The 116,386-nt window shown below is 36.6% G+C and overlaps 5 protein-coding genes across 8 annotated transcripts; all 5 read right to left on the bottom strand.

Annotated features, from left to right (window-relative positions):
* Nucleotides 1-1,660: 1,660 nt before the first annotated feature.
* LOC121417255 (TAF5-like RNA polymerase II p300/CBP-associated factor-associated factor 65 kDa subunit 5L) lies at nucleotides 1,661-18,567 on the bottom strand. The gene is made up of 15 exons (XM_041610897.1): nucleotides 18,410-18,567; nucleotides 16,729-16,853; nucleotides 14,358-14,436; nucleotides 13,197-13,275; nucleotides 12,205-12,340; nucleotides 11,134-11,252; nucleotides 9,491-9,737; nucleotides 8,668-8,844; nucleotides 6,538-6,644; nucleotides 5,848-6,041; nucleotides 5,325-5,438; nucleotides 4,282-4,336; nucleotides 3,520-3,642; nucleotides 2,760-2,817; nucleotides 1,661-1,969 (listed from the first exon to the last, which is right to left on the bottom strand). Exons 1-15 carry the CDS (start codon nucleotides 18,476-18,478, stop codon nucleotides 1,840-1,842), a joined length of 1,812 nt encoding a protein of 603 aa, XP_041466831.1. The 5' UTR covers nucleotides 18,479-18,567; the 3' UTR covers nucleotides 1,661-1,839.
* Nucleotides 18,568-22,786: 4,219 nt separating this feature from the next.
* LOC121417246 (zygotic DNA replication licensing factor mcm3-like) lies at nucleotides 22,787-40,032 on the bottom strand. Its single transcript, XM_041610891.1, has 19 exons — nucleotides 39,844-40,032; nucleotides 37,736-37,848; nucleotides 36,995-37,203; nucleotides 35,580-35,710; nucleotides 34,401-34,559; nucleotides 33,420-33,499; nucleotides 32,452-32,691; nucleotides 32,038-32,094; nucleotides 31,434-31,605; nucleotides 30,955-31,089; nucleotides 29,888-29,977; nucleotides 29,572-29,656; nucleotides 27,477-27,600; nucleotides 26,735-26,885; nucleotides 26,009-26,149; nucleotides 25,269-25,354; nucleotides 24,730-24,833; nucleotides 23,869-23,977; nucleotides 22,787-23,427 (listed from the first exon to the last, which is right to left on the bottom strand). Exons 1-19 carry the CDS (start codon nucleotides 39,910-39,912, stop codon nucleotides 23,226-23,228), a joined length of 2,457 nt encoding a protein of 818 aa, XP_041466825.1. The 5' UTR covers nucleotides 39,913-40,032; the 3' UTR covers nucleotides 22,787-23,225.
* A 1,655-nt stretch (nucleotides 40,033-41,687) lies between these two features.
* Nucleotides 41,688-70,964, bottom strand: LOC121417224 (pumilio homolog 2-like). Of its 4 annotated transcripts, none has more exons than XM_041610855.1 (23): nucleotides 70,855-70,964; nucleotides 66,155-66,477; nucleotides 64,667-64,756; nucleotides 64,029-64,128; nucleotides 63,136-63,356; nucleotides 62,625-62,806; nucleotides 61,651-61,984; nucleotides 61,125-61,227; nucleotides 60,473-60,556; nucleotides 59,557-59,690; nucleotides 58,828-59,074; nucleotides 58,327-58,455; nucleotides 57,026-57,247; nucleotides 56,128-56,319; nucleotides 55,573-55,581; nucleotides 53,791-53,913; nucleotides 51,542-51,759; nucleotides 50,945-51,220; nucleotides 50,347-50,484; nucleotides 49,810-49,962; nucleotides 49,219-49,313; nucleotides 48,577-48,660; nucleotides 41,688-47,756 (listed from the first exon to the last, which is right to left on the bottom strand). In XM_041610855.1, exons 2-23 carry the CDS (start codon nucleotides 66,386-66,388, stop codon nucleotides 47,528-47,530), a joined length of 3,597 nt encoding a protein of 1,198 aa, XP_041466789.1. In that variant the 5' UTR covers nucleotides 66,389-66,477; nucleotides 70,855-70,964; the 3' UTR covers nucleotides 41,688-47,527. The 4 variants fall into 4 exon arrangements, with proteins under 4 accessions (XP_041466789.1, XP_041466796.1, XP_041466804.1 ...); XM_041610862.1 differs by having other exon boundaries at nucleotides 58,828-59,071; XM_041610870.1 differs by lacking the exon at nucleotides 53,791-53,913.
* Nucleotides 70,965-78,362: 7,398 nt separating this feature from the next.
* On the bottom strand, nucleotides 78,363-99,918 carry LOC121417216 (protein dhs-3-like). Its single transcript, XM_041610843.1, has 6 exons — nucleotides 99,813-99,918; nucleotides 92,871-93,149; nucleotides 91,933-92,140; nucleotides 90,965-91,209; nucleotides 90,015-90,140; nucleotides 78,363-78,573 (listed from the first exon to the last, which is right to left on the bottom strand). Exons 2-6 carry the CDS (start codon nucleotides 93,131-93,133, stop codon nucleotides 78,480-78,482), a joined length of 936 nt encoding a protein of 311 aa, XP_041466777.1. The 5' UTR covers nucleotides 93,134-93,149; nucleotides 99,813-99,918; the 3' UTR covers nucleotides 78,363-78,479.
* A 3,781-nt stretch (nucleotides 99,919-103,699) lies between these two features.
* Nucleotides 103,700-114,627, bottom strand: LOC121417209 (tRNA-splicing endonuclease subunit Sen34-like). The gene is made up of 6 exons (XM_041610830.1): nucleotides 114,531-114,627; nucleotides 110,684-110,821; nucleotides 108,859-108,953; nucleotides 107,697-108,405; nucleotides 106,588-106,755; nucleotides 103,700-104,803 (listed from the first exon to the last, which is right to left on the bottom strand). The coding sequence occupies exons 1-6, from the start codon at nucleotides 114,595-114,597 to the stop codon at nucleotides 104,616-104,618; spliced, it is 1,365 nt and encodes a 454-aa protein (XP_041466764.1). The 5' UTR covers nucleotides 114,598-114,627; the 3' UTR covers nucleotides 103,700-104,615.
* Between the last annotated feature and the right edge of the window lie 1,759 nt (nucleotides 114,628-116,386).

Here is a 116,386-nt window from a genome sequence, read left to right as displayed (position 1 = left end):
AAATCTTTAATACATGCCCTTCTATAGAAACAAAACCTGATCTACTGATAGATGTGATAAAAGAGGCATATTAAGTGAAATAACAAAAGTAATGAGAGAGTTGTTCACAAGTGACATCGCACATCTTTGTCACATTGCCAATGGGATGATCTCCATAGCATTAGTGATCGCAATATTAAAATGCTCATAACTTTCTCATTATTTGTCTGACTTTTCTCAAACCTCCGTTGATATGTTTCTTTGATCTTTCTGTTTTCACACAAGCTATCTTGTTCCAAAATTTCCATTTTCCTTTTATAAAATTGAGCACACGTTGAATGCATAACACAACCACGAAACAATTAATTTCAGATAATTGAAATAAATTCACGGTATTATGAGTTTCCACTGAATACCGATTGGGGGTGTTTCACAAAGAAATATGTGTGACTTTAACAGAGTTGCTTTTATATTTCAGTCGTGTGCCGTATATAACGCATCATGGCATTGGTCAGATCACGCGCATTGGGCATGTACTACACCATATCTTTTTTCTTCCATTGCCCCTTCCCTTTGTAATAAGCTAACATCTTACATTCATAATGCCAAGTCTGTGCATCAGTTCAAAACCCTACTCAAAACCTACCTGTTTAATAGATGATTCACAGTTGTGGGTCGGTCTATTGGAAGTGCACACCAGTTTTGATTTTTCATTATAGGTATATTTGCATTAGCTATGTCATTTTCCCCTGCAACATTTTTTTTTTTCTTTCTTTTCTTTTACCGGTCATCCTAAGTACAAACCATACACAGAACATAGTGCACTTAGAAACACCAGTAGTAAGCACCTTATAAATGTTGAGTATTATTATTATTAGTAGTAGTATTATATCTACCAATAAAGGTTACATGTTACATAACATGTGTGTTTTGGCATTTAAGTATGACTCTAAGTCATACTTAACTCTTTGTGAAACACCCCCGGTACTGTCTTACAAAGAGATGCGATTGATCGGATCAATCACAAGTTTGAAAAGCCAGCAGAGTCAACATGTAAACTGCATATTTGTTCAAAAATTTGTGCTATATATGCTGTATATTCTTAAATCTATTGACTTCTTGACAATTTGATGTGTTCTCCTTTGTTTACAAAGGACATTTTACAAATTTCATGTAGAAGAATTTATGACACTGATGGATTTCCATACAGTTACGATTGATTGGATCAATCGTAACTCTTTGTAAGACGGGGCACCGGTCTAATAATCTCATATTACCAACCAAGGCTGAAGAAATGAAGTAAAATACTTTCTTTCATGATTTTCTAATTGAATACTGATGTGGAGTCATATTTCAAGTAACAATATACATGTGCTAAAAGAAAATTTGACAAGTGGGCCACATAACTTCAAAAATTTATGCTCTCCATCATAGGGATGATTTTGTGAAATGGTTTTAAAGAACGTTCTGACACAGGCCCAAAATAAGAAAATAATAATAGTCAGTTCTTGTATAGCGCATAATACATTATGAATAACGTCTCTATGCGCTGCCAAAGGACTTGGATATTATTACCCCAGCTTCAGCCAGGCTACCTAGGCGCTCCAGCATTCAAGGAATTTCTTCCTACTGGGTACCCATTCACCTCACCTGGATTGAGTACAGCACAATGTGGATAAATTTCTTGCTGAAGGAAATTACGCCATGGCTGGGATTCGAACCCACGACCCTCTGTTTCAAAGTCAGAAGACTAATCCATGGATGACGGAATCGTACCGCCTTACCAGACATCAATCTAAAGCTAAAACTCTGATAGTTGATCAATGGGAGTTGTTTCTGTAAAACGACCAGTACTATTCTTCATGTTGCCATGGCGATACCTCCGCCTGCGAGTAAGAGGTTGCATTTAGAAAAGGATAGCTTGTGAATGTGAGTCTGTCTTGAAGAGATCGATGTCATTTGTTCTCCAGAATGTCCTCCACTCTCAGGTCTGCAAAAAATATACCAACACATGAAACATTGTATGTCTAGAATCAAGTTTCATTGGATATTTGATATCTCTTGTTGTGTATAGCTACTACTACTACTACTACCACTTCTACTACTACTACCACTACTACTACTCCTACTACTACTACTACTACTACTACTACTGAGTTGAATGGAGTTTAATCACCAATATAATAAAATATATATACTAATAAAAGCACAAGTACTATGATCATTATCATACTCTGTCTTTAACTTGATCTGCCACTTCTAGCTCGAACTAAGGCTGCCAAGTATCAATTTTCCTCACCTTGTCTGAATGCAGCACAGTGTCAATAAAAAAAAATCCTTTAACCCAAAACCCCTGGTATTTTGATTATTTTGAGAATACACAATTTGCATTGGATTTGTACATGAAATCATGTTTATGAGCAATTTTGGGTCTGACGTGCATTTACTTAATGTTGTGTAATGCCGTAACCGCATACCCAGGCGTCACAAATTTGGTATCAAAATTTGCGCGAGACTTGAAAGTAAAAAGTCAGTGAGCAGCGAGGTCAAAAAATTTTGCACAGCAGATATATCGCGAAAATTGTTGAGGGGGGCCATTATGCCCCCCCCAGGGGAGAATTAGGGTTAAAAATATGAGAACAAAGAATGCCTAAAAAATGGGTGGAATCACATTTGAAAACCTAAGCCTATCCCCTACTCTGCCTGCACAATGTATGTTCAATTACTTACTCCTGTAGATATTAAAGCAAAAAAAAAAAAAATGTTTCTGGTATACTCACACTGTATGCTTAACACCCTGTCGTATGTCCCACAATCTTATAGTACAATCTGCACCACCTAGAAAAAAACCAGAAGAACAAGAAAAGATTATCAAACATGTCTGAATTAAAGGACACAAAGACTCGAAATCATTTCATGACAAGATTTTTCACTTTTTCTTCATTTTTTGCATGGAATTGTCAACACTAAATGATCATTGGGCACATGGTCACAAGCAGCGAGGGGGCAGTGCCCCAAGAGATTTTGAAAACTTACATTTTCTAATGAAAAACTAAAAAAAGGATGCATGAAATCATTCAATTTCACTTTAGAAAATGCAAAAGCAGGTTAAGCACCCCAAAATTTTTGCATGTAATGCCCCCCAAAAATAAAATGACTTGTGACTTTATTTTGGGACCATCTTTCCACCTTCAAAACTTTATTTCAAGTGATAAACAGTAACTTAGGGTATGTTTAAGCATAACAAGACATGAAATAAGTTCCCTGGGAAAAATGTTCTTATCCATAATCCATATCTTGACTTAATTTGATGTCGTATAGTGAGTTTGAAATGCTGCAATTTAAAATGGCAGAAAACTTAGAAGTAATGGGGGAAGCCGGCCTTGCTTGGCATGGACTCAATACAAGATGCCAAGTGAAATGGTTTATTGCCCTAAGTTTCAAAACTTTGCGCTGAGATAAAGTCAATCAAACAGCTATATGTCCTCCAATCTCAGGTTTGCGACCAAAACATGTTAAAACAAAAAGAAATGTTCTTACCCGAGGCAAGCATTGAGCTATCAGGGTTGAATGCTAACGAATAAACAGTGTCTGTGTGCCCTCTGAGTTCTTTCATCAAACCTCCGGTCGCCAGGTCCCAAACACGAACCCTACGATCTTCACCTGTTACAGAAAAATCATCAGAAATTTTGTGGTATTACCATGACATCATCTTATGTTTGAATTAGTCAATTTTATCATTTCTTTCACTAAACAATATGGATCGCATTCACAAAGATGGATTTGAAGCTATGGTTTGTAAAAATAGTTCATGCAGACACCATGAATCAACTTTGCTTGATTTGATAAGTGCATACACTGATAAAAGGTCTAATAATGAATGTGCTATTTTGTTACGGGATGCTAAATTCATAGCTCTGGTGTAAGTCCGCTATTTAGGCCATAAAATTATTTGGTTGTACAATGCATCCAATTTTACAAAATGGGGTTGGTCAGTTGGAGTTTTTTCTTTAAATACATAAACATGAAAAAGGTCAATAACATTGGAAGCTCTATTCTAATTATTTTTAAGGCTTTAGCAGCTAATCTGTAAAAATTTTAAATGCATTTTTTTTTTTTTACGTTTCGTAGGGTTTGAGTACAACCAAACATTTTCCTTTTTTTCTTGGGGGGGGGCTATAGGTGGATTAATTTTAACCAACAGTCGACAATTAATTAAAAGCTGTGGTTTTACTAATGCTCAAATCAATATAAATGTAGCACCCTGTGAGAAAGCAAGAATTGATTAATATCTTTTCTTACCTGCTGATGCAAGGTACTTCCCATTTGGAGCAAAAGCTATGCACAAAACAGAACTCTGGAAAAAAAAAGAGAAAATTAGAAATATTTCAATGGTTTAGTTTCACTATGATCCGCAAAGATGAATGAGTTGAGTCATTACAATTGTCCAATCTTCGTTCATCCACCTTGATTCCATAGAAAGCTGGTGTGATGACAGAATTTTTTGCATACAGTTCAATGACCTTTTTGCTTTTGAACAGGGTCAGATCCATCCTATTTTTGACCTTGACCTGTGATCTTTAATGGCAAGGAATCATATCAAGCCTTTTTATGGCTTTAATAATGCTCAATTCTTGTATAGCGCATCACACATAGCATGTCCCTATGTGCTTAAAGAAGAAATAGTGAAAGGTAAGAATAAAGTAATCAAGATATTTAGATTGGATCATTAGTTCAAAGTTTTATTGTGCATACCCATTTCCATTCATTATTTTGTTCATCTACATGTTTATGATTATGTGCCAACCATAATTTTATCACCACCATTTGTTTCAGCTATGGTCTGTTGATACCTTTGTTTGTTTTATATTATTTATTTTTTCTTTGCATATATATACTTTGGTTTTTTTTAATGAATTTGGAAATAAATGCTGAATTGATTGACTGAGTTGATTGATATTTCTGTAAACATGTCAATATACCTAGAAGTGGTAGACAAGAAATAATAATATTCATATCCTGCTTTATATAGAATTTGATACAGCTAAGTGCTTTACCAATATTTTATTACCACATTCATTCCCAGGCTTGCCCACACACAATGCATGGACTTTCTCCACTCCCTGAGGAGCATTCCAACAGTAGCTTCCAAACTCACGTGCATGGCATAATACCTGTGCTTTCACATTCTACTGGGTACCCATTAAACACTAGTACTATTTAACAGCTGGGTATAGATTGATGCCTTGCAAAAGGATGCTACGTCAGAGAGAGATTCAAACAAACAACCCTATAAGTGTGACCTGAGAATAAGAATATCCCCCCCCCAGCAGCATTCTTCCTACCTTGTGTCCTGTCAATAAACGAACAGATTTTCCTTGAGTAATGTCCCACAGTCGAATCGTCTTGTCATTAGAACCTGTCGCTACATACTTGCAGTTAGGATGGAACTTGACACACTAGAGAACAAAAAAAAATTTATAAAATATTTTGCTACAAAATATCAATTCAAAAACTACAAACGAAGTAATTCTGCAGGAGAGATAAATGAAGATGTTCAAAGCTATGTCAGCTTCAGTCAAGATTCATGATCGAGTCATAATGCAAGTCAATGAACTTTTGCTTTACACTTAATTCCATATGACTCTATCTTTAATGTGATACATTTTTTTTAAGTCAAGAAAGGACCCCCCCCCATGTAAATAACTTATTCTTGGGTTATCCAATGGCATAGAATGTATTTTTTTCAAGTCTATAAGATTGGTGGTATTTGTTTTGCAAGAAAATGCTTTCAAGTCCCACATGTAGATATTGATGTTAGTAGATCTAGAGTGACATCAACTCTCACAGTTTGAAATGACTTCTTACATCTACATCCATGAGATGACCAGAGAGTACCCGAACAGGATAGGTCCTCTCTGGAGTCCAGAGTCTGGCCGTCTGGTCCTTGGAGGCAGTACAGAAATAGACCCCAAGCGGGCTAACATCAAGGTCCCAGATAGGGTACTTGTGTCCTCTATACCTGGCTATGTTTGAGAAGGTGCTCATACTCCATGCTCTAACTGGTGAAAGAAAATACAGGTAGTAGAGAAAGAAGTTGATATGATATTTCTTTTTAAATTAATGTACTATTTTCTTCTTTTAAAAAATGATTATTGAAATGAGTTTTTACTTTACAATGGGAGGAGGCATTAAAATCTATAACTATGCCATTCTTTAATGAAGTTCTGTCAAAGCTTAACACGTTATACTCATTCTTCTTTCATCAAAACTTATTTGACATCATGTTGGACTTCCCCTTTGGCTAACAACAAATGTCACCACCTTCCCCAGAAAAACAGCGCCTATAACCTTGCTCTGCTATGCAGGCGAGACAAAAATTTCTTGAACCCCTTTAAAAAAAAATCTTGTCCTTCATTAAACTTGGTTTTCTGACACATATTTTGTTTTGAAGAGTGTGATTTATAGTGCTCACCAGCCTAAACTTGAAGCCTTGATAATGCTTCAAAACTATGAGGTCAGAAAAGAAAAAAAGTGCCAATTAATGACTTTATTTACCTGTGGCATCTCCTGATGCCGATAAGAGAAGAGGTGTCTCTGGTATGAAGCAGCTACTGTAAACAGTATCACTGTGACCTCGTAGTAACTTACAGTCTGATCCAAGACTAGACAGGAAAAAAATAATTATGATGAAAAGACCAATCAACGAAAATATATTAATCACACAGCTTCCTGCTACAAAGATCAATGATTTGGAGCAATAATTCACCAATACATTTCATAATCATATACTTGATGCAAACAGTAATGAAGCCCAGCAATTCTCTAAACTACAACTTACAATTATGTAATTCTACTTTGTAATGAGATTGTAAATTGGGTGTTTCAGCTTTGCTGCAGGTCAAAAATCTAAATAAGTAAATACCAATAAATAAACAAGTGGAATGCCTCTGGCCGTCTCACCTGCATCACGCAGTTCAATATAGCAGCAGTGCTGACTTTGAATACTACTCTAACTTGCACAAGATGTTCAGTGATACATGGTTACTCTTATGTCCACTTTTTATGAACTAGACCAATAAACTTACAGAGATATGATGGTTATTCAACAGATACACCCAATTCGGCCAAAGTTCATTGATCTTTGACCTTGGTCATGTGACCTGAAACGCGCACAGGATGTTCAGTGATACTTGATTACTCTAATGTCCAAGTTTAACGAACTAGACCAATAAACTTTCAAAGTTATGATGGTAATTCAACAGATACCCCGATTTGGCCAAAGTTCATTGACCCTAAATGACCTTTGACCTTGATCATGTGACCTGAAACTCAAACAGGATGTTCAGTGATACTTTATTACTCTTATGTACAAGTTTCATGAATCAGATCCATAAACTTTCAAAGTTATGATGGTAATTCAACAGATACACCCAATTCGGCCAAAGTTCATTGACCTTTGACCTTGGTCATGTGACCTGAAACGCGCACAGGATGTTCAGTGATACTTGATTACTCTAATGTCCAAGTTTAACGAACTAGACCAATAAACTTTCAAAGTTATGATGGTAATTCAACAGATACCCCCGATTCGGCCAAAGTTCATTGACCCTAAATGACCTTTGACCTTAATCATGAGACCTGAAACTTGCACAAAATTTTCAGTGATGCTTGATTACTATTATGTCTAAGTTTCATGAATCAGATCCATAAACTTTCAAAGTTATGATGGGAATTCAACAGATATCCCCAATTCGGCCAAAGTTCATTGACCCTAAATGACCTTTGACCTTGGTCATGTGACGTGAAACTCAGGCAGGATGTTCAGTGATACTTGATTAACCTTATGTCCAAGTTTCATGAACTAGGTCCATATATTTTCTAAGTTATGATGACATTTCAAAAACTTAACCTCAGGTTAAGATTTTGATGTTGAATCCTCCAACATGGTCTAAGTTCATTGACCCTAAATGACCTTTGACCTTGGTCATGTGACATGAAACTCTAATAGGATGTTCAGTAATACTTGATTAACCTTATGGCCAAGTTTTATTAACTAGGTCCATATACTTTCTAAGTTATGACGTCATTTCAAAAACTTAACCTCAGGTTAAGATTTGATGTTGACGCCGCCGCCGCCGTCGGAAAAGCGGCGCCTATAGTCTCACTTTGCTTCGCAGGTGAGACAAAAATTACAATAATAAAAGATTGTTAAGTACCAAAGTAAAAGGAATGGATAAAAAGCATATTTGCTATACTATCAATGAAGAATAAGAAATATTCTGCATCACTATTAAAAACCAAGAGTGGCTTAATTAGGAACTCAATAATGACTGTTAATGATTCTTGAAAAGAGAGCTAAGCAAAAGCAAACCAAGTGTAAAATTAAGATGCTGTTTAATTTGTGCTGATCCGCATGAAATAAAGGAGACAAGGCAGAGATGGTGCTATGGTCATAACAATCCTAGTCATAAAAATACACATGTGAAGTCAATGAGAGTCCTCATTGCCTAGAGAGAAAGCTTGAGGTTTGAAACAACCTCAATTACAGTCCTATTTTCCTGTGATACAGACAACAGAAAAAAAAAATCATGAAACTCAGGAAAAAAGCAGAATTACAGAATTCCTGAAAAATTATTTGAACATTGACCTCATTAGGTGATTTAATTGATAATTGCGTGCATTTACCTATCTTCTATAATGTTGCTATGGAGACTATCACCGGCGAAGCGGACGCGACTGACGTCAGCATCGTGGGATTGCGTTTTGAGTTTCTTCGGAGTAAGACTCCACAATCTGACGGCAGAATCCTCAAAGCCACCAGCTAGCATCTGAGAATCATCCGAGAAACTCACACAACTCAACCTGTAGGTAAAACATTGCCAAACCTATACACTAGTATTGCTAAAATAAGGCCTAAAAAAATTAAGTTGAATTGAAAATCATGTCATTAAAGGAGAATGAAACCTGTGGAACAAGATAACTTGTGTGAAAACAGAAAAATCAAAGAAACAGATCAACGAAAGTTTGAGAAAAATCAGACAAATAATAAGAAAGTTATGAGCATTTGAATATTGCGATCACTAATGCTATGGAGATCCTCAAATAGGCGATGCGAAAAAGATGTGTGATGTCACTTGTGAACAACTCTCCCCATTACTTAAGTATATATTTCACTTAAATTGCCTCTTTTATCACATATATCAGTAGTTCATGTGTTCTTTCTTTAGGTTTAGGAGGGCATGTAATACAGATTTTCAAACAATACAACATGGATAAAGAGTTTGTATCACCACAAGAAAAAGCAGAAAGAGACATTTTGATGGTGTTTTATAGTCCATCAAAGGGAAACTTGTTCACATGTGACACAGCCACTGTGACTGATTAAATTACACATAAAAATGTTTGCTACGTAGTTAGTTATACCAGCTTGGTGTTATACCAGCAAAACCCATCCTGTTGACGTTTTTGCGAGATTTACCATAACATAACAATAAACAGAATAGCCTACCCTTGATATGCATTGAGGACACTATACAAGATGATGGAGGGAACAGATGGCGGTCCTCTCTGGACTTTATCAATGGTCGCTCGTAACTCAGAAAGAAAAGCCTCTCTCTCCACTTCTCTCTTATTATCTTCTTTCTTAGGTGTCTCTGAGGTTTGTTTTGAGGCGGAGGACAGCGATGATGATGAAGAAGATGCCTGTGGATACTCCTCACCCCCTTCTTGCAAGGATGTGGGTACCGAATATCGCACTGTGTACAAAATAATTAAATCGTTGGTTGACACTGATGGCTTTGTAAAGGGAATAATTTTCCCAGAATTGCACAGCAATTTGCAATGTATTCACTTATCACTTATGACTGCTGCACAGAATGTTTTTCATGGACCGAGTCTTTGCACAACACTGTATGGGATTTTCTTCAAATCTTTTCCCTATCATCCATATTCATCAATATTCCAAAGGCTTCCTAATCTGAAGGTTTGTTAATTCCAAAACGAAATAAGATTATGGTTTTCCTTACGAGTATCATTTCATAAAAAATCAGACTATCAAACCTGTGGAATAACAATTCCTATTTTCTTTTTGGACTAACTAGCCTTTCGGAATAATCCGCACAACGTTTGGAAAAAGAAACCTCTTCCTTTTTTTTCATTTTTGGACGAACAAAAATCTTGATACAGGCAATTCGCATGGTTCAGAAAAAAAATCCTTTGGAGTATTCAGACATTTGGAATAAAGAATGTAACACAAATTACTAATTGAGAACAAAGTTTAGTTCTCTACTGGTACCTTCGAGCCATGGTTTCCGGAAAGTGGTTGAAGGTTCCTAACAGATATTATGGTACAGTACACTTCGCTTTCAGTGTGGCTGAATTATCTATTCATACTCAAGAGAACTTCATATCAATGCCCCTTTAATACAATATAAAGAAATACTGCTCTATTCACTTTTGATAGAATCATTCTGTGTTTGATTTCACAATATTCGGCTTCGATAGACCTGCCAACTGTCCTTATTTTATCAGGATAGACCCGATTTTCAATTTTCAAAATGGCCAAAAATCAAAACCATTCTCCAAAATTTCACGTGAGAAAGAAAAATGTGGGAAAAATCCCCATTAACCCATTCATGCCCCAGTCCTAAATACATCTCAAATAGCCCAGTCCGTTTAGGGTTAAAGTTGCTAACTTACAGGAATTTCAGGGGGCATTGCCTACTTGACCCCCACATGGGACTCTGCCCCTGGAACATCCTGGGGGGGGGGGGGCGTAGTCAGCCCCCTGGAGCCCCAGTCAGATTGGTTGTCCAGGGGCCCATTGCAGAAAGAGTTGCAATTAATTGCAACTCTTAAAGTCAAGCGCAACTTGATTTTCAATCAATCGACAGCGCGCATTTGAAAGTTGCAATTGATTTTTTGATTGCGTTTAAACGCAACTCTTTCTGCAACGGACCCCTGATTTTGCATTTGTAAATGTTGAAAGGTATGCTTGCAGTCTAACTGGTGTATAATAAGATATGGTTGTCCCATATTAAACCAGGTGGGGCGATTTCTTGACTTTCTTCTTCGCAAGCTGGGGGACAGAGACTCTAAAACAGGCCACCCCACCAACCCAACCCAGATCGGTTGTCTACCCATACAACATACCTTTGATATCAATGTGCAAGTTGATGATACTGAGTAGAACAGAATTATCTCGACTCTGGAGGAAGCGTAGTAGGTACTGGACGGCGTCATCTCCAATCTCAACCACACATTTATTATCTCTGTTATGAAAAATAAGAACAAAATAATATTCTGCTGCATGGTTTACAGATATATCTTTACTCCAGTCATTGGAATAGGGCTTGACCACATACAATACCAGAAGTGGAAAATAAATAGCGTCAAAATAAAAATGAAATATTCAATGCAAAGATATCCATTATAAATACTGAACTAAGCATTTTCATGTAAAAGACACCAATTGAAAGCAAAGCAGATTTGAATAGAACATCTGGGTTTGTATTCTGAAAACATTCTCATCTTTGTTCTTCTCATTTACGTTATTTCACTGAGATAGAACAATGTTAAATCATTGTTAATCAATATTCTGAAAATCTTCTTAATGTGATTTTATTTCACCAACAAGCCTTTTTAAATACATTAATATTATTTCAAATAAGTTATGAACTCTTTTTCCTTTTTCATAGTTGTATATGATGAAGTATAATAATGTTGTATATGATGAAGTATAATAATGTAGTCTAGTTTAGTTTAATTCAATAGTATTATACCTTGTACTGATTTGTCATGTAATGTATACCTAATACTAACATAATACTGTAGAATGTAAAATAATCGTAATTCATTAGTCTTCTAATTAATGTAAAGCACTAGAGATCTTGATATCAAGCACCTTATAAATGCAATATATCATTATTATAAGTAATTTTCAAAAAATGAAAAGCACAAGCTGCCCCCCATAAAAAAAAGAAAGCAAACAAGCAAAAATAAATAGTCAATATTTCCTAAATTTTGAAAATCCTCTTTTTCCCAGGGTTAAGGGGCATCATGAGATGTAATAAATAACCCTCCAGTCATTGTAAATATTATATGAATACCTTATAAGATGAGATAAAAGACAATGTTCAGAATACCCCTTATCTCATTCATGATTAATATAGAAACCCGTTATAACAAACAATAGTTTTAACCAATATTGTTTATTATACATACCTAAATGCAGCAAGGTAAGGATCCGTCAATGGATCTATACTATACTGAACACTGCTTAATCTCTCCATCAACTCCTTAGTATCTAGACTATCTTGATATTGTATACATCCTTTGTGTTTTGTATACAGGTTGTGGGCTGCCAGAAAAAAAATATATACATTCATGTTACTTGGAGATCTTAGAAATACCAGATATTTTCAATGAATGAGGAAGAATTTAGCACGAATTGTTGATAAATGCAATATTGGCCTTAACCCAAGTAAAAATGGGGGATGCTTATTTTTTACAAATGCTTGCCGGTAATTTTCAGTGAAGACCGGCAGACCAATGAAATAAAGAAAATGTAACAAATAAATATAAAAATTAGTGTCATCAAACAATTTGAAAATCAACAAATTTAAGAACTCTATTTCATTAACTATATTAAAACTAACACATAATTAATTTTAAGTCTATAATCAACCAAAAGGGACAATGATAATATGACAGATATATTATAAAGCAAGATCATACATGTATTTTGAAGGTGACAAGGTCTTCGCATTTGATATTCATTTCACACAAAATCCCAACTTTGCAATTGCGACAACCTCAATGCCTACAAATCTTAACTAAAGACCTCTTCTTTCTAGCAACTTTGGAAAACATGCACTGCATATTCACACTCAACCCAGGTGAGGTAAATGGGGAACAGGCATAAATCATTGCTTGAAATGCTGATGCACTGTTAGGCTGCGATGCTCAAAGCAAGGGTAATATTATCCACTTCTTTTGTAAAAGCATAGGATTGAACTTTTATCATAATGTGATATATGCACTATACATGTGTATCAATCATATTTTTTCTTTTTTTATTTCACATATTTTGGTCGCTGGGCTCTGCTGGCACTGTGCTGCTCTTTATCATCATAATCCATTGCACACTTACTTCTTTTCTTCCCTACATTGGATATTGGGGGTATTAACGATCAATAAAAAAATATATATCTTACCATTTACTCTATGTCCATCAGAGATCATTTGCAAATAAATATGAGCAAATGTTGGGTACAGCAAGCGCAAGAGGTCCAACTGTGTAATAAAAGAAAATATGACTACCATTCAACAAACATTCGATCAAAATCTCAGAATATGAAAAAATGAGACCCCTGTTACACCCCATTTCCTACCCAAGACCAGCCTCTGGGTGCCCCAAGACTGGTTTCCAAAAACTTGACCTAACCTTTTGAACTCCTACTACACCAGAATCGTAATGAGACTTGGGGTGCCCTGAGACAGCTTTCTGTGTATTTACACCGAATTACCGAAGCTGTCCCAGATAGGTTTGGCAGGGTGCCAAGCACGCGCTGTGTTTGTTGTTTGGATAATCGTTCCAAGTTTAGCGCATCAAGTGAACCAGTTGTGGGCAGGTTTGCGTTTACACCAAATCCAAAGCAGTCTCGGGTGCCCAGAGACCGGTCTCGGAACAAATCGCGAGATGGTCCGAGATAGGTTTGCTCAGTCGGGGTCTCGGGTAGGTAAGTGCGTTTACACCGGATTAGAAACCTGCCCAAGACTGGTCTCGGGGCGCTCCGAGACTACTTGGGAAATCCGTTGTAACAGGGGTCTTATATTCATCTCCTTTTGAACTACTTGTATATATACTCAGGGAAGTCTGCTTTATGTTCCACACAAAAAGATATTGCTGTAAGATCAGGAAAAAGTTACCAGTAATGACATGCTTCTTATCAAATATTAAACTGTGAATAATCTTTGATGGACACGTCTTGCACAGTGTACAATGAATTCTAATAAACAATGGTATCCTTCATGAAGTAAAAATTTGAAAATGTATCAAGACAAGTTTCTTTAACACATTTTTTTCCAGACTGCATGGAAGTTTCACCGACATCGAGCAGCGCACATCTCATACTTGACTGAACCCCCAAATTCACACCTTGATTTCTCCTTATATTGTTTGATATTGTAACCAAAGTTCTTCTACATTCATTCAAGCACTTGTGCAGGCTATTGTAGATCAATTTTGACAAGTTATATATCATTTTGAAGCTTAGAATGTGCTTCCTAAAGAGCAATAAAAATCTCAAAATTCATTTTGGACGACTCATTGTTGGTATTGGGGTGGCAGATCATAATTACATTCTAAGTTTTACCTTATACTCATCTACTGAACTCTCGATGAAGAGCCTAAATCTGGCAAATTGCTGCTCAAAGACATCACCATCTTGATCACTGTTGGAATGGAATTTAAAACAAAAATATTTCAACAGCCTACATCAATGCTACATATTTGTGTTCTCATTATTTTAGGGATACTTCTAAATAATTACACAGAAATTACAAGTTCAAAATGGATCATGTGAGAGACAAGTCAAGTTTTTATTAGATATTAAATCACACTGAATAAAAAAGTACAGATATACTTGTACGTGATCAAGCCTTGAAATAAGTGGGCGCTGAGCGCAAATTCGCGCTCATAACGCCATCAATTGCGCCCATGAAGCCCCAAAATCATCAAAATTTTGACGACCGGGCGCAAATATTTTCCAGGTAATTGCGCCCGCCGTGAGTGAGCAGTGAAGCCATATCATACATGTAATTTAAATATCTGTAAAGCCAAAATCAAATAACTTTCAATTTACGATAAACACAGTTTAAAATTGCCAAGTGCGTCTTTCAGTTTTCTGTACCATAAATAAAAGTGAGCTACGTCCGTCTTTTTTTTACCTGTAATACATGTGCGCGCGTTCTTCCGGTAGCGGTTTTTCCATACTTCACCATGTGCAATTTCTAATGCACACATTTCCATACGGGATATCACAATTCTGTGATATAGTAATTTGAATTGCACAGGAGATAAATCCCTGTTCACAGCACAAGTCTTTTATCCTCACAGTCGCCGACCTTGCTTGTCAAAACGGAGCCTTAATAATCCAAAATAACTTAGCTTATAGTTGTGAATTGTAGCTTTTTAATTTCTTTCCTGGAGAGGGGTAAATATCAGACAATAAATCTAACAAGGCTCCATCTAAAAAAAATAAAAGGACGCCGCGTGCACTTGAGTGTGGTGTTAGCAAGCCAGTTTTGAGCTCATGTCTGCCAGAGCTCTGGGTGAGAATTCTATCAGTAATGGCCTAAGTGATGGTGATTTTCCGTTTGAGATAGAGTTTAGATTTCATGTTCAATTTTGAAAACTGTCAAAAAACTTTATGATTTCTTCATTGTGATGAATATTTAAGTTATTAATGAATACATTTTCACCGAATTCAGACTCTCCCAGAATGAAAGGCATTTTCTGTGGAGATCTGCGTTTTCAAATAACTTGTGAAAAACTTAAGGTACGTGAACCTACAATACATGTACATAGCCTGTGGCTATGTGCTGGAATTTGAATAGACTGAGTTATTTATTGATTTTGTTTCTTAATTTCTTTAACATAATTTATATGCAATCCAAGTGCACCTCACAGCCACAATCACACACAAACACTCACCCACTCCCATGATTCAAACCATAAAAAAACCTTAAAAATTATTTTTTTTCTAAATTTATTATTTGATCTGAATTCTCTCTTTCTCCATCCCTCTCTCTTTTTTTTTAATTTTTATTTTATTTATTTATTTATATATATATATATATTTTTTTTTGGGGGGGTCATTGATCATGGTTCATTAAAGACAAAAAATAAATAAGCCCATGTGTGTGTGGTTGTAAAGGGGATGTGGAGTGAGGGTGTCAAAACACTTAAACATTTAAATCTGATTTCTTAAATGTTTGAATAAGCCTAATACTAAGCATATGCTATTCATTTACTAATTGAAAAATTGCAGGAGCTGCGCTTACTATAAACAAATTTGCGGTGTGGTTCACTGTTATATATATATGTATTTTTAAATTGCCCCTGGTTCCAGAAAATTGCCCCCGGTTCCTGTAAAAAGCCCGTGAGCCGGGGGCAATTTAAAAAAAAATTGCCCCCGGCTCACAGGTGCTTATTTCAAGGCTTGTACGTGATTTCTCCAAATAGATTCTTTGATAAAATAAGATGTACAGTATTAGGGGGGGGGGGGTAAATGACAACTTAAATTAGATATTATCTCGAAAAGCTCGAATTTCATATTTAAAAGTAAGGTTTGCAAGTATCATCATTGCTGACTTTATTTTTCATATCATACTAAGATTGGGAATTGAGTCTAGTTTTTAAAAGGTAGTCAACTGTTCTCTCAGACTCTGACATATTGCTTTGTTCAATACTGGGGGGGGGGGAGGTTAAAAAGATTTGAAACTACATGAAGAGGACGATCATCAATTCCTGTGTGTGGTTAAAAAAAATTGCATCACAGAATTAGTAAAACCATGCTCAGAGGGCATATGCTAAGTAGTACATTAATTGATAAGATTGTTTGTTCAATATCATGTTCATATGGGCACTAAGCATAACTGCATTAAGTCGAAATCAGCTCTTTATGAAACCCCTCCCCCACAACTAATAGAAACATCAGTTCAAAAGATGATGGAGCTTCTCACCATGAATTGCACGAGACAGAGTTGATTGCTCCCATCTCTTTCCTCCTTGATGACTGAGAAGCCATCTCTCGCAATGAATCTGTCAGTTTGAGGTTCTTGCGATTCACACTCTCGCTGTTGATATCCTGTAAATACAAGCAAATTCTTCAACTAATCCACAATTAACTTGGTTACTCTATACCATTTCCATCTAATTTACGCATTTCCCCCATTTCCGTACTATTCTACATGTACTTACACACTGAAGGCCTTCACATCACATAGTGATGATAGTGTCCCAACTTTTAGAAGTAAAAAAACCATCATTTTCAAGCAAGACATGCATCATCAGAAATTTAATCGAATAAACTCCAAATTTATATGACAAGCAGCCATGCAGCCAACGAATGGGAGTGATCCTCCATGGTAGATGTTATAAATCTCCATTTTGCATTGCTTTAGCCAAGGAAGACAAAAATTACATTTTAAATCAGTGATAATGGATCGTTATGGCAGTGTGTCCAAAGTGTACAGTCATCGATTGGCATAGAATGTACTGTTGGGATCACAACAGACTACCGCCAACCAGCAAGACCCCTTGAATTCTCTATATCACATTTTAAGTTCAATATGCCCACAAATTTCTTCTTCTTCCATTGAGTACAGTCCTCTTTACAGAGTATAGTCATACTTGGCTGAGGCCGCAATCACAAAAACACATGACATTTGGTGCAGTTCAACAAAACTAAATTTTCTGAACATCGCGATCAGGAACGGCTGTATTTTGGTTAAATCTCGAGGCCATTGTCGAAATCTAATTTCGACATCTCTTCACTTGGCTTCGACGTAGTTTTGGAAAACTAAAATTTAATACATGATTATTAATATGCCATAATTATAATAATAATCATTCATAATCACATATTAAATTTTGGTATTTGTTAAATAATTCTTATTCATAAATTGTTCTTCAAAACGGCATTTTGTAACATCGCTAAATCGAAGGTACGTCATATTCATAACAAAGCAGTTCAAGCATGTCAGACCTATTGTAATTGTATTTGCTTTGTTGACAAACAGATCAAGGGATCTACACCAAATTGGTCTGGTAAGAACCTCTCATTTCTGCCATTCATAGTGAAATAATTTGTATCCCTTCATATGCATTAACGTTAACTTTAATTTACTTAGTTAAGTTAGGCATTTGAAGGTTCAAATATCAATAAAATTCACACTTAAACTGAAATCCATCCGGGTGTGTAGGTCTCACTTAGTTATGCATATATGGGAGGTGGTTCAAGGCTCCATAGTGAAGAGGTATATCATGTCAAAATATTTAAAAATATCATTATGGAGTCTTCAAGGCTAACGTCGTACTCGTAACGATACAAATACGTTCCGGGGAGCGTTTCATGAAAGGACGAAAGGACTTGTCGGACGTTTTATCCGACAAGTCCCATTTTATCCGACAGTTACCATAGTAACAGTGCCTCACAGCCAATCAGAGTCAGAGAAATATGTCAGATCTGACAACTTGTCGGACAAAAATGTTGATGAAACACTCCCCCGATGTTTGGGGGAGGGTTACTGCACATGGACATGAAAATCAATATGTGGGACTACAATATAATACGGTATGGTTTTCGATTCAGATCAAATTAGACGAGCTACCAACAATAATAATTATAAATCATGAACTTACAATATATTGCCTTCTTTTCAGATGTTGAAGAACTGCAGACTGGATCTGGTCGTTGCTTACACGTTTCATCGTGTGTTCATTAGGGCGCAGATTCGACAGACACAAGTAGGCTTCCACTTGCTGACTGAACTTTGAAGCAGCAGCGATGCATTCATGCCGCGCCAGCGCAGCGCCACGAACCTGTATACCCGCGCCTAGCGTTTGAGGCGGTACGGTAGGCGCACGCTCCCGCCTTTACCTTGCCTGGATATAAACTTTAAAAAAGTGTTTTTATTGTATTCTCTCAAATCAGAATACACATTCACATTATATAAACAAGTTGTACAGATAACTTGAAATATGATTATAAATTATACAATAATCCATATCCCATATATAATTATACAAATCACGTACTTCAAAGATACTGATGCGCGTTTCAGCAATTACAAGAATGAAATATTAACAAGATGTACTGGAATTACAAAAGAGAGAAAACAAACAATGATAATTTTTTCATGTACTTGGGTTAATCAATCGATCCAGGCTGTGGCCTATCTATCTATCTATCCTGATGTGATCTCCATCTCGATCTCTTCATATCCCCTTTCGAGATGTCATAGCAAGGCGACTACTCTTCCATGTACTCCAATACATATTATGGCTAAAATGTCATTTTCCCCAATAGTTTTATTTCAAATTATGTTTTCTTCCATGAGGACATAAAACAATATACCTGGGTTATATTTAGATTACCGCCCCAGGGGAATGGGTACTGAGGAGAAAACTACAAATCCCTGATAATAAAGTACATGGCCTATGGGAAAGTTGTCCATGCCCCTTGTCATAATTTACTTACCCTGTTAATTGCCAATTTGAAATCTACATACTATTAGTGATGTCAATTTTAAACCAGCTATAACTGTCTTATTGGTTGTCCAATTTCTTTCAATTTTTCACCATTCTTCCTACCTTATTTTTCTCCTTCCCAATACATAATTTTATGGCCAAGGCTGGATTCCCCTTTGAATGTACATTTTCAAAGGCTGTGCTCTTTACTTTTCTCCCCCCCTCTTATCCCCCCCCCCTCTCTCTCTCTCCCTCCCTACCTTCATTTAGTTATTCTCTCCCTTTCAATTCTTGTGCTTCTTTCTCTCTTTTCCCTTCTTTTTTTTGGCCCTCTCCCTTTTCTTTTTCTATTTTCCCTTCTTTACCCTCTCCTTTCCATTCTCTTCGTCCTTTTTCTTTCTCTCGCTCCCCTCTCCTTTCACCCGATTTGACGTTTTGACAAGTCTGTTCTGGGGCCCGTTGCAGAAAGAGTTGCAATCAATTGCAACTCAAAAAATCATGCGCAACTTGATTTTCAACCAATCAACAGCGTGCATTTTGGACTTGCGATTGATTTTTTTGACTTGCGTTTAAAGACAACCCTTTCTGCAACGGACCCCTGGTCGTCTTCTGGAGAATGGTTGTAGAAAACACTTGTCGAAACATCCAGTTTGAGTTGTCCTTTTCAGGACCAACCAGGGTGACCAGATTTCACAAAATGAAATACGGGACAATTGACAAACGAAGATCAACAAAAAGCCACACAAAGTGTTAGACTTGTGAAAAAAAAAGAATTGGAAGGGAAGGTGAACGAAAGAATGAAGGATAGAAAGAAAAGAGATGATTGAGAAGGAAAGAATATAAAGGAAAACGGAAAAAACAGAAAGTTAGAACAAAAGAAGGACGAAAGAAATAATTAAAGAGATAAAAAAAAAGGTTTCCGTCATTCTCTGAAATGAAGAAAGAAAGAAAGAACGAAAGAAAGAACGAAAGAACGAACGAACGAAAGAAAGAAAGAAAGAAAGAACGAACGAACGAACGAACGAAAGAAAGAAAGAAAGAAAGAAAGAAAGAAAAAGAAGGAGCAAAGAAATAATGAAGGAAATAAACATGTTTCCCTCATTCTTTGAAAGAAAGAAAGAAGAAAACTGGAAGGAAAAAAGGGAAAGAAATAAATAAAGAAAGAAAGGAATAAAGAGCGGAAGGGAGGAGAGAACGAAAAAAGATAAAATAATGGAAGGAGAGAAAGAACGAAAAGAAACAGAAGCCAAGGTAATTATAAGGAAAGAAAGAATGAATGAAATAAAAAAAAATATTTGATAAAGAAGGAAAGTAAGAGAAAGAAGGAAAGAAAGAAAAATGAACAGAGAGAGAGAAAAGAAAACGTCTAGGAAAGAAAGATAGGAAATAAATATAGATGGAACAAAAAAGGCAAGCAGAAAGGATAGGGTATATATAAAAGAAAGAAAAAGAGAAAAGTTCAAACTTCAAGTAAACAAAAAAATCCAATCATCTAATAAAAATCATAATTTTATTTGGTGTTTTTAAAAATGTATTCTTAAAATTTAAAAAATAAAATGTTTTAGAAATGAATAAAATTTCAAAGTGAAACATATTGTCAAACTTAAAAATTAGATGTAACATCGCGGCATCGTACACACCAAGACTCAAAACGAAAGCTGAAACAACTATAGATCTATGAAAAGTCAATAACTTGTTCCTCTGATTACATCTCCAAATCATTAATCTGAGAATCCATAGTATAATTTTAAGAATTTCCCACCGATTTTGTGATTATTTTGGTGGAAAAACTGTTTATCATGTGAGATTGTTTGCACCATTGAGAATTTGCTCCGATCCTACATGCCTAGCTGTAGCCTGTCACACACAGGCAGGAGCTAGGCCAGTTCGTTTGCAATCAATGTATCGGGTTATCAAGAGATCACTGCAGAACTTGCAAAAGTTTACAGTTATCGATTTAATTGTTGTCCCTGCTTCGTCAGCTGTTGGTTATCTAATGAAAATTTGTCACTTTTAAAACTACATTTTGTTCAATATTCTGAAATACGGGACAAATAGGCGTCCCCAGGAAGGGTTTGTCGGGACGCCGGGACAAAGGAGCAAAATAAGGGACAATCCCGGGAAATACGGGACGTCTGGTCACCCTGGGACCAACACCTGCCCACAAAGAAGACTCAGGGTACTGTGAAACCTCTATCTACACTCATTAATGCTCAGGACATCCCCCCCCGGTCACAGTCGGCTTGTCCCCTCTCGCACACACAAGCCAATCAAAAAGGAACAACAGGGGTCACTTTCACAAAGGGTTACAACTCATAACTTTGGTAACAGGGCTAAGCATCCAATCACAATGAAGGTTACCATGGTAGTTACAATAGCAATGTTGCAATAGTTCTAATTCTTTGTGGAACAGACCAAGATAGATTGTACACCAGCCCACACTTACACTAAAACACACTAAAACAAACACAACCTCCATGCAATCAATGACAATGATACACGATTTTGATTATCTCTATTTCTTCTTCAAATGACCATAATACATTCTAACTATCATACATTGAAATATTAAGGTAATTTTTTTCGCCACAAGGCACTGATTGGGCAATGTGATCTATTTTATGTGCACATTGGATGTGCAATACCTTTAAAAGAGAGTAGCCAGGTTTCATTATACATGTAATAGTAATCGACTTTGCCAAGAAAATATATCATTTCATAGCTATAATTAAATGCTTGAGGGCATAGGCAGCCCAGATCAATCTGGGGGTAACAAAAACATTATCATGTCAAGCAGGGCCTGGGTACATATAAATTTAATATTCATCATCGAAATATGACTAAGGGGTCAAGGTGAAAAAAGCTAAATCCTGCTTTTTTTTATTAGGATATAGGAGAAAAGGAACATTAAAACGGGAATATCTTTGTGGTGAGAAGATAATAAAAAATTTTCACTCAAAATCCCCCTTACTCCACAATGTATGAGCTTGACTCTTTGGAATATAGAAAATTACCATCAAATTCTCACAGAATATATATAAATTTTACATCACAATAAAGCTATTTACAGCCAATGGTGGTTACTTTTTATACAAGACTATAACATCGATATGAAATGTACAAATTTTATATACAATATGATATAACAATGCATTATGAATCACTAAATGGTCCGTTAACCATATTCATTAATCAAAGTGAACAACTGGCCATTTTCAATTTAATTTGCCACATGCAATTCACATAATTGGAGTATTCTTTAAGAATTCTCAACCATATTTTCTACAATTTAATAACATTAGTGATATAATATCAGTTTACATCTTGGAAAAAATTTGTGTTTTTTGTAAATCAAGCAAAATATTCAGCATTATACTTTTTTCTCTTTTGATTCAAATCAACTTTTTGTTGGGTTGGTCTTGTCCTTAAGTGAATCTTTGTCCAACATCTGGGTCCTGTCTTACAGTTACGATTGATCCAATCGATCATAATTCTATGGAAATCCATCAGTGTCATAATTTTTTCAACAGGAAATTTGCACAATGTCCTTTGTAAACAAAGAGAAGCACAGTGAAATTTTAAGAAAACAATGAATGCATGAATAGTTGAAAAATATTTTGAACAAACCTGCATACTAGATGTTGATGTTTCTTGCCGTCCATAGTTGTGATTGATCGGATCAATCGCAACTCTTTGTAAGACGGGGCCCAGAGATAAGTGAAGAGCAGTTATTTCAAGAACCTGAATACAAACAAGGCCGAAATGGCATTCAAGCACACATACATTCTCAATCACATTTCATCAAAGCTGCTATTACACCTATCTATCGTAGGCTAAAGCTATCTCTGTTGCTTTAGGAACAGATATAGCACAAATCTAAAATAAGCAGAATCAGCAAACACATCCCTATTTTTTAATCTTTATCCCCATTCCTTCAAACTTCTGAATAAGGGAAGATTAAGAACATCACAAGCAAAATGTGAAGAGATTAAATCAAGAAGACGATGCCTTCAGAAACCATGATCTGATTGTCGTCTTGCATCTTAGAGAGGGCACTGTCTATCTCGGCTTTGCTAAATGGTGCTTCTTTATGTTCGGTAGTAAGGGCTTCAGATATTTGAGTCATCGGGATCGACTGGGCATGCGTTGCTTCAAAGGTCTTGTGCACGGTAGATTTGAATAACTTCAACCTGTTGAAACAAAGGGGGAAAAAACAATCAATTGCGGACTGATTAATAATAATAAGACATTTCATCAACAAATTAGTACTCTAAAAAAGAACATGAAACAAACTTTGTACATTAACCATGTTAATGTTCTATTATCTCTGTTTCTGATTAATATATTTTACCTCATTTATGTTCTATTATCTAATTCTGATGTAGGCCTATTTGTATTTCAAGTGGGAAATACTTTTTTTCTTTGCACTAATCTGTCCACCTATGGCACAGGAGGAAAGGAAAGGCTAAATGGAAAGATATCGTGAGGAAGGAAAGCGGTAAGGTTTGTTCTGGACTGAAAGGAAGCTCAAGACAGAATGAAAGTGGAAGGAGGGAGTGTTATTATGGTGTAAGAGTCGTTCATCCTAATAAGAGGGAAAATGCCGAGTGGAATAAATGGTGATGACGTACCTTTGAGGGTCAATAGTTGTCTGTGTGTCCTGTGAATCATCGGTGTCCATAGGTTGAGTTTGGGATGAATCCTGGCTTAACGAAGGACGCTTACGAGGCGTTGGCATCACTAAGAAAAATAAGAGATAACAGAATGTCATCTAAAGCCAATAAAACCCAACAGCCTTGTACTGGCCTATTTAGCGGTCTCTCTCAGTATTTTTTTCTCTTTTTAAATAGACGTTTGAGCATTTATTTTACATGTTTAGTAATTAGATGTTAGGAAATTACAAAGATCATATCCTGATCCTAACCCTAACCCATACCCTTTCCAATTCTATGCTTGCAGTCTTTTCAAATAAATAAGACAAAAAAGTATGCATATAGATTATTTAGATTTGGCATCCAATCAAATTTTTACTTAAGATCTGTACATTTCTTAATAATTAACACACTTTTAGCTTCTATCCTTCACACAACTATTTCAGGGAAGTTGCATTATTATGATCTAGTAATGAAATGGAATGGTGACATGCACTTTTGGGGGGATTTTCCAAAACCATATGGGCTTTCAAATGCACAATGCTCTTGCAGATGGAAAAAAAAACCACATTAAAACATGTGTATATCTCACCCTGGTTTTAACAATATGACTGAAAAAAAAAAAGTTACCTGAAATTACATTGATCCAATAACCAAATTTGTGCAAGATTTATGAAATAGAAACATAGAGATGATTTTTCTCAATAAATAACGATTTTGTAAAAAAAAATTGTATCGTAATTTTTAAAGAAAAAATTACTCTTATTTCAATTGCAAAAACGCACTAAATACGCCAAAAACGTACTGGTTGGCAGCTTTGATTACAGCAAACCTTCTTACCTTCATCATCACCAGATTCTTCGTAGCTATCAAAGTCATAAGGATCTTCCTCTCCCTCTGCTCCTGCAGGCCTCTCTTTCCTCTGTGCTCCCTTCTTTTTGCGTCTGTTGGCATAGAATTGATTCATACAGACTGATTATTATTATTTGTCACCTTGGAAGATGAAACGCAAACTGAATCGCATTGACCCGCATGTCTCTCCTCAGAATATAACTTTCTTGCAAAAAGAGAAGGGCCCGTCTTTTTTTTTCAACGAAAAATAACAAAAAAAAAACAATGGTGACCCATGTGAGCACACTCATTCATTTCATAAACAATTCTGGGGTTTTCATTGACGGAGATTGCATTTTCAGACGTTTTCCTCAAATGCATGGGATTTAATATTTCACCATTTTATAATCATTTGTTATCAACCAACTTTCATGATCATCACTTCACCATTTCGAATCTGTTGGGTTTAATGAATTTCTGTCTCTCTAGATGTAAAGATAACAGCCGTTGCATTTCTTTTTTTGACAAGAATCATGCAGACACCATACCTCTGTTTCTTTTCCTTTTTGGCCTCTTCGTCATCCTCCGAGCCACTGTCGCCCTCTTGTGGCCTCTTCCTCTTCTTTTCTAGAACCTGACAAAATCAAAATATTAATATCATTATAGCTTATTGACAAAAAACTTGAATAAATGATAATTGGAAACATGAAATTTCATGACGAAGCTTGTCAGAAACAAATTAATTTCACTAAGATTGTCAAAGTTGATAAACTAAAAATTCTGAAAACTTTCATGATTCTGTGACCCAGAGGGTTTCATAAAGTCGTTGGTTAGTTGGGAATGACTGGTGACCTTTTTTAAGAACACCAACGGAAATCTGGTATGTATCACTTACAAGAAAGAATCTCCAGTTGTTTGTAAAGTCTCTTGTAAATTAAGAACAGCTTTACGAAACACCCACTTAGTGAGGAATGTAGTCATAACCTTGCCTTATATCTCCACTCATGAGCAGTTCAAATCACTTTCAAGTAATCACGATTGATAGGTCAAGAAAACCATATTATGCGACTGAATAATTGATGCATGTACATGCTGGGCCTCACCCACAAGGATCAGTTGACTTCTACAAGTCCTGCATCAGTATGATTTGTAAATCTTTGTGACTGTAAATCTTTAATGTTGCCGATGAATTTAATTCAAATAAAAAAAACCTAAATCAAGATCACCTGTTTACAAAGACCTTAAATGGTCTTTATTGACAGGTTCCACAGTAAACAGTCCCACCTACCTTCTTGAAGATGGCAAACTGAACAAGTTGAATGGCTGCTTCAGCATCCTGAAGATCAACAGTCTTGCTCATACGAGCTTTGGCGTGGGCCGTGGAGAGGCGGATCAAGGTCTCAAGTGAACGGGCCGTTACAGGAGCAGTCTAGATCAAAACATCAAACCATCAACAAGGTGTTTAAACCTTCCATATCAACATTCAAGATCTTTGAGCACAGCTCGGAAAAAGCTACATTTTTGAGACCTGGCAATAGCAGCAACATATTGTCTGAAAAACGTCTCCTTATTCATGTAGAGAACAGTTTTTAAGCAAAAGAAGGTTGTTCATAGCAATAACTTTAAAGCTAAGTTTTTTTCAGTTTCTCAAGATATGAAATTTAATCAGCCTAACATGAAATACAATACAAATGGTTAAGGGCTGAAAATGCAATGTTTCGGGTAATGTTCATAACTAGTGCAGACAGGCTGCTTTGCTAATACCCTTGACAAAGTAACTGTGTTGTAATCAGCTAAGGAATTGAGAGAGTGACAGAACTTAAGATAAAATTTGCACTCAGTAAATGAACAAATAGAATCCAATTCTACATTTCAAATATTATGAAGGAATGTATCCATTCTGCTGAATAAAGCACCTGTTTTCATATAAATTACAGCTTACTGCAATCTTTAAAAAAATTGTTTTACAAACCTTGAAATATTTCATGACATAAATGAACAGAACTTTAGATACCTTAGCAATGTTGTTAGCAGTGGCATCTTGGCTGCGAAGTTTAGAGTATTCATCTGCGATGCAGTCAGCTGCTTCTCTCGTCAACTGAGGCTGCATTCCTTTAGCAATGTGGATGTACTTCCTCATGAATTCCATGCTTACATACTTTTGCCTGAAAATATATAAAATGATACATTTTTTACACCCATTCATTGTCCAATATCCACTGAAAGAATTCAACCATTTCATTGTCGTGTATATCTATAAGAGTTAAAGATTTTCAGACAGTACATATTCAAATGGTGTTTAATAAATTTCTTTCAAAAAGTATACTCTCCTAAAATTAAGAAATTGACAGAACGTGCAACATACAGATTGAACCACTATAAAAAAATAAGTGGGTGGCCTTTTGCCTCAAAATTCTACAACTCACAAACAAAAATTGAAGAAAAATATTTTTTTTTCAGTCAAATGAAACAGTTGGGTCGCCCTGATTGTAACACAAATCCATAATAATAATGACCTTTAACCTTTGACCTCCATACCCCTAAACATTCACTTTATTGTTACTCACATAGGCATACACGATCCGAATATAAAGTTGATCCATCAGTAGGTTCTTCAGTCATTGTGAGAACAAAAATGGTATGTACAGACAGACAGACAACCTGGAAACATGTTGCCTCATCACAGGTGGGCACAGGAATACAAAAAATATCACCCCAACAGGATTGAACAAATCATCCCAAAAAGATGTACTTACTTCTTTCTTGCACCATGGAGTAGTTTATCATGCTTGTCAAAGACTTTAGTTTCTTGCTTCTCTTCTTCGATAGCATCAGGGTCATTGGTAGCCAAGAACTCAACTGAACTACCAAGTGGCATCGCTGCATTAGAAAGAAACGGATGGCCATTACATTAATTAAGTGAACACTTAGTTACGAAGAATGTGAATAGCATTTCTATATAAAGGTAGGTGAGAAGAGCACAGTTGATTAAATGCTTTGCTAAAAGGCATAAGAACCATGACTAGGGATAGAACATTGGACTTTCTTCTAGTTGGTGCCTTGCATCATTTGAACTTCACACCTCCACAATTCTAAAATTTGCATGAATGGGTAGGTTTTGAGGGTTTTCCAGATTTAAAAAAAAGTCATGTTCGTTATCACATCTGTAAACGGCTTGTTTAATTCATGATGCAACAATTCAGGCAATTTACAATCCTTGCAGTCTTACTTTGATGTCATCCTCGCACACTAATACTCAAGAGATTTAATCCAACCATCATTTGGTATAAAAAATGCTTAATGTCATATTCCTTATTGATAGAATGGTCTAATTAATTATGTCTTGCTTTTTTCATTTGGTATTCCCATCATTTTGACTTTACCTTTGAAAGGCTTTATGTCTTGTGTCGATTCTGTCGCTTTCTGTTGTTATTGTTCTGTTTATCATGATGTAACCTTACTTTCATTTTCATTTTTTTAACATTGTACTGTATTTTATCAGACTTTGGAAATGTGGGATTACAACAAATGGGATTAGGCCAATTGGGATAAGGCCAACTGGGACAAGACTAATTGGGATAAGGCCAAATGGCATTAGACCAAAAAGAATTAAACCAAAAGGGATTACACAAAAATGGATTAGACAAAAGGGATAAGACAAAAAAGGATTGGACTAAGTGGGATCGGACTAAGTGGTATTGGACTAAGTGGGATTCGACTAAGCAGGATTCGACTGAGTGGGATTCAACTGAATGGGATCCGACCAAATGGGATTAGGCTAAATGGGATTACACTAAATGGGATTAGACTACCGTATCTTCCGGTGTATTAACCGCGCCTTTTTTCCCGCTTTATAATCCTGAAATAATGGGTGCGGTTTATACACAGAAACAACAAAGTTTCGTCGGAAAATTGACTACGTTTTGTCGGTAATATAACCTTCAAGTGAACCAACAATAATATAGAATATTTAATGTATAATTATTTGTTGGTTACTAAAAATAGGGAGTATATTTTGCGAAGTTTTCTTCGAAAATCTTCTTTGTAAAGATTGTTTTATATTATTTATTTAACTACTATCAATTTAAAAATGTTTTCCAAAAAAAACCTGATTGTTTTGTGATGAAAACTTTTTTTTTTCCAACTAAAATTGCATGGGAAATGCTCTTCAATAGACATGTTTTCGTAATCGATCGTAATCGGTTATTAAAAAGGCAATAAATAATGTCCTTCATTCTTTATTTCTCTAGTTTTTCTTTCAATATTAAAAAAAAAAACTATCCCTTTTTATACCATAATTTTGATATTAAAAAATGCCATTTTATGGTCACCTTTTCCTTAAAAAAACATGTTTTTTTTGTAATGAAAACTTATTTTTTTACACCTAAAAAGTGCATTGAAAATGCTTTACAATAGGCATGTAATCGTAATCGATCGTAATCGTAATCGGTTTGAAAATAGGCAATAAAAAATGTCCTCTATTCTTCATTTTTTCTCCCTCACTTTATCTCAACATTTTTGTTTTCTTTTTCTGTTTTTAGGCTATAAGTTTGATATATAATACTGCCATTTCATTTTTTTTTTCTTTATTCTACAAAGAAATAATTAATATTCTTTGAAAAATAAAGTTCAAGAATGTAGTAACCATTTTTTAAAATACAAAAATTAGTAATATATCTTTTGGTCTGTCAAGAAATTATAAGTTTAATTTGCTCATCCAAATAATACCAAACTCGGTTGCCAATTTTTTTTTTTTTGAGCCTCCCGACTTAGGGGTGCGGTTAATACACGGCCGCGGTTTATATTCCGAAAAATACGGCAGATGGGATTACACTAGGTGGGAATACTTACCATCTCCATCCTGCTCTCCCGATTGTCTGTATCGATGCATCCTAAGGACGTGATCTGAGATCTTACGATCATGTTCAGGATCCATCTAATAGAACACGAGAAAAGAGTTTATGGTGACATAAGAGCAAGATTTACATAGTATTTTTGCCAGAGGATGTGAAGCACGCAGATAACCTTTTAATTTCAATTGTTCCCTTTTCTTTTCTTTTTTTCGTTCATTACTTTAAAAATCCTGGGGGTGAGGAAATCGCTTCCCTAATCCACCCCACTCCCCCTTGGGTCTAACTTAATTTCTTTGTTATGATTGGATACTGACCTGGTCAAGAACAATAAAGATGACATCAAAACGAGAGAGAAGAGAGTCTTGTAGGCCTATGTTCTCCATGGGTGTCTTATACTGGTCATACTAAAAAACACAGAGCAAATTACAAAAAAAAAAATTAAGAATGCGTATAGATAATTTAATGAAACTACTTTTAAATCATTCATCCAAGACAAATACTTTTTCTTTTGAATAATTTTGATTTTGTTTGATGAACTCTTGAGAGTTCCTACCCCAATTAAAGAAATCTTGAGGGTTAAACGAGACATGGCTCCAAGAAAAATTTCATTGTCAATTTAATACTGGCACAGTTGTTGCTTGGTTACTCAAATTTCATCGTACTTTAAAAAAATTTGTTTGGCATAATTTTTTTTTTAATCGGTTATAGCTGTTTCAAGGAAAAATCAGCATAATGTTGAGCCAAGCAATACAATGCAATATTTGCAATCGATTGCAGATATTCCATTGCAGTTTTATGATTGATAAGTTTTAGCTGAAGAAAATCAGATTATATTCCTTGTTGGAGGAAGCAGATCAGCAATCAATCAGAAATTTACAATTAATTGCAAGCAAATAATTGAGTATCTGAATATAAAAACGGCCAAGTCCAATTTTTGGCGAAATTGAGTTAAATATGGGAAATATAAAATGACCCATCTTGTGTATAAATGATAAATCTGAAATCTCAGAAATGCCTTAAATAAAGAAAAAATCTGGTGTGAGTGTACGTCAAGGACTTGGGCTTTTGTTACATTCTTATCAAAGAGCCCTCTCTCTTACTTCTACGACTTACTACCGAAGTCTACCATGGATATGAATGTAAGAATGACCAAGTATATATGATTCTAAAAACGACCCAAGTCCACCAGACAAAACGGCCCCACCAACAAGTAACATGAATATTAATATTCATAAAAAATGTACACTTTAATTTGTTTTATGATGCTCTTGATGTCTTTTTGGGACCCAAAATAGACTAGCAATTGATGCAAAATATTTTGCAACAACCCATTATTCACAATAACATCATTGTGAAACACCCCCAGAATGATGTAACTTACCCGTCCATAAACAGGGTTTGCAGCTGCTAATACACTACACCTAGCGTTGAGCTTGGCATGGATACCCGCCTTAGCGATGGTGACACGCCCCTGTTCCATTACCTCATGTATAGCCGTACGATCTTGATCACTCATCTAAAAAATTACAATCAACAAAATGAATCCATCAATTGAAGGGCAACAATAGCCAACACAATTTCCTTTTTAGCTATGAAGCTGAACACTTTGTTTCCCACTTAATGGTGAATGACGTTCATATTTGCAGATGCTATTTCAGGCTTTCATCAAAATTGAATTAAACGAGAAAAATTATATAAATATGCATATTTTTTAATCGTTTCATTGTGAGAAGTACATAAGCAGGTTCTTGGCAATTACATAATATTCTACCCTCTCGTCATTTTCTCAAATTAATACAAATCACAAGCACTACTTTATAAAACACTTTTTAAAGAGAGTCCTTTAAATGATCTTATTACCTTGTCAAACTCATCAATGCAGACTACTCCACGATCAGCAAGTACCATAGCACCAGCCTCGAGACGACGCTCACCCGTTTCTTGGTCTGTGGTAACAGCGGCGGTGAGACCAACACCGGATGAACCTCTTCCAGTTGTTGGAATGGCTCTCGGTGCGGTGTGCAGAACATACCTACAAATTAACGAAATCAAAGGCAATCATTTGGGTGCAGTGTACAGAATGTATTTACAAAACATCAACATCAAAGAGATTCCTTTTGGTGCAGTGTGCAGAATGTACCTATCAATTAACATCAAAGACCATATCATTTTACCTTGAGATGACCTTTGACCCCATCATCTTCAACAACACACACGTGGTGTTACCCATGCAATGATCATGATTTTATATACTTAGTGTGGACACAATTGATGCAGAAATAAAGAAATGAAAGTCGAAAATACAGACCCTAAACAGAATTTTTGTAACAGATTACTAGTAACACCCCTACAAGAAAAGCGATCACTAGGTCTCTGCCCAAATTCATTCAGGTGCCACAAAAACAGACCAGGAGCTCTCCATTTCCAACTAGTTGTGCTTTAATAAAAAGTATGAGATACTTACCTCAACATCTGTGACTTGGCTGTGGATGGGTCTCCAATTAATAATACATTGATGTCACTGGAAAGAAAAAAAAATATTGTTTTAGGGCTTATTCATACATAGGTCATGCATAATGGGATAATTTTTCCTGCAGCTGTATCTAGAATTCATCAATAAATACCATCAATTTGTGGTTTATAGGTGGATAGTTTACCAGACTGTTAAGAAAACATGAGTGCTTCTTAGAAAGGACTAAGAGGACCTAGATGGCTTTAAGTCCTCCCAAGGAATTCATTTCTGAAAAATCCTGTAGACAGGTAGTAAAGATACGTGCAAGTGCTCTTCCGTCGGTGCTTCGTGTGCCTCTTTCTTAGTCTGCCTTATACAGACCCTAATTTTATCTTTACTCAACAACTGGATCCTGGGAATACTTACCCACGAAGTCTGGTACCATTCTCCAATACTTTCTCCATTCCTCCCAACAGCATGCACAGCACTGCCTTCTTAATGTACTCATGACCGTGGATAGAGGGCGCTAGACTCTTGGCCAACAGCTCAAAGACATCTTCCTTTTTATCCTGGGAGAACTTGCGGATCTTTGCAATGTCTTCTGCGGTGAAGTTTGGAACAGTCTCCTTACTTAGAAGCTGTACGTGGTTGGCTATGATGATGGTTCTGTACATGGAGATGAACGAATTCATCATTTTGTTTTTAATTCATCCAGACATTATTCTCAAGGAAATGACATCCACTGTATACTGTAAATGCGATTCAGCTAAACGGTTATGAATATCACTGATGTACTGGTATTCAATCAAGTACATTTCTTTTTACAATCTTTGTATTGTAATTATCATATTTTTATCCAAATTGCTTGATTGTATAGCAGATTTCAATAATTTTACAAACCAAACATGAAAAACATAATTCATCCTAAGATTCAATTTTTCAGCTTGATCTAAAAAATTTAAACAAGCATCATGTCCAAAACTTGAAAGCTTCCATATGAAGGGAGGGAAACCTATCTAAAAATTATTTCAAATTGAAGACAAAAGATATATCTGCCAAATAAATTATATAATATATTAATATATATGATATATTATAATATCATACAATTACAAATAATTATGTCAAAATCATATGGGTTTGCAGCTCTGATAAATTGTAATGTCCCATGGGAGAAGTCTATCGTTCACTCAACAAGGTGTATTCCATGGTATTCCCTTTTGAGGTATTCATTTTTAAGAGGGAAGTAAAAGCTATTCATAAGATGATTATGCTACTTTTTTTAAGAGATCGGTCTAAGTGCACCCCCATCTTAAATTAATAGTGGACATAAGAGGTCATTTGGAACATGACCTAACCACGAATTGCTTGTAAACCAAGGAATATATCATTACCTGAATGTGCCGTTAGTGTAACTACCTTGCTTGTTTGGGAGGCACCGGAATGTACCAATGATTTGGACTCGGTCACCGGGCTGAAACAAGAAAAAGAAATATGGTTACCATTCACAAATATTTCAGCAACTACAATTGTGAAGAAAATATGAATAACCTATATTAGTTATTTTAGGCCTAAAAAATGTTCTGTTGCCCTCATAAGTTCAAAATCGAAAAGTTGGGTCAGTCAGTGTTTTTTTTTTTCTCTAATACCTGCATGGGATGATTTCTAAATGCAGTGAAACATGTCAAAATGCATATTAAAGTGGTTGATTTTTTTTTAGCCACCGAACAAAATTTTGAGCAAAGTCTTTGCCCAAATCTGATATCATCTCATAAAAAAATAGTGATCTTGATTTCCACATTTTATGGTCGGTCGGATGAGGGCAATATTCACATACACCTTTAATAAATTTCACTGAGAGATAGTCTGCAATGTATTTACATGTTCATATTGTATATTGTTTCAAATGTTTAATTCATAAAACATATACATGTAGAGCACATAGTGACAAGTGTATTAGGCACTTGATCATATCTTATACATATTCATGTATCATGGATGTACATCATTCTATGTATAAAATACTGGCTGTGGGGCAGAAGACTTCATACCACAGTTATTCTGTTCAATCTTTCTGTCCCTGGCACTTGAGTGGCTAATCCCTATTATGTATTGTTAATTCTTTGATCTGAATTTTTTGTATTTTTTATGTAATCTTCATTTTGCCAAAAAAGTACTAACAATATTCATGTATGGATGATGTTGATCATCCTAGTAAAAGAATCGCTTTAGAAGTTGATCTGTTGTCTCACAATAAAGAAAACTGCTATTGCCATAACACTTGCAATGACAGTTTCTTTTATCGTGAAACAGACCAACTCCTATAACAAATTTTCATGTCAAATGAAAATAAGATAACGACAGTCTTCTCTTACCTTGCAGACGTCTACCAGATCGTTGTCGACGATGATGTCGACAGACCTCGGAAGCTGGCCAGCAGGAGCTTTCTCAGGCATCTCTTGAATTGTGATGGTCTGATGGTCTTTATACATGGACAGTCCAAACTCTGTCTCAAGGGGGTTACCTTGGTCGTCCTGTCAAGTCAATCATTTGGGAGTGACAATCAGTTTGAAAGCTATGGTGGTCGGGCCCCATCAACACAGATTTCTGACCACCACTTAAGTGTAAAAAAAAACTCATTGCAAAGAATTTTATTTGCCTAAATTTCCGTCTCCAATCTTGTTTTATTTGCACGATTTCGATACGCATTCTCATGTTTGATAAATTTGCCTAATTCATTTACAATATCTATTCATGTATGTAAACTCAAATGGTAGTTACAATAGCAAATTGACCACAGCTCTGTATGTCTTCATGAAACAAGCCATCCCTATGTCTTCAGGAGCCTGTTGCAGAAAAAGTTGCGCTTAAACACAATTAAAAAAATCAAGCGCAAGTCCCAAATACAGGTGCTTCATTGGCTGAAAATCAAGTTCCGCAAGATTTTTTTTGAGTTGCGTTTGATTGCAACTCTTTCTGCAACGGGCCCCAGGTCACTGATTTCTTCAAAACGAAAACTATGACAAAGACACCTATCAGCTCACGCATCAACAAGAGTAATCACCACCAATATTCAGTGTGGTCATTTCTTCAGCTTAGATTTCACAGAGACTGGTTCATGATAACAAACCTGCAGGCAATTTCATATAAAATTTATTGTAGTAACTAATTTGCAGTAACAGATAAAAGCTACTGAAATCCTTATTGGCTGAGAGTAAATTTTGCCATAGAAACTGTTTGTTTGTCATTATAACAAGTCTTTCTGAAATGGGACCCCGATGGGTGTTTCATAAAGCTGTTTGTAAAGTTACGAAAGACTTTACGCACGACTGGAACATGTTCTTAGGTCATAACTCAATTACACAGGGATATCACATAGCACAAGAGAGGATCACCAGTCGTTCGTAAAGTCGTTTGTATCTTACAAACAACTTTATGAAAAACCCACCAGATCTCATTCTACAATGACATGGCCATTTAGCCTTGATTTTAAAGAATTAATGAAATAATCATTGCTGCAACTACATCCCTTTAGCTCTAACATATTGACATACCTTTGTTGGATAGACAGAGCTAGAAGGGAAAGCATCGAGAGAGGTGAGATCGGTGTATTTACGTTCCATCGTCTTACGAGTAGCTGGACAGTAATGGACGCTGCGCACCACCTTGGGTCTAACAAGTGAGCCTGCAAATACAGAAAATTTTGTGATTATTTAATAAAGTTAAAATTGTCAAAGCTATTTCAGTGGTTTCACACTGATGTCATTCAAGTGTGAATGAACAGTAATGACAAAGCAAATCTAATATAGCAAAACAAGTTATACTATTTAAAACAAGAGGATAAAACGATAAAGTATAATTCAAGGTAAATATAGAAATGGTGAACCAAACTAGGTAACATACAAAGAAATAAGGTGGAGTCATTAAAAAATGTTTGCGAATCCCAATATGAAGTATGCCATTATCATCTGTTGTCATTTGCAGAGCTGCCAACCTGAACAAGAACATGATTTCAGTATTTTTAAAGCTGAAAGTGAAAATCAGTATTTTGGCGAGGAAATCAGTATTTTCAAAGAAATACCATAGGACAACACATAAAACTGAAACTTGAGAAATCAGTATTTTGCATGAAACCATCAGTATTCTTATTTTCAGTACTAAATACGGAAAATCCGTACTACTTGGCAGCTCTGCATTTGTGCCTGGGAGGCTGAACCTTCGGATCTCTCTCTCTCTCTCTCCTAATATTACTGATTGGGGTATACAGGTGGACCACTTCTCACAGAGCTCCCCCTTACCTGTGATGGAATTCACTAAGTTTTGAAAATTTGTGTTCCTGCCCCTTTTCACAAAAACTAATTGCATACTTAAAGGGGAATGAAACCTTTGGAACAAATAGGCTTGTGTAGAAACAGAAAAATCAAAGAATAAGAATAAAGAAAGTTTGAGAAAAATCGGACAAATAATGAGAAAGTTATGAGCATTTGAATATTGCAATCACTAATGCTATGGAGATCCTCCCATTGGCAATGCGACAAGGATGTGTGATGTCACTGATGAACAACTTTCCCTTTGGTGGACTATAAAATACCCTCAAAATGTCTCTTTTTGCTTTTTCTTACGATGATACAAACTCTTTATCCACTATGTATTCTTAAAAAATATGTATTACATGCCCTCATGTAGAAAGAACACATGATCTATGGATAGATGTGATAAAAGAGGCAATTCAAGTGAAATATATACTAAAGTAATGGGGGGAGTTGTTCATCAGTGACATCACACATCTTTGTCGCATTGCCAATTTGCTATCTCCATAGCATTAGTGATCGCAATATTCAAATGCTCATAACTTTCTCATTATTTGTCCGATTTTTCTCAAACTTTTGTTGATCTGTTTCTTTGATTTTTCTGTTTTCACACAAGCTATCTTGTTCCAATGGTTTCATTCTCCTTTAATTTTACTCACATTTTGTAACGATACCCTCTACACAAACCAGGTTTCCAAGGTAACTGGCTGCTAGAGTACGCGGAGTGACGTGCTTGGCCCCAAAGCTTCCCTCAAATCCAACAAAGAAGTCGTCGTGCTGCTTGCCGTATGCGGTATCAGCCGACGTGACAAACTCCTTCAGCGCTCGCTGGAGGCAGGCCACCTCTTCGTGGGCTTCATTCAATAGCCTAAAAAGAGCAGAAATTATTAATTGGCATTTGATCTCAAACATTTGTAATTTAAGACAATGGACTGATTGAAAGAGGTTTAACGACACTATCAACGGTGTCTGAATATCAATCTGCAAAGTTATATCAAATGGTAGGATTTTGTTTTCTTAATGTTATTCATATATGATCTATGGATTGAATTACAAAGAAAATGGAGTATACGTTAAACATACTTCACCGGAAAAAAATTCTTACTTTTTTTAAATAGAGTACCATAGTAGTTTCTTCAATGTGCAAATGTTGTGACTCTCCCTTACATTGCTTAAAGTTTCCTCCAAAAGACAATTTCAGTAAAATGCCTTGCCAAAAGGTATAACTTACGACTGGAATTCTGACAGTTTCTTACTTAATATCTAATGGAGAGGAACTCCATACAGCAGTGTAAAACATATCTGAGGAAAAAATTGACAGTGAAGAGTTATAAAGATTTGATTATATTCTTAATCTATCCTCTCCAACTTTGCAGCTAATGAAAAATAGGTCTACTCACCTAGAAGCTCTCTTGGGATACTTTCGTCGGAGGTCATTGATGTTGACAATCAGACGACACTGGTTCTTTGAAATCATGCTCTGAACCTTCTCATGATAGATTCCTTGATCGGCCTATAGATGTAAAATTAAAAGCATATTAGATCCCGGGTACAAAGAGTTGCAATTGATCCGATCAATTGCAATTATGGAAAGTCAGCAAAGTCAACATAGAAACGTGTGTTTGTTCCCCAAAAATTCTAGACATATAAATCCACTGATTTCTTGATAATTTGGTGCGTTCTCTTTTATTTACAAAGGACATTTTGCAAGTTTCCTTGAGAAAAAATTATGGCATTGATGGATTTCCATAGTTCAAAGAAATCGAGAGAATACCAGTACTGAATCCCGAGTGTATTAATATACATGTATTTCTCTATCTGCTCCAATGTTTCAATATGAACTCAAGGGAGGGGGGGGGGGGGCATTTCATGAGAGGACTTTCCACACGTTTTATCTGACAAGTCCCACATTACCGGAGAATTACCATAGTAACAGTGCCTCTCAGCCAGTCAAAATCAAGAAAAGATGTCAGATATGACAACTCGGACAAAACTGTTGATGAAATTCTAGTGGTCATTCCATAAAGGGGCACAGCCGGCCCATGTCCCCCCCCCCCGCCCTCTTTTTGAGGGGCACAATCAAAATTTGTAATGTAAATCTAACTTTTGAACACTATATGTGCCCCCACCCCTTTCCAAAGCAAGGACCTTGTTTTTTGTGAACGAAATGACCTTAAAATTTGGGAGAAAACTTTTTTTGAGCTGGTCAAATTTTCCTCGGGGTAAATGTGCCCCCCTTGTAAAATCCTGGATCTGCCCCTGCCACTGACCACTTTTGAAATCTGTCAAAGTGGCCTCTCAATGGTCAGTGTGTTCAATGCCGATTTTCAAATTTAACCCTAAAGACTGGGGGGCTGAATCAGTCCCCCCTCGATGGTTCTTGAGAGTGAGTGTTTGCCCCCATTGGTTCGGATAGGTGGACCGGAGAGTAGTAGAACTCTAGTGAAGTGTAGAGTCTATACTCTATATCGCGATATGCGTGGTGTACATCGTCTTGGCGAAATAGTACAAAGAGAAATTTGGCGACGTAAACATATAGTGTTAGTGGCAAGTTATCCGTCTTTTCATAATTTTTTTTCATATTTTTTAATGAATTCTTGTTTAAAAATGAAATAAATAGTGTAGAAATGTCATAAATGAAGTTGTTTCCCCATTTATTAACCCAGGGAACTCCCGCTCGCTACGCGGGCGGGAGCCCAGGATCTTACGTGCAATTTGGCATACTCACCTGACAAGCGTGAAGTATGGTCAAAATAATTCTACGAATAAATAGTTAAAACAGAAATCAAGCACTTACCACGATTATATGGATGATGGTCTAACGAGTGGCAGTTTTTCTGACACCTGGGCACAGACTGGAACCTCAAAAAACGAAAAGTTCTCTCCTTCTACCCCCGTCTAAATCGGCCATTTTTGTTAAGAATTGTAACAAAATGGCTGATCGAGATGGGGGTAGAAGGAGAGAACTTTTGTTTTTTGAGGTTCCAGTCTGTGCCCAGATGTCAGAAAAACTGCCACTCGTTAGACCTTCATCCATATATAATCGTGGTAGGCCTAAGTGCTTGATTTCTGTTTTAACTATTTATTCGGAGAATTATTTTGACCATACTTCACCCTTGTCAGGCGAGTATGCCAAATTGCACGTACGATCCTCGGCTCCCACCCGCGTAGCGGGCGGGAGTTCCCTGGGTTACCCATTTATATGATCGACTTGGCCTGGCCTGGCTAGGGCCATATCTTTACCGTTTAGAAGTAATCAAGTAGGGCCTTGAAATCTCTGTCATCTGTGTGCGAAAGTTTTTTTTTTTTTGGTGGTAGGCCTACACGTACAAGAATGAGAAGGAATTCCTGACCCCGTGGAGAGTAAGCATACGCAAGTAAATCAAAAGTAAATCAAAATCAAATTCAATTTTTCAATCTGTTTCAAGCAACTTAATTACTTCCACTGTTCCATCCATCCATCAACAACAATAAAAAACTTCCAACAAAATTCATCATTCAAACTTACATCATCGTCCAGAAATTCCAGATATTCTCGCTGGTAATCCCTCAACTGCTGATCAATGTCGGTATCCATGATTTAGCTCGGAAGTTACTTTTAAACTGAGGGAAATGTGACAGAAATTGGAAGAAGTCCACACTTCATGCATGTAAACAAAGAATATCTGCACCAGTGCAGTGTAGTTTAAATGCCCGCGATCTTGATCTTATGCACAAAACACGTCACATGAACGTACATCGCACACAATTTTCGCGCCACGATCAACATGTGATTGATCAACCCGCGGGACCTTTAACTAATTCTAGTTCACTGATTGGCTATCTGGGTAGACTAGTCTACAGTCCACAAACTCCTTGGTATCATGATGAAATAAAATGAAGCCGTACCAGCTAGTAGTACTCGGCCTTTTAGCCACACACTGATTGAAATGGGCGATTTATACGCAAAAAAAGCCATGTGTATACATAATAAACCTATATTATTAGCAATTCCATTCAATGTCTATAATAGACTTTTACATGAAAAAAAATCAAAAGAAAATTGCACCCGTACGCCGTAGACATTACTGAAGTATGTGTGGTATGTGTGTGTGTGTGTGGGGGGGGGGGCTGTTTTCAAAGTTGCAAAGTATCACATGATTTTTCACAAACGAAAAAAGAAGATATGTAAATTCTTTGCATGTTAACCACCCCCCCCCCCATTATTTTTCTCTCTTTTGGTGTATAGACTAGAATCTTTGCGCTCTCCTTTTCTAACTTGCTTAAATTCTAATTTGTTTTAATCTGTGATCAGTTGTTTCAGAATACAAGGGGTCATCCTCGACAAGCCAATCATTTATTGCTGACCCCCCACATCCCATCCACTATATATCTTCTATCCACTATATATATATATATATATATATATATATATATATATATATCTGCTATATAATGTTATTCACTCTTAAACTTTTTTGTCTCCTGTATTATTATTATATATATATATCTGTTTTTGTGTGGATAAATTTGCATACTTGAATCCATACTAATAATTAAAAATATAATCATTTTGGGAGTTTTTTTCTTGAACTTGTAGTTTCTGCTATAAGGAAAGAGCTCCCAATGGAAAGAAGTACTCTTGAAAGGGGAGTTCACCCCAACAAAAGTTTGTTGTAAAACACCATAAAAAATATAAAGATATTGGTGAAGGTTCGAGGAAAATCAATCAAAGATCAAGAAAATTATGTAATATAAAATACATTAATTTCAATTTTTTAATGACTTGTCAGTTGATATATGGAAGGTAAAATAATATCTATTTTCAAATTTTTGAGAAAAATATTTTGATATTTTTAATTCACTATACATGGAAAATTGCTTGCATTTGACATCATAAAAAAAATTAAAATAACATTTTTTGTTAAATCTTTGATGGATTTTCCTTAAACATTCACCAAATTTTTTTCATTTTTTTTATGCTATTATTCACAATACACTTTTGCCAGGGTCGACTTCCCCTTTAAATTACAAGGATAATCTTAATTGAAAGTTCTCATTAAAATGTAAGGTAAGTGGGACGTCTCATTCAATCCGAGACAGAATCGCTTCAAATGTTAACAGGCTCATGGTAAAACACACACATGACTGGGTCACATTGCACAATGGTAACTCTGCCATCCAATGGTATCTACCATGGCAACAATACTCAACAGCCAATCAGAATCAAGGATACATACAGAATTACCATTGGATGGCAAAGTTATCATAATACCTACATTTATGGAACAGGGCCCCTGGCAATTGCTCCATATTGCTTCTACAATCTACAACATACCAAGAAATGAAATACAGACACAAGCCATGTTCAGATGATTTTCTTAACACACTCTTTTATTACTTTTCTTACATGTTGTACAAAGAGAAAGAAAAAAAAAAGAGTATGTTCCTCGCTTTACAATGTGTACAGCTTATATAAGATGCACTCCAATCTGAAGTGCCTATCTACTGGTTGGGGTGACTTAATAATACTGCTAATCACTTTCCCATTCACCAATTCAGTCAAGTTAAGAAACAAAAATCAACAATTGACAATGTACTATGCACAAAACAATTTTTTTTTACAATCACCATTCAGTAGGCAGGCGCACCAAAAAATAATGAAAATATGCAATGATAGAATAATAAAAATCCATGAAAAAGAGATATTCACATAAAAATATTTAAAACAAGACATTTCTAGTTTCATGCAGGCAATTTACACCAAATGACATGCACACGATATGGATTGACCAAACATTGATGAAGGGAAAGAGAGAAATAAATCAAGATTGTAAATTCAGATTATCCAAGAAAGAAATTGACTATATCAATACAAATGAACAAATTTCCATGAGAATTTATAAACCGCTATTTTTCAACATCAATGTTATATGCTTTGATTCCTTCAAAACATTTTATCATAATTGACAGCTAGAGACTTTCATAGCAAGTCAACCATTTTTGTAAAGCTCACTTTCAGACTTTTTTCCCCTTGGATACTAACTTATTGTGTCTAATTTTTATTTTTGTTTATTTGTCAAGAACATAGAAATCAGTAATAACAATCTTTTTTTTATCCCACAAGAAAACTTACATACCAACTTGAAGTAACAATAATGATGTATACTTGGAAATCTGGTTTTCTACAAATTACTAATTTTATTTGTTTGCACAATTTTGTTTGCTTTCATTTTAAACATAATCTCAAAAAGCTTGTACCTTAGGACAAAAAAAGTTTACAATCAGCTACTTTACAAACGGATGAATACACTCGACTTCGGACCAATACACAAATATCATTCAGAAAAGTACAACATATATAGAGGGCCAATTCTATTTCACAATTTTGTGTACATGAGGAGGGATGTAAAACATAAACATTTGTACAGAAATAAAACAAATAAAGTGTTCTCTGAAATTTACACTTGCTACTGTACAAATGTACACTTTTTTCATAATAGGGAACATTTCCTGCGCTAGTTATCTTTCCTTTGGACAAAATCTACATCAAAATTACAAATCCATATATGGATAAATACATAATACATGATCACACCAAAAAATGCTACCATATTGATATTCTGTTCACAATTCTAAAACTGAAATAAACCAATTCATTTTCTTTTTTTTGAAATAAATTAAAATGGACAAAATACATCACATTCGGCCTTTACACATTCCCCTTTATACACGGGCGACACTTGTAAATTCAAACAAATTATCCAATATAAAATTGCGTGCAGTATAAAATGATCTGAAAAAATTGCAGTAAATTCCCTCGTCATAGAGCGTTTAATAATCATAATTTATGAGAATATACAAAATGCCATGATGAAAGGTGGCCACTATGACGGTCAAATCTGCACAAAACCCTTTACTTACATAATTGCCATCATGGTGAAAAATGAATTGTAATATTCAATAGTATCATGGACTACTGCATTTCCTTTATCTTACATAATTTACATGCTCCATAAGCACAATTCAGTTTCATATTACAAGAGATCTTTAGATTTAGCTCATGGTTGAAGACTTGCACAAAGGAAGAATAAAAAATAATTACATTGCAAAGCTGCTTTCCAGTCTTTTGTTATTTTCTTTCTTTACAAAAATTTCAAAATGAGCAACGCCAGTAAAAGTTTTCAACTTTTTCCATGAAAATAAGACGTTCAAAACCCCAATATTTTCATCAGTTGCGTAATAATCTATATGTACAAGTGGGTCAGTCTCTTTAAATCCAAAATCAGAGTTTCTGTACATTCTCTACACAAATTTCAAGCGAGTCGATAGTCTTTGTCTTTTATACATTTGTCAAGGGAATTGTAAACTGGGAGTGAGTATGCCTTTACATTTAATTACAAAATAATTACACAAATGAAAAACTATACTTTGTAATCTGGAAATAAAGTCTTATTTACATATTGACCTCTGTGTGTTGATGTACATGGTCATACATGATGTTACTCATTTTTCATTTTGGTCTCTAATACATGCACCCTTCAAAAATGGGTTAAGAACATTATTTTCCATCAGAACACTATGCACAGAGCAGCAGGTCATTCTCGAACGAAGAAAAACATTTTACCGGTTTCTTTACAATAAAAAAAAGTGTAAGAAAGCTTTTACAATTTGTCCCTTTTTTACATTATGTCACAAGTCCAACATCTTTAGTGGAGATTATGTGCAAGTAATCTTTGTAATTTACAAATTCTATAAACTATTTACTATTTTTTACATCAATGCTTTTATATAAGTTTGCATTTTCTCAATGACTATACTTTCTTTTCTTGAGGGGAATTTTAAAACAGAAAAAAGTTTTAAAAGCACCATAAAATATTTAAAAGTTAAAGATATGGCAAGGACAAAAAATTTAAGAATTCTAGATCAAGTAAGAGTGTTTTCTTCAAAAAATGATAATAAAAAGAAAGTAAAACCATTTTTTTTTTACATCATGTTGCGATACCTGTGTTTAAAAAAAAAAGTATTTCAATTCCATTTTGCTTTAGTTCCTTTCCAAGCAGCCTCCCCACATGTTAGGTCTAGATATGAACCTGACGGCCAGACGCTAGCCTTCATTCAAACATCCCCAAACACAGGATTTACACAGAGGCATTCCAAACTACCGACTTAGTTCAGCGCACACACCCAATATCTCTCCACAATTAAGCCTTCAAACCGCAACCAGGGAAGAGCAGAAATCATTTCGATGATAAGCACATGATTGCAATTGGGGGTTTAACTTTACAATGATCCTATACAATTACAGAGTAAAAAAAAATAAAAATAAAAAGAGAATTTACATGTTACACACAATCTGTACAAATAATTGTTTTCCTTCTGTATGGTGATAATGATGTCCTGTCTTTGATGCAGGTGTATATGTTCATACAAGCTGTATGCTGGCCTCGGTAGGTTTATAATGGGTCTTGTTAAGAGTTGCTTTACTTTTGCTGTACATATAGCCAGACTCAGAATAATATTCATATGCTGTACATGTCCAACAAAACCGTATGGTCTATGTATATATACATGCACCGAGCCATAACCCCTCCTGCATAAGCATTACACTCATTGGTGTGATCACGGTGTCATCTATTTACAATTCAAACCACTAATTGATGTCTCGGGAGTTACAAGGTAGGTAGGAATTATCATGGTATCATCGTTGGATTCATTTTTTTTCCGACAACATTAGTTCCTTACTAAACAGAGATTGTTGTTTGAAAAAGTGAGGTATACATTATATTTTTCCTAGTCTTTGCAGCCCAGACCTAGAAGAGATATGTACAGGAATCTAACAACCTTTCTGAGATGAATGACTGTGCACTACTACTCTCTTCTCATTCTGTAATTTGTACAATCAAGATGCATACAGTTTAGTCTTTGAAAGGAATTTGGAAGGACACTGATGTTTCCTCCAATATTAAATAGAGTCCAGAGAGATAAAGAGAGAGGAAAAAAATCTTTACAATATGTACTCTGTCTATTTTACAATAATTACAAGAGATACAGCCCATTTTATAAAGGGCAATATAGCGTTCAAATCATTTTCTCAAAGGGTTATATTTTCCTACCCATCAGAACCATACATTTCCTTTATTTTTCCTTTCTTTTTTTTTTCTTTGCCTATCAGAAGGCACACATTGGAAGACATTTCAGAGGGCTTAGTTGGGCAATAAGCACAAATTTTCCCTAAATCATTTTTTTTTCACCCTTCATTATGTTCACAGGATGTCTTTTATGTACGTGTTTTGCAAAGCAATGATGTCATATTTACATTTTATTTGACTCGATTACCTGCTCTACTGATTGACCTATAGGGCTCACACATGAGAGAGAGAGGTTTGGTGTAATCAGGGCCCAGTGACATCAAACTTAGCGAGTGATCATGGGACTGACACCTACGATTGATTCCATAGACTATTGTGTATGATCGATCGCAGGATTAAGCCCCAATGATCAATCGCTTAGTTTCATTGTACAGGTCCAGACGAGTGGTCACTCACATTTAAAGAGCTAAAACTGACACAAATTGATCCCTTTATACATCTAATCACCAAACACCACGTGATGTGAATCTCATTACACCAAACATAATTCTCATAAAAGAAACCATGCACTCAACGCAAGGTCCTTTCACCAAATGTAAAAGCACTTCATAATAAATAGGACTATGGAAAGCTTAATGTGGGGGGAAAGTCAGGTTTAGCAGTGCCAAGATAATGATAAAATGGCAAAAATGTGTGGCTTATATCATGGTATGAGTAATGTACATCAGGTTTATATTTCCCATGTTGGCTATTGGCTAAGTGCCTACTTAAACTATTTTAAAAATGCCATTAAATTATCAAGCCAATTTACAATAGAAATACAATAGCTAGATACACCAAGATACATACATATAATGCAAAGTAAAGTACAAAACCCTCAAAAAGGAAAAATAATTAACAAAGAGCAAAGTATTAAATGCCTAAAAAATAATGTATATCATACAATTATTTGTCATATTCAAACAGACTTCATATTACATTTCCACTTTTAAATTTATACAAATATCAAGAAATTCATGCAATAAATTTTCATAATGCTAAATATGTATCATGCTAAATACAATTTTCACAGAAGAAATACAAACACAATTTCTGCTAGTCCATCCACCAATAACGTGAGATTTAAACTCTCATACTAAGCTACTACGTTCTGATATTCAAGGAATATGTATGTATATATATATATAATATGTAATCAAAAACACAACAGAGTCCACTGCAAAATATTGAAATTTCAAAGACTACATGACTACTGTGGACGTTCATATCATGGTCCCTATACTAACAGCTAGCTTCAATCCAGGAAAATACCTTCAGTAGAGAAAAGCTTTCTTTAAAGTTGAAAAACATCGACATATTTTCTCCTTATTTTCAAATGTTTTTGACACTAAAACTGCATGCATTCTAGAGTAGTATAGTTGAGCAGAATTTGAAGGCAGGCAGAGGGCAGGGTACTTGGGTGGTATAACTGACCTTCAAGAAACCCAATATCCGCTCAGCAGTATCATGGGTCACCAATGGGTCAGATATACATTACTCCATTCATTTCACATCGATGAGAGTACTTTATTCGCATCTTATTGATTAATATCAATTTCATTTCTCCTACTCTCGTTAAATCACAAAGGATTCACCTTTTTTTTTAAAATCAATACATTGATGTAATATCAATCATTAGTGATCCTACCCTTTGCCTGCAGTTAATAGCATAAAAGGTAATTTTTTTCTTTTTAATAATGTTTTTTTTTTCTCAACTTCAAAGTGCAAAACACACCATTGATCATATGCTCAAGAACGAGACAAATGTTTGTTATGGGCAAACAGTATACTAGCATCCTCTGTTTGAAGGGTTCTGAGAATAAAGATATTCATTTTTTTTATTTGTCTTTACAGCTGTTTTATACAAATCTCGTATCACGAAAAAAATATATTTACATAAATTTTGGGGAGAAAATATTCACCAGGAGTAAATGAGTAATCTGAGGTATTTCAAAATCGCTGATTCCAACAAAATATAGATGAATTTTAATTGATGAAAATAAGGGAAAATAATGAAATTACTTCATGGCATTGAACTCTGATAAACGATTGTCTCGTCCCTGGCATAGCAACAGCGGGTACCTACAAGGTACCATTGGTTGGTCCACCGATGGGTCCCAAGTCGTTGTTCTTCATGAAGAACTTCTCAAGCTTGGCCAAGATGTGTTTGCCGTAGGTGTACTTGCGCAGCGAGGCCACGTACGGACGGATCTTGTGCATGAGGACCTTGCGTTGGTTGGGCTCGGATACATCAATCATCTTCTGCACAACGTAGTTGGCATACTGGTCTTTCATCATGGTGTAGAGGGCACTGTTAAACATTAAATATATAATTGGCATTTTATTTCACCACATGACTTTCATTGAAATAAATGGACAAGTAGCATAAACCGATTAAACAAGGGTTGGTTCAAACTTAAAATACTTCTAGACCAACTTGGGTTTCATGATTCATCAAAGGTTTTTCTTTCATTTTTATCTGTGACATCTGTGCCCCGTCTTACAAAGAGCCACGATTGATCCAATCAATCGTATATGGAAATCCATCAGTGTCATAATTTTTTTTATACAGAAAATTGTAAAATGTCCTTTGTATACAAAGCAGAGCACAACAAAATGTCTAGAAATCAATGAATTTATGGATATACATTAATATCTATAATTTTTTAAAACAAAAATGCATTTTATATGTTGACTTTGCTGGCTTTCCATAGTTGCGATTGATCCAATCAATCGCAAATCTTTGTAAGACAGGCCCCTGGTATTCAACCTAAAATAGTTTGACCCATCGAAGGAGAGCTCTCTGTGAGGGGGTGGGGGGGGGGTCTGTGGAATTATACAAAATCAGTAAATGCATGAAAATCACTAAAATATAATAGTATCTGAAATTTATGATAATATTAAGACTACAATGCAAGAATATAGACCAACTACAAGTTGAAAATTACAGACACAGATTACCATATGCTGGATAATTGCTTATAAAAAGACACATCATTCCAACAAAATGCCATGAATATTTTGCGAATTTATTGGCAATTAATCACTGTCTTTCGTAAGAGTATGGCACTCATTTTTTTAAGAAGGTTGTCTAATCAATTGGAATTGATGTCTATTTATCTGTGGCTTACCCATCATTGTAGGAGCAGACTTCATCGATGAGTAGCGCCCTCTCAGGTCGTGAAGAGTGAGTGATGCACTTCTCAACCACGTTACTATGGAAACAGAAAAACAAAGAATCATTCAAATAAAACTTTACTGAATCCTCCGAAATGGCCATTTAAATATCAATGATGCAACAGAGACAAAGAGTTTATCAAGGTTATTCCTCCAGACAATCCTGCTTCTTTTAGGTACAGAATCCTCCACCAAACAAACGAGTCGAAATATGCCGCATACTTCATTAAGCTTGCATGTTGTGCCTACCCACACTCGAATCCTGTATTCATAACTCTGACAATGAACATCAATTAAGAGCTTGACGGCATCACATTGCGTTAATGTTGGGAATAACTCTTGATTACCGTTTGAACAGAAACTTTCCTAACACCAACAGTACTTTATGAACGACTATTCCAATACATTCATTGATAGTAGTATTACAAGACAACTTACGTCTGATATTAATTCCATAACATCCAGAGCTCGATTCAGGACTTCATTGTTTCGTTGCCATGAATGCAAATTGGGTAAATATTGATTGATGTTGATTATATCATTCAACATTATCATTACTATTAGATTAAAAGTGCTTTCTTGAGATCATCCCTTACCTGGCAAACTTGTGCTGACTAAGAACAAGGACCTTGCCTCTCATCTCTGAAACAATCTTACTCTTGTCTTCAGGTCTACCATGTTCCAACACATGCTGTAAAACAAACATACACACACAGGGCATTTACAAACCTATTACAGGCTAGCTGTCGGACTAGAAATGAAGGAAAGACAGGGAAAAAAAGAGAAGGGATAGGAAGGAGCAAAGAAAGAGAGGGACATTTCTTAGAATTGAAAAGTGAAGATATCCACCAGAATAGTGACTTTGGTACATAACAATCATGTTTTCTCTCATTTTCCTTTTTTTTAAATTACGAATGCCTATTTCTGTGGAGGTCTTCATGAATAGTACAATAACACAACAGGAGAAAAAAAAATAAATCTCCGGAGGGCTACTTTTCACAGCTTACTTCCTAATTCTTCAATATTGGTTAAGCTTCAACATTAAAATGAATGGTGATTTTTCAGGGTTCTTTTTAGCAATTCCTTTTTTTTTGGGGGGGGTCATCCCAAGCCCTGTGTAATTTCCCCCCTGAAACATGATGAACCAGCGAGAGTGATCCGTCACTTTTCTTGCATTGAAACCTCACCTGAATGACATAGTTGCCATACTGGTCTTGTACAAGGCTCTCTGTCTGTTGATGAAGTTCATCGAGCAGAGGTTTGGTCTGTTCAACGATACAGTGCTCCAAGATACGCTGGATCACACGGCAGCCATAGGGGTGTGTTGACAGTGAATACACCTGAATGATAAAAATATATATATATATAAAAAAATCAGTTGAACTCTGATCACAAACTGCAAATATCTTGCTGAATAAGTTTAAAGCATGGTATAAAATAAGATAGAACATGAGACCAAAGGTTAAGTGGTTATAACTGTGTTTTGACAAAATAATGTTCAGCTGTTGGGTATAAGTTATCGCAAAAACGACAGAGGAAAGAAAGGATGACTTAAAATTAAAGGCATACAATATAAAACTGTATAAGAATTAGAAATCATGGAATGAATTATGACATCAGTGAAGATGGCATAATTGGGACAGCATCAGATGCTCTGCAGCGACATCGTTCCATTAATTTAATTCTGAAATTTCTTTTTCTACCCTGAACTCCTCGATACTTACCTGTCCCCTGAAGGCATCTACAATGAACTGGAGGGCCTGAGGTTCTACACACTCGATACACTTCTGTACGACATGGTTGCCATTCTGATCCTTGACACACTTGAGAACATGACCGTCGAGCTCCTTCACCATCTCAACCTGACGAAGACCAACAAAACCATTTATAAGATTAATCATATACATATAAGAATCAACCTTAAATATCATTAGGCCTAAGACAAATACCCTTTTTGCCATTACATTGTTCAACAGGGTAAACAATTGAACAGTTCATGCAATCCAGATTCTTGGATTATCAGAAATCACAAAAAAAGTTGACCTATCACATGACCTACCAGTGGTCACACGTGATAGGCTAGCTCACTCAGTCGAGTGTCCCAGAAGAGTGCCTTTAAGTGCACATCAACGTCGCAACGTTTGGAATTCATTTAATTATAGCATGAATTTCATGTTTTACTTTTGAACTTTATAATGGTGAGAGGCTTGTTCGTAAAATTTGTACGTGGGCGGAAAACGTAAGAGGTGGACTGACTTCCTGTTAGAGGTAGCATTGACCGAAAGGCAGTGTTTCTTGGCAAGGAAGTAGAGCTTGAATTACCTGTAGTTCAGGTGGGATAGACTCAAGGGCTTTCTGTATCACCCTGCACCCATACATCTGAAGGGCGAGGGGTAACACATGGCCCCTGATACGCTGGGCAAGAGCCTGCTTCTGCTCAGGGAGACCAAACTCAAAGAACTTCTGGATGACGTAGTTGCCAAACACATCGGTCATCAGGCTGTAGGCCGCCCCCAAGATTTCACTGAAGACCATCTGACGTTCTGTTGGAGTGGCACGCTCCAGCTTCTGCTGTATGAAGCGGGATCCGTGTTGATCCTGTAAATGCAAGCAATGGAAATATTGCACTTGGAAGTCTTAGTTTACCATTCACGTTTCAAAATCGTGGTATTACTCAAGGTTCATTTGCACCACATGTGAACGCAATAGATAAGAGCAAGTTGAACAAAAACTTTGATAAAAATGATGCACATGGCCTCTTATCACTTGACCTTTTGACCCCTACATCCCTGTGAACACACACATGGTATTACCCAAGGATCATTTGTACCAAGAGTGATCACACCTGATGCAGAAATGAAGAAATAAAAGAAAGTTGAACAAAATATTTTTGCAACAAATCAAGAAGTCTGACGTTACCTGAGAGAACTCCACGATGTGGCTGACGAGGTCACGGAGCTGCAGATTAGGGAAGCGATTGTTGCGGAAGTCCTCCAGGAGTCTACTACGACCAGGTGCACTCTTCTCCATGTAGGCGGTGCTGCGAAGGCTGCGGGGAGGGAACAGGGTGTTGGAGCCCCATCCTGATCCACTGGTACTAGAGGACGTTGATCCACTCCTGTATTTCACTTCTCCACCTAGTTAGGTATACAAGCATCACAGTTAAGCCAATCAGACCCTCAACTAATACATTTCTCAATATTCCTTCTTTAAAAAAAAGTGAATTGTGAAGAAACTAGATGGATTTTCTTTAATGCATGCAGGCAAAAATTAAGGCTTTGGCATTGCCAGATCAAGGAAATATTACAAATCGAACTTCTAGAAATATTCAGCAAAAGACCTTTGACCTTAATACCCCCTAAGTAATCAATCATTCCTATACACACTTGGACCAAGTTTGAACTTAGCCCATTAAAAAGGTCTTCAGTTCTCACTCAAACATGGGATAAGCAGCCGGATTAAAGATTTCACATGCTTGTTAATAACAAAGGGCTGCCTTTCTATGTTTATCATGTAAAAGAAATTCTCTAAGTCCAAAAGAAGTTTTGCATGTTTTGTGCATGAGCACAATATCAAACATTAACAAACATGCATACTTTTCAAGAAATACCGGAAGACCTATACAAATTCCACATGCATAAAATGCTCAAATATCAATCACAGAACACTGTGATTCATTTATAGGCTCTCTTGAGTAGTTACATCCTACGAGTAAATATTGTTTTAATATATGCCTCATGCATGTATTCTATACAAGGGGTTGAATGAGATTGTTCATAAAAAAAATTAAGCAGGAGTATAGATTTCCCCACAGGCAGCTTAAACATCACATACAAAGCTTCATTATATTTTAATTTGCTCAGTTTGAATTCATTTAGTTCTTAAGAAAAATGTTAAAATGGTATAAACAAAACAGAACAAAACATACTTGGTCATTTCAGATAAAAAGAAATACTAAGAAGTCAACTTATAAAACACATTCAAAGAAGATTAAAAGTGAATCATATTCAAACACCTTGTGCAATTAAACAAATTCATGTTAATACAAAACAGCAGCACTCTATCGGATTAAAAGCTACAAAAAACAAAACACTGCAAAATTGGTTACACATGTATGTGAAGATAATAAAATTGAATTAATCCATAAGTATTTTCACTTCAAATAACACATTAAAAACCTCAATTGCACTTTAAGGCTAGAATATGATGGTCAAAAGGGGCTTCCCTGGGATCCGTTTCATAAAGCTGTTTGTAAGATAAGAGCGACTTTAAGAATGACTGGTGGTCCTTTCTTACGCACTTAACCATCGCCAATTAATATACCATGTACCACAAGGATCACCAGTCGTTCTCAAAGTCGCTCTTATCTTACTAACAGCTTTATGAAATGGCCACCTGGAGACACATGTAATGACTCCAGATTACAGTACCACTGTCATACAAGGGACCAAGGGGAGGCTCAATTTGGAGACCTGTCCATTAACGTTGAAGAGCGAAAGACAGGAATAATAGCATCACTTTTTTTTTGAAGCACAGCTAAATTACATTTGAAATATGGCTTCTATGAGTTTGGCTCCCTCTTTTTTTTTTTAGCAAATATGTAATCTTTGCTGTTGAAAAATGGTTCTATAAAATAAGACATATAAAACGTTCTGCTTTTGGTCTGAAATACGTCAATTGAGGGCTTTTATGTCAAGGCTCTAGTTTCTTTAACCACTCACATTCACTTCAGCCACTAAATTTTCTTTTTTCTGAATTGTTCAAATTTATGCATATGCTGCCCAAAATAACTGATTGGCAATATGATTTCAATTGCTTATCTACTCTTCTTTTTCATAAGAGTAGTGAGTTTGAAAGACAACACACACGAATGAAAGCAACATCTTGTGCGTTAATACTGGACTGGTCTCATTTCAAAATATGTTAATACTCTGTAGATGATGCATTTCATTCCAGAACATAGCACACAATATAACAAGGGAGGTGATAAGCTGCTTCAGAGCCAGAGGGGAAAAGCAAATGCAAGTATGCTGTATCGGAATGGTGTTATAGGAATGGGGGTGGGGGCATGGAAGATGGGTTGTGGGTGGTGGTGGTAGTGGGGCAAAACAGGATGGGATAAAATCTTTAGAGGGAGGGAGGGAGTAGATAGGGAAAAGTTTGCTTGCCTGGGGATGGAACCGAGTATGACATTTGGTCCATACTGAATGGTGCGTTGGTGCCCAGTGCTCGGTTGCCCCACTCATTCTTTTGCCTGGACCACGTAGCGCCGGGTCCTGTTAGTAGATTATCTGAAAACAGCAAATGATCAACGTTTTTTTTCTACTCCTTTGTCTTGTCTTGCTAGCTGGTGTTACCTGGTAGCCCTATTCCTTCAAATACACCATATATACTTCAGAGGAAACCAAGGTGAAATACATAACCATGTACAAGTGGATCGCCTCTGGCTGTCTCACCTGCATCGCACGATGCAATATAGCATCAAAGCCGACTTTGAAAACTCTTGACGAATAATTTTTTTCACAAACAGAAAAGGAATCCATCTATTTGAAAATAAAGCAGTAAGTACAGTGACCTCAAATGACCCTTGACCATGAAATTCTCCCATTTAATCTGCATCTATTGTCACTGATTTCGGAAAAAGCTTACATAACGGATATTTCAAACGCATTGGTGTGTATCATGTCGATCCTACTGAAAGATATATGGTGCATAAAATAGGATTGTTTATTTCTTTCTTCATCACTCTTTTAGCAAAGACCTAACAAACACCCCAAAAATACAACACTCAAAAAGAACTTTTGCAATGAGGCATAATCCTGTGTAAACAACCATAGGTAAGAATATATTCAAAGTATAAGTCAGTGCCATCAAGCTCAAATAGACATTTCATTCATCTTCATAAATTTGACTCGATAGAATTGGCACAAAATCTATTTATCTGTTGCATAATAGTACTTTTTCATTTGGAATCACATCTAGAAAGTATTTAAAAATAATCATGGCTTGTTATGTCAAAGATAGCTGCTTATTACAGCAAAATCATTCAATTTAGATAAATTTGGCAAGCCTCTTGATATTGAAATGCAGAATTATCTTTCCTTTCTTTAAATTTTGTTTCATTAGTTTTGATATCTTTAATCATCATTGGACACAAATTGACGATTTAAAATAATCAGTTTGCACAGGATTAAGAAAAGGTGAAGAAAAAATATTGTACTGAATACTAAAAATTCGATGAATGAGTGTTGTTAGAATGAACTATATAATCATAAACAACTTCAACAACAAAACTGGAGTAGGCTTTCAATTGAGATGAGAGGGCCACACACTTCTTTGGAAAATGATTAAAAAAAAGAGTAGAGAATGAAAAAGATCTTCAAGCTTTTAAGAGAGAAATCAAATCAAATTCCCTTTCAGTTAAAATATTAATAAAATAGCAATAAGGCAACAACAACAAAAAATCTTTCTCTTGAAAATAATGTCTATTGCTCTCTTTCCAAGTTATTTATATGAGATTTCAATTTTTTGATCTGTGAATGAATCTTGATATTGTTGCCATTCTCATCTACATTTTCATTGATTTTTCTACCACATTATATAAAATTTTTGCAAAATATAGTTTAAACTGTCATATACCTTAAAAATAGTTAACGTATAGTCAACTAGAGTAATTATAATACGGAAATGGTAAATTAAAATTTGTCAACTCTCTACCAAACTAAAATTTCAACTGTGCCGTTTTTTTACAATGTGTTTTGTTTTGGTTCTCCAAATTTAAGAATGCAGGAGTTCCAAGTTGGTACACGACAAGCCAGATTCACTTGGTCCTCTGTGGATACTTAAGCGACCCATTTTGAGCTTTCTCTCAGAGAAAATAGAAGCAATAAAGCATGATAAAAAAACACGCAAAAACACAACACAACAAACCAAGCATAAAGAAAACTTACCAAAGTCGGCTGTGATATCAGGATATGGAAGAAAAGTAAAATAAATAAATCTAATTTAATTTCACATAACAGGTGAACAAAATTCAAAGAGCGTTTCTGTTTGATTTACAATTTTAGCTTTATATGAAACAGCAATTTTTGTGTGAATAGATTTGATTCAAAGCTAAGTTGGCGTTATGGTGTAGAAATCTTATTTTGAATGGAAATGGAAGGAAGCAATCCTTAAGTGTTCTTAAAATGCCAGAATGCTTATTTAGAACAAGGTTTAATTTGAGTAATTCAGACTTGTTTGAAATTATATCCATTTCATTACCACATGCTTTTCCTTGTATAGCTAGCACAGGAAACAACAAGTGAGACCATATTAGAAGGGCATTTTTCAGCAATTTCTATGATATTCATTTGCTCATTACTCTGTAATTATACATCTTCCTGAAAATTGTTAAGCAGACATATTTCATTTATTTTTTTTCATAATCGTGTGTAAATTTTGTTCAATTTTGGAAAAAATGTTCATTTCCGGTGGTATCAGTAGCAGAGCGTATCGGAACTTACTCAATCCAAGGCCAATGTTTTGCGATGGAGGAGGTGTCAAGGATCCACCAGTGTGTGTAGGAGAGATGATAGGACCAAGCTGGGGTGAGCTCCCATAGAATTGACTCATTCCCAATGATCTCTTGTAGTCTGATCCTCCACCCAGTGAATCACGACGCTGGATAGGGGTGTCCGCACCGGATCCACTTAGACCTGAAGGACAATCATATCACATATTTGGTGCCATAGTCCATACACACGATGAAAATAAAATAATACAAGATATACAAGGTCAGGGAAAAGTACAGATCTGGGGAACGTTTCGTCAGCATTTTCTTCTGACAAGTTGTCAGATCTGACGACTTTCCTTAATTTTTTTATTGACCGAGAAGGATTGTTGCTATAGCAACTGTTAGATAAATCCAGACTTGTCAGATAAAACGTCCGACAAGCCCTTTAACGAAACGCACCCAAAGGAGTGCTTTATGAAAGAACTTGTCAGATGTTTTCCCAACGGTTGCCATGAAAAGAGTCAGATATCTGTTTCTCAGTTAATCAAAGAAAGTTGTAAGATCTCACTACTTGCCAGATGATAAATGTTCATCAAACACACTCCAGTTCCTTGTACGAAAAAATATATATATAAGATTTAACAGCAGACACATTTGCAGAAATATTTAATTTCCACAATGACCAGGATAACACATATTAATGAAAAAAAAAGTTAAAGATAATTTATAGATCTGAACTGAAAAACATGCTATTCTTGTCACTTTGGATATTCTTGGGTGCTAAAATAGACCACTTTGTTGAACAGGAAAAAAACTTTGTGGAGCACAAGAATGCGTCAACCGTCATGTGTGTAAAGTCATGAATAACTGTAGAAACTACTTTGTGAAACACCAGCCCCAGATCTTACCACTGTTGAAGACAGAGCTACTCTGGCCAGCGTAGGAGCCAAGTCCACCGCCGTTGTTCTGCTGGTTGGAAGCCATCTGAGGGCTGTTGGTGTAAAGGGACATGGAAGCAGCATTATGGCCCTGTCCTTGGGCCTGCTGGGGCTGAGGTTGGGGCTGCTGCTGAGGTTGGGTGCCCACCATACGGAAGTTACCATTGGTACCGGTGAATCCATTCGCTTGAACTGAGGGTTACACACATCAACACACATCATTGCAGGAGGCTGTTTCACAAAGCCGTTCGCACGGCTTTACGCACGACCGTGACCCTTTCTTGTGCTAAATGAAATATCCCTCATGTTTTTTTATAATGGGAGTGTATTCCTATTAATAAAGCTTTTAAAATGTTGCATTTTCCACTTCAGATGCATGTTAAAAGTGAGAATTTCGATGTAAAAAGATCAGATTTCAACTTTAGCTGGTGAGAATCTGAACGATTTAGAGTTTGATTTAGCACCCAAGAAGTGTCACTAGTCGTTTGTAAAGTCGTGCATAACTTACAAACAGCTTTGTGAAACCACCACCAAGATGTAAAAAAATACATTAAAATAGTTTTTGTTTTGGCGGGGGGATTTAGGAATTCTTTAATTTCCAAGTAAGCAAATGAAGCTGTTAATAATCTCAATCCATACTTGTAAAATTATTCCATGAAACTTCATCTGTGCACAAAATTTTTACAAATGATTTCTCATTAAAATCAATGCTGGATGTGAAAAATGTTTCATTATGTGTATCTTTGGATTGGTCTGAGTGTCATTTCTTTCCTACATATGACTGGTGCCAGGAACTGCTTTGAAAAAAATACTGGATCAAAGAAATCACTCCCTTGCCCTTGTAATCCACAACTATCTTTTGATACCATGTAGCTCGATCATTAAAAACAAGGTCACGGTACATGAAAACATGTCATAACCAGATATCGCACCCATGAATCTTTTCTATGGCAATCTATAACAATAACATAGAGAGTTAAGCTGCACACTGCAACAGTGCTGAGTAGCAAGTCGATGCTAAGTAGATTCTGAACGAGTGTTACACGAGCGTGCTAACCTTTGACGCTCCCACTCTTGTTTGGAATCCACTTTCCGATACAAGCAAAAAGCATCACTAGCCACTAAGTGCAGTTGCGAAGAGCAACTTATCTATTTATGCCATTGCCTTCCGAAAATGTCAAAGAAATCATGCATTGGCATTAGGGTACAGTAGAGGGACATTGCTGAGATTAGTCTATTATGACAGGGCTAGGTCTAGACAAGATGCTTACCTGTTTGAGCACCACTGACAATAACAGGTGCAGGAGAGACCAGCCTGACAGGTGCTCCCATGCCTGGTCTCTGGCCTAGATTGATAAGGGCTCCTGTCTGGTCATAGTAGGTGATCACCTGATAGCCAGCTGCATAATATAAAGCATAGATAAAGGATTCATGAACAAGATGTTGCACGTTTAGCATTTATCAATTGATTACGCTATGTTTAACCCTGGTTGCCCCGTCAGCAATCCGAGTACCATATTCCATTGAGTTCTGCAAAGATCTGCTTACGGAAAATCAAAATGGCATATCATCAATTAATTTCTATCAAACTAATAGGGAAATTCATAAAATATCTAAAGATTATGTTTAATATGAATATTTAATGACAAAAAATTTACTCTCGTTTTGAGGTGCATGGATAGACATCGAGAATTTTGTTTGGGTGTTATCTCGCGTAGTTGGATTGCACCGCTCCACTGGGCCTGTATCCTGATACACACATCAATACTGACCTGCTGGGAAAGGCATCCCCTGCTGAGCTCCTGGCTGACCTGCCATCTGTTCTCCCTGACCCTGTGGTGTTCCAGCTTGCTGTTGTTGTTGTTGCTGCTGCTGCTGTTGTTGTTGCTGTTGTTGCTGCTGCTGTTGTTGCTGTTGTTGTTGCTGCTGCTGCTGTTGTTGTTGCTGCTGCTGTTGCTGGGATGGGGTCATAGGACGTCCACCATTCTGTGCCCTCTGCTGTTGTCCCTGGCCACCCTGCTACGGGATGAAGTTTAGAAACAAACTGGTCAGAGACAAAAGAACTTTCAAGGAATCTTGCTGTGTAGCCAAATCTGCAGTTGCATGATCTACTCAAACACCCACGCCAAGTAAGGGGCAAAATATTTGTATGCCAGAATGTCAGATAATAACATATCGAGTGAATTGTAGAGTGGATATAAACACTGAATTAGATCGTCATCATTCTCATAAATCATACTTCCTCTGATCGGGGTCCCATTGCATGAAAGTTACTATTGAGGTGACTTAGCCATCCTATGGTAACTACCATGGCAACGCTGATCAACAGCCAATCAAAATCACGAATCCCAGTTACCATTGGATGACAAAGTTACCATAATGGCAACTTTTATGCAACGGGGCTATAAAATGCAGTCGTTCCAGGAGAAGCTTATTTCATATGTCTTGTTTGAGGCAATGAGTTGAATGATATACATTTAACAGTTGATTGTGTTACTAACCTGTTGAGCTTGTTGGTTAGCCGCTGCAGCAGCTTGTTGCTGTTGCAATCCAGGCGGTAACAGGCCGACGGGGTAGACTGTACTCCATGGTGTCACACCGTAAGCATACTGGGGAGGCATCACTGCAGGAGCTCCTGTATCAATAACACAACATAAACAAAATATTTATTTATTTTATTTCCAGGAAAAAGACAACAAGAATATGTACAAGATGAAGAAATTACCACCGACTAGTGCCTGAGGATGACTAAAAGAAAAACTTGTTTCTGTTATAAAAGCTCTCCTCACTAGTCGGGTTTACAAATATAAAAAAATAAAATCGCTATAAAATGGCAATATGTGTTCAGATGCATTACTTATTAAAACGAAGAACTTGATAATAATGAGTGTTTGTTTGAATGTGCAATTATAACATTACAAGATAACAGGTGATATACGGATGTGGCAAGCCTACACACAAGTAATATATCATCAGTAATTTTCTCAAACAATTTCTATCTTCTTTTGTCTTCTTCTCTAGAAAATTACCATCCCAGTTTCTGGTTTCTAATCCATGAAAATTTCCCACTTCCAAATATATTTTATCTCATAGTGTCCCTTCAAAATGTGCCCAGGAGCTCATTTCATAAAATATATGATCATAACCATATGCAATAACAGTTACAAGCTATTTAAATCATCCTATTTGATTGGCCGAAAGCACACATGTTACAGAAATCATTAAGTCTTATTTCTTCTGTTTCCTACAAATGTATTTCTTTTGAATTTATTGTTTACATAACAAGACTAACATGCAACGATGAATGTAAAATAGGCCTACATACCGTTGGAAACATTTGTATTAAATTTCATATGTATTCAGTCATGAAGAATTTGAGCAAAATAAAATTGACAGTTGAGAAGAGCTTCTTCATACCTGTAACAGTTGCAATACCAAGAGCATAGGGATCCTGGGCTGTAGGAGCTGCTCCAGCGATGATGTACGGGTTGGCTGCCAGGGCTGAAAATCATAGAATATAAATGAAAAATAATGTTAAATACTGTTTATCCTGTAGGATTTATCTCTTCGGTTTGAACAGCTATATCAAGAACCAAGACATTCAATACACAAGAAAAATGTTGCGAGCCGAAATGATCAAAGATCTTTGTGTATGTTGATCATTTCAGTTGATGTTACTGTCGGTCAACACCACAAGACAATCTTTCAGTGTCAAGAAAGAAGTGAATATTCATTTTCTTGATAACTTTTGGACTAAATCATAACAATTTTGGAAAATAGGCCATTTCAATGATGTAAAGATGTGAATTGTGACATTTCAGCAACATTTAGGGAAGTCTTTTTTCTCATACTGTCAAATGATTGTCAAAAAAGGAAAACTCTACGCTTATGATAATCGTTTGAATGTTCGACTCCACCCTAAATCATTAAAATACGAATAAAGTGTTTTTTTAAGTCACCAAATTCTGAAATTCTCTACCCAAATCTGATGTTTATTTCTTACTTCTTCAATATGCATAACTATGTCCTCAAATCAATCACCTACATTTTAGATTGCACATAAACTTACCAAGTTGTTGTTGTTGTGCAGCAGCTAGAGCATACTGCTGTTGTGGGGTAAGCTGTTGAACTGCTATGGTTTGAGGGGTTGGTTGACGTTGCTGAAACATTTGCTGTAAGGAAATCAATAACAATTAACAGCTCTCATGTGTTTAACAACTAGGATATGTCAAATTGATATACAACTATGTGTCTACAACAACATATATCAGTGTTACACACTTGTTGTTTCAATATGGGTATTTAATTGAGCTGAACAGTGTCTGAACTAATCCACCCATCAAATTTTCACACAGATGTAAGCCTACTGTGTAGTGCATAAGTTTCAAAATAACCAAACTTCCCAAATAAAAATAATCTTCAAAAATAAATCAAAGCCGGGTGATAATAACATCATCATGTTTAACAAGGCCAGCTCGGAGAAGTTTTCGGAACTGAAGTGGCTACTCTGAGTAAATATAACATTATCAATATTATAAATAGTCAACAAAAATCACATATTCAAACATGAGGTACTGGGATACACTATTATTTACCTGGGATTGGTCATAATTGATATAACTTGGGCTGTCCATGCTGTGAGCCATTTGGTTTCCTGCCGAGTAGTCAAACTGCAGCCCTTCCATGCCCCCGACGTTCTCCATTCCAGCCCCGGTGTCTATCTGCAAGGGATTCTGAACACCGCCCTCGATGTAGGCACCTTCAGATGGTTGCTGGTGCTGCGGATGCTGGGGATGGTGCTGCTGATGAACCTTTGGGATCATGTTCTGGCGTTGCATATCAGCCGTCGATGTCGCTGGCTGCTGCATCGCTGCGTTCTTACTCTCCTCTTGCTCTGTTGGGGATGCATTGCGGCTACCAGGTGTCCGACTACAGAATAGAAAGTTATATACTTTATGTTCATCTGTTATCTAAGGGGAGTCAAAACTGAACCAAACACCTCTGCCTACTTCATATTACAACCAATAAACTGACTTATCTCGCCACTCAATAACCATCAAAACTGCCTTAAATTTTAGGCAAGACCTTCCCCATTTTTTAATCAACTGTATCAGTGTTGGTTATGTAATAAGTTCTAGTACACAGCCAAGTTATCATGTAGATGACAAAGAATTTGTAATTTCTTTGAACCATCCAGGACAACATGAAGGTCAATTGCCATCTCGTCTACTCATCACATGGTCCACCTTTATTTAGTCAAATGCCATTTTGCCCCAAAACATTTCGTCTAACAACCATTTGGTCAATTGTCACTTCGCCTAATAACCATTTTGTCTAAGACCATTTGGTCTCATAACCAGCTGGTCTAATATCCATTTTGTTTTCATTCATTTTGCCCAATTAAGATATTAGACCAAACGGTAATGGATTAAATGGCTATTGGACCAACTGCTTATTAGATGAAATAGAGAGTGGACAAATGGATTTAGACAATGTGGATAGTGGACGAATATGCATAATACCAATTGAAAATAAACCCAGTAACGAAGGGTACAACAATGCCACTGACCTGAATGCATTGGGATCCTCTTCCGGTTTTTGTTGTGGTACGGGATCTATGCCATTCTCTACAACTTCCTGCTTATCTCCTTCTGCTTCAAAGGGCGATGGTGTCTTGCTCTTCTTGCCATTGTTGGGTTGAGGCTGCTGGTTGGAATCACCTCCTGGCTGATGTTGCCCTCCACTTCCATCCTAATAGAAATAATGGTTAACCAATAGAAGGCATATAACTCGGCTCTAGTACAGGATACAAAGTTGATCTCTCATAGATATTAAAAGAAAATCTTCCGCTCATGAAGTATTTGTAAACTATCCATGAAACTTCAAAATGTTAGTAGTAAAAAGGTTTATTCAAAAATGTATTGACTGAGGTTAAGGGGGTGTGGCATCAACAGCTCAACATTTTATGGTGATAAATTCGATCACAAGAATTTCTTGGCCAGATGCTTCATGACATTTTTCTTTCAAATCTTGCACAATTTCTAATGTACCATAGCAAGACAGTATTGATTGATTATTACCGGCACTTGATTGATAAATCCTGGCTTGAGCCTGTGATGTTTGCCTTCAATATCTTTTCCCTGAGGAGAGGAGGCCAAGACGTATTCCGCCATGCTTAGCCCGAGACCACTGGTGTCTGAGCGAGGGGACATGACTGCATTCTCTTGACCCTGGAAGGTCCCTGTGCTGGGAGAGAGCTGCCGTCTCTGCTGCACCATGATGGGCTGGGACACTGAATGGTCTGTGGATGGAAGGAGAAAAATAAACCCAGGATAGGTGGCAAAAACACTTTAGTATGCAGCGCTTAGAAACATTACATTATTAAGCACTATACAAATGCTGCATACTATTATTATCATCATTATTATAGACTGCATTGTAAAGTGAAGAATGCCCAAACAAAATCTTGGAGTTCTAAAAGGTGATAAATCTAAATGGCCGTGGGGCCAGTTTCAAAAAGCTGTTAGTTGTGATTGATGGATGACTTTATGCACAATTGGTGACCATTTCTTGTGCTAAGATACCCAAATTTTTCTGATTGAACAGAACAGGTTTGAATTCATGCAACCTGGGCCTTGTTTTACAAAGAGCTGCGATTGATCCAATCAATCGCAACTATGGAAAGCCAGCAACGTCAACATCTCAAATATGCATGTTTGCTCAAAATATTTTCTGGATATGTTTTTAAAAATCATTGTTTTCTTGACAATTTTGTGTGTTCACCTTTGTTGGTGATCACACAAAATTTCATGTAGAATTATGACACTGATGCATTTCCATAGAGTTACGACTGATTTGATCAATCGTAACTCTTTGTAAGAGTCAAATCTCAAGATGCTTATTAAAATAGCTTGGCCCTGAACTGCAGGTCTACCACTGATAAGCATTGTTTGTAATGAATGATAATACTCACTGGAACCAGTTATTCCCGTTCCTCCCACCCAGGCATTAGGTGCCGGCCACTGATTGAAGATATCCTCATTTTTATTGTTCTCCTGGGCATCCCATAATTTCTGTGGGAAAAAAGAAGAAAAATCAGATTTACGATGGTACACACACATATTAGCATAAAAGAACTAAGTGACCGTGCTGACTGCAATACATTAATACTGAAAGGGAGGATTCAACCTTGTTCATACAATGGAATGCAAGGGAAGGGAAAATTACTTAAATAGAAAGGTGCAAGTTTGAAAAAAAAATGGATAAGGAATAAGAAAGTTATAGCTAATCAAAGAATAATTAATTTGTTGGGGAAGAAAGACAAGAAAAAAGAACATAATACTTCTTGAAAGTTATAGCTGTTTTGAAAATGAGATCACAAAGACGAAGTGAACTTCAATTGGCTATTCTCATGACAAGTGACAAGGACAACTTTCCCATGAGCTCTTGACTGTGAACTTATTTATTAGGGATTTGCAGTTTCCTCATTTAAGAACCTACCCCTGGGGAAGCAATATTTTTTGAACTAGTCAACACCCCCACCAACTCCTCAGACACGTCGAATAGGCAAAACCTGTTTTGATCAAAGTCAATCAGACAGTAGAACCTTACCTCATCCATATTCCTAGGCCTACTGTCCCGGTCTAGATCCAGGGCATGGAACTCATTCGTCATCCTATTCACATCTCCCGCAGAGCGGACCTAAAGCGGCAAAGAGAGAAACATAATCGATGGACCTATTAACTGTAAATCACTTGGTAGGGGGAGGGGCTCCAATTTGAACCATCCCAATGAAATCTATGATTGATTGTGCAACTACCCTTTACAGATAGGAAATTTTCATAGTTTAGATTTTTATGACGTCAAAATGCCCCATTAAAAATTTGGTCTGATTAAGTCCAGTTAAAATAGTGTTAGATGTAAAGTCTGACCTGATGACAACTTAAAGGGATGGTCTGGGCTGAAAATATTCATATCTAAATAAATAGAGTAAAATTCACAGAGCAAATTGCTGAGAATTTAATCAAAATCGGATAACAAATAACAAAGTTATTGAATTTTAAAGTTTATTAATATTTTGTGACAACAGTTATATTCACATTGTGATGAATATTCATTAGGTGGGCTGATAATGTCATATCCCACCTTCCTTTTTCTTATGATATTACATGAAATCATAACTGTTTCATTTTTTCATACATGTGTAAATTATGTGTCTCCTTTATGATAAAATAAGTCGAGGCAATGCACTGAATCAGTTGTCAATCCAATTGTTTTAGTTCTTGGTAATTTCTTTTAATAAACCCAATTTCATGTAATAAAATACATAAGAACAAGAGGGGATATGACATCATCAGCCCATCTAATAAATATTCATAAAGACATGCCTGGAACTGTTTCACAGATATAATGCAAGTTGCATGAAATATGACTGGTGAATAAACCCCACAGGCGACGCCATCTATCCACTGCCGCGTCGATATTGCATTGCGTTCATGAGTTTGCAGAATCTATCGCCACATACACTAAGTTAATTGATTTCTGGGTTTCCAAGCATCAAATGCGAAAGCCAATCACGATCGTGTTACCATTTTCGATTTCTGATGAACCGAAAAAGGTAACATGAACGCGAGTGGCTGGTCCTTTGTATGCTCTAGCAGCAAAATGAAACATGGCGACAATTGCAACAATCTCAGTCACATCATCACTTGAGAAACTTTATGGATATTTTGAGGGTAATTGGTAAGATTCAAAATGAGACTTGTGTACTTTTGTGATGAGTAACAATCATGTCTTACACTACGCAATTTAAATCAAATACATGTACGTTATACTGGTAAGCGATTTTCGAGTATCGGGTATTGATTTTTCTACCAAGGTACCCGAGGCTTCCGCGAATCAAGTTTTACTCCCAACCCTACTTTTGATATAAAACCTATAGATTCAAATGCATGTGATTGGTTAAAAATATTAAAATAAAGTCTGTCTTTTTATTAGACTTGTAAAATAACTGCTTAAAAAAAACATTACAGAGGGCATCTCGATACAAAATTCGAGGACCTTGTATTTTACTTCATGCCATGGTTCAAGTTCCCTTACCTGATCAAGGACAGAGTCGTCCCCTACGGCCCATCTCTGCTTGAACTGCCCTCCTGATTCGTTCATGGTGTTGCTGGGCCTCTGGTAGAAATAACCTACTTGTGCGTCGTCTCTCGTGCGCTGTGGCTGTGCCATACGATTGTATCCTTGTCTCACGCCGCTGCTGTTGGAAAGTGCTTGACTACCACCGCTGTTGTTATTACGTGCAGAATTCTCCCATGCAACATCATTCATTTTCTTTCTTTCTGATACAGACCCGCTGCTTGTCGTGTCCTGCTGAAGCTATGTACAATATATATATATGCAGGCACCACACATTAGGCCTGCAAGAAAAAAAAAAGTATTTGCATACTTGCTTTGAAAAAAACGATCTCTAAGTTAATGATAATACCATGAAAAGATAATAGAAGTACCTTTGGTACCATAAAATTGCAGTGCGGTGAGCATTTAACATAATTTTGTTCTAATCTGTATTTGAAGGAAATTATATGTTTTTTAAATTGGATATCTCAGAGTCTACTGCATTGAATTTGCACATTTATAAAGTAAAATGCAACTTCTGATTTGCCAGCAGTGAACCTTCGGTTAAGATATTTATGTTGATTCCCCCAACATAGTCGAAGCTCATTGACCCTAAATGACTTTTAACCTTGGTCATGTGACATCAGACTGACAGGATGTTCAGTAATACTTGATAACCATTATCTCCAAGCTTCATGAACTAGGCCCATATACTTTTTAAGTTACAATTATATTATTATAATTGACGATGCTGCCGCCGTTGGAAAAGCGGCGCCTTTAGGTCTTGCTGTTATGCGGGCAAGACAAATATGAAAAGGATTCCGAGATAGCACATGTTCCATCTATCACAAGAAAATCTGCAATGGCCGACACGGGGGTTCCCCAAAGGAGGAAAAAACACCACCCTTCCAAACATGGCATCCTCAATAACATCAGACATATTGGCCGATTGAATTGGAAAGGCGTGTTGTTCTTGTTGAGCACAATCGTTTTCAGAACGAAGTCAGGCGCAGCTGAGCGAAGACGTCTGACGTTTAGAGCCGAAAGAGATCCGTTTGGTAATTATCATTTACCAATTTCTATATCAAAGTTATTGATAGTAATAATCAAAGTCGGCATTTGCACAGCTGATGTAACTATTTTCTCAACAATCAAACAAATTATTTTAAGGTGTTTAGAGCGTGATTCAAATCGCCAAAATTGATTACGGCACTCAACTTTGCGATATTTGGAAACTGTGTCCGATATTTTGCAAAAAACAAGCTTCTGGTAGGAAGTAAATAATTTCCGTTTACCATATACCTTTATACTTTTATACCGTATCTACTGGACAAATAGTTGTTCCTGCAGTCAAGTTTCTTGTTGTCTTCCTAACTTGGATAAATTTGAAAACTGAGTCTGTGCTATTTGTGCAATGTGCTGTGCCAATATATTGAAATGAAAAAGGAACTATTCCCACGCATGCACATATAATGCCATGCAGACCAGAACTTGTCTTTGTCTTGAATAGATTGTTGATGTTGATTAAATTATTATTTTAATATATTAATATTCAACATTATGACTTTATTTGATTGTACTTTTGTTTTGGTCCAATTGTGGGCGCTAAAGCTGTTTCACACCAGCAGATTATTACCAGCATACCTCACCACTAGTAATTGTTCACAAATGTCATAGCAAGTCTCTCAGTCACATATCGAGGTCAGTATACCCACCACTTTTCCAAATATCGCAATTGGTAATGCCAACAGCTGTATTTCAGTTTCGAACTCGACGACATCGCTCGTTCATATCTTCAGGCAGACATTGCTTCATTCACTTGGCTTCGCTTCTCGTCATATACGTTGATATGAACTGAAGTTAGCGACCAAAAGATTTGCCTACGGCTTTCTGGCAGTTTGTTTGCCACATGTTTGCATGATTTGGTCGCTTACTTCGGTCCCTATCAACATTACTCCCCGCGGCGAAGCATTGTCTGACTGACAAAATCAAGATTAAAGCCAAAAATAAAACACTGCTGTTCCCGGCCGGTGTGAAACTGTATAGGGCCTAACCCAGGGAGCAGTTACTCATACTCACAGGACTAGGGTAGACTGTGGTCACAATAACTAGGAAAGTAAATTGTGAAAACAGAAATTATGCACTTACCACGATTACATGGAGGAAGATCTATCGTGTGGCAGTATCCGGACATCAAGGCACAGACTGGAACCTCAAAAAACGAAAGTTCTGTTGCAGTAGCTCTCCTTCTTTCAAAATTCAAAACAAAATGGCTGATTGAGACCGAGGCTATAGCCTTTAGCACTAGCGCATGGACTTGGTAAAATTCGCGCATGTGCCCTATACCCTCGGTACCAGTCTCGAACGACCATTTTGCTACAAATTCTCTGTGCCTCCATATCAGGGTACTGCCACACGATAGACTTTCATCCATATAATCGTGGTAAGTGCATAATTCACAATTTACTTTCCTAGTTATTGTGACCACAATCTACCCTAGTCCCGTGAGTATGAGTAAATGCATGGTGAGCTTCTGGGCTCCCTGGGTTATAGGGCCTGTCTCGAACTAGCCTAGGCCTAGTGCCCAATTATGCTTAAACTTAAAGGGATGATCCGGGCTGAAATTATTTTTATCTCAATACATAGAGTAGAATTCACTTAGCAAAATACTGAAAATTTCATCAAAATCGGATAACAAATAATAAAGTTATTGAAGTTTAAAGTTTAGCAATATTTTGTGAAAACAATTGTCATGAATATTGCAATTAGGTGGGCTGACGGTGTCACATCTCCAGACTCCACTTTCCGTTTTTCTTATTACATAAAATCATGTTTTTTTTTCATTTTTTCATACTTCTGTGAATAACGTCTCCCTTATTTTATAATGAAATAAGTTGCAGCAATAAATATCTAATAAACTAAATCAGATGTCGATCCAATTTTCTAGTTCTTGGAGGAAAAAATCTGAATAAACCTATTTTCATATTACATGTTATAAACTAGGCCTACAAAAGAACAAGTGAAGATGTGACATCATCAGCCCACCTAATGAATATTCATGCCTGTTTTCACAAAATATCGCTAAACTTTAAAATTCAATAACTGTTCTTTGTATCCGATTTTGATGAAATTTTCGGCAATTTGCTCAGTGAATTCTACTGTAGTCTATTTATTCAACTATAATCAGCCCTTTAGTGTCCAATAATATTCTAACGTTTCTTACTTAGTCTTAGATTTAGAAGACATATTTTGAACCTTCGGCATTATCATGATAGGCCTATTGGGAACCACCGTTCACTTCAATCTTCATGCGTGAGACTCAAGCATTTTGGACTCTTGTTCATCCCCTCAAATCTCTGTCTCACGCAACTATCACAGCCTAACAGCCCATTCCCAAATACATTGTACACAATGTCTGTGATCTCGCATAGATTCACAGAAAATCTCACGCATAGCTGGTCTTTGAACTTGGCATCTCTGTCATACAGCAGCGCTTTATTCAGTCACACGCACGGTTCCCTATTTCCACCTCCATTCACTTGAAGTTGAACACAACTCACAAGTGTCATGAGTGTGCATACACAAACATGACAAATCTACAAGTGGTTCAAAAGGCAAAACCACGATTTGGCCGAACCTTTTCCATATTTTTATTTCCAATTTTGGGTGGCTTTCGCAAAAGGAACTTCCCAGATTGCACTACCAAAATACAATGAATTACAATTTCCACTAAAGTATAGTGAGTGCTTGTATTACCGACCGGCCTTGTATTACCGAACGCGCGCATCATATGCGTCAGAAAATAATCAAATACGCTCAAACCTTTGCAACTTCCTCCCAACATGCCAAAAGGGAACTTAAATAGAAAAATGATGAAAAATTATCAAAAACACAATTTCGAAGTCTTTATATCCTCAAAACAATAAAATATGGTCAAAATAGCTCATGAGTGACTTTGTTGTTTTCCCAACTTTTCCCATAGAAAGCACACATTCGGTAATACAATACCTTTTCAAGTGACCAAAATATTTCACTTGCGAAGAGGGGTCCGATTGGAAGCTGATGTCGTAAAAATGAAAAACAATTTCGGCAAAATTTCTGCATATTTATATTTTGTAGGTATTTGTGTATTTATGGTGAAAGTTTGGTGAATTTTATTGGAATAATGTGTTTGATATGATCAAATTCATGAAAAGTGTTCGGTAATACCATACCGGGTAACTGGTACCGCACTTTTCTCTGCGCCGATACAGACTCCACAATTTCTGGCAAAAATTCACTTCTACAACTTCTTATCTTAATTTCTGCACAAATCACAAAAAGGGCTAAAATATTCAATAACCAGAAAAATAGCATAACAATGCAGGTATGAGGAGATACAAGACAAAGAGATCAAAATCCACGTTTATCAACATAGTTCATTTCTGGCTGCATGTAATACACACGCACATAGTCTCAACACACAGTCACAGCTCAGTCATAGAGTCATACGCAATCCAAGCATAGCTGCCATTGTTTACAGAACTCAATCATAACAAAAAAGCGTGTACGACCCTACACTTGTGATTAGTTTTAAAACATAATACTCTTCAATGAAAATTAAAAGAATATAGCAAAGAATAAATAGCATATCCATTTACAAGCTCGCAAATCAACCATGTTCGATCACCAATACTTACTGCGATGCAGCCCGATTATGACAACATTTCGACAATCATAGCTGCGGCAGCAGCGGGCGACATTTTGAACCGTAGTGCATTATGGGTGCCATGTGCTTGACCAAAATCGGATTGTTGTAAGTGACGTCATGTACAAACTATTCTGTGATTTTACCTCCGCGGTCTCATTATTTGATTTGACCAGGAAAAGGAGGCAGATCAGCATTACCCATTTAAGGGGTGGGGCGGGGTTTTTTTATCAACATTTTCCCAAATCGGCTCCTCGAAGAGCTGGACAAAAAGTTTGCATAATATAAACCAGAAGCCCCGGCCAGTAGCTTATATACGCGTATTAAGCCAGAGCTAGGGGCAGATCCAGGATTTGTTTCGGCTGGCCCGGGGCACTGCAGGGGGGGTCCTTGTTTTTTCAAGGGGGGACATTTTTTTATGTGTCGGTGTATGTGTCACAAGAGCGGATCCGACTTTCGCCAATAATAGGTGGGGCCTGAAATTATCTTCACCTATATTTTCCCCGATCAGTCGATTACTTCTTATATTCTTATATAACAACCTAAAAATGAAATGTCTCAAAAGCCCAATACAAAAAGTGCGAGCGCGAAGCACGAGCAATTTTTTTTATAACTTTCATGTATTTTGTCCTGAAAATTTAAAGTTCTGGAAATGTTTGTGATCCTGAAAGAGATAAATGATTCAGTGTCACTAGATAATTACTGCGAACGCTAAGCGCGCGAGCAGAAATTTTTAATAAATGTTCTATAACATGAACGGAAAGGACCTGTAAAGGACTGTTTACAAATACCTACGAATACGGTACATATTTCAATAATGGGAGCGCGAAGCGCGAGCTAAAACTTTTTGACATTCCGACATAAAAATGGACATTCTATAAGCGCTTTTTGTAATCATAAATGGGATAGGTATGTAACTAAGCAATTGATGCAAGCGCGAAGCGTAAGCGGAAGAAAATTGAGATTTTAGACCTAAAAGCGGGACCTGTTCATATTTTGTAAATCATTAATATATGGTAATTGGGTATCATTGATAATGCGAGCGTGAATCGCGAGCAGACAATTATTGATATTCTGATCTTAAACTGGATGATTTAAGCATATTATAGATAAAGAACATACAGGCTATCTCAATAACGTGCGTGCGCCTGTTTTAGATTTAAACCTAGAATCTGGGCATTCTGAATACATTTTTTTAATCATGATCGAAGATCAATAATTCAAGCAAGCTGAAAACATTTGATATTACGATCAAAAAAAGGTCAATTTAAATTTGATATTTTAAGCTCCATATCAGCCTATTGAGCAAGATACGAACCTCATCGAGCATGCAATTCGAGCGCGAAGCGCGAGCGAAATTTTTTATTTATTATGAAAGATTTGTTGTTGCAAGTCTTCCGGCCCCATCTCATTCACTCGTCTTCCTCTTCTTATTTTCCTATTCTTTTTTTCTCTTCTGTCTTTCCCCTTCCTTCTCCTTTTCTTTTCTTCTTTCTCCTTGTTTTTGCTCTGCTAATTTTTTTTTCAAAATAACACAACATAATTATAATATGATATAACATTATAACGAACAATATTTTTTTTCTTTCCCACTGCGTTCAGTTCTCTTCCTTTCTCCCTCTTATGTGCTTTCCCCGTTTGTTTGCTTTTTTTTTTGGGGGGGCAACCGATTATTTTTGGGGGGGGCACGTGCCCCATTCTCCCCCAGTATTTACGCCACTGATGCAATGTCCAAAAAACCTCAACTCGCGCTAAACGCTCTCATTCTAAATTTATAGGCTTTATAAGGCATATCATTGTAAAAATAAAGTTAACATCTAATCGAAATTTAGTCTTTAGGACGTCCTAACCCCCTCAAAAACCAACAACAATTAGCTTTAAGCGGCCGATTGCGGAAAATATCGATGAAAATATTACCCCTTCCCCCCATGGGTGAAATGTGGACCCTATAATCATTAATAAAAGCGCGAATTATGACCTGAAACTTTTGAATATGTCATGTATTTAGACCGAAAAACAGAGCATTTTAGACACGTTTCTGCGAGCACGAAGCTGATTTAGATAATACATGTAATTATTCAGACCTGAAAAGGGAACGGAGGAAACGTCCCCATAGAAAGTTTATCACGGATTGTTCGACCCCCTCCTCCTGGAAATTTATATGAGTAGAAAAAAAGTAATAAAGAATTATACCAGTGCGTCATTCTATTAAAACACTCTGCAGGGTCAATTGCGCTGTAAAATTGCGTCAAAATTGGGAGGGGTCCAAATTGTACATGCCTTCAATTAGAGGAATATATAATATTTCATTGGTTTAAAACGCCTAGAAAAAGGTCACTGCGGATGTTGCAATTAAAGGGGCGTCGCCAGAGGGGTGGAGCAGAGAATAGAGAAATGCTCAAATCTTCAAAGTTACTTCTTAGAATGGTTTAATTATGAATATCAAAAACATTTTGTCAGCCATCGCTTGCTTCGTTATTTGGTAGAGAAAACGAGGAAAAGAAAAAGAAAGAAAAAATTTACTGAGACACGTATCCTGCTTATGATTTCAAAACAGTGCATAAAGGACTTTTTTTTCCAGGACGTCGAGCTGTGCGTTCGCATTATCCTGGTGAGATTCAAACTGTGTTTCATTTTCCAAGTCAATATACAAAAAAAGTGTCAGCTTGATCGCGCTCGAAATATTTTGTGTAATGAGATTTCTTCAAGATGACAAAATGTGATTACAATGTAAGAGAGCGCGCGCAAAATAGAACGAAAAGGGGGATGCAAGAACGGGAAAATGAGAGAAAGCGAAAGCAAAAGAAGGCCTAGAAGGAGGGGGGGGGGGGAAGAGTGGAGAAATATAGATTAAGATAAGACAAAAAGATTTGGCACGGAAAGCGTAAATATTACTCATATTGTGATCTGAAAATAATATTTGCACTCCCGCTTACCGTGCAAATCTTTGTCTTATCTTTATCACTCTCTTTCGATTTACCCCCTTCTTTTGTTTCTCTTTCTTCCATTTCCCCGTTCCTAGCTTTCCTCTCTCCATTCTATTTTGCGCACTCCCTTTTTCCATCCTTTCTCTCCATTTCCCCCACTCCCCTTCCTTTCTTTTCACTGTCGCTCTTCTTCGCTTTCTTTTCTTTCCCCTCGCCATACAGTTTAATTTCTTCTTCTTTTATCTCTCTCTCTTTTCTCGTTCCTTTTTATTTCCCCTCACCCTAGCTGCTCTTTTCATTTTCTTTGGCTCACCTCTTCTTCATTTTTCCCCGTCATCCCTTCGGCTTCCCCTCTGGTAAATCGTCAATTCGTCTACTGCCAACTGGTCCACTCTCGCCAAATAGTCTATTTTCATTTAGTCTAATGCCATTCCATCAACATTTTGTCTAACAACCGTTTGGTCCAATCATCACTTCGTCTATGACTATTTCGTCTCATTGGTCTAATATCCATTTCATTGTCATTCATTTTGCACAAGTCTTAGTCAAATTGGACCAAGTGGTGTATATGGACTAAATGGCTATTGGACCAACGGTGATTAGATGAAATGGTGATTTGGCAAATTAAGACTGTGGCAATTAAGACTGTGAGGACAGTGGATGATCTGATGGTAGACCAAATGACAGTAATGAGTTGACTTTTAGACGAATTGGAAATAAACCTTCCCTCTCCCCCTCCCTTCTCATCTCCCGTTCCCTTTTTCCTCTTTTTCTCTTTCCTCCTTCCTTCCCCCTCCCCCCGGGCAGGGCGGGAGGGTGGGGGTGGGTCCAGGGGTTTGCACATCCCCTGTGTAAATTTTAAGACTTCAAACACTAACAATCCGACTTCTTTCTGATCTGTATCAAATCAATTTATCATGATACATGGCACTTGCATTAACGACAATGAAACTTCAACCAAGTAGAATTTTGTGAAAAATAAATTTGTATGGTTATCACATTATGGCAAGGTAAAACAATAATGATGCCAATCTTTTTATTTGATATATCACCCTCTTCTAAACACCTTAACTATGATGACCGGTCATGATATTTTTCTTTAAGCAGGGGTCACCAATCGTCAGTAAAATCCCCGGTAAGATTGGCTGGTGTACCTTTCTCAATAATTACTAACAATAATAACTATTATAATAATTCACTTTTATGCATTATAGTGGTTAATACATAGGAACAATGTCTCTAAACGTTTTACAAGATATATCATTAACCCCAGCCATCGGAACCTGACATGCCCGTTCACAATATATACCCTTTCTCCAATCCTTGTGAGCATTAATCATTTTGATTTACAGATCATTGAAAGACATTTCTTGTACAATATAGATTAGATAGTAATTCCATTTTGTGTATTATCGGGTCATTCAAATTCAAGTAGTATGGTAGTTTGATATTCAATGAGAAAAGCACCAACTTTGATGTCTTGATTATTCATATAATCTTGTGAATTGTGCTTTTCATTAGATCCAATTTAGGTAGAGCAACAATGCATCCATTTAGCAACTATTTAATACTACCAGTAGTTGATTACATTGTAACATCCGTGATTCAAAGTAGAAAAGGCGACAAATGCATGCACAGAGTTCATGGTCATGCTATTCTAGTACACTGGTCTAGATGCAGTTTTTCCCCCTGCTATGTCAGACATTCTTACACAATACATTTCTTTGAAATTTTAACATAGATGGAAGAAGAGACGGTTGTGATGAAAGACGTAATGTGAAGGTGGATGAAGAAGAAGGGAAAGGATGGGGCGGGGCATGCTAGAACATCTAGGCGGAGGCTACCAGTCTGATGCTGATGCACAAACTTAGGCAATATGTCTGGTGCAGCGAGACTACACCCACTGACTAGTCTTGCCACATCAGACACATTACTTACATGGAGAGGAGATGTTCAGGGAAGATGAAGGGAAGCGAGGAAGGACTACACAGAGATCTTAACAAGAATGGCAATCGACAGAGAAGGAATGGATAGGAAACTAGATAGAATAGGGACGCCGACCTAGTAAAATGAACTGCAGTATTTTGAGGGGTGACTGAAGGGGACAGAAGTCTTTTGGATAGAAAAACAGTGATTTCAAGCAACAGCAATTGCATTGTAATATAACTTGGAGGAAAAGGTTATTATATTAAACCCAGCTGCAGTATATTCATTAAAAAAGAGTGTGAAATTCTGTGAATAAGAATAATTGGCCTCTCTGAGAGAGATTGAGAGACATAGGCCTATAGAGAGAGACAGAGAGAAGGAAATAAGTTTCAAACATGGTTAAAAAATTTCTTCTAATAATCAATATGTCACATGATGAAGCATTGCATGAAAGTTATCACTTTCTTTTAAACAAAACCAAAACTTGAAATTGAGAAGTTTTAACTTTCATGACAATACATGTAAATATACAGCACTTTTCTTAAAAAGAATCATCCTGTAAAAAAGTACGATTTGAAGCAAGTTCAAAGAAATTATTACATTATCAAGCCACTAAATAGCAGTCATAAAGTACTGTTCATTACGACACCTTTTCTTGGACGTAGTAGAAAGAACACATGGAATGACGATTAAAATCACTATAATTATTACTACATTTCAAATGTGACCATTGTGACTGACACAAACACACAAATAATCATTTCTCAGAGATTCATGTGTATTAGTCTTACTCGCTAATACATCATCTTTCGACAAGTGCAAATCGAAAAACTAATATAGCATATCTATCTTGGCTAATCATTCATAATCTGCAATTGGAGCACATCCAATCAATTTTTCTTCTGACATTTCATATTGGTACTCATAATGGGGTGATTAATCAATGATTATTTATAAGGCTTGACAAATATTCCCATTGTGTCATGTACCATGGGGTTGTAATACCATGCACTTATAAATCAAACCACCTATGTAAGTGACTTTAAAAAAATCCAAACTTTGTTTCTAGTACTGTATCATTGATGGGTGAGTTGAGTCTCTATAAAAACAAGTGGAATGCCTCTGGCCGTCTCACCTGCATCACGCGGTTCAATATAGCATCAGTGCTGACTTTGAAAACTACTCTAACTCGCACAAGATGTTCAGTGATACATGGTTACTTTTATGTCCACTTTTTATGAACTAGACCAATAAACTTAGAGATATGATGGTTATTCAACAAAAAAACCCAACATGGCCAAAGTTCATTGACCTAACATGACCTTTGACCTTGATCATGTGACTTGAAACTCGCACAGGATGTTCAGTGATACTTGATTACTCTTATGTCCAAGATTCATGAATCAGATCCATAAACTTTCAAAGTTATGATGGTAATTCAACAGATACCCCCAATTTGGTCAAAGTTAATTGACCCTAATGACCTTTGACCTTAACCATGAGAGCTGAAACTTGCACAAAATGTTCAGTGATGCTTGATTACTATTATGTCCATGTTTCATGAATCAGATCCATAAACTGTCAAAGTTATGATGGGAATTCAACAGATACCCCCAATTCGGCCAAAGTTCATTGACCCTAAATGACCTTTGACCTTGGTCATGTGACATAAAACTCCTGCAGGATGTTCAGTGATAATTGATTAACCTTATGTCCAAGTTTCATGAACTAGGTCCATATATATTTTATAAGTTATGACATTTCAAAAACTTAACCTCGGGTAAAGATTTCGATGCTGATTCCTCCAACATGGTCTAAGTTCATTGACCCTAAATGACCTTTGACCTTGGTCATGTGACATGAAACTCTAATAGGATCTTCAGTAATACTTGATTAACCTTATGGCCAAGTTTCATGAATAAGTTATGATATCATTTCAAAAACTTAACCTCGGGTTAAGATTTGATGTTGACGCTGCCGCCGTCGCCGTCGGAAAAGCGGCGCCTATAGTCTCACTCTGCTATGCAGGTGAGACAAAAATCATTTGATACTAAGAAAGTCACCCTGTACAAATGAAAATAACTAATTAAAACTACAAAATGAAGTTTTATGAAATGCAGATTAAAATATACTCTCAGAATAAATGACATTATTTTCTCCTGTAAAATAATTTTAAACACACTTTATTCAATTCAGATTGACAGATTCACATGAGGTGAAAACCATAATTATGTAGATCTACATATACATAATAAAAATATATTCCATGGATTTATTAAACTTATTTCTATATTTAAAGTCATCATTATATATTTACAATCTACATTTCTCGAATATAACCTCATTCCTGAGGTATTTCATATTACATCTGATATGGAATGATACAGTAAAAAAATAAAACCACTGTTGATAAAAGCAATTGTCAAACTGTCACTTTCGATGCAAGCTGGAAGCAGAAGACAGACAGCGTGTACATATAGCTTGCAGAGGATGTGATAGTTTGTCTTGTCAATGGAAAACAAGACGTAATTAACTGCTTTATATTCCAAAAGTGAAAACATTTTAATATATTTTTGTTTGGTCACATGATTTCTCTATGAGAAAAAAATTTTGGTGTTAAATCAATCAAGGTTACTTTTAAAAAAAGTTTTCTATAAGTTGTTTTTAATGCCTCAATATTAACGTTACAATCAATTTCATTCTAGTGATTTGGATCAGATAGTTATGATTCATACAGAAGGTAAAAGAATGAGAGGAATTGGAATCAATCCGTCTTGATACGTCCAGTAAATGTGTTCATCATTTCTTGGATGCCGTTGAAATCATAGGCAGTTTGAACTGCTAAGGGATGCCACAGGCTAGAACAGAAGAAGAGAAAAAGAAAACAACATGGTATTATTGAACAATTTGGTCTGTATTCTAAAGTCTGAAATTGTGGTTTAACTATGGACAGCCAATTGTGACATGACATAGAAGTCATCAATCATATTTTACTCTCAAATCATTATTAGCTTTTTGGGAATGATAAATAAGGTAGCTGTCTTCATCATTAAAGAATATGGGAAGATCACAGTAAACATAATATTAGAACAGTTACCATGGTCTACTTAAAACCAGACTTCAGAATATGGGGCTTTGTCTAAAGTTGTACAAGCCCCATCACCAGGCAGGGTGGGGTATGGGGTGGGGGAAGGGAGGAGGGTGCAAGAAGACCTCAGGGTGACATAATTTTTTGTTCTCAATTAAATATATGTAATAGGGGTATCAGAGAGCTACAAGACTCCCTCAGTCTCAGAGATTCTACTTCAATAAACTACATGTATTTAAAAAAATTCTGAGTTTGGCTTATAACACATAAAGTGCATTTGAAAAAAAATAATAGGATAAAAATGAAATACAGCATAAAAACAAATTTTACTACGGATTAAATGTATTTTTCCAATTCTGTATCCAGTGCTTACACAACGATTTGTACTGAGGTGTATATTTGGACCCCGTCTTACAAAGAGTTACGATTGATCCGATCAAATATGGAAATCCAATAATCCACCCTTACAATAATTTTGACAGAAAATTTGCGCAATCTGCGCAAAGAGAATCACACTGAATCTTCAAGAGAACAATGAATGTATGAATGTACATCATATCTAGAAAATATTTTCAACAAATATGCATTTTAGATGTTGACGTTGCTGGCCGTCCATAGTTGTGATTGAACGGATCATTCGCAACTCTTTTTAAGACGGGCCACTGATATGATGCAAAGAGTACACACAAGTAAAATATTTAATTTCAAATAATAAAATACTGCATTCACTGAGAAGACTTTGGGTGAAGCAAAGAAATTTATGAAAAGAGTTTGGACAAGAAATAGCAAGATTGAAATTCATTTTACATATTTTGATGGTTTATTTGAAGCTGTAAGAAAACAATTTACAACCAAAAAAATATGCAGAATTCAAACCAAGTATGATACATATCAATTCATTCTAATGTGTTTAAGTGAAAAAAAAAAGAGTCAATCAGTAGCACTTATTGCTGATGAACGTCTACCAGTACATGTGGATGTGATACAGGATCATGGCTAGTCTAAACTAGGAGGCTAAAAGGGGGCTCTTGCGCTTGAAAAGGGTACTGGTGTGCGACCCCAAAATCTGAAACTATACTCATATGAACTGAAGTTTGTATGAATTCCAGTTTGCCCTCTGCAAATGGGGGTGCTTCACCGGGTGCTTGGGAACTGAAATTCAACATGAAATGGGGCGATTCCATGCTAGAAAAATCAGCCATTTGTCAACCGGTTGTCCACACAAATGAGGAACTTAACTTTGTTTTGCGGTAATAATAAAACTCTCCTAAGCAGTCATGTGAAAAAATGACAACCAACAAATATATGTCGTCCATGGATGAATTATTGGTGAAAATGTTGCATGTCGTACGGGATGCAGAGACGTCGTTCAAATACGACACACAACATTTTCGTCTTTAATTCACCTGTAATCAGTTTTTTTTTTCACATGACTACCCACTGGAACTTTATCATTGACAGAAAAGAGAATTTTATTGCCCAAGCATTCAGCTATGAGACTAGAAATTGTTGTTAAAATGTCCCGTACGACACGTATAGAATCGCCCAATGGGAGTCTTGGGATCAGACGCCTGGAATGACGGGCTTAAGAACGGGGGGAAAACGGGTAAATCAATGAAACTATGGTGAAAATGATATCCTTGGGAATGGCTGGCAAGATGTAAAAAAGGGGTCTCTAGGGCTTCATATACCCATACTGAGACCCCAAAAGATATCCCAGGCTCAAACAGTACTACCTGATAAAAATGATCAGAAGAAAAATTCTGAGAATGAGAAACCACTGCCTGAGAAAATGTATAAGAAATCATTTAGAACAAAATCAGGCGGTTACACTTCGTAATTCCGAAGGTTCTTTATTCCGAAAGTTCGTAATTCCGAAACACGTGAATTTCCTATACCTCGATGTTCGTTAATCCGAAAACGAAAAAGGGTTCGTTAATCCGAACATTTGTGGCGTTATTCCGACGGTTCGTTATTCCGAAGGTTCGATAATCCGAAAACGAAATAAGGTTCGTTGTTCCGAAGGTTCGATAATCCGAAAACATAATAGGGTTCGTTGTTCCGAAGGTTCGTTAATCCGAAAACGAAATAAGGTTCGTTTTTCCGAAGGTTCGATAATCCGAAAACGAAATAAGGTTCGTTTTTCCGAAGGTTCGTTAATCCGAAAACGAAATAAGGTTCGTTTTTCCGAAGGTTCGTTAATCCGAAAACGAAATAAGGTTCGTTAATCCGAAAACGAAATAAGGTTCGTTAATCCGAAAACAAAATAAGGTTCGTTAATCCGAAAAATGAAAACCAGGAAAGCAGAGGCAGAGGCAAGGGGGGTGGACACTTGCCGTTTAATTGTTATGAGGATGGGAAGGCAAGGGCGGCCAAACGAATTTTCGTTTGGGGGGAAAAGCCAAAAAATGAAACTCATACGTCAAAATGGGCACTTTGGTGATATTTTCACCTTAAGATTATCAAAAAAAAATCTTTTTTGAAATGACTTCTTATTATGGCAAAATGTATATTTATCCTTTATTTTTCGGGAGAGAGTATAATGAGCGAGCGGCTTGGTAAAAAAAAATCATATGTGAAGTTGTAAAACTCGTTTTGGGGGTCAATTATTCTTTAAATGGCATTATTGCGAGGTGTTGCGAGCATGAATCCCAAGCTAAAACTTAAGGGTATTTCAATAAAAATGGAAATAAGTTTTTAAAAATCCGAGCAGATTTCTGCTGTCACTAAGAATATGTACATCTAACTAAAGAATTAACACGAGCGCAATACGCGAGCTTAAACATACTGACCAGAAAAGGAATCTTAAAGAAAGAATTTAGTGAACTCTTTAGGATACATATTTCACCAATCGAATAACTGAGAGTGCGAAGCGCAAGCTGAAAATTTGCAATATTCCAGCCTGAAAACTTTACTTTAAAAAGAGTATTTTATTTCAAAAACATGAAAAATAGCATATTTATTTAAAAAAAAAGATCTTTCCCATTTTTGGAAAAATATGCATTTCCCTGTTTTTTATTTCATTTTTGGGGTGCAAGTGCCCCCTGCCTCCCTCCCGGCGGATCCAACTTTTGTCAAACGGGGGGGGGGGGGAGCAATTTTTTTCGGCCATATTTTCCTCGATCGGCAGCTTAAAGTTGATTTTTGTTTGTTTTTTGAAAGGGTAGTCCTAACAGTCAATAATTAGCTTTATACTTATAAAATAAATATGTAATAACATGATAAACCCTTTTTGAATAATGCGAGCGCGAGCTATATTTTTTTTATATGATGGACAATATGTTTGTGATCTTCAAAACGAGATGCCTATGTAACTAGATAATAACTGCAAGCAAGAAGCGCGAACAGGAATTTTAAATATAAGGTCTGACCTGATCTAAAGGGGACATTTTAAGAACTTTTTGCAGTTAGCCATGAAGACGATGCGTGTTTCAACCTGTGGAGGCGGAACGTATTTTCCTTTTGGGGAGCCAAAAAAGGGGCCAATAGGGCATTTTGGTGCAAACGGATATTTTCGCCATAAGATTATCATCTGTGTAAAGAGGTTGTGTGTTTTGTAGTAATTAAGTTGAGCAAAAAAATTAAGTGATCTCTGATTGGTAAGTTATATATTACGTTTCATTTCTGCGAGCGTAGCGAGCAAGCGGTTTTGGGAAAAATGTAAAATTCGCCTATTTGGTCAATTACTGTTAAAAGGGCATCCTTATGAGATGTTGCCAGCGAATCACGTGCTCAAACTTTTGGAAATTTCATGTAGGCCTAAAATGATAAAAATTATATTATTTACCCAGGGAAGCCACTTCAGTTCTGAAAACTGTTCTCCCAGCTATTATTATTATCCGTGTTTGTTACCAAGATGAATAATTTTCATTTTCGGAAATACGAACCTTATTCAATTTTCGGATTAACGAACCTTATTTCGTTTTCGGATTAACGAACCTTCGGAATTACGAACCTTATTTTGTTTTCGGATTAACGAACCTTCGGAATTACGAACCTTATTTCGTTTTCGGATTCGAACCTTCGGAATTACGAACCTTATTTCGTTTTCGGATTAACCAACCTTCGGAATTACGAACCTTATTTCGTTTTCGGATTGACGAACCTTCGGAATTACGAACCTTATTTCGTTTTCGGATTGACGAACCTTTGGAATTACGAACCTTTGGAAATACGAACCTTCGGAAATACGAACCTTCAGAATAACCGAACCTTCAGAATTACGAAGCTTCGGAATTACGAATGTATGCGAAATCAGGCAACCAAAACACTGAAAATTTCATTGAAGTAGAAAAAGGTATAACAACGCTTTGGCAATTTAAAAAATGCATTATTTCAGTCAAAAAAAGTTATGTGCATGTCCTCATGATTATGCAATTAGCTGGCCGATGATGTCATATCCCCACTTATTTTTATGTATTTCATTGTTCTATGAAATTATGTTTATTCAAATTTTTCACCAAGAGAAGGTAAAAATAGTAGACAAATGGGGTAGACCAGTCTGTAAATTGCTCAGTTGTAATGTGTTATAAAAGATTAGTGATATAATAGTAAGGAGTCAAGAGGAAACTAACATAACTCTGCAGCAAAATATATATATTGCTGTACACATGCATGACAAAAAAAGTGCTTAAAGGGGTGTGTTTTTCAGTTTTGGATGCGTATCAAAACACCGCTTTCCAAAAGAAGAGGGGCAGTTTTGAAAGACTGGTCAATGGTCAATCACAGGGTCAAATGTATTTAGGGTACCTTTTTCCAAAGCTTTTTATTAAACTAGCCAAACTTGTTTAGAGGCCAAAATGTGTAAATAATGCCCGCAAAAACTTGTTTAGGGGGTGTTTGGAAATAATTTGGCCACGTGTGTGTACAGCAATACATTTGACTGCCCCCCCCCCCCCCCCGGTGCAAAGAGCTGTAGTCTGAAACCACACAAATTTATTAAAGGAAAAGCAGGGCTATCTGGCTAATCAGAAAAAAAATCAAAGTTCACGTTATATGCGCAATGAGTGGCATATTTGTCAAAATTCATGAGCAGTTTGGGGAGGCGTGTACAGTGTGATTCGTTTTATATTTCTTAAGCCTGGATAAGGTCCATTTAGGTCCATATACTTTTAAATTTATGATGTAATTTCAAACACTTAACAGGATGTTCCAAAGTCATGTTTGTGCACATCATGATCTGCGCATATTTTACACTCTGTGCGCTGACGTCATGTGGATGAGCAGGTGATTTAAGGACGTTCCATAGTTATGTTTCTGAGCATCATGATCTGCGCATATTTTACACTCTGCGCGCTGAGGTCACAATGGATGAGCAGGTGATTTAAGGACGTTCCATAGTTATGTTTGTGCGCATCATGATCTGTGCATATTTTACACTCTGCGCGCTGAGGTCACAATGGATGAGCAGGTGATTTAAGGACGTTCCATAGTTATGTTTGTGCGCATCATGATCTGCGCATATTTTGCACTATGCGCGCTGAGGTCACAATGGATGAGCAGGTGATTTAAGGACGTTCCACAGTCATGTTTGTACGCATCATGATCTGTGCATATTTTACACTCTGCGTGCTGAGGTCACAATGGATGAGCAGGTGATTTAAGGACGTTCCACAGTCATGTTTGTGCGCATCATGATCTGTGCATATTTTACACTCTGCGCGCTGAGGTCACAATGGATGAGCAGGTGATTTAAGGACGTTCCACAGTCATGTTTGTGCGCATCATGATCTGTGCATATTTTACACTCTGCGCGCTGAGGTCACAATGGATGAGCAGGTGATTTAAGGACGTTCCACAGTCATGTTTGTGCGCATCATGATCTGTGCATATTTTACACTCTACGCGCTGAGGTCACAATGGATGAGCAGGTGATTTAAGGACGTTCCACAGTCATGTTTGTGCGCATCATGATCTGTGCATATTTTACACTCTGCGCACTGAGGTCACAATGGATGAGCAGGTGATTTAAGGACGTTCCATAGTTATGTTTGTGCGCATCATGATCTGCGCATATTTTACACTCTGCGCGCTGAGGTCACAATGGATGAGCAGGTGATTTAATTAGCTGGAGGTAATGTGAGCTTATTTTTCTCCTTATCTGCACTAACTGCAGATCTGATGTGTTATTTTATGAAGCTAATAAACTGGAATTATTCCATGGACCATTTTTTTTTATTCCTCTACAATTTCAAAATAGTTTCTCTGTAGTGCTGCAAAGTATGATGAATATGACCCTGAGTTTGAATAAATGGAGAAGTGGTTCGGAATTTTTCCTCACATAGATACTGCTTTTGGTGCGTTTTCGGGTGTTTTAAGATGCAAATTTGCTCTAATAAGAGTGCTGATAGTTTGAAAACAAGCACATGAACTCACATTTTTTCAATGTTTGCACCTCTTAGGTATAACTTTCTCTAAAACTCTGCAAAGTTTGGTGAAAATGACATGGGTTTTGAATAAAGTGCAGCATTTTTTTTCCTTCTCAAGTTTGTTAATGAAATTTGAAATTTTTGAGGTTTGAGTATCTTTCCCTCAATTTCTAAGAACTGAGAGTGTTGTTAGACTTAAAATGAACAAACAATTGACAGCAATATAGATATATTATCCATCTTACTGATACAGTTATTAATCATATTGCAAAATTTGATGAAATTTTCATGGATTTTGACTGAGTAATAGATAGGGCTTTAAACTCACTGTTATGATCTTGTGAGGTCTAAAAATGCCAAATTATTTTAGATGCGCAATTTTTAAGAACATCATCCATTTTGGGTTAACTTCGAAGCTTGCTAGCAAAAAATTAAGCATGTGGACCCATACTAATATTTGCGTACTTGGAATATTCAGGTGCTAAAGTATCTATGTGCAAAGTATGATGAAAATGACATGGATTTTCAAAGCAAGACTACTGAACTATTTGCATTTTAAACGGTATTAACAGACTTTTGCTTGTTTTCAGAGCATTTTGGGCTGTTTCAAGCCAACTCGCAATACTTTGGACACTGATAATTTGAAAACGAACACATGGACCCCATAGTTTAAATGTCTGAACTTCTTCATAATATATTCCTCTCCAAATCTAGAGAGTATGATGAAAATGACATGGATTTTGAATGTTTGGGATCAGAACTATGGAACCATTCATATTTTAGACATTTTTGGGTGGTATTATCAGACTTTTACTTATTTTCGACACATTTTGGGCTGTTTCAAGCCAACTTGCAACAGTTTAGACACTCGTATGTATTTTAAAAACGAGCACACGGACCCCATGTTTTTAATATTTTAACGTCATCAGAATATATTCCTCTGCAAATCTAGAGAGTATGATGAAAATGACATGGATTTTGAATGTTTGGGAGCAGGACTAAGTAACCATTCGTATCTTAGACATTTTGGACGGTATTAGACGTTTGCCCGTGTTAGCTGGATTGTAGACTGCATGTTTCAAGCCAACTCGCAACAGTTTAGACACTGATAGTTATAAAACGAACACATGGACCCCATATTTTTAATATTTTAATGTCATCAGAATATATTCCTCTGCAAATCTAGAGAGTATGATGAAAATGACATGGATTTTTAATGTTAGGGAGCAATACTACAGAGCCATTCGCATTTTAGATTAGACTTTTGCACCTTTTTGGCACATTTTAGGTGGATTTCAATATTTTCAAGCCAACTTGCAACAATGTGGACACTGATAGCTTAAAAACAAGCAAACAGACCCTATACTTTCAATATTTAAATGCCTTTAGAATATATTCCTCTACAAATCTAGAGAATATGATGAAAATGACATGGATTTTGAATGTTTAGGAGCGAAATATGGAGCCATTTGCATTTTAGAGGGTATTAAAAGTCTTTTGCCCGTTTTAGGCGCATCATAGACTGTTTCAAGCCAACTCGCAACAGTTTAGACACCAATAGTTTAAAAATAAGCACATGGACCCCATATTTTTAATATTTTAATGTCTTCAGAATATATTCTCCTACAGATCTGGAGTGTATGATGAAAATGACATGGATTTGAATGTTTGGGGGCAAAACTACAGAACTATTCGCACTTTAGACGGCATTATTAGACTCTTGCATGTTTTTGGTGCATATTGGGCGAATCTCATGCAAACTTGCATCTCTTTACACACTCATAGTTAAAAAAAACCCCAGCAAATGGACCCCATATTTTTAACTTCTCTACACCTTCGATATGCATTCCTCTACAATTTAGCTGAATTTGATAAAAATGACATGGATTTTGAAAAAAGTGCAGCTTACAAAATACTTTTTAAATTTTTGAGTAGATTCACGTCTTTGAAGATTTGTTTTTTCCGAGTTTTTGGACCATTCTTGCCAAATGAGGGCTGACTCCAAAAAGATATATAGTTTTACCAATTAAAAGACTTTCTTTAAATGTGGTATTAGAGAGGCATAATTCTCTTGATTGCGCAAGATTGCATATCATTTACATACGGCTACTTTGAAGACCCATAGAAAAAAAATAAGCACATGAACCTATATTACTTTTTGCATTTTTATACCAAAGTAACTCTTTGCAAAATTTGGTGAAAATGACATGGACTTAATTTTAACTGTGGAACGTTCTTAAGATTTCAATTCTGACGCCATTGCCATTGGAAAAGCGATGCCTATAGTCTCGCTCTGCTATGCAGGCGAGTCAAAAATGACCTCTGTGCCCTTTGACCTTGCATATTCAGATGTCCCCAAATCAGATGAACCTCTGGCAACCATCCATAGAGGGCAGATGTATTATGATTTTTTTCAATAGATTCCTTTCCATGGTGAAATGAATGAAATTTATTGGAATAGTACTTTGAACTAGACCTCTAATTTTATTTTTGTGCAATATTTATGAAAGCAACCTCCCCCCCGAAAAAAGAAATGCATTCAGGGTGCGATGATCATGTATATGTAAAGCGCGTAGAGACTTCATGTAATATGCGCTATAGAAATATTTTTTATAATTATTATTATTATTATGACTTTTTCATAAAATTAGAAATGGCACCTGTGACAAAAGTTTAATCTTGCTTTTGTCTTCCGGAATAAGTTTCCATCATCTGCTGGCTTCCATTAAGATCACAAAAAGCCATCACTGCTTTAGGATTCCACAAACTGTATCAAGAATAGGATGTGTAAAGCTGAAGATCATGCTTTCTCTATCATCTATTACAGGTACTATCTGTGAGCAACACTTATTTTGACAAACTGATTGCAAAAGCAAAGAGTAGAGAAAGGGGGTTTTATTCTGAGATTAACTTTATCTCAGAGAAAATAAAAAAATTCATCTCCTGTAAAATTGGTGAGATAAATATACTAACATACCCTTAAAATTGGTATTCTCATCCTGAGATTCTGCAAACGTCCCTGATCCAGGATAACAAATTCCTCACCTCATTTAAAAAAAATTGTCATATAGTAAACTCATGACTTGGTGTGTGTGAAGGGACATGGGAGGTGTTCCTGGATGGCGAACTGAGATCACTTGTGTCCGAAAATGAGCCGGGGTTAAAAGTGGATCATATTTGGGCGGTTAATGATAAGTGTGTCCCCTGATTGTCAAATTACAAATAATAAATATTACGTGGCCTGTAATTTGTATAAGCATGAGACCTTTTAACAATTTTTTTTATGTTGTTCTGTTAAAGCAGATAAGAACCAATAGCGCCATCTCGAGTCCTCAACGATTCATACCTGGCCAGTTTCCTGACCCATAATGCTAGTGTAGTCTAGTAATAGCGACCCACTTGAATGATAACATGCTAATCTACTACTCAATACATTTATACCGTAATGATTATGTTATCAAGTAGCAAAAATAATTGCTTTTCCTATAAAAACAATTTAGTTTCTCTATATACAAATACACTTATAGGCGAATTTATTCTCTGTAGTACTAGTAGATATCTGAAAACGTATATTTTAAGACTGTATTTATAACGCACAGTCAATGAGAGACCATACACAGTTTTCTCTCCCTCTAACATCTTGCTGTTTTCAATGGTCACCTTGATGGATTCTTGACTACACAGTCATAATGTATACCTCATCCATTGCCAGATCTGGGCCCCGCCTTACAAAGAATCACGATTGATCCGATCAATCGTAACTCTATGGAAAACCACAAGTGTCATAATTTTTTCTATGAAAAATTTGCACAATCTCCTTTGTATGCAAAGAGAAGTGCAGTGAATTTTAAAGAAAACAATGAATGCATGAATATACATCATAGCTAGAAAAATATTTTTAACAAACCTGCATAATAGATGTTGACGTTGCTGGTCATCCGTAGTTGCGATTGATTGGATCAATTGGATCACGGGACCTGAACTCAATATGGTACCTGTATACCTGCCAACATTTATGCAAAATCTAGACAACCAATGGCCGGGGGTCTAGGGGGCCGATTAGGCCCCAAGCTGGGTCCAAGGCAGAGCCCCGTGCGAGGGGTCAAGAAGGCAGTTCCCCCTAAAATTCCTGTATTTTAGCAACTTTAACCCTAAAAGGACTGGGCTATTTAAGATGTATTGAGGACCTGGAGGCATGAATGGGTCTCGGGTGATTTTTCCCAAGTTTTTTCCTGAAATTTCAGATATCAGGAAGTCTCGATTCTTGGCCATTTTGAAAGTTGAAAATCAGTTGGCAGATCTAATAACCCTCATTTCCAAGTTTCATGAACTACATCCGTAAACTTTAAAATTTATGACATTTCACAAAATACCCCCAACATGGTCAAAGTTCATTGACTCTAAATAATCTTTGACCTTAATCATGTGACCTAAAACTCATGCAAGACAATCAATGATAATTTGATTACATGTCCAAGTTTTATGACCCAGGTCCATATACTTTCTAGGTAAAAATGACATTTCAAAACTTGACCTTGGTTAAGAATTCAATGTTGACGCCATTGCCGTCACTGCCGTAGTCAGAAAAGCAGCAACTACAGTCTTGCTCTGCTATGCAGGAGAGACAAAAATGCTTGATTCTTCATGTTTCAAATTTATTTTCGCATATGACATCACAAATCAATACATTTGTAATTTCATAACTCTCTCCTTACTAGATGGATTTTTATTTAAACCTTCGCCAATATTTTTCTCTACTTTTTTTCTGCACTATCAATAGAACAGACTTATTTTCAAGGTGAACTTTCCCTTTAACAGGAATGCTGAGGAAGGGTAAACTTACTTTTTGAGACCAGGAAAGAAGTAAAGACTCCTTGGCAAAATGAGAACACGTTGGTTTGTTCTGATCGCAAGCATAATCCTTTCCACAGCGTATTCGGGTTCCAATATGTCTACCATGATGGCTCGTCTGAAAGGACCAACACAAATATATAAATCATCTTTACTTCATAATCCAATAGAGACACAATTTACCCAGGTCCTTTGCCAGTGATAATGGGACAAACTCCCCTTCTCTGGCAATAGGCAGGGTTAATAAGTGCATGGTAGTTACTCATTTTTTAAAAGAGACTTGTTCTTGTTTTTATTTGTATTTCAAGAGCATTTTTTTTCATTATGCCTCCCTAACTAGGCGTATACAACCAAATCACTATCATTTGAAATAGAAATACATCAGTGGCACCAGGGAGCTTTGAGCACACACACATGTAAGAATGGACGGCCAACACTTTGAGTTACAGCCATTACATGTAGTAAATTTTCTATGATTAAAAATCAGTGATTCAGCTACCAATGCAATCATAATTACAATCCCTAGGTATTCATTAACCATTTTCACCAAAAAAAACCCACTTTCCCCTCCTCCACCTCACATCTCCCCTCCCACCCCCATTTATATATAACGGCCTGTATTCTGAATTAAGGTTTAATTCAAACTTTTGTCTAAAGTTGTGTTGTAACTATGGATAGCCAATTGTGAAACAAATCTCTAACTGTACAAGTACAATTTTTCAGCTCATTTCACACTAATATCATTCATAAATGCCAGGAAATAAAATCTATGATTGTTTTCTTCACCATTAAAGCATGATGAAAGAGCAAAGTCAAACATAAGAAACAAACAATGTAAACACACAGTTTTTAAAAATATTTTCAGCTTCCCATAATTTTAGCAGAGTTAGACCATGGTTAAACCAGAACGAGTGGCCTAGATGTATTTTGCTCGATACTCACTTTGCTTTGACACCATCAAACATGCCTGTCTTGATGTAGAAGGGGCACACCACTGTGCACTTTACACCCGACTTCCCCGTGTACTGTAGCTCGTGATAGAGGGCGTCATCCAATCCGACAGCCGCAAACTTACTGGCGCAGTAATCCACAAGGCCACTCACTCCAAGATGGCCGGCAAGAGAAGCAATGGTTACTATGTGACCTTGGTTCTTCTCCAACATGTTAGGCAAGAAAGCTTTCAGTGTCTACAAGTCAACAAAAGACAAAGGGTCACAAGGAGCAAAAAAGGTAATTTTACTTGAAGTGATTTAAGGCCACCGCACACCTTACGATTGGTCTGCGACTCGATTTTGGAATAAAACGTTCCACATTTTAATGTGAACGTTTGGACATGAAACACCTTACTGTGCCAAGTTCAAAGTCATATAATGTGAATACTAAAATACATAGTGACATTCATGGCAATTGCTACTCTTCCAAAAATAATCATGAAAACAAGTGTGAAAACAAATTGTTATGAAGTCATAGCAGCTGTACGATCGGCTATGATTTGAAACTGAAGTTCATATACATGGTAATTGCTACCTTTCTAATAATAATGAGAATGAGTTTAATATCTAATTGTAATTATGTCTTTGCAACGCACGATGGGCTACGATTTGAAACAAATTTGGACTTTACTCCTAATTAAAAGGCTTGAAATTAACCAGGAATTCCATATTAGTATTCTCAAAGTTATTTTGTACCACAAATAAGATTTTATTTGTTTATACATGTATATTTTATTGAATTCGGACAAAATGAAGAGAGAAAGAGAAATAATAATTAAACTTTTACGGATAAACAAATTTTCATAATTTGGATTTCTGAAGACCAAATCATTGTATTGGCTAATTGTAGACAACCTTGTCTGGCCTAGCAACTTATTGTTTGTTTTGAAGGTGGAGAGGGAGAGTGTTTACGCCTACCCAGAAATGAGCATTGACGTTGACATCCATAGTCTTCTTGATGAGACGATCCGGACACTGCAAAAGCTTCTTCCCGGAAACAATGCCTGCGTTATTGATAAGGATAGTCACATGACCAATATCTTCCCTCACTTTGTCGGCAGTCTTGTAGACAGCCTCGTTGTCACAACAGTCCACTACATAGCTGTATGCCTTACCTCCTGCCCCTCTGAAATGTAATAAGCAAAACAACAACTATTAAAGACTAAACTCACTCACTAAAGGGAAATTCTATAAAATGATCAACCTTTCTGTATGTCTGACTCCCATTTTTCTCAAGTCTTACCTAACCTCATAAACACACCAAGTCATGGTCATTTGAGAACATTACGGACTGTCAAAAGAACAAGAAATCAGAGACAGAAAATTTCATGGAGGTCCCACATATAGGGGATCAGACGTACATATTTTATGGAATTGCCCATCTGTATTTTCTATAATGATGATTTAAACTTGAATAATATTCACATCAAACTGCATATCCATCACCACCATCATAATCATCATCGACATTAGCATTATCATAAGCATTATCATCATCAACAATATCGTCATAGTTCAGTAAATAAACTTGTAAGATAACTTACATGAAATGTAATAGCTTTACAACTTATAAGGAATGGACGTACATATAGGCTTGCCCCTAAAATCTCAAAATGCTACTGCACCACCTGAGAACCCTGCCCCTTCCCAACTATTTTTATTCAATGCATGTCTTCCTCCCTTCAACATTGTGCTGCACTCAACCTAGGTGAGTAAATCCTAAAAAAGCTGTGTGCACCAGAATCGGTAGACTAGCTTAGCCGCTGTAATATAAGAGCACCTTGAGCACCTATCAAGATATTATTATTATCATTACTATTCCTTCCTATATTTTTTTTTTCAAAGCAGACTCTAACCTAATTTCTTTGACCACTCCTTGTGCGGTTTCATTGTTGATGTCCCATATGATGACCGTTGCACCAAGCTCAGCGAACGACAGGCTCATCAATCGCCCGATGCCGGATCCTCCACCGGTTATCAGCACGATGTCCTTGCTGACATCCTTCTTTGGCTTCCACTCACCCGGGATGATGTTGTCGATAAAACCGAGGAAGTTGTAGAAGCAAATCTTCGCAAGAGTCCACAGAAGGAGGATGAAAGTAATGACTGGGTTTTCCATTTTTGCTGGTTGTACTCTGTAAGTTGACAAAACAAAAGTGTTATGAATGACAATGATATACAAGAATACATTTTAGTTTCAGGTTAAGTAATGGTTTACGAATCAAGAAAGCTCAAGCTTTCTCTAAATAGCTCCAAGCAACACTCTGTGAAAGGTCAATGTAGAAGGTACACTTCTGTATACTAAAGCGCAACAAGTGACTTTCAGAGTTTCGATGTAGTGGCGACACCTACAATAATGTGAGGTATAATCATCAACCAAAACTGACTTGAATAAATGTGGTTAAAGTAATAAAGGCATGTTATATTTTTTTTCTAACTCATAACCCCTATATTAAAATTGACACTTGAAGCACATCAAAATTTCCAATAATGCAATCAACAAAACATAATTACCCTGGATTACAAAAATAAGTGCACTAATGAAATCACAAGAGACTCACTTTTTTCTAATATAATTTATAACATCAATGTCTCACATATGTGTGCATAGTCCTATTGGGAAACTACATGTATGCAGCACAGAATGAATCGTTTGTGTAGGCTTATCATTACAAACGTACAAGCATCAGAACAAACAAAAACTACCAGATAAAAAGTAAGAACAAAGTACTCTTTTCAATACAAACTGCAGTTGTACGAGGCCTTTGCTTTTATCAATGATTTTTTTTTAAAGTCATAAGAGGTGATCTTTGAGAACAAATTCTTATCAGGGTCCTTGAGAAAATCTGAGTTTTTATCCACAGGAGTCTAGGTAAAAGGTTGATGTCTTTCACTGCTAATCATAGAAAACCGTTGATTTTGAGTGCTTGAACATGTGAAGTACTGATTTCAACTGCAAGTAAATTAGGCCTGGGTTGGCAGTTGTTTGCCTGATTAAACAATCTAAAAGTTTGAATAATCAAGATTCTTGGATAATCAGAAGTTAAAAAAATATGACCTGTATACGTGACCTACAGGTAGTCAGACACAACAAGCAAGCTGACTCAGTCGAGAGTCCCAGCCATCATTATCGTGTCTTGAAAGAGTCATACATGTATCTGTTTTGGAAATCTTTTTCAAAAATTCTTAATTTGTTATCTTGGACTTTTCAAAGATCAAAGATTATGGCTATGTACATTTTGACAAAGGCCTGGTCCCACTGGCCCAATGAACAGAAAACGTATTCATGATGGATACAGTGGACAAGCAGAATTCGGGGTAGCGCAATTCGCTCCAGACAATGGACAAAATGGGCGAACAATGACATCACAGTGAATGGATGCTTGATGGATATAAAGCGTATGCAAAGAGTACACAACAGATGGCAAGATTCTTTTCTGTTTTACATCCTCTCTGCATCTGTAAGTGCAGTGGGACTAAGCCTTAATCAAATGTCTCAAATCATTAATCAACAACTGATGAACATCAATGAGTGTAAGAAGTAGGATTAGGTTGCTGATTGTTGGTAACCTGATCAAATGCTTTGATGGTTTGAGTTTTACTCTCAGGCCTAACATAGAATCCAAATATAGATGATGGAGAGACGAATTTTAAAAAAATGTTCATGGCTCCACCAAAAGAGGGACCTATTAAAACCAATCTAAATCTAGCCTATAACCTAGGCGCAGGCTTCAGCTTTTGTCTTTCAGAGTCTAATGCTGTAATGCGACATGCAAGCAATAGATCTGATGCAGAAGACTATGAACTGCGGCTGCAGCCACAATCTATGCACTCCGGTCTTGTTTTATTTCTTGTTATAATGACCAAGATTCGGTGCCGTTTATTGTGTACGAAAAACTGCCATCGGACATTTGTCAATAAAATGAAAAAAAAATGGTTTCCTTCCCTGAAAAATTCTAACAAACTACAAATTAACATAAGAGACAAAACAAAAGAGAGAAATCTAGGAATGAGATGGGCTGATACTTCATTGATCACTGCAAGTGCATGGTTTGGTTGATCCCCACCTCCCCTGCCTTGGACATCAGCCTCTTAACAGCTCTTTCGAATTGCCAATAGAAGCTTACATGTACATGTTTTACATTACACGTGTCCATCCTAGTTACAAAAATTCCCAATAAGTACACAGGTCTTGTTTGCATAGTACTACTTGTGACCACAGAGTAAGTATAGAGATCCTAGTCTGTAGACTGTAGGGTCTTGTGGTTATAAGAAACGCAACAATTATTGATGTGCATGACCGCTGGTTATCAAATTATGAAAAATTTACCTAAAGCCAACATGCTAATCATCAAAAGACTCTGGTCACCTGCCATTCCTGACAAATACCCAGAAATGGATCGCTGTCAAGGTCTCATTGGGAATGAAGAGATTATAGGCGACCACACACCTTATGATTGGTCTGCGACCCGATTTCAGAATAAAATGTATTTGATGCTAATATTGAGACTTTATGTTCAAATCTGTCACTATGCTATCACCCTTCTTAGAATAAAAGCAAATTTAATATCTAGTCGTAATGACGTCATATCAGTCATATGATTGGCTACGATTTGAAACTAATTTGGCCTTTACTCCAAAATAAAGGCTTGCAATCTCTCAAAATGGTTATATTAGTATTCTTTCAATTAATTTTAACCTCAAATAAAATGAATTGTTCCATTCATATTTTCAGAAAATGAGCAAAATGCGATTTGTCCCAAAATCGGATCACGAACAGTCGTAAGGTGTGCAGTGGCCTTATGATTCACCAGCTAAGACTTCAAAAATTTAAATAAAATTACTACCTGTATAAATATAATCAACATGAAAATGGTCTATGTTCCTATTGTCAGGTCCCTGTTAAGACAATATAACATTTTTTTTACCACAATGTAAGAAAATGAAGAGAAAGAAGATCAATGCAAAGAAGCCTGAAATAAAACAAGCCAATATCAGATCTCGCAACATTATTGGGAAGATATGCAGTGTGGTAAAATGTACCACAGCCTGGGGCAAGCATGACTGCTCCCTAGTACTGAGGGGTGGTTTGGAGTACAATGTAGACATAGAAATGTATATGGATGGAGGATATGTTCAATCCAATATACACACACAATAGACACAAACCCTAGGCTACATGGAGGCTCTGTGCATTCATCCATGCACGGGTGATCAGCTTAGAATGCTGCAGGGTGAGGCAAGCCCAAAGATCTGATCATCACTTTGGATGTCGGATATACATTAAGGACTTTTTTCACCATACATTTCATCCTCTTTGCCTTTTCCAACAACCAGGTTTTTTTGGTACTGCCAGTGCTACTAGTACTACCAGAGCTTAATATCTCATACTTCACAACTTGACATCGCCATCAACTTTACTTCACACCCTTATCTACATCACTTTGAGCTTCGTTGGTTATTTTCCATATTATTTTGGCTGGCCAGTTAGCAAGTGTTTCTCAGCTTCACCAAGCTAGGTAAGTATAATTTCTCCCACCCCCATTTCTGTTTTCCCCCTTGGAAATCACCCCATCCAATTCCACAGCAGATTTTATAGTGATCCTAAATTATGTGAAAAAACAAAGAGATTTGAATAAGAATATTTATAAATGATCTCTCTCCCTTCTGTTATTCTGATGATTATTATTAATATCATTAGTGATTTAATTCTTTGACTGTACCAAAATTGAGTTTCTGTCTTCTTTCTTCAACCAAGTTTGCATGCAATAAAGTACAAATCTTTGCACAATAATGGTGAGCACTGAAGGAAACGTATTTCGCCATTTGACAGGCCAGACTAGTCTAACGCCGAGGACATTGAAAAAGCAAATCCATCCACGTCTATACTTAAATCTTGAACTTTGAATCAACCTGGCAAATTTAATCTACACAGCACCAACAGCTCCATCACCAACCAACCTAACCCAGGGAACTCCCGCCCACGTAGCGGTCGGGAGCCCAGGATCGTACGTGCAATTTGGCATACTCACCTGACAAGCGTGAAGTATGGTCAAAATAATTCTCCGAATAAATAGTTAAAACAGAAATCAAGCACTTACCACGATTATATGGATGATGGTCTAACGAGTGGCAGTTTTTCTGACATCTGGGCACAGACTGGAACCTCAAACAAGTGGAATGCCTCTGGCCGTCTCACCTGCATCACGCGGTTTTCAATATAGCAGCAGTGCTGACTTTGAATACTTCTCTAACTCGCACAAGATGTTCAGTGATACATGGTTACTCTTATGTCCACTTTTTATGAACTAGACCAATAAACTTACAGAGATATGATGGTTATTCAACAAAAAACCCCAACATGGCCAAAGTTCATTGACCTTACATGACCTTTGACCTTGATCATGTGACCTGAAACTCGAACAGGATGTTCAGTGATGCTTGATTACTCTTATACTATGTACAAGTTTCATGAATCAGATCCATAAACTTTCAAAGTTATGATGGTAATTCAACAGATACACCCAATTCGGCCAAAGTTCATTGACCTTTGACCTTGGTCATGTGACCTGAAATGCGCACAGGATGTTCAGTGATACTTGATTACTCTAATGTCCAAGTTTAACGAACTAGACCAATAAACTTTCAAAGTTATGATGGTAATTCAACAGATACCCCCGATTCGGCCAAAGTTCATTGACCCTAAATGACCTTTGACCTTAATCATGAGACCTGAAACTTGCACAAAATGTTCAGTGATGCTTGATTACTATTATGTCTAAGTTTCATGAATCAGATCCATAAACTTTCAAAGTTATGATGGGAATTCAACAGATACCCCCAATTCGGCCAAAGTTCATTGACCCTAAATGACCTTTGACCTTGGTCATGTGACGTGAAACTCATGCAGGATGTTCAGTGATACTTGATTAACCTTATGGCCAAGTTTCATGAACTAGGTCCATATACTTTCTAAGTTATGATGTCATTTCAAAAACTTAACCTCAGGTTAAGATTTTGATGTTGATTCCTCCAACATGGTCTAAGTTCATTGACCCTAAATGACCTTTGACCTTGGTCATGTGACATGAAACTCTAATAGGATGTTCAGTAATACTTGATTAACCTTATGGCCAAGATTCATGAACTAGGTCCATATACTTTCTAAGTTATGATGTCATTTCAAAAACTTAACCTCAGGTTAAGATTTGATGTTGACGCCGCCGCCACCGGAAAAGCAGCGCCTATAGTCTCACTCTGCTATGCAGGTGAGACAAAAACAAAAAGCTCTCTCCTTCTACCCCCGTCTCGATTGGCCATTTTGTTACAATTCATAACAAAAATGGCCGATCGAGACGGGGGTAGAAGGAGAGAACTTTTCGTTTTTTGAGGTTCCAGTCTGTGCCCAGATGTCAGAAAAACTGCCAATCGTTAGACCATCATCCATATAATCGTGGTAAGTGCTTGATTTCTGTTTTAACTATTTATTCGGAGAAATATTTTGACCATACTTCACGCTTGTCAGGTGAGTATGCCAAATTGCACGTACGATCCTGGGCTCCCGTCTGCCTAGCGGGCGGGAGTTCCCTGGGTTACAACCAACCTAGATAGCTGGCTGCCATCTGTTTCGAGGAATTTTTAAACATTTTTATTCATTTATTTTTCTCATCTGTAATTGGTGAGCAAAGCCAACAGTGGAACAACCAATGTAACAGAGACCAAAAGTTTCTGGTCTAATTGAACACAAATTACCTTGAATAGATATCGGAAAGCTACAAAGATTATTTGTTATAAATCCTATATTGACTGGTTGCCATTACACCCACTCATTCAATGAACAAGGTTATGATATACCCAACAAACAACATTGAAACACTAACCCGTTTACTTTGATTAAGTCATTAGCAAATAACAGCAAGTTAGTGTGCAGGAGTTCCAAACTAGTATTATTGTCGACCAAAAGTTAAAAAGCTTCAGTCTCTGTGTTAGTTGTTCCGCTGAACTCTGTTGGCTCCACTCACTATATACAGAGACCGAAGTTGTAGCTCGATCTGCACGGGGACTCAGTGGCCATATGTTTGTGAATTAAGTTTGGATAAAACAGAGAAGTGAAGTTGCGCAACAGCCGACATAAGTCTCTGTTTTTTCCCCTTTAAATCATTTGTTTTTGGTGCATTTCAGGCCATAACGGAATATTATTTCGGTACAGTTCTTTAACTTCTTTTTATATATTTTTATGAAATAAAGACAAAAATCAATGAGCCTGGGGGGGGGGATTTTGCATTGTTTATCCCCTAGGTAATGGTGGCTGCACGATAGTCAGTCGTCTGTGCGCGAGGAGAAATTAAAAAAATTAAAAATGCTTTTGTTAAAAAACTCCTCCAAACAGAAGGCTTCCAGCTGTCTACTTTTTTCAATGACATTGTATTTCCTTTCAGATTATGTATCTGCTCGGCTGCAAACTTTGATTTTTACTTTATTTTCTACATGTTTTAGATTATGCACCATACGACTTTGAAACCTAATCAATAAAGTAAACAGACTTGGCTGAGAACCGAGGAGTGAATGCAACAACAGGTCTGCGGTTCTATATAGCCACACCGCGAGGCCGAGGCTATGCCATGGCAGTGAGTCCTTAGCTCAGCCTCAGGCAAGGAGAGCTCGACCTGAGCAGTGCTGTCTGAGCAGCAGCTGATGAGCGGCTAGCAGCTGAGGACTATATAGTATACCAGGCAAATCATATGAAAATTTCCCTAGATTCTCATGATCAAATGTAACTGGTTATGAGATTAACTTACCGTGCACCTGTAACGATTTCAAGCAAGTTCGATGAGCGATCAAAGGGCACCTGAACTCGAAACTTCAGTTAGACGGCGTCGATCGTCTTACAGGCACACACGGACAGCTAGCTAGCGCTGAGAAGATCAAGAGCTGACGATCACACACACCCGGCCCGCCCCGGCCCCGCCCCCGGCCGAGACCCGCCCACGCCCCGTCCCCTTTAGATTCCCGCACTCAAAACGCGAGCACTGGCGCAGCTCCAAGGCCACGCCCACGATAGAAGAGCTCGCGCTCCCAGATAATTGGCGTAAAAAAGGGGTGTGGATTTATATGTACGGGTACGGTCATTTGGGAAGCGAGAAAACAATCTCCGAATCCAAATGCGGATATCGAGGGGATTGTATTGCAAATATGAATATAAACACAAACAAGGCAAATCGAGGCAAAGCGGGGCAACAGGGGACCGGGGGCAAAGGCATTCAGTACGCTCCAGTGTTTTAGGAGCTTCCCCCTCCCACCACACACAGATTTTGAAGAAAAAACTGAGCAGACTAGTGTCATGGTTTATACAGGCTGTCAAAACCTTGCACCTAAGTGACTTAAACTACAGTTTAATTCTAAGCAGCCCTTAAATATATGAATTTGGGAATACAAGGATTTCACATCATCAAAGTCTAAAAATGAGGAAATATCACACCAACAAAAGGTTAATTTAAAGTGAATAAAAATGCAATATAAAGCATAACACTGAAAATTTCATCAAATCGGATTTAGAATCATTATAGTTATGACATTTTTAAGGTTTAGGTGAATTTTACAAAGTATATATATTCACATCCTGGCGGTATGCAAATGAGTGGACTTATGACATAACCCAATAACTATTTCTTTTGCATTTTATGATATGAATTATGAAATATTTTAATTTTCTCTTCATTGTCCCTTGAAGTTTTATTCCTCCCTAAACATAAGGTATTGCCATATAAAAACATTTTTGATTCGGTAGTTAGTCCTTATCGTATAATCTGAAGAAAAAAAATGAAATGTATAATTCACACAATAAAACACAAAAGAAATAGTGAGGGACATCATCAAGCCTCTCATTTGTTTAGTAATGTGTTATGCATTTATAACTATTTTGTGAAAAACTTTAAAATGTCATCAACCTTACATCCTAGTTTGTTCAAACTTTCAGCATTATGCTTGTTTGATTTTTCTCTACTGATTCAAACAACATTTTTCTGGGGGATTTGCATGACCTTTAAGTTTGGGGTGTTTTGGTTAAATGAAACATTCTTATATTCTTCTCTCTTTTTCTTTTTCATCTAAACTTGCTTTCATACCCTTCTTTCTCCCTCCCAGATTCTCAATATCTTCCTTCATTCACTTAGAGTTAAAGGGGAAGTTCACCCTGACAAAAAGTTTATTGTTAAAATAGCATAAAAAATAATAAAAAATATTGCCGAAGGTTTGAGAAAAATTCATCAAATAATTAAAAATTTATTAAAATTTCATTTATTTGATTTGTGACGTGATATGCGAGCAGCATTTTACATAGCGAATGGTAAAAAATCAATGAAATGTCATTTTCTCAGAAAATTGAAAATGGTTTTCACTGTACCTTTTGTATATCAATAGACAAATCATTTCACACCTGATCGTGAATAGAAAACAAAATTAAGTCATCAGGAACCATACAAAATTTGAAATTCATGCATTTTATATTACATATCACATGGGACAGCTGCTTGTTTATGACGTCACAAATCCAAAACTTTGAACTCTAATAACTTTCTTCCTCTTTAACAGATTTTCCTCAAACCTTCACCAATATTTTTTCTGCTATTTTTACAACAAAGTTTTCTTCAGGGTGAACTTTCCCTTTAAGGTAAAAGAAAGTATTTGCAGCAAACAATTACTTCATGAAAAAGTCTTTAAAATCAAGGTTAAATGCCACCACAGTTATCCTAGATCTAGTTCTGGCACATTGAAATAAACTTATCTTTGTGAAATAATGAACTCTTAGCTGAAAACTGATAATTCTGATGATCTTGCACTAACACAAAAAGCATACATGGGACAGTGCATTAATATTGTTTGAAAAAGTACCAGACATTTAATGGAATTCCATGCTTATTTTGTTCATATCTCAGCAATTAAACATTTTTTTCCTGACCCATTTGCCACATATTTTTTTATTCATACATACAAACAAACACTTGGGAGGTCATTTTATTGGAATTTGTTCGATCTAATTTTAAGATCATTACCACAACTGGCATGCAATTTTTGTTCCTGACAACAAAAATGAAAATTTGAGAAAATAATACATTAAATTACATATAGGCCAGACCTATTTAAGAATATTTGGATTTATTTCATACATAGGCATCTGATCAAAATAAATTTTTGATTAATTTATCCAATAAAACACATCTTTAGTTATATTGTTCACATCATATCCATTTTAGGGAACTCACATTAATCTGGCAATGAATTAGAATTAGCGACATGTACTTTGGGGATTTCCCAAAACTGAAGATAGGCTTTAATGCAATCTTGGATTGTGGTAACTAGGTGGCAAAAACGTGAATTCAAAGCCAAGTTTGGTTCTGGCATGTGGGTAGAAGGAAGATGATTGCAATTTAATTCATAAAAGGAGATATATTGAAAGGCAACCACATTGGGAACTTCTAGCGATGGTGGTTTCAGTAATGTTTGACTTACACAATAAATCAGTAGTCGATCCCACATTCTTGGAGAACAAAAATTTGAATCAATATAATTTCCCATAATTGATAAAAAAAAGAGTAAGAGCAGAGATGACATCATCAGCTCATTCATTGCATTGTTCATTGGTTTTGTACCCCCTCCTAGTTATATATCTGTAGCTCTTTTGTAAAATTGAGCCGTAAAATCCATTATTACATGCATGAGACATTTTAAAGACAGATAAACATGTATTGTGTCAGGCTACTCAACACAACATAAGCCACGATGGCCTGGCCAGGGTTCAGCTGTATGACTAGGTATTATGGACCATAATATTTATGCACCCCTCCCCATTGTAATGTGTCATTTTCCTATTGCACCTCTGTACAAAATTATTAGTACATACATGTAATATCCACATAGCCCTGCTGATCAGGCCCAAGAGAAAGTCTTGTGTGCACGTTAAGTTTATACATGAATGGACAGCACACATTGTGCGTCTGCACTCTAACAATTCACGTCACAATTACTAGACAAGATTGATTCATCAGGTTCATTAACAACCTGAAATCAGAAGTACCAACTGGCAAACATGCATAATATAAATTGCTACAAATAATAGCTTGAATAACACATTTTACAAAGTTCTGTTAGTAATAACACCAACAATATTGAGTAGTGTTAATTTTCGAGAGATACCACACGTACATTGCACTAGTCATGACAAGGGCAATATGAGACTACCTTGTGACGTATATGTGGTATCTTCCTCAAGGCCAGTCAATATTATAAATATATTGCACTTAATATCCCTCACACCAATGTATATATAAAAAGCGGATTAAGGAAGTGATTCAAGGTATGTGACTACCGACAGACGGAAAGGATCCTGGTTCGATCTCCAACTGGTTAATTTTAGCAAAGCATTTCATGTAAATTGCTGCCTTAATAATAATAATACATGTGACATATAAATTGCCAAATCCACTCTGTAGAGTACTCAATGTGCTTAAAGAAATTCGAAAGTGATTAGAAAGGTTTTAGAATTTAACAACATTTTTGAAGAAGTCAACAGAGATACAATATTTCATGTCTTCAGGAAGTCTATTCCACAGTATATGGCATGCATGAGCAAACAAGATTTCCCTCAAGTTTAAGCATACAGTGAATAATTCAGAGTGCTATATATATATATATATACCCATTTTGCCATTTTCTAAAATGCTAGTTTCCCTGTTCTTTGGTGTTTTAAACATCACATTCCATTTTCTTTGGTGACATTAATAAAATATACGAAGGCAACTGTAAAAAGCAGATCTTTTAGGAAAAATGTAAGTTTCCATTGCGATATAGCTTGGCAAACACATGCTACACACCGAGACAAGGTTTGCTGACCTGATTTTTCACCTATGCATAGTTTTTGTAAATAAAACAAATAATGCAATTGTTCCAGTTTGAGATGCTAGTGATAATGTTATGAAAAAGCACTAGCCTTGTGCTGTTGTAAATAACCTTGAGTCTCCTGCACCGCTACCAAGGCGCTCACACACGTGCATGAATATTGCACCAATAGAATAGCCTTCTGGGTCAATATCATCAAGTGATTCAAGGCATTGTTAATACTGAACACCAAGTAGAGAACCTCAGTGAAGAGTGACATTTGGGACAGATGACAATCACTAAAAAATCTCAAGGCTAAAAGCTTCTTCAAAAGTGACTCCTGGGTATTTGGCAGTGCTTCTGCTTTGCTTCTGAAGAGTTACAAAGGTGCTTCCACAAGCTTCTTGACTGCTTCTGGAGTGTCCACACCACTTCTGCAATGCTTCTAGGGAGCTTCCTCAGTACTTCCAGAGTGCTTCTGAAGTGTTTCCAGCGTGCTTCCGGAGTACTTCTGCAATGCTTCCAGGGTGCTTCTGGAGTGCTTCTGAAATGTTTCCAGAGTGCTTTCGCAGTGCTTCCAGAATGCTTTTGGTGTGTTTCCAGGGTGCTTCTGCAATGCTTCCATGTTACTTCCTCAGTGCTGCTGAAGTGTTTCCAGAGTGGTTCCTCAGTGCTTCTAGGGTGCTTCTGCAGTGTTTTAATACTAACGAGCAGATCAATCAACATTCTCAACTTATACCAGCCCACTGCAGAGAGGTACAGACAACTTCTTTCTGATTATTGACAGAACAAAGGACAACAGCCTTCTTGACAAAAGTTCCTAACCTACCATGGCTGATGAGTTCCAGTGGTGTTAGTTGTTTATGGTAGGGTATACACACTACAATGAAGTAGGAATGGAAGAGTAATGGGTCACCTGTTGGCAAAGGTAAATGTAAAATCACAATCAATTACAAAATTGTTTTCATATGTAGTAATTAGAAGTTGTAAATTCCTATCCATATATATATATATACATAGTAGACCATACCTGGTTTGAGCACCGTGTTCAATGTTTATTGGTATTCAAAGTGGCAATATGCATGAGAACAGGTGAGGTACAATTTTAAAATCTAGTAAAATCTTAAAGGGATGGGCTGAAAATATTTATATCTTAATACATAGAGTAGAATTCACTGAGCAAAATGCCAATTATTTCATCAAAATCGAATTACAAATAATAAAGTTATTGAAGTTTAAAGTTAGGCAACATTTTGTGAAAACAGTCATCATGAATATTCATTAGATGGGCTGATGATGTCACATCCCCACTTTGCATTTTCTTATGTTATTACATAAAATCATATTCTTTTAATTATTTCATACTTGTGTGAATAATATGTCTCCCATATAATGAAATAAGTTGCAGCAATAAATATCTAATGCACTATTCAGTTGTCAATCCAATTTTTCTAGTTCTTGGAGGAAAAAAATTGAATAAACCTAACTTCATATAATAAAATACAAAAGAACAAGTGGGGATGTGACATCATCAGCCCACCTAATGAATATTCATGACTGTTTTCCCAAATTATTGCTAAAATCTAAAATTCAATAACTTTCTAATTGTTATTCGATTTTGATGAAATTTTCGGCATTTTGCTCAGTGAATTCTACTCTATTAAGCTACAAATACTTTCAGCCTGGACCATCCCTTTAAATACCTGTAGGAAGCATGCAGAAAGTATAAAGTCATATAGATGAGAGTGAACAACAAATACTAGGAAACTCTACAGAAAAGCTGACTTAAAAAAAAAGACAAAGGGGATAAAGGAACAATGTAAAAAGAGATACTCTCAGGGGACTGTTTTCGAGGACCCATGAAGAGGATACATATCTCACTAATCGAGCACAAGGTAAAAATTTTGATATTCAAATTTGAGCAGGACATTTGAAGGATGTTTTGAAATAAAAGATGTAAATTTAAATTTTTATAAGAAAACAGTCTCTCATTTGCCCCATCTTCTACTATACTTCAGAAAGCATTTGAAAGCTAACATGAAAATGTACATATGTACATTAAAATCCCCATTATCAAGTTATTAAAGGTCAAGTTCACCCAAGTAAAATGTTGATTTGAATAAATAAAGAAAATCAAACTAGCAGAAAGCCGAAAATATCATCAAAATCGGATGTAAAATAAGAAAGTTATGACATTTTAAAGTTTCGCTCAGTTTTCACAAAAGAGTGATATGCACAATTCATTGACATGCAAGTCAATGATGTCCCTCAATAACTATTTCTTTTTTTAATATAATTTGTATTATACAACGTTTCATTTTTTATAGATTTGACAATAAGGGCCAACTTGAATGAACCACATGGTATTCAACAATGCTAATTCCACATGTTCAGGGAGGAATTAATCGTTGTTTCACTTGACAAAGAGAAGAAAATTAGAATATTTCATGTAAGGAAGTACAAAAGAAATAGTGAGTGGATGACGTGATCAGTCTCATTTGCATACCAACCAGCATGTGCATATAACTGTTTAGTGAAATTAAGCGAAACTTTGAAAAGTCATAACTTTCTTATTTTACATCCGATTTCTATGAAATTTTCAGTGTTGTAGGATACTTATTGGATTTTTCTCTTTTATTCAAATCAACTTATTGTTGGGGTGGACTTCTCCTTTAATATTATGACAATTCTTTTTTTTACCTGGATAAACCAAGAAGTCTCCACCAAACTTGGTGCCGGATGTCAGGTAGTATCCCATCTCCCAGAAATGACGGAACACCCTATATTTGAGAATCTCTCTCTCAGTAGAAGGGTATCGCCAGGCGCTAGGAGGTGCTTCCAAGATAAACTTGCTGTCTGGTGGTTCCGCTGTCAGGCAAAGATTGATACACAGATTTTTTTTTAATTATTAATGAAGTCAACCCGAGTGCCAATTAAATAAAGCTATTTGTAAATATGACAGCTGAAAATTGGGGAAGCATTATTGGCTTCTCATTCAGTCTAAAACACAATAGCTGAAGTATAAATATGCTGCAATTTACATACACAATGTCGTTGAGGAACATTGTTTGAACAAGGAATTTTATTTTCATTGTTTTTTGTAGGCAAGATTACTTGGAAAATTATCAGATTTTCTTAAAGATGCTTTCAGTTGACATTTTCCATTTCATTTCCCGTCAATTTGTTGTGAAGCAATAAAACATAAAGATTCTTCTATATTAATGGATTACATGTCCACAATTTTCTAGAATAAGATTTGTCTATTTTATATTTTTGGATCTGGTCTAGGTTTTTAACTGAATACATTGCATAGACAGCATGTGAAAAAATTACTTGGGATGATGCGATAACCAGGTTGATCATTAAGTAAAAATATTCTAAATGCCACTTGAAACAGCATATTTCTTTATTACTACTATCAGGATTTGTGATAACCAATTAATTTCAGTATTTGTTCTACATTCATGTAGAAACATTAAGGAAACATCAAATTCAAATACAAATGGATAATTATGGATTTGTATGAGAATTCAACTACAAAGTATTAAGCTGTCCTATGACAAAAGGCCACTATTGACATTTAATTGTTTTGATGATAAATGAGAAAAATGAAATTGTATTTTCATGAAGATATTGATAGTGTGTCCTTGTTCAAATTTAGAATGAAATGAAGTGACACTTCTGATAATCCTTTTTTGATCTATATGTCAAACATGATGAACCAAGTCCCTTACACTACATAATTCAATTTTGAAAAAAAAGGCAGATATGCCCTTTTGTCATGGGGCATGAGGGTGGTGGCAGTATACCTATAAATAGTTGGACTGAGCAGCCATCTTCTTTGACGTTATCCTCCTCCTCCTGCATGATCGATCTCTTTGGGCAATCTTCAGGAGTCTCCTGATCAGCACAGCACTCACTGACTTCACGAGGAGACCTTTCACTTCCATCGTTCCTCTTTACTTCGGAACTTGCATCATGCTTTTCCTCTGGTACTCCATTATCCTGAGGCGGAGAAGATCTAGTCCTTGCTATGTTTGATCCCTCGTCCTGGAATGTCCCATCTTCCTTCCTGCTAGCCTCACGGTCATCACCTCGAGGAATGTCCCCGTTTGCTTCTTCTTCCGCTGCTTGGTTTCCAGCCCTTTCATTGCTGCAACTCATTCCTTCTTTTCTATCATTCTCTCCTTCAACGATTGGTTCATCCAAAGAGTGGAGGCTTCCATCCATGCCTTCCTCGTTCACCAATAGGTTATCATTTCCTTCTCCTTCTACCTCTCCTATATCACCCTTGATTTTCATTTGCTCTGCAGGCTTTATTTCTCCAGCTTCCTTCTCCTTTCCCTCAGCATTAGTTTCCATCTTTTCAGTAGGATCGTCTCCTTCTTCTTGCCCTGTTCCCTTGGACAACTCTTTTCCCATCTTTTTCCTTTGTTCCTTCTTTCTTCTTCTCCCTTCTTCAATCACCTCCCTCAGCTGATTCCTCTGTTCCAAGACATGCTCTTGCCACAGACGTTTCTGAAATACAAAATCATATGAAGGTTTCCTTTTAATGTCAAACTTAGTTTTACTGCACAAAAAATATAAGCAGAACATCAATGATTCTTTGTACGACAGATGTAATCATAGTTAACGGGTTACACAGTGAAATTAATTCACACTATTTTTGTATTGTGAAGGAGGGCTACAATAGTCTTCAATCTTACCTAGGAGTGTTTCTAATTAATCACATGCTGCTTAGGAAACAGTGGAATATTCTTCCTTTTCTTGGTTTCAAAATAAGTGAAAAAAAATTAAGGAAATATGGAAAACAGAAGACAATTTCATGGGTGTAATTGTAAAGATGTGAAATGCAAAATTTCAGCAACTTTGGAGATTTGTTTTTCTTCTAATACCCCTGCTCGTTAACACTAGCTGCCTGTTTATTTAGAGTTCAAACATTTTTCAAAATAAACATAATTGATGTTTTACCTGTTCTTTGATAGAATCCATCCTCTGTTGGTTGAAAGCCTTCACTTGGTATTTACTTGGTTTGGCTACCGACATCGTCACAAGTTTACCAACTCCTATGACAAACAAGTCAAAGAGAAATACATTTAAACACTCACTAAATGCATGAGAACAGTAAGGCCTCTATATTTTTCATTTAAATGTAGCCTCTGGAAAAAATCATCATCAACTACGATCTGGCCTAAATGATACAGAATCAATGCCTGCAATGTTTGTTAAACTGTTGGACTTATTTGATAATAGCATTCCAGTTGCGGCAATAATCTAAATATGACTGAACAGTATCCAATAAAATGACTACCAAAGGGTTTACAGATGTGTGCTGTATGATATTTCTGAGAGAAAAGATGCAACTGCTGAGAAATTCCAGACAGGTACAGGGTCTTCTTCCAAGCAATAATAATGCGCTGTCTAAAGGATGAGTTGGCAATCATCAGTGTGATTTTGTTTTCTTTCTTTTTTCAAATCAAATTTTTTGATTTTACAAAGACAAGTATATGACAATCCTTCTCTACAATGATATGGTAACAATAAGGCACTATTTCAAATTCTTTCTCATGAAATCACAGTTTGCTGCAAGTACACGTACAGGTATATTGTGTCTAAGAGATTATTTGTCTACTCATCATCCAAGTTATGGAACAGCCTTCCATGACCCAGGGAAGCTTGGGTGCTGGGGGCTAGGGGGGCTGAAGCAACCCCAAGATTTTCGGGGGGGGGGGGTGCAGCATGTGTCATTGTCTATAGCCAGCACCCCCTGGAATTCTGGTAGGTGTGAAAATATGGAGATATGTCACCAAAACTATCTACGTTTTATAATGAACCCCCCACCCTTTAAAAAAAAATGTTGTCAGATTTTTCGAGACCAAAATGACCTCCATTTTGTAGTGCTTGTCAAATTTACACAGACACCCCCTGCAAAAAAAAAAGAAAATTGTTCTAAGGGCCTTCCAGCCTTCCTGAAGACATCATAAACTTCTAAAACTAAAAAAAAGACACTTAAACAATTTTATGTCCAATTCTTCTTAAAGGACAAGTCCACCCCAACAAAAACTTGATTTGAATAAAAAGAGAAAAATTCAACAAGCATAACGCTGAAAATTTCATCAAAATCGGATGTAAAATAAGAAAGTTATGACATTTTAAAGTTTCGCTTCATTTCACAAAACAGTTATATGCACATCTCGGTCGGTATGCAAATGAGGGAACTGATGACATAACTCACTCACTATTTCTTTTGTATTTTATTATATGAAATATGAAATATTTTGATTTTCTCCTCATTGTCATGTGAAATGAAGTTTCATTCCTCCCTGAACAGGTGGAATTCCATTATTTTAACATTTTGTGCATCAGGCAAGGAGGTCCTAATCATCAAATTCTTAAATTTGAAATATTGTATAATTCAAACAATAAAAAACAAAAGAAATAGTGAGTGAGTGACATCATCGACTCTCTCATTTGGATGTAATTGGCTCGTTCATATAACTATTTTGTTAAAAATAAGCGAAACTTTGAAATGTCATGACTTTCTTATTTTACATCCGATTTTGATGAAATTTTCAGCATTGTGCTTGTCTGATTTTTCTCTATTGATTCAAATCAACATTTTTGTGAGGTGGACTTGACCTTTAATATCCTTCAAAATTCTTGGAAAGTGCCTTACGATGAGCACTCTAAAATGTGGACATGGTCCAATATTATTAATATCACTAACGCAGCTCAGCACACAACTGACATTCATATTACCCCCCCCCCCTTTACTCTTCAAATGTGTTATACATACCATGTTGAAGGAGCACAGCTGCTTCTTCTGGCATGAGTTGTAGAGGTAGACCAAGCTGTATATTCTGCCTTGGAGCTCCAGGCAAAGCACCTATCAATGACCCCACAATATGGTGTTCACGACGAAGTATTTCAACTTCTGTGTAAAAAAAAATAAAAGAAATCACTTATTACAATATAATGTGAAAAATTAGTAATAGTAGCATAAAAAGCACCCACAATTTAATAATTGGCAAATTCACGCATGCGCCCTCAGTATATCGCTCGGCCAGTTTTGATTGCAATTTTGAAAGTGAGTGAACGAACGCAGCTTTCTTGCCTTGATGTCAGGATTCATGCAGTCTGTTAGACCTTCATTCATAGCATTGAGGTGGGTGCATGATTTCTTTTTTCCCCCTTTAAATGAGTGTTTTTGGTACCCAAACCTCGAACTTGGTACCCATGACCAAGCTTTTTCGGTATTGATATTTTCAATACCGGTATTACTAATAGCTTCAATACCGGTATACCGACTAATACCGACTAAATTCCTAATTTATTGTGCAAACAGTGACCAATGTTTGTTTAGCCCTGATATGGCCTCTGATAAAGAGGAGATGCTTGTGGTCAGCTGAGGAATGCTCAGCATGGTCCATTCTCATTGACAAAAACTTTCTCTTTCTTTACCAAAAGTTATACGATCATGCTCTCTCCCCAACAAGAGCTGTGAATTACCTGTGCATGTGTGCAAAATTATCTCAGCAAGCACATGGTACAAAATCAATAAGTCAAGTTGCCAAATGCTACACCGCACAAACTCACTGCTACTTACTTTGCTCAACGTGTGTACATGCCCTAACTTCCAAGCACCAAAATTCCCTGCTAAAACTGTCAAGGATATATGCGTGATTTTGCCTTCACCGATCTGGCCCCACTCATTCACATTCAGATTCGCCCCTTTTGTTTACCACTCACATCAACACGTGTTCGTCGAAGGTTCAAAGTTTGTTGACCTCAAATTTTGACGTCTCGTAAATAACTTTTCTTATAAATGTCCATTGTGTTGAACCCCCCCCTCTTGTGAATCTCCACGTTGTCTACAAGTAACCCCCCCAAACTTCCTATCCCTTGGCTGCCTCTTTCTCACTCATTTTTCTTGCTTTTGTTTTTCTTTATCTCCCCAGCCCCTTAATTCATCACTCTCTCTTTCCCATCGGCCCATTCTCTCCCCGTCACCACCCCTCTCTTACCACGAACAATCAACATCCTCCTCTTCTCCGAATCTCGATCTTCCCCTCTTTTTTTTGTCAATTTCATCTTTCACACATGCCAAATTTTAGATGATCAAAATCTTATCACGCCACGAGACCATCATAAATTTAAATTACAATCAATCCAATAGTTTATTTTATTCATGACCGCACATGCACAAAACGGATACAACACCCATCACAAATCACACAAATATTCTCAGCCACTTTCTTCCATTTACGATCACTTCACAGATCAAAATAAACAAAGAGGGATGGCGTAACATTTTTTTCCTGTTAATGTTATCAACATTTTCTGTCTTTTTTTTATTTTCATATTTAATTTATTTATTTATTCATTAATGTATTATTTTTTTCTTTATGTATTTATTTATTTTTTTTTTTTGGGGGGGGTCAGACGATTTTTGTAGCAGGCTTATAGTATAAAAGTAAACTTGTCATAATTGAAACAAGTCAAGAGCAGTCCAGAAAAAAAACATTGCATAAAGAAAAAAAAGTGTTAATCCCTGTGTGTCTGTCAATGCACAGCACCCCCCCCAAAAAAAAAAAAAAAACTCAGTGGACATTCCCATTGATACAAGTTAAGAGCAGTCCGAGAAAAAAAACTTGCATTAATCCCTGTGGTTCGTCTGTCAACGCCCCAAGCCAAGGTAGATACTTTGTTGAAGCCCGCAATACACCACGTGGTCAAAAGGCAGGCTAGGGAGTGTTTCAAAAAGAGTTTTGTCAGTGATTTTGTTTGTGTAGAGGGATGTTACAAGCTAGCAAACCCTCGCATGTGATTGGCGGAAAGCAAATCTGTTGTTGAAACCACTGAAAAAAACTCTTCATGAAATGCTCTCCGTCTCGGTCGACTTTGTTGTTGCATATCCCTGGTTGTTTACTGTAGCTGTGTACACGAGTGCATGGAGCTGAGCTGACATGCACCCCAGTATCAGTAGCGGTGGGGCCGAGGCCTCATGCAGCGGCTAACGGAGCTCAGACAGTAGTTAAGGGGCGATGTATTCATTTCGAGGTTAGATTATTGGATTCTGATTTCATTAAATACATTGAGAGAGCCAAAGAACTTATTGTTTTGGCTTAATTTTACTGTAAAAATACCCATAAACGACAATACAGAAAAAAATACCGGTATGATATTTTCAACTTTTGGTATGACGGTATTTCGGTATGAAATTTTAATGGCGGTATCCATACCGGTATGACTTTCATACCGAACGGTATTACTAATACCGGTATATCGAAAAAGCTTACCCATGACATGTTAAGGCTACCACACACCTTATGACTGTTTGCGATCTGATTTTGGAACAAATCGCATTTTGCTCATTTTCTGAAAATGGGAATGGAACATATTATTTTATTTAAGGTTAAAAAGGCATTTCTATAGGATTTTAGTTTCTATAGGATTCGCTAAAAATCCCTTCAAATTTATAACATTTGTTGGTAAATAGACAGTCATTATTACATCTGTGGGCGATCAAAAATTATTGCATTCGTGGGTAAAGTGCATAACATTTGTGGGTGCAAAAGGGGGAAGCTGCACATAAAATCACAATCCTATGGTCATATTTTCACGTTTATGTTTGGAAAAAGGTAGGGGCTGAAGTCCCCCCCCCCCCAACTTCCGCAGCCATACCCTAAAATGCTTTATCCTTGTCACATTGCATCGGGAAACTGTCCCCATCCCCTTGTTGAACGAGCACGATTTTATGTTGTGAGGGGACGGTATCACGAGTATGATACTGTTGGAGCTATCCCCACTGCGTGCCAAACGAACTGTGTATCCCATAGCATGGGGATTGTATCACGAGTATACTATACTGTTGAAACTGTCCCCACTGCGTACAAAGTGAACTGTGTATCCCATAGCATGGGGACTGGATCACGAGTATACTATACTGTTGAAACTGTCCCCACCGCCGTGAAAATCAAACTTGATTTCCCATTGAGTGGGGACTGTATCACGAGTATATAATAGGGAGAGAACCCTAGTGTTTATATACAGTGTGTTTCATTTGTGTGTGTTATCATTTTGCTACAGAGCTGTGCGAGAGTTGGGGACTGTGTTCTGGAGAAAGTGATTTTCATGCGTTCTGGTAGGTGTGATTCTAATAATCCCCACTTTTGGATTTGGGGACTATATCACGATTATGCCGCATACGCACGTACTCACACGCTGGCGATCCGTTCCAAGGACCCCCGTTTTCACAAAATTGAAGTTCCGAAGCCCGTTCCGAGGACCCTCCTTTTTACAATAAGCCCGCTCTAAGCCAGGCCCCCGATTTTTGTCTCGCCCGCGGTACACCCCTACCAATTTTTTGGTCGAGTGCCCCCCCCCCGGGGTTGAACCTCCAATAACAGAGACTGAACTAAGCTTTTGCCTTTGGTCTAGGATCCGGCATGGCATGCGAAGCGGGCCGAAGCTCTCTGTGTTACTGTCCCCTCAGCTCAAGGGGGAATAAACACGCTGGTCTGCACTGTAGAAATTTATTTTGGGGACCACCACTTTTTCGGATCCAGGCATCACGCACAAGTCATGTCTTTCACAATCACACATTACATTCGTTTTTTTCTGTAAATAGCACACGTTCTTACCATCAGCATGCCAAACACAAAGTTGTCCAGCGATTAAATGTAGATTTATCAACTGCTTCGATGCCATCTGCAGTGTAGTGCTGTTGAGATCGACGACTCCCAAATAAATTGCGATCAAGATGATATGCAGGTGTACCGTATACCGTATACTGGTGCGGTGATCACACATGTCGAAATGTCGCCCTCTAGCTCGGCAGCCCAAACCAAACTACAAAAATATTGTGGCGGGTTGGGGCCCGTGCCGATGCCCCCCCCCCATTTTGATGTATTAAACATAAAAGTACAATGTTTTATACATAGCAATGTTTTCCCGGCTTTTTGCCAGGAGCCCCGCATTCAGCGTGACTCTCCGCTAAAAAAACAAAACAAAAACAAAACAATTTTTTTAAATACGCGTCGATACACGAGTGTGCTCCCCCTTTGAAAGTCACATTATATATTTTTAATGGAAATTAACAAGAGTGAAGAACTTTTTTTTTTCGCTTGTCAAATTTTCCTCCAGAAAATGTGCCACCCATGTGGGTGACCCACCGTTGTAGAAAATGTTGGATCCGCCCCTGGTATCCACCTCTTCAAGAGTATAGGACCAGTGGCGTACCTGGGATTTTCCACAGGGGGGCAAAACTGACCGAAAAATTTGACAAGCAAAAAAAAAAAGAAAAAGAAAGGTCTTCAAGCTCGTCAGGGGGGGGGGGGAGGCAGGGATATGTCTTTGGATGGGTTGTGACTCGTCGGGGGGGGGGGGGGCAGACCAGTGCCCCCTCTGCCCCCCCCCCGTAGGTACGCTAGTATATAGGACTGAAGTTTGAATATAATTTAGCTTTAGTTTAACAAACTAGATAAGGACTAAAGCTTGAATTGATAACGGGTGCTTATATGGCAGGGGCCGCGGAAGCGGGAGGGGGATTGGGGCTTCAGCCCCCACTCTTTTCCAAAACCATGTATAAAAACTTAAAAATGACCCGAATAATTGTGATTTTTTGCATGCATGGTCAGTCCCCCACTTTTGGCTCAGCCCCCCACTTTGAAAACCGCTCCGCGGCCCCTATATGGGAAGTTCACCCCTGGCGAAAAGTTTGCCCTAAAAATAGGCCTACCCGGGGAAAAAATGGGTGAAAGTTTGAAGGGAAATATTTTAAAGATTAAGAAGATTTCAGAATTTTAAGTTTTTGATTTGTCGCTTACACTGTTTTACACAGAAATTTTATCCTTAAAATAAAAGAAGTTCCTGCAACAGAATCTCGAGAACACCTGTAATCTTACCAGATTGCGTAACCTTACAGGAAATTGGTATTTGGTGTATGGAATCTTACAAATTTCCTTAAAGGTCAAGTCCATCTCAGAAAAATGTTGATTTGAATCAATAGAGAAAAATCAAACAATCACAATGCTGAAAATTTCATCAAAATCGGATATAAAATAAGAAAGTTATGACATTTCAAAGTTTCGCTTATTTTAAACAAAATAGTTCTATGAACGAGCCAGTTACATCCAAATGAGAGAGTGTATGATGTCACTCACTCACTATTTCTTTTGTTTTTTATTGTTTGAATTATACAATATTTCAATTTTTACGAATTTGACGATTAGGACCTCCTTGCCTGAAGCACAAAATGTTAAAATTCCATGTGTTCAGGGAGGAACGAAACTTCATTTCACATGACAATGATGAAAAAAAAAATATTTCATAAAATAAAATACAAAAGATATAGTTAGTGAGTGAGTGATGTCATCAGTTCCTCATTTGCATACCGACTGAGATGTGCAGATTCACTGTTTTGTGAAATGAAGCGAAACTTTAAAATGCCATAACTTTCTTATTTTACATCCGATTTTGATGAAATTTTCAGTGTTAT

Source organism: Lytechinus variegatus, chromosome 1 (assembly GCF_018143015.1).
Source record: "Lytechinus variegatus isolate NC3 chromosome 1, Lvar_3.0, whole genome shotgun sequence".
NCBI lineage: Eukaryota > Metazoa > Echinodermata > Echinoidea > Temnopleuroida > Toxopneustidae > Lytechinus > Lytechinus variegatus.
The sequence above is the reverse complement of the archived record's forward strand: the minus strand, read 5'-3'. Positions and strand labels throughout refer to the sequence as shown.

Excerpts from the sequence above, each read along its gene's own strand:
- LOC121417255 (XM_041610897.1), bottom strand. The coding sequence starts at position 18,478 with ATGAAACGTGTAAGCAACGACCAGATCCAGTCTGCAGTTCTTCAACAT. Across the intron at positions 4,337-5,324 it reads GTTTATTGACAGGACACAAG|AGTTCTGTTTTGTGCATAGC; the intron begins GTAGGAAGAATG and ends TTTTTTTTCCAG. Across the intron at positions 1,970-2,759 it reads CAGGGTGTTAAGCATACAGT|ACCTGAGAGTGGAGGACATT; the intron begins GTGAGTATACCA and ends TATTTTTTGCAG.
- LOC121417246 (XM_041610891.1), bottom strand. The coding sequence starts at position 39,912 with ATGGATACCGACATTGATCAGCAGTTGAGGGATTACCAGCGAGAATAT. Across the intron at positions 35,711-36,994 it reads AGAGGGTATCGTTACAAAAT|GCTCACTTGTTAGACCCAAG; the intron begins GTGAGTAAAATT and ends CTGTATTTGCAG. Across the intron at positions 26,886-27,476 it reads CTCCATGGTGCAAGAAAGAA|GCAAAAGTATGTAAGCATGG; the intron begins GTAAGTACATCT and ends ATATATTTTCAG.
- LOC121417224 (XM_041610855.1), bottom strand. The coding sequence starts at position 66,388 with ATGAATGATGTTGCATGGGAGAATTCTGCACGTAATAACAACAGCGGT. Across the intron at positions 50,485-50,944 it reads CTATCCCACCTGAACTACAG|GTTGAGATGGTGAAGGAGCT; the intron begins GTAATTCAAGCT and ends GGTCTTCGTCAG. Across the intron at positions 48,661-49,218 it reads AGTCAGCACAAGTTTGCCAG|TAACGTGGTTGAGAAGTGCA; the intron begins GTAAGGGATGAT and ends CTGTTTCCATAG.
- LOC121417216 (XM_041610843.1), bottom strand. The coding sequence starts at position 93,133 with ATGGAAAACCCAGTCATTACTTTCATCCTCCTTCTGTGGACTCTTGCG. Across the intron at positions 91,210-91,932 it reads ACGTCAATGCTCATTTCTGG|ACACTGAAAGCTTTCTTGCC; the intron begins GTAGGCGTAAAC and ends GTTGACTTGTAG. Across the intron at positions 78,574-90,014 it reads TTCTTTCCTGGTCTCAAAAA|CCTGTGGCATCCCTTAGCAG; the intron begins GTAAGTTTACCC and ends CTTCTGTTCTAG.
- LOC121417209 (XM_041610830.1), bottom strand. The coding sequence starts at position 114,597 with ATGGCATCGAAGCAGTTGATAAATCTACATTTAATCGCTGGACAACTT. Across the intron at positions 108,954-110,683 it reads AGCTGTGCTCCTTCAACATG|GAGTTGGTAAACTTGTGACG; the intron begins GTATGTATAACA and ends TGTTTGTCATAG. Across the intron at positions 104,804-106,587 it reads AGACTTCTTGGTTTATCCAG|GTGACCCATTACTCTTCCAT; the intron begins GTAAAAAAAAGA and ends CTTTGCCAACAG.